This window comes from Ixodes scapularis, unplaced genomic scaffold (genome assembly GCF_016920785.2).
Source record: "Ixodes scapularis isolate PalLabHiFi unplaced genomic scaffold, ASM1692078v2 PGA_scaffold4__175_contigs__length_147842914, whole genome shotgun sequence".
NCBI lineage: Eukaryota > Metazoa > Arthropoda > Arachnida > Ixodida > Ixodidae > Ixodes > Ixodes scapularis.
The window spans coordinates 31729537-31873715 of record NW_024609879.1 but is presented as its reverse complement, the minus strand read 5'-3'; the positions used below and the strand labels follow the sequence as shown (position 1 = coordinate 31873715).

The 144179-nt window shown below is 44.4% G+C and overlaps 1 protein-coding gene across 1 annotated transcript; it reads left to right on the top strand.

The window, feature by feature from the left end:
• Positions 1–25249: 25249 nt before the first annotated feature.
• Positions 25250–140896, top strand: LOC115330883 (medium-chain acyl-CoA ligase ACSF2, mitochondrial). Its single transcript, XM_029992919.4, has 16 exons — positions 25250–25332; positions 27135–27300; positions 58262–58390; positions 58481–58534; positions 67621–67739; positions 67827–67874; positions 76695–76812; positions 80557–80652; positions 99654–99802; positions 100308–100399; positions 108615–108691; positions 108788–108895; positions 115969–116114; positions 132677–132818; positions 139585–139698; positions 140194–140896. The coding sequence occupies exons 1-16, from the start codon at positions 25250–25252 to the stop codon at positions 140311–140313; spliced, it is 1761 nt and encodes a 586-aa protein (XP_029848779.4). The 3' UTR covers positions 140314–140896.
• The last annotated feature ends 3283 nt before the right edge of the window (positions 140897–144179 follow it).

Below are 144179 nucleotides of genomic sequence, written 5' to 3'. Positions count from 1 at the left end.
TTCCCAATATTGGAACTCCGAACATGGTTCTTCGAAATCAAGTTGAAGCACATTTGGGCAAAATCAGAAATTGAATTCCAGCTTGTTAATACTACTCTCTTCAGAAAATATTTAGTTCTCCTGTCCTTGAAAACCAAACTAAATTTTGTTGTATTCAGTGAACCGCGGTTACATGGCTATTGTGCCAACATTTCGTCTCTATGTCTATTGTGAACACTCTTTTCGACATCTTTCTCTGTTTCAATCAGTTCAGAAATATTATATTAAAACAAAGGATGAAAAACTCACTGAATTCTTTCTTTCAAAAGAAGCAGCAAATTCGTTGTTCATATCTACCTGAAGTGATATTGATGTGCATTGCAATTGTGCGCGTAAGCTTTGATGTTGAGAGAACGTTGTCGCAATTCCGACATGTTTAAAGGCCGTACCGGCCTAGGAGAGAGACAAAGATACTGCTCATGAATATGACTTTTTTAGCAACGCGGATGATTAAAAATCGAAGTTCTGATGTCAGTTGTTATACCATGCATCTATGTTATCGGGAATACTTCATTGATTTTATTGTAATAAAATATTGAATATATTGGAATTGACGAATGTTTTTTTATTGTTAATTACACATACATTTCTAAACCATACTTAAAAATGCCGAAATACAATAAAATTGATTGAAATCCCAGGTTTTACTTCGATTACCAGTTTGGATCAAAGCATCCTAGTTTTACCCCCAATTTTGAAAAATGTAAGACCCCAAACGAAGGAGTTTTATGCATTTACGTACCCCAACATTATTCAGCACAATCCAAGGTGCAGTGCGAGTATTGTAAAAAAAAAGTGGCCGCCAGTCTAGTGAAGGTATAAAATAGCACGACAAGCCTTTCTCACAAAGCTCTCTGCATGCCATGTTTGGTGGTTTCCTTGTCTCCTCTAGCGTTCGCTCCGCTAAAACGAAAAAAGAGGAGCGCACTTTAGGTGGAGCATGTCCCCCTGTTCTTAACGTTGAGCAAACTACAGGTGACAACACTTATGGCTATTTTATGTAATTATTTACTCAGGAAACTAAGCCGGATTTTCACGAGGATACTAACACCAGCCGTACCGCTTTGTTTATTACAGGCAAAGACATTTGCAGGCTACCCTATGGATTCCGCTATTTCTGGCAATTCTGACCATCGCTATTCGATTCTTCTTTTTATAGTTTCGAATAGCACGGGCAACGTTTGCATCCACGTTAACTTCTTAACGCGAATATGATAATTCTTACACTAACCACGTAATAAATATATTTCGAAGTTATGTCACGGTAAATGAAGAAAGAAGGAGAGTCATCTTGTCACGTTACTTTAACATAGTTGCTATAAAGAAAAACTCGATTTTTTTTAAGTACTTAACCTGGAACCAATTTTCCTTTTAATCAATTCAGGCACAGGAACCTAGTTTATTATTTGAATGCACAGAATAAATTGGGTTTAATAAACATTGAGTATCAACCACTTTAATTTGTATAATCAGCGTGTTATGTTTTTATTTATGAAGAAATAATGAAAATGAATAAGCATTCGTATGCTCTGAAGGCATATATATGTTCTGTGGCGTATCAACTTCAACGGCATGCTCTAAAAATTACACTGGGAAACAAATAAAATGTTTCTTACAAAGATGCTTGTAGAGACATATCTGGAAATGTCTGTACACTTCTAGGTAGAAAATATTAAAGATAAAATTATATTCGTTGTAGTAAGATTTAGATCCCTATTGAAAATAAGTCAAAAGGGACCATCAGCCTTGAAGGATTATGGGACCTCACACGCCTTCAATACCCTTCGGAAATACCCCACAGAAAAACCCTTTAGGAATACCCCGTAGAAAAACCCTTCAGTCCCACAGCCCTTTAACCCGTCAGACACTTCTTCTCAAACTCCTCAGCCCATCAACCCTTTAGACGCCCAAATTACTGTGAACCATAGACAAAAATGCAGTTCAAAACGTTCTTGAAAATTGATTGCGGACATTTAGTTGTGCATGCATACTATAACTCAAAAAGGCGATAAAGACCAACGTTAAATCATATCGAATAGGGACAACTGAGTTCATTATCACAAACAAAAATATCTTTCAAAGTACTCACAATCCCGCTGGGTAAATTTCTAATGTACGGTAGTTCAGCTAATAAAATCGAGCAGGTGCACCACACAGACACATACACAGTTCGATTAAGCAAGTTTAGTGAAAACCACGAACTTGCAAGCTGCACCAGCCACCGTTGAGAAATCCTGAGCACAGTCACGGTTTCACCCATGATGCCGTCGCGGCGGCGTCTTCGGCGTATCTTTTGCCCGCTGGATGCTTCTTAAGCCGGACTTGACGAAGAGGCGCAAGGAACAAGGCCGGACAGCGGCTGTCATCCACCGTCTCGATACCCGCAGTGTCATGATTCCGGTCCACAGGCAAAACATGCGGTGGGACGCTGACCGCGACAGCCAGGCTTGCGGCGCGTAGGCCGACAACGGCCACCATCTCCTTGAATGCGCTGAACACGGTGGCTCTCGAGCGGTGCTGAAGGCGGCCAACCGCGAGCTGGGGTTCACCTGCGGAACCAAGGGAAAAATGCATGGAACAAAACAGACCAAGGGACGAACCCTCAAAGCCATGCTCACCTTCCTGGAGGAAATTGGTCCGCTCCAGACATCCGCGGCGGCGGCGGCGGTAACAAGCGAACCACCCAACGAGCCGAGAGAAAATGGCTATACTGGCCTCCCGGCTTACAACTCTCTCCCTCCGACCACTAGAGACTAGGCCGTGCACCCTCTCCCCATCGCCGGGTGGAGAGAAGCGCAGTGTGGGTTGCTGCACTATTCGTGTTTTTGAGGACGAAAAAGGGAGGACGTCCGACTCTGGTAAAAAGCAAAATGGTTCTGTTTATTTTCTCCTTTTTGGGGACCGTTCCCCGGGGAGGAACCGGTTCCCGGGACGAGTCGCTCCCGCTTCGCCATCCCTATCTTTCCCGCGTCCCTGTTTCTTAACAACGCGCTGCTCTCGGTTTGCCCCTTGTTGCTGTTAGACAGGTGGCAGCTGATAAAGCACTTTTGCTCTACTGACCTCTAGCTCCTGGTTAGCTTAGTGGGTAGAGCGGTCCTCTTGAAATGGAGAGGTCCCCTGTTCGATACCAGGGGCAGGGGGATTTTTTTTGAGTCGCACACCAGTCCCCTAGCTGTGTCTGGACATTTCTGTTTGTCCTTTGTCCCCCTTGTTCCTCTTCTACAGGGATTATTTTCGTCTTTCTTGTCCAGCTCGCTTGCACCTTCACATTTAATTGCATTCTCTTCATAACCTTAAAAGAATGCAAGCAGTTCACCCTTGTTGTCGTCAGAACAGTGGCAGCTGATAAAACTCGTCTGTTCTACTGACGTCTAACTCCTGGTTAGCTTAGTTGGAGAGCAGTCCACTGGAAATGAAGAGGTTTCTGGTTCGATACCAGGATCGGGGGATTTTTCGGTCACCCACCAGTTGTCATTTGTCCCTCCTGTTCCACTTCTCCGGGGATTATTTTCGTGAAGAGATAACTGGAGTTACAACTTTCCAGCAGGTACATGGTCTGAAGGTGATCATCATGCTCGGCGCGTTGCTGCCCCATATTCAGCTGACAATGGGAGCGACGACGCCCCGGTAGTTGCCCGACGGGCCGAAGAAATCCGCCAGCTCGCGAGACTCCGGATGCAAAACCAGCAGCGCTTCGACGCTGGTCGCTACAACCTTCGTTGCCGGGACGTACACTACAGGCCCGGGCAAAAGGTGTGAGCGGGAACGCCATACCGTCACCACGGCCTGAGCGAGAAACTATTGAAACAGTACTTTGAACCATACAAGTTACTTCGTCGCCTCGGGGAGCTCAACTACGAAGTGGTACCCGACGGAACGCAAGCAATATTACGGCGTCGACCACAACCCAAGCTGGTTCATGTCGTTCGATTCAAGCCATTCGACGCTCGGTATGACTGTGGGCCTTTTGTGTTCCAAATTACCGTTTCTTTTTATTGGCCTTGTTTGATGTTGCATCAAGGCGCTGCGATTTTTAAAATTACAACGGTTAAACCAGCTGAACTACGAAATTAGGGAGAAAGGAGTAAAGACAAGTGATCGCTGGACTACCAACTATTTAATAAAGATTCTTCGTTTTCTTATCTTTGTCTACTGGCGTTGTGGCTACCTTCTCTTGTTCCTACTTGACTTTTCTGTTCCATCTCGGATGCTGGTTTTCTGGAGGAATCTTTTTTCGCTTTCCTGTAGAGCAATAGATGGTGAACTAACGCAGTTTTCTTTATTATCTTCTATGGCCAAAGCCTCAAGTATTTCACGGGCGAGCTGGTCTTTGTGGTGAGCTAATATGGTACCCAATTCGAGCTTGGCCTCGCACGTGCGTACTCGGCAATGAGCGGCTAAGTGCCTCAGCCCTTCTAGGGCTCTTATATTTGCTGCATGCTCCCGTGCTCGATCGTTCACGCACCTTCCCGTTTGTCCAATATACACACGCCCACATGACAGTGGTATGTTATAAACTACTCCCTTTTCGCGTTGGACGTACTTATTCTTATGTTTGGTGTTGCAAGTGCCGGTGTTGTTGGCCTCCCCTAGATTAACCTTCCGGCACATTGCATACCCCTTGCTTGGTGCCGAGCACACTACTTTGACGCCCTGCCTTGCGGCGATCTTTTTCAATCTATGTGTGACTCCATGATTATACGGAACCACCGCGAAAGGTGATCTAGGAACCTTCTTTGGTGTGTTAGAGTCATTCTTTCGGCTGGATTTCTTGATGTTTTGGCAGAGTTTTTCACAGATGGAGGCTAAGAAGGGTCTCGGATACCCGGCCTCATGAAGTCTGGAGATTTGGGTCTTGAAGCTTCGTCCCACCTGATGTGAACATTTTTTTCTGAGGCTAGCTGTGAGGGCTGTGGTGGGGACCCCTTGCTTTACATTTTTCGAATGTTCTGAGTCAAAGGGAAGGAACCCTTTCCCCCGATCGCGTTTCGTATCTCCAATAAACGTCTTCCTTTTGTAAGTCTAAGGCCAAATTCAGAAACCTGATAGACTTATCGGCGGGAAGCTCGTATGTAAAGGTGAGGCCCATGCAATTTGTTTGAAAATCCCTAAGAGTGGTGTAAAGGCATCCTTCTGATGTTTCATCAACTGGGGTGGTACATAAAATAAGAAAGTCAGAAAGTCATCAACATACCGAAAAATAACTGCACCTCGTGGATCTTTCAAAGCTTGTTGTGTAGCAACCCCACAGGCGCCTAAAAAGACGTCGCACAAATATGGTGCCACTTTTGACCCGATGCACACTCCACTCTTCTGGACAAAGTGCTGATCTTTGTAAGTCACTACTGTTGCGGAGAGGTAAACCTTTAAAACCTCCAAGAAGGTGTCAACGCTAACACCTACTTCATTTTGGAATTTCGCAAGGCCTTGATTTTCAATGGTATTTCTGAGGACGTGCAACAGCATTGCTTGAGGGATGGTGTAGTACATGTCCTGTACGTCCAAGGAAAACCCCGAGACTATACTATTTCCTTTTTCTTCAAGATAAGTGATTCCTTGCTCTGAGTTGGGGATCCGGAATGGATCCTCTATATGTATTTTTGAGAGATGTTGTGCCAAAAACCTTGAAACACATGTTTGCCACGTTGTCCTCTCGGAGACTATGCCCCGAAAAGGAATGCCTTCTTTGTGAGTTTTGGCGGAGAAAAACACCAAAAGCTGGCCTTTTGCCGCTCCTTTGATCTTGGTGCAAAGGCTGGCTTGATTTTGGTCGAACAGGTCAATGATGGTTCTTTTTGCTGCTTTTGCCCGTTGATTTTCTACTTTTATGAAATTCTCATTGATCGCTTGTTGGGCCTTTTCTTCATAGATGTTTGAATCCAGAACCACAAAACCTCCTTCTTTACCGAGACGCACAGTTTCAGGTCTTTCCTTCGTAACTCTTGAATGGTAGATCTGAAGCTTACCTTTGCCTTGCCCTGGTGTTTGAGGTTTTCAAAGGCTTGGATGCCCTCATCTATGATTTGAGGGCCTTTCTCTTGGGGGGCCTTGGCGACTATATTCCTTACGAGAGCAATGTTGTCCACCCTCTCGAGCTTGGGAGCGATGGCGAACTTAGGCCCTTTTTCCAGCACCTGTCTTGCTGTTGTGGAAACCTCTATATTGCCGATCAGCTGGATCAGATGCTTCCTCTCATGTTCCTTGGCTAGTCGATGTGCTGCTAAGAGTTGACGCCAAATCGGGAGGAAACTTTGAATCCATAGGTTCTCCGCCGTGTACCTGGTCCATTGCGATGTGATTGGAAAACCAGTTGTAGGTAGGACACCTGGCTCGCAGAACATCGGTGAGGAGGCGGACTTGCCGCCATTTTTTGGATATGAGGATCTTGGACACTCGTTGAGCGTGCCCCTGGGATGGCTTTACCCCTCCAAAGAAGGATTGGACTTCAACCAGGAGGATCTTCTTTTGTATGCTCTGAGAAATCAGTCTTGCTTGGCAGATGGAAGTTGCAATACAATGGCATAAGGCCTCCAGTTTCAGAAGGTTGAGAGTAAGAATAGGCATGCTCAGATAACTAGAAAGATAACTAACAGGGGGTAGAAGCTCAGCTAGTTGGTGGTACATATTACAACGGTTCAACCAGCTGAACTACGAAATTAGGAAGAAAGGAGTAAAGACAAGTGATCACTGGACTACCAACTATTTAATGAAGATTCTTCGTTTTCTTCTCTTTGTCTACTGGCGTTGTGGCTACCTTCTCTTCTTCCTACTTGATTTTTCTGTTCCATCTCTACTTGATTTTTCTGCTCTATACGAAACGCGATCGGGGAAAGGGTTCCTTCCCTTTGACTCAGAACATTCGAAAAATGTAAAGCAAGAGGTCGCCACCACAGCTCTCACAGCTAGCCTCAAAAAAACATGTTCACATCAAATGGGACGAAGCTTCAAGACCCAAATCTCCAGACTCCATGAGGCCGGGTATCCGAGACCCTTCTTAGCGTCCATCTGTGAAAAACTCTGCCAAAACATCAAGAAATCCAGCCGAAAGAATGACTCTAACCCACGAAAGAAGGTTCCTAGATCACCTTTCGCGGTGGTTCCGTATATTCATGGAGTCACACATAGATTCAAAAAGATCGCCACAAGGCAGGGCGTAAAAGTAGTGTGCTCGGCACCAAACAAGGGGTATGCCATGTGCCGGAAGCTTAATCTAGGGGAGGCCAACAACACCGGCACTTGCAACACCAAACATAAGAATAAGTGCGTCCAATGCGAAAAGGGAGTAGTTTATAACATACCACTGTCATGTGGGCGTGTGTATATTGGAAAAACGTGAAGGTGCGTGAACGATCCAGCACGGGAGCATGCAACAAACATAAGAGCCCTAGCAGGGCCGGGGCATTTAGCCGCTCATTGTCGGGCATGCACGTGCGAGGCCAAGCTCGAACTGGGTACAATATTAGCTCACCACAAAGACCAGCTCGCCCGTGAAATACTTGAGGCCTTGGCCATAGAAGATAATGAAGAAAACTGCATTAGTTCACCATCTATTGCTCTACAGGAAAGCGAAAAAAGATTCCTCCGGAAAACCAGTATCCGAGATGGAACAGAAAAATCAAGTAGGAAGAAGAGAAGGTAGCCACAACGCCAGTAGACAAAGAGAAGAAAACGAAGAACCTTTATTAAATAGTTGGTAGTTCAGCGATCATTTGTCTTTATTCCTTTCTCCCTAATTTCGTAGTTCAGCTGATTTAACCGTTGTAATATGTACCACCAGCTAGCTCAGCTTTTACCCCCTGTTCATTTTTAAAAGAGGGGAGTAATGCCACATGCGCCACCGAGCGAGTGAGTGCGTGACGGAATGTTTACTGCGCTTGGCTTTCGCGCAGCGGCCCCAGGCTCAATTCTCGAGAACAGCCGCCTCTTTTATTTATTCTTTCAATTTAGCGTTCTCTAAATTTGAGAACCTTGTCTGATCTAGGTACGAATGTTGATTGCAGAAAACGTTTTACGCCAAGTGTTCCAGAAACCCACGTGAGTACAAAAAGTTCTCAGCATGGCGCTCCGAAGTCAGTCTCGCCCAGCGCTCGATCCTGCTGTTTCTGTGATATCGACGCCTGAAACGCTAACCCTCTCCTATATCGTTTTTTTTTTTTTTTTTTTTTTTGGGGGGGGGGGGGGGGGGGTCACAAGTTTGCCCTAATAAATGTTTAGTTCCTTCAGTTACTAGCCACCACGTCGTTTATAATTCGTGACAATATTTCCCAAATGCATTTGGGAGATGTTCCCAAAGGCATTTGAAAAGTCCCATAGCGTGTCCTCTTGCTACATATAAAAAAAAAAATCGGCATGGAAGCAGCCTTCTACCGTGCTTTGAGGACTTCCTAACTAATCGTGATCAAGTTGTTTGCGCTTACAAGGTGGCTTCTCCTTGCCACCCGTCATCTCAGGCGTACCCAAGGAACCGTCCTTGGGCCTCAGCGTTTTTATATTGATTTACCTAAATGTTTGTTACCTTCGATTCATTTGTTTGCCGACGATTGTGTTTGTTTCCGTGAAACGTTCACTGGCAGTGACTTACGTGCGTGCGAGTCAGATGTTAACGCTGTACCTGTGTTCCTGAAGCAGTCGGCAGATGATCCAACGTGTTAACATAGGTAAATATGCTCTCATCTCTCCTAGTACGACTTACCTGGCTTGTTAGCGAATGAATGGGGATCCCCTAGCATTTGTAAGATCAAGAAAGTTTTTAGGCGCCTATATCAAATATGACCTTAGATGCAAATCTCACATTGACTTTATTATTAGCAAAGGTAATCACATGCTCGGCTACTTGAAGCGTAATTTCTGCTCAGCCTTTACATTCATTAAATTACTTTTTACATATCTATGGCTCGTTCCCTACAAGAGTATGCCTCTTCCATATAATATCCGAACATAAAAATTCTCGTAAGTCAATGAGAAATAATACTAAATGACTCATTTCGTTTACTTTATTCCCACTATTAACGTACTGCGAGTGCATATTTAATGATATCTAACTTGGTTCTGCAACTATTAACATCACCTCGTAAATTAAAAAAATCGGCCTTTTCAAAAATATATCTTATCACGAATTTTATTGCAGTACACAACTCGCCTACCCCTTATATATATTGTCGCGGTTGGATAACCATAATAAAGTAGGCATATCATGCAACATTAATCATTTTTTTATTTCCTTTTGATCTCACGCGCCTTTAATGACTTAGACTACCTTTACCTTTAAATCGCAACCATTCACGAGTTAGATTTATTCCAAGCCGCCGTTCATATTGTAATTGACTAACCATTTCATAGATATTGTGTCTTGCTGTGTATTGACTAGGGCCATCTTTTTACTCTGGATTTTTTGTTTTATGTTATGTACCACTCTCCTTTCCAATGCCTAACGCCCCTAAGGGTATGTATGTATGAATAACATTAATCCCTTTTCAATGGCTACCCATGCTTTTTTTTTACTTAATGGCGATTATTTTTTTAGAGCGCAGCTCTTTGGCGCCCGTTTCCGGCTTCAACTGCGTCGCCGTCGGTGTAACCACGCGGTGCTTTATGGAAAATGTCCTATTATGCATCCCGCGGGGAGGAGGAGGAGGGGGAGGGCAGGATGAGCAGAGAAGGGAGAACTAGGGGAGGGTAGGAGGAGGGGGAGGAGGAAGAAGGTGAGGAGGAGGGAAAGGGAGAAGATGAGGAGATAAGGAGGAGGGAGGAGGGGTAACCTCCCCTCAGTACCCTACCCTCCTCCTCCTCAAGAGCTGCGCTCGAATTTAGCGTTATAGGCCTTAAACGTCTTTTTTTTTTTTTTTTTTGGTTACAATCATAGTGTTGTTATTACGACTCTGATTCTTTCATTTCCTTTAATGACGTGTTGAGGATAACGAATTTAAGTTGCTTCACTAAAACGCAAAACTAAACAAAAAATTTTGAATTTTTCTTTTTAAATTCTTATTTGACAGCTATATATTAGCTCTTTATAAGAGCCAGGTATTCGCAGAAGGTCGATGCCTATAAAAAAAGAAAGGTGGCGATGTGGGGTAGTTGGTTCATACTGACGAAAAGGCAAACAGCGCACTGTAAACGGGGACTAAAGGAAGTGCAAACAGGACAATCGCTGACTCTCGACTGAAATTTAATTTAATCACGTGTTTTGTTTTCGTGTGATTAAGTTTCAGTTGTGAGTCAGCGCTTGTCCTGTTTTCACTTCTTTTGGTCCCCGTTTACTGTGCGCTGTATGCCTTTTCGTCTATACAAGAAGGTTTTTGCCGTCTTATTCTTAAGGTTAGCTACATCTATTCAAAGCACAACAGAGTATCTACACAGATTTACGCGATTAAGAAAGAAAATGATAAAACATAATGAGTATAGACACTGAAATTAAATATTGCTAAACCAGCTAGACATTATTTTAATTTTTTATCGTCTACTGCCACCTGGTTTTCAAATGGCTACTATATTGTTCACTTCGCAGAACACAAATGCACAACAGTATTCCTAGATATCATGAGAAGAGAAATGTAGCGCTCTATAATAAAGAGAAATTAAATATCAACGTTATATCAGACTATACAATAATTGATCCGTATTACGAATATCTTATAATAAAATGTAAAGGTACCATTCTTGTAATTGTGTATATTATTATACCTCGCGGTACTGTATCACGGATTTCAAGATATCTGTAACATATGCTGCAATGGTGCGCTCAAACTGTTAAACATGCTATTAACTCTGGGGACTTTAGTATATTCATTTTATGTGCAGAATCAGGCAAACAAAATCTGCTCGATAATTTTAAAAGTTTTGTTCATAAAATATATTTGACGTTCCGTCCAGTGTAACCGATGTGTCTCAAACATTGGACGATTTGAGTTTTTAAACTATTAAATTAATGATTTGTAATAATATGGGATCTTAGTGACTATTAAGCAATTTTTTCGTACCTTATTCTACGTAAACAACGCTCAATGTAGGCGCCAATTATGTATAAGATAATTCATCTATACCACAGTTAAGTTGTTTTATAGTTTAGTACATAAAACAAACTGGAGAAATGTCGTTGATTAGGATTACACCACTGAAGCATACGACCCTTTTCAAGCAGTTATTAAGCGACTCTACGTTCGAGCGTTTCAAAAAGGTAGAATATAAAAACAACAAAAATCTAGAAAAAAGTGGAACGATGCAGCACTTACTTAAAATAATAAAACAATGCAACAAGCTCTACATATTTTTTTTTTAAACGAGCATGGTCGAAATATGGCCTGAATTTAATAAACTAACTAAATAAATAAGGTTTTCTTGTTAAACGACTATAGAATGCCTATCATGAAACCAAGTCTTCAAAAAATGCAGTAACCCGACGAACGGCTGGCAATCTGTGAACTGAACAAATTAACGTAAAAAAAACAAAAACAGAACGGCTATTTCTTAACTTGTTATTAAAGGCGAGTTTTGTACTGAGACTATGCTCACTAATAAACTTAAAGCCTATTTGTTTATATATGCTGTTTCTAATAATAATGCTATTGGCATTTAGGATTGTCTACGCAGAGCATTAAAATGTATACACATATTTTTTTTTCTTTCCCTCTACTCAATTAGAAATATTCCCGCGTGAGTCACCGAGAACGAATGGTAGAAGACTTGTGTTTTCTCTTTCCACCGAGTGTAAGATATAAGGAGGACAGAGGGACCCTGCCTTCTCAGCTTCGCACTAGCTTACTCCCGAACTTTCGGGGTCGAATATTCGGCTGACCGAAAGTAGGAGAGAAGGAGCTGAGCGATGGTCTTGCCGACTCATTTCAATGATTCATTCCCGCGACAGCCAGTTTCACGCCGACGCTCCGGCGTTCCCTGCTGCTTTGTCGACGCTTTTTCTTTTTTTTCTTCTTTTTTTTTGTTTCAACACAGGTTCGCCGATTAAACCTCTACTTTCAGTTCATTATTCATCGCCTCCTCTCGTTCGTCCGTGAAGCAGCATACAAAAGCTCAGACTATAAAATAAGTTACTTCATCAGTGGGTCACACCTACACATGTGTAACCTAGATTTCAGTAGCGGGATATTTTCTTTCAAATTCTAGATTGCAAGGGTGTTGGTGGTTTACAAAGGAGGAGACGAAAAACACTTAAACTAATTGCAGACCAGTCTCGGTTCTAGCGATTTTTATGACTCTTAAATTTATGCAAGTAAAATAATATAATAGCAAAGCAGTGGTACTGTTTCAAGAAGAATAAATCATCTACAGTGATCTTGTTAAACATAAAAAAATAATATGATTGAAAATTTCTTGGCGAAGCTGTATAAATTAGGAGCGTTTCTTTACTGAAAGATTGCTTTCGATCCAGTGAAGTAAAATGTTCTTCCGGAAAACAAATCTCCAAATATAAAAGGAGCTGAAAATCACCCAGATTAATAAAACGCTATTTATTAAATCTTTTACAATACACATACACTAATCACCTAAAGTCGAATAGGGTAGAATAAAATATGGCGTCTCGTAGGGGTCCATTCTAAAACCATTTTTATTTTCAATTTTCATGAATGACATTATAAAGAAACTGCAAACAGAAGATATAAGTTTATATGATTTTGTAAAAAATATTTTCTGGGGGGGAAAATATTTAAACGGTATCAAAAAAAAAAAACAATTACATTATATTTCGACCAGAAAGTGAGCGTATTCAACGGGAAATACAAATTTATTTTAAAAGCGAAATCATTGAACATGTTATGTAACAAGTTCTTGGCGCTTTTTTTATGAACATTCAAAATGGTAATTCCATGTAAAGAGGGTAAGAGCGGCAATTTCGCGATACATTGAGGTTATCTTTAGCTTTTACTTGGATTGATCTATTGGGTAAAACAAATTCTATAATATATATATGAGTTTATTCACGCCTTCACTACTTTTTTCTCGTAGGGTGGTCTTTTACAAAATAATATATGGAAACCCCCTACATACCCAAAATGTGTCCTGCGCTTAGGCAATAATAAACCGTTCATATATCACTCTAGTCTAGTCATTAGAAAGCACCGGTAATTAACAAATCTAAATGCTTGCAAGATGAAATTAGCGAGGGTCATTTGTATTTAGATCAAATCCGTACGAACTGAATTTTTTAAGGGTCATAATCTGAAATATTCCGCATTTAATATTCGGACCATGAGCTACACAAAGAAGAAAATACCGCGCGTATTTTTTCCTTTGTGTAGCTCCTGTGCCGAGAATTGTATTGTCTAATAAGTAAGACACACAGAAAAACCTATTCCATGCACCCGATGTTTTGAATAACAACCCTGATCTTATGAATATTATTGGGGCGGTATGTCTTTGCAAGCTCTGAAGAAAAATATAAAGTTGTACCATTTGTCGTTTCAGGAGTGACAAATTAGCTTTTTATGGGGGTGTGAACTGGTGCCGCATTTTTTTTTTATGATTTGAAAAACAAAATTGTTTTGTGTGAATGGTTTCCTTGGAGTATACTGCAGTCATTTTTTTATGCCAATTGATTTCCTGGTGCCTCTTTCTGTGACGCGTTTGTGCAGTTATATATATATTGATGTATGTTGTTTCTTCGGTTCATGGGTGACAGTCTGGATCTTTTTTTGGGTTTTGTCTTTTGAATGAAGGGTTTTTCTTGTTGTTTCCGTGCATTTTATATTTGTTTTGTGTTGGTCGTACTAATTTTCTTTTCTCTGTTTAACATTTTTTTTGCCTGGGATTGCTGAGTGATGACACCGGGGAAGAGGGAGGGGACTGTCGCCTGGTCAGGCATGCAGAGGCGTTTTGTGACGGATCCTCCCCCCCCCCCCCCCCCCCCGCCCTCTCTAACAACTATACTACTCGCCGGTTCTTAGAAAAAAAAGACTTTGGTTTGGACTTTGACGTTAGGTTGTATATCGTCTTTTTGGGGCTTTCATTGGCACCAAATTGCCACAGGGAAAACCGTTTTTTTTTTTTTGCTAAAAAGATTGTGATGCTTTGGCATGGTGCTGGACGTACCACAAGCTAAAATGTTAGAAAAAAACTTTTAAAATGTCGGTAAAGTTTGAGGACCAGCGAAATGTAGGGAGTCCCGCTAATAGTTTATAAACATTGACTATTAAACCATTATAAGAAAAGAAATAGACGCCGTCGTCAGGCACTCATTGTAGATGGCCCGACTTCATTTATTAGAATAAAATGTAAAATGTTGTTTATACTAGCAGTTTTTGATTAGTTCCTGCATATAGAAAATAACAAAAAAAATTTGTTCAGTAGTGGATTCTGCAGGGTATCTCAAATAGCGGCCAGGCTCTTTAAATCGACCGCAAAAATCGGTTGCTCAACCTAGCGCGCTACGAGTTTGTGCAACGTTGCCCACAGTTGATGCATTTTTCTATAAAACATGCAAAGAGCGAGCTTGCTTGAGAAAAAAGTAAGAAAAAAAAAAGTTCTAACTCCTATGGAAACATAGCGAAGCCACCGGTCTTGAAACGATGGGTCGCTTTTTGGCATGGGAGACAAGAGATGGCGCAAACGGTCGCGACGCCAACTGCCGCAAACGAGCGAGCATAGGGCGCCAACAGCGGGCGTCATTAGCAGATGAACTTTTCGACTCAACAGCGGCCCGCGTTCCGCAGTCGCGGAACCCAAAACAGGCGCGGTAACAAGGAAGTGCAAAGCAGACGACATAAGAATCCCCCCCCCCCAAAAAAAACAAACAAAAAAAACAGTATAAATAACCCCTGAAACCATTTTTTAATCGATTATGTACCCATTCAATGTGTTTTATTAGTAAGGATGATAAAATCATGCATTGGCAACTGACATCGAAAAAGCTCGCGCCGCTTTTGAGTTGAAAATATCGTCTGCAATGGACCTTTTCCGAGAAGCGTTCTGCGCACGCGCGAGTGCCCGATGCCAAGCGGCGGAAATCGGAACGAAAAATCGAGGAAATTCGGAATGAGCCTGTGAATAAGCGAGTAGAACAGGTAATTGCAGCATATATATAATTGGGTTACACAAAAAAAGAAAGTTGACGGAACGAGAAACACAACGATTGGGTGGTCCCCACGGATGCCCATCTTTAAGCTCGCGTTGGGCACGCGCCGCAGCTCGGAGAGCGAAGAAACTGGTAGCGCAGCTCCCGGTATTGATTGGTAGCGCAGGTAGGTCACTTCCTCGAATTTTAGTTCCTGCAGCCACCGCCTGGTGCCGTCGGTATGTGGAAAAAGTCCATTTGACGCCGGCTCTCGGCGTCGTATGCTCGTCCGTTGGCGTCAGTTGGCGTCGCGACCGCTTGCGCCATCTCTTGTCTCCCGTGCCAGACGGCGCCGTACTGTTCGGAGACCGGTGGCTTGGCTGTGTTTTCATAGGAGTTAAGACTTTTTTTTTTAGTTTTCCCTGAGTTAAGTTCGCTCTTTGCAAATTTTATTGAAACAAGACACCACCGATGGTCAACGGTGTACAAAATCGTAGCGCGAAATGTTCAGAAACCAATTTTGGCAGTCTATTTAAAGAGCCTAGCCGCTTTTTGAGACAACTTGTATATTTGATGTTTCTGCTGCTATTCGGCACTGTTCGATTGGAACTCAGACCTAGCTGATATAACACCATTTTCGCACTTCTAATAATTTCATCTCCACTCAGACGAAAGTTAAGGGGCAAGGGGGGAGGAGGAAGGGGGAGTTAATACTTTTTAATAAAGAACGTGTATTTGGGGTTTTTCCAAAATGAATGGAGATGTAAACAATAGCAAGATTGGGCAGTGTTTGTTTTACTTTTACATACCAGTGATTTATACCACCAGAGAAAGACGTATGTCTCCCTCGCCCACTGGAGTCGGTGCAATTTTCGTCTTCCACTCACGTCGTAGGCTATGGCTATTCTACCACTACTACGGTTGCTGTCCCAAAGGTAGAGGCGATGCCTCCCATGCATTCTCCGCAGCTCAGGTGAGCCGCGGCTGGAAAGTTGATGCAGCTCCTTTTGCAAACGCCAGCCGTGTTCGACTTTTTTTTTTTTTTTCTGCTGCTTGAGGAGTGTTATTCGCAAGTGTACAACACTTAAGAAACACTGATTGAAGTTTAAAAAATTGCGGTTTATTCAGCTGATGACACTTAGTCAGAATAAGCTAGCCTTATTTTCCTTATCAAAAGCGCATCCTGTTTTTGCTCTTAAACAAGAAGCGAACATCCGGACGTCGCAGAGTCCAGCTGGTCTACGACTGCGGCATCCGGCGACCGAAGGCGCTCGTGCGTACCAGCGCCTGAGTTGTCCCTCTGCTCATTTCGCCCGGTCGCTTGTTTTTATCCCGCATCTGCCATGCATCGACCGCGTTGTGCAATTGCAAGCGAGGCGAGGGCTCGCTCTGGAGACTCGAGCAGCTGTGGGATTAAACTCCAGCTGCAGATCCTCAATGCGGTAAAAGGAAGGGCCAGGTGGCATGTGCAGAAGTACAACTTGTCCCTAGACACATGGGCCCTCGTCGTGGCATCTGATGTTTCCACAAAATATATATAAACGGAATTTTAAGGAAGCCGAAGAGCTCGCCTTCTGAACTCTATGACGAGTTCGGCGAGGAACGTAGAATCATATCGGTCGAACTGAAAGTTAGCAGAAAATGGGCCGACCTCAAATTGTGATTAATGCTTTCAATGCTCCTCTGAAATCCAGTGATATATGTTCGTCGTTGAGCCTTGCACAGATCGTTTCTCATCCGACTTGATTCGCGGCTTCAACTGCCACCATATTGAATTTAATATTGACTCATTGCTCTGAACAATGCTCACATGTAACATAGATGCCAAAAAATAGGCTACCATCATTTGTTCAACAATTCACTTACGATCCATTTCCAAACGTTTTCTACATCAGCACAAATATGTTAGGTATTTAACGCAAGAATGACTTTAATAAAAATGTGAAGGTTTAAATAAATTTCTACAATCATTTCTCGACGGATTTGAAGAACGGTCAGTTCATTGCAGCTGGTCTTATTTAAAAATAAGGTCCCATTGCTAGTTAACCTTTTCATACCCTTCGTGTAATGCATTACCACTTACAGGCACCTTGGTAGAATTTGTACATTAGACATCTCTCCAATCGAAAAAAAAAAAATGCTTCCATCACGCCGCAAAAGTGCCATTCCATGCGAAAGGAAATGCAGCATTTTTTTTTGCCTGAATGAAGTGCGAAAGAATAAATGCGACTAAAGAAACCTCTCAACTAAACAAAAAGTGTTTTAAAATACAAATTTTGTTTTCGCTCATATCAAGCCTAAATTTCTGAAATTCGCAGAAAAGTGATGTAGTTGATAAATAATGTTGCTTTCCACACAAGTTTTGGTGGGCACCTCCTTACTTAATCATATTACGTATCTTACACTAAAATAAAAATTCTGAAAGACGCCGTTTTCTGTAAATATTAGAGGTCCAAAAAGAATATTATGATATTTACTTAAAATTTTTAGTCAACTTAGAGTTTTGTTTTAGCTGAAATACTTTTTTTTGTTTGTTAATATAAAACTAATAATTAAATAGTGTATGTTAAATCTTCAAAACATTTTTGTTCCGTTTTACTTTACTGACAAATTCCTCTGTTTTTGCAGAAACAGTCTTACTAAGAGATATAAAAATAAATGTGGGGATAGATGCCTGTAAATTTCGAAATAGCATTCGAAATACATGTAATTTGTTCAACATAAAAAGAAGTAATTGTAAAATTACCTTTTGTTGTTGCTGAGAGCTTAATTTTTAAAAAAGAGCCTCTCGGACCATGCCTCCAGGCGCCCGTCACGTAGACGACACGCTGGCGTTCACCAACGGTGTAATACGTCGCCGCAATGTCTTACACGCTGTCCCGAAAACACGAGTTATTCAGTTGCCGTAGATGTTACCCGGACTTCCATGCATTGATATCCATATGATCAATCTTCTGATGGCAGAAGGCGTCAGTAGTGCAATTGCTACATCAGCCGTTAAAACCTTAATCTTAGTGTCCGCCAAGTCTGACACTCAGGTGGCAAAGACAGCACCTATGTAACTCCCACCTCTTATCAAACACATTTCCTTTAGCAATACTAGTGAGTTCGAATTTCGAGACATGTTTTGCTGGCCTCCAATGTATTTCGAAGTTTAAAATGTTGTTCTTGTATGGAACCTCAAGTTTGTAAGCCAGAGTTAAATGATGATTCAATCATCACACTGCTTTTGGCAGAACTACACATTCTGTCAAAACTCATTTAATCCCACCTGGAAAGCTATAACACCGTTATCATTTTTCACCAGTTAAGAATTATACGATTTAAGATGCTTTTGTATCTCGACATACACAGACAAAACCGACGAGAAGTATGCATTCCCACACTCGGGAATCAAGCGATGCATGTCTGCGTTCGTTGGCAGTTCGTTAGCTAGGCAGAAAAATAATAAAATTCAGACGCAAGTATGATTACGAAATGTATAGAGCATACAGATGCATAGAAGTGAGGATAACCTCCACTTCAACTGAATAAAATGTGCTTCAGGAAAGCGCTGTAGTGTTTCCGCCGGCGTCTCATCACGTCGACGCCTCGTGGGGGAACGCCGGCGTCTGTCGCCTACGAGGCGGGCTCCTGGAGGCAAGGCGGAAGAGGCTCCTCTTTAAAGAGAAATTATTATATTTGGCGAAATAACTATTATTTTTTTAATCTTTTTATATTGTCACGGGTGGTGACCAAAAATATAGGAAATAGACAAAAAGAAATACACGTTTAATGTGGCGAACTTGTGCCAAAAATAAAAGAGTACAAAAGATAATAATAGAGCGTCGCGGGCGTCGAAGTCGGCGTTACAGCAGTGTCGAACGCTGGGGCGAGACTGGCTCCGGCTTGCCGCGCGGAGCCGCTTTTGTACTACACGCGTTGGCTTCTGGAGCATTCGACGTAGAAGGTTCGACGCGTAGAACATTCTAACCTAGAATCAGCTAGACGGTTCTTGAATTCACCAGAACATCACATTACACTGTCAACAAAAATGCGTAGCCGCGGCCAGGAATCGAACCCTGGCCCTTCGCGTGGGAGGTAAGCGCGGTAACCGTTAGGCTACGGCCGCGCGGCCTACTTGGCGCGCGGCATTACTCCCCCCATAAAAAGTGCATCGCCACGATGCAACACAAAACAAAACAAAGCACATGAAAAGAACGGCAAACTAAAAGGTCATTTGAAACACATAAGATCCACAGTCCTATCGAGCGTAATACGGCTTCAGGCGCACGACGTGGACGACTTCAGGTCGTGGTGGGCGGCGTGATGATGTTCTTGTTCCGTCGGGCATCACCTCGTAGTTCAGCTCGCCGAGGCGACGAAGTACCTTGTATGGTCCAAAGTACCGTTTCAGCAGTTTCTCACTGAAGCCGCGGCGACGAATGGGCGTCCACACCCACACCCTGTCTTCGGGCTGGACGTGAACGTCCCTGCGACGAAGGTTGTAGCGGCCCGCGTCGACTCATCTATTTGTAGATGAGTACGTGCCCGACTTTTTTATTCGCACTCACTGTAAAAAAGAACTGGTCTATGTTTAAAGATGTGGTAACTATTTATTTAATAAATACATGCCATTATGCATCAAACTGTCAAAGCATTGATCCGCTTGGTTCACTGTATCCGTAAATAGCCTCTTAAATAGAAAAAAGGCGGCTATTCCGGAGAGCCAAACTGTGATAAGCAAGAACACTGAACTGCTTATCACCATTAAGAGGTCTTGTTTAATGATGCACTTAAAAATGCAAAGCACATATTTTTTATATCACGCATTCTTCCGTACTGGTCAAAATTCCAAAATAATTCTGGAAATTAATTGGTTGTTCAAAGCAGAACTGAATACCTCTAAATGATTGCAATGGTATAACCCTTCCTTTAGATGAATGTTGCTCAGTATTGAACCAACTAATCTACAAGTACTCCTTGGCAGTTTCTCTGTTTGTCTTCCTGAAGTTGCTGTTACATATTTCCCGCCTGTGGAACCTGCTTCCGTCAGCTGGGTTTGTGTAATGCATATAATCAAATACTTAAAGCTTTCTTTATTATCAGGAACTCATGGTATTTACTCAAAATTCTTGAAAAAAGTCTGAAGTGCACTAATCCACTCTATTCTCAAATCTTTTTTTCCAAGTCACTAGGGTCTTGTTTGGTACCGAGTGATTGGAAAGTGGGCAAAATTGCTCCTTTATTTAAATCCGGTGACGTATACTTAAAACTTAACTACCGGCCCATCTTATTTACAAGCGGCCCTGAGAAAGTTTTGAACATATAATTTATCTTAACATGGGTACATTTCTTGGAACTAATTTATTTTTATCTCATGCCAGCGCGGGTTCTGTAAGCCATTCGCATGTGAGATCTAAGTAATATATTATAAAAATACGTATTTAGTGCCTTAGACAATTAATTTTATGTCGACCGCGGATTCTTAGATCTTCCTCAAGCTTTTGATCTTATTTCTCACCAACTTCTTCTTTTTCTTTAAGTGGAGCAACCTAACATTGTTAGGAACATTATTTATCTTACAGAACTCAGTTCGTAACCGCTAACGATTTCGTTCTTCCTTTTGCGAGGTTGGCTCTGGTGTGCTGCAATGCTTGGTCTCTGGCCCCTGCATTATCGGGTAATATCCTCTAATGCCGAAAGATTCATACTTCAGACTGACATTAACAGAATTTCTACTTAGAGCGATAAGTGGAAAATGAGTCTTAGTTTTAATATATTAAACACAAAGTAATGCAAATCTTCGGCCATGCTAAAAGTCAAAACTACTCCAACTATACCATTGTAGTGTCTGTGCTGTGACACGTCCTACAAGTACCTAGGTGTCCATATCACCGTCGACCTTTCCTGGCAGGCGCATATCAACTGTATCGTAAAAAATGCTACTGAGATGCTTGGGTATTTACGTCCAAAATTTTCTAAGGTGCTTTGATCTTAAAAGGTTTTACTCCACAAAACATTAGACCGTTAAAATCTTGAGTACGCTTCAGCGGCATCGAGTCCAAGCCTAGACTTTCTTAGTGATAAGCTAGAATTAGCTAAAAAATGCCGGGCACGATTCATTCCGTTCAGCTACCATCGTGGGTTAAGTATTTCATTAATGAGAGCTACTTTAAACCTTCCTCTTCTCGCTCTGCGAACAAAAGTGTCTTAGTAGCCTTTTTGTGAGATATATCATAAAAATCATTCACTAAAGGCGAGTTGCTTTTAGAACCGTTATACTTGTCTTCCCGTGTGGACCATAGTCATAAAAATGCTGTAACTCATAGTTCCACTAAGATGAACTCTTAATGAAAAAACTGGGCGCAGGCAAGCTGGTGTAAGTTTACCATTTTTTTAGACCACCTGAAACTGGGTGGAAGAAACACGACGACGTCTCAAACACAACTAACCACTTTATTCAGTGCTCTTTTTTTTAATAAACATTCCAAGGAATGGCACCAAGGGACACGCTTTGACTTCGCAGCCACGCTAACCTTAAAAAAAAATTAAAAAAATATAAAGAATCACTTGGAACTAACAAAACGTACAAACACATCAAAACATCGGCCGGAGAAACATTCTTTGACCTCGCAGCCATTGGTATCTTTGCGAAGAACGAACAAGCGAATCGCAGGGAACCGACTGCAGTTCGTAGCCGGTTCATGGCTACATGGGGACTTCCAGAACTGGAACGACATCAGGAGGGCCCACTTCAACGGGACTTGGTGCGTAAAGCGAAAACATGTTTTGGACAGTGTTAAGATATTAAGTGCGTGCGGGAGAATGGATGGAGAGTGGATAGAAATCTTGTTAGACAGATATATCAAGGAGTTCCTCATAAAAACAGCTATCTTCGTGTACCCCACACGTCCCTTGTAAACCCATGTGGAGAAGCGGTATTCCGGAAGACTGAGGAAATTTTAAGAAGAGGGCCGAAGTTTTGTTTAAATGTAAAACCATCGAGATTGGACGTGTTCTCGTCGATACAGACAGTCGCGAAAGTTTTCACTCAGTATGAGAAGGCAGCTTTTGTTGATCAAGCAATTGGCCGAATGGAAAATGTCATGGGCAGGGATTACCCAACGGAAAGATGGAAATATCGTGAAGTAAAAACGGTAAAAATGAGTTAGAATTTAAATCGCTAGAGGTGTTGCAGGCGGACAAAACTGAGAAGTTTGCACTCTTACCCAAGTCGGTTTTCCGGGAGAAGGCAAAGGAAGATTCCTTGTTTGTGGAATGGAGCGGGAATATTAGTAAGATGAGAAAAGAGAACTGTGGAGTTCTTAGGAAAGAGGATATTTGAAAGGACGGCAAAGGGGATATTGACTTCAAGACACTCAACAATGAGCCTGAAGTTTTCTTCTAAAATACCATAAACCTGAGTTTCCTTTCCCCACAGTGATAAATGAGAATGGGACTTGGCAGAAGGTGGTGTCTCAATTCCTGCAACAAAGGTTAGAGTATGTAAGGCTTGAAGATTCGCTCTCACAGAGAAACTCAAACGAATTAATTGACATCCTGGAGTTCCATCGTGGAAGGAAGTGCTCGATAGTTTCTATGGACATAAAATACGTTTATTATTCGTTCGATAATAGCAGACTGATGAAGCGAGTAGAAGAGGCCCTGGAGCGTAATCTCGTAAATTTCCAGTCAGGTTCGGGCATTTCGGTAGATTGTTTCCTGACGGTGTTGGATCTGTATCTTCGTTCAACGGTGGTTGAATACGATGGCAAAAATAGTGCAGAAAGATGTAGTGTGCATAGGTTCATCGGTGGCACCAGCTTTGGCGGAGATATACCTAATATCTCTTGATTCTGTCGTGGTGGAAGGACCAAGAAAAATGCCGTCAGGTATCTGTATAGTCAGCAGATATGTCGACGACATTGTGGTAAGCATCTTTCCGAGTGGAATTGCTGAGAAGCAAGAGTCACTAATAGTGTCATCAGCTCCTGAACTGAAGTTCACAGTGAAAAAACCAACTAATGATGTGTTACAGGTTTTTAGCCTAAAACTTCATATGGGTGAAACCCTACGCTGGGAGTATGTAAAAGATGTTCCAAAACCAGTACTCCCAAAGAAGAGTTGCCACTCTAAGACAGTAAAGGCGAGTGTCGTTACATCGCTGTTCACCAATGCTCTGAACAAACAGGTCATGTGTTCATTCCATGGCTCAGGCAGAGAGGGGGCAGTGGCAACGATTGATTAACGCAGGCTACGAGAGTGATTTCACCGGGAGGCAAATTACCTTAATAAACCGGGAAAAGGAAAAGGCAGAGGAAAAATCGAGAAACAAGCCGCAGTGATGCCGTATTTTCACACCGTGTCACACAATGTAAAAGCGTGTGCAACACAATTTAACGTTAATGAGATTTTCAGCTCGGACTTTAAGTTGGGCAACTTTACCCCCTTCCAAAAAAAAAGGATGATAAAAGGGCCACAGGGAAAAGTCTGTGCTTTGTGAAACTGGTGTCGTTTGCGACATACCGGTGATTTGCGGTTTTAGGTATATAGGGCAGACCTCAAGATGCTTGAACGATCGTCTGACTGAGCACAAAAGAAACGTAAAGATAAAAGCGACTAATTTCGAAATTGCGACACACGTACAAGAATGCAGAAACTGCTCAGCAGGTTTGGTACAACGGTAGTATGCAAAGAGGTCAATGACGTCAAAATAGTTGTAAAATAGATCGTAAAAATTAGGTCGATCGGCAATTGCATAAACCAGGCGTCTATGCTTCTTAGTGATAGGGCGAAAGCTTTTCTGCGAGTATGAATTGATGAGGTCCTGTGTTTTTCGCGAGAGGTACCTCCCTTGTCATAATCTTGTTCCGTTAGTATGCGTAAATTAAAAAAAAAGAGGTGTAACAGATTGATGGGTTCGAACTGCAGTCGGTTCCGTGTGGCTCGCTTGTTCGTTTTTCGCAAAGATAAGAGTAGCTGCGAGGTCAAAAAATGTTTCTTCGGCTGATGTTTTAGTGGGTGTGTACCGGGTGTCACAAAAGAAAATTTACACGGTCTTTTTACCGCAAAACTAAACTAGGCGTCGCCGAACGCTTATTCTCCGCCGAAAGGTAGAGCTAGAGGTCACAACCAGATGCCAAAGTTTCAGCCCGATCTGGTAACTTAATCAAAAGTTATAATTGATTTTCTGAAAAGTTCAATGGGAAAATGGAGCCCATTTTTGCCCGTTTTCGGTTTCTGGTGCCAGAGAGCCCCATGTGTTTGAAAACTCCGTCTGCTGCCATTTTCCCATCCAAATTTTCAGAAAATCACATAACTTTTGATTAAGTTATCGGATCAGGCTGAAACTTTAGCATCTGGTTGTGACCTCTAGCGCTACCTTTGGGCGGAGAATGAGCGTTCGGCGATGCCTAGTTTATTTTTGAGGTAAAAAAGACCGTGGAAATTTTCTTTTCTGACACCCTCTACGTTTTGATAGTTCGAAGTGATTGGTTATTTTTTTTCCGATCAGCATGGCTGCGAAGTCAAGGCGTGTCCCCTTGGTGCCATTGTTTGGCGTATTTTTTATGGTGACGATTTTGGGTTCAGGATGTGTAAAAGGAGGGAGCACTGGATAAAGTGGTTAGCTGTGTTTGAAATGTCGTCGTGTTTCTTCCATCTAGTCTGAAGTGGTCTAAAAATGTATTCTTTTCATTTATTCTTTAAACAATCAATGAATGGAGCCACCTGACCACATCCATCGCCACCATACAGATCCGCTCTTTTTTTAAATGTGCCATTCAAGCACAGTTTTAAAATATGAATCCGCCTTCTTTTTTTTTTTTGTAATGCCTCTGTGCCGTTTTATATATTTTTTTTTATTACCACTATCTTTTGTAACGTCTTCGGGTCTTGGAGATATTTAAATAAAAATGAATAAATAAATAAATGTAGCGTCAAGTTTTTTTGTCAAAATACAAAATAAACCGAACTTCACGCAACGTATGTTGTAGGCCGAACAGAAGGGGCATATATTTATATATATAAAAAGAAACAGGCACGTGGAGTTTTGTTAGCACAGACGGGGATAAAGTACAGCTGCAGTGAAAGCATTTTTTCCCTTGCACCCCACTCGATATATCGTGTAATAGGTTCACGTGACCGGCCTCGTGCTCGCGCACTATATATCCCGGCATTGCACATGAATCGGACCCCTCCTTGCTTGTAAAGCTTGCAGTCAAGATGCTCTCGATTCGCGCTAGGGCCGTGATCAATCCTCTACGCTGCATGACAAGGATAAACAGCAAAAAACATAATTGTAAACGGTGAGTCTGACAACTTGTGAAAATTGATGCAACAAAGTTTCCATTTTAGAGTCTCAGAAAAAAAAAAAAAATATTATTTTTGTTTGTGACCTGATTTTTTACGATTTCTCTAAACGCTCAATGTAATAAATAAACCGCTTGATGGTCTGAGACGCACCTGTGAATATAAACTTTCGAAATATTGTGGTGAAAGTAGACACCGTCACAATTTCAATTTAACATTAAAAAAAATGCTTAGTTATAGATGAAGCAAACGAATGTTGAGTGGCTCATGTTCGCAGTATAAAAGGGTCACTGGATTAAAATTACATGGCTATGGGGATATCAGTGCGGTACATTAATGCTGATAACGTTGTTTGCTGCAGTTGCACGGAAGCCCTTAGCCGCACTTAGGTGCGACTCCGGTTTGATTCTACTGTGGCAATGGTGGCCGGGTATCTAGATTTTACTTGTGTTGGACTGCTAACAATGCTTTCGCATACCCGCGGTTAAGGGTGACCGTGGAGGTAGGGTAATAGTCTACTAATTTTTTATCGACTATTATGTTTTAGCTGCGAGGACATTCATCGTCCATGCCAGCTACTACCGGTCGCCTCGTAGCAGAATACTAATACGTTCCAAGCAGTGAAATTACTTGTAATCCTTTGTATTCATTATTACTTTTGCACGCAAACAACTACATACGGTATTAAGTAACTCTGTAGTCAGGCATATATTAATAACTTGATAAATGCTCCATCCCTCACGCGTAATGCTACCGCTCTAAGCGCTGCGCTGTCGAAAAGTAAGGCATCGTCGGCTCCGCCACGTAGCGACATCGGCATCGTCGGTTTTAGGCACGAGCGGAGAGAACGAAGCAACCTTTTGATCAAGCGACACGAAATCGTCGCGAGGTGGCAGATCTACCATCCTAAGCAGTTTGAAAAAGAATTCGGGAGCGCGTGGAACATAGCCTCGAACCGTGCTTGATGCGATACGCGTTGTGGGCTTTTTGAAAACAAGATGGCAGAAATGCTGTGGTACCGCCTGCTGCCTGCAACTCCAGCCACGGGTTGTGCTCTTCAAAGGCAGCACCTGAGAGTGACGTAGGCATTTGCGGCCAGGCGAAGTCCCAAATAACGTTTGACAGATGCGCGCGGAAACAAATATAACAAATAAAAGGTGCACACCAGTAGGTGTTACACTGTAAAACCAGCCTGAAAAATCGGCTCTCGCTTATAGAAGGTTCTACCAATAACCGAGCGTGCATTGATGTGGTGCATTTTAACTTGTAAAATGACGAAGCCACATTCTTTTCCCACAAAAAAGTGAGACCGACAAACGTCTTAATATAAAAGACGCAAGTGCTCGCGGACGACCGAACTAGCGAAATGTAACTTGTGACACAATCTCCCGATAGCTGCAGCAAGCAGTCAACCCAGTGTGTCCTCTGCTTGCTCCTTATATAGGGAAACGACGCCACACGTTCCATTAATCGCTTATTCGGTCATCAGACAACACGTCCTGTGTGAGCAATGGCAATTTCGGTGGTCTCGTTTTTTGAATGAAGAGAACTAGGTAGTAAAGATGACCTTATGTATTTTGTGGGCCCGAATATGAAGTAAATTACTTGCCTGAAGTTGTTGACGAGAAATATGATGGACCACTCCAGCGAAAAACAGATATAATAGCATTTTGAGTACCTGCAGTACCCCCAAAAAAGCAAAACAGAAGTTGAAAGTGTCGATTTTAAAACAGATTGAACGTTCTTTGGTTTGCGCGCACTTCTGTCATAAATTTTTTTTTTCTGCGTGTGGACACAGGGATCTTTCCAAACTCAGCTACTTCCACAATCCCGGAAAAGAGCCTCTGCTAACCTGGACTGCGGGAGATCTGATAGACAGAGCGGCAGACGCCTTCGGGGACACCAAAGCCATCATGTACCCTCATCAGAACATCAGCAAAACATACGCGGAATACAAAAAAGACGTGAGTGAATACTCCGTATATCTATTCATTTTCAGGCACATCTATGAGATTTCAATATTAAGTACGGATCCCTTGATGAAAAATTCCTAATAGTATTTTTAAGTAAAACAAACCGTATGCAAGATAAGCCGATTGAGAGCCACCCATTACTAGCCTTGTCTAACCTCGCCACCAGAATTCCGACTCATCATATTTGGCCACAAATCAGTGCCGAGCTTTCCTTGGCGCACGCTGTAACGTCCCATTACGACACGACGTCATATGACACCACGAATTTACGCAACACCATGACGTCACGTTGCATTGACTTAAAAGGTAACTCGGGTAATCTTTTTTAGGGTTAAGTCGGTTGTTAGTGAATGCAGGTTCCCTGAATTACGAGGTGCCATTTTTTTCGACGCCGTCTTTATTTTTGTAGATATACTATCCCACAGCTTTGTTTCGGGTGAATGCGGCTAGACCTAAACTACCCGCTCGAGCATGATGCCAACCCTACACGGATATCGTGTGACTCAAAGTCAGTATTTCGGACCGCCAAGCGTACGTTTGGCTTTGTCTTAAGTGTAGTTTCGATCAATTAGGTAAGATGCATGCTACTGGTGTTTTACTGCTTTGTTGTGTAGATATAAATTATCTTCAGCTAATAATAACCCACATTTATAAAGTTTTCGACGAAAAGGAAGTTTGCCACGACGAAGGCTGGCTCAAAATGATTTCCCATTTATCTTCTGAGAAGGACAACAATGTTGGAGGTTTGTAATGCACGTTACAAGAGCGTTGGGGAAGCTAATCGTAAGCTCGCGCTGAGCGGGAACGTGGGAATCTAGGGCCGCCAGTGAATTCCACTTTCGGCACCACGGCGCGCTTGAGGGAGCGGGGAGTCAATCATCTTCGTGCACAATTGCCGAAGAACACTTTAGAGCTAGGGCCTCTAAATCAAAACAGAGCAAGCAGAAATCGTCCGCTTGGATGGCAAAAAAAAGGAAACAGAAAATCGCGGTGAACGATGCAGCATTACGAACAAAAAACCGCCTTGGAACCCAAAAAAGACATTAGGGCAGAAGTTTGCTTGACAAAAAGCCAACGCTTGACAAAGCCTCCTCAGAAAGTGGCGGTAACCATTTTTTTAATATTGTTTATCGACTGGATCGAGGTTTCTCAATAGTTTAATATTTTGTAAGTGCTCGTACTTAGTCCCGCAACTTGATATTATTGATTTACTTGGTTCGACGTTTCCCGGAGTCACCCTTTATCGTGACACCATTTCGTGAGAGAGTGACTTCACGTAACCAAACGTTCGATGACACAGAGACGTTAGGTGGCACCACGGGGTGACATCGTGCCGTCATGTTGCGTGGCGCAAGAGCTGGATGTCACACCGTGACGTCATATGACCCTGACTACACCCGACCTAAGTTCACGTCATGAAGTGACCTGCTTTCCCGCTTCTACGTCTCGTTACGTCACGTGCAATCTGAAATTGTGGTATCACAGAAACGTCAGATCACGGCATGATGTCACGGAGGACCCAAAAATGATATCCATACGACTGCCCTTGTGTTAAAACGCCTGAGACTGTGTGTGAAAAAAACCTTGAAAGAACCAAAAGTAGAAGAGACAGGGAAACAAGTCAGCCAGACGACGTCTGGCTAACTTTTTTCAAGCGAAAGTAGAATAGACAGACAGTCTTTTTCTATCATTTCGGCCAACTGCAAAACAAGAATAGCCTTGCCTGAAAGTGTTGAAGAATATAAGTACTGATAATTATACTTCTCGTGCCATTGAAAATTAAAAAAAAAATGTAGCACTATGGTTAAGGCCAGTAATATGTTGCAGGCTTTGTACTTTATTCCGACGATTCATTAAATATGTTGTGCGGCATTAATAAACATTATATCTTTCGTTTATCAGGCGGCTCTATGGGACCCGCCTGATAGTCTTTCGCAAATAGGTCTGAGAGGCTTAAAAATTTGACACTAAGGCTTCAAGCAAACAACTACACTAAGCTTAACAAAAATAATGAAAATGAACTTCGTGGACTCTCATTTAAACATGAAATAAAGTGCTGGAGATTTCGCGTGACGAATCAAGGACGGGCATGAAATGAAACAGGCATTTTCATGGTGGAACCATGAGGGAGAATCCTGTACTTATATGCATACTGTTTTTAGTTCTGTTCACACCAATCCCGAGTGTAAATTGCTTTCAGAAGATCCAAACCCTGTCACTGATTGTCTTTTGTTGTTCGGATTTAGGGTACAATGTCCTATTGCATGATGAAATTTAGGGAATACGTGTTGGAATCGAATTGCATTGCGTCATTCATAACTTTCACGGTGGAACGGAAAGCTATGACAAACAGTTTTCTCAACAGCGTTAAAGCTATGTATGACACTTTCTTACTGGATTCATCCCCGTATTACGACACCGCTAATGAAATATATCTGTGATTTTTTTCTTCGACAGAATTGGTTTTGAAGTGTTTTTTTACGCGATGTTTTATGTACGCCTCGCCAATTGGTTACAAAACAATTTGCCTAGTTAAATAGTGAAGATGGCATATTACATTGCTGGGAAATCGCGTTGAATACAGGAACGTTCTAGCAACACATGACATGTCACGTGACGTCAATTTCCTCCCTAAATTTAGTGGAAAAGGGAACTGGTGTGGAAGTAACGTGACGTGTATATTGCTACTAAATATAGAAGATAAGTTAAATTGCCGTATCGGTCACGAGACATCAGATCACGCAACGTAAACTTGCCCACTACAATTAGGGAGGAAGTTGAATTGCAGTATAGCTCAGGGTACGTTATTTTGTCACTAAATTCAGCGTGGAAATTTTCGTCACGTGACCTGATGTAATGCGACAATTGTGTTCGTCAAATCTAGCGGAGAAACGAAAAAGGTGTTTAGGTCTGTGACGTCCCATAATGGAACACTGCTCGCGTTGCTATATAGCACGTCACTGCCGACAGCTTCGCAAAATATGGTTTCAAAAAATTTGGCTTCATATAATGCAGCGTCATGAAATCCGAAGCAGCTAGGTAAAGGATGTTTCACGTCATAAAAACATAACCAAGGTACACTCAATTGAAGCCCCTTCCTTTTAATTTTAAGGCCAGTTCTCGTTAAACTATTCTCTTCGTACATTTTTGCGAGAGCGTAACAGCAGACATCAAAAGTACGTTATAATTCTGGACCTATACATGGCTTGTGATGACACGCCGCAGCAAAAGCTCATTGCCGAACTTTGCTCAATACTAACACGCGATAAAATATTACCATGACTTGAAGATTAATTTTTTAACCGAAGAAAATATTTTTAAATAAACTGGTGTAAATCATTTCAGTTCAATATGTCCTAAGAGGTTCTTCACGGGTTCCTCCTCGGTTCGCTGTGTTTTTAATCTTAGGTAAATGATAGAGACTGGACATTACACGTCGATTAGGTCTTTTTTCGGATACTAATATTAAATACTCAGCAGTGCGGCTACCTTCAGACCGGCAATGAATAGGTTCCTGACTTAAAACAAATGTTGCTGTATTTAATGCTTACTTTTATTCTGTTTTCGCTAACTGTGACAAGTTTAATATCAGTGAAAACATGGCACGTTTCTTACATAAAAACCTAATATTTTTATGATCTAGAGGTTAAAGCTTGGTTCAAGCTTTAAAAAAAGCTTTAAGTTAGACCATACCTTTTTTATGGTCTGGAGATTAAAGCTTTAAAAAAATGGTCCTGATAGCATTCTAAATCAGTTCGTGCATCGGTATGCATAACTGTCGGCACCTTCTCTAATAATACATTGATGGTATCTCCCTATCCCCAATAGCCTTGCCTATGATTAAATTATGGAGCGATGGCTGGGCCTGTCATTAAATAATGTCGCCAACAGCAATGAATACCTTTCAGCCCATGTCCTACGCAGGCACTTCGTGTAAGGAGATGGAACTTAATATTGCCAACCACATTACCTTGTCTCCACAAACGCGACCAATGAACTCACAACATCTTAGCACCACTTTAGGAAATGACGCTCTACAGTTCCGATATTTGGATATGTACTTGACAAAGTGATGTAATTTTTCTAAAATTTAATAAGGCATCTTATTTGGTACCTTATGGAAACTTTACAGGTCTATAAGCATATATCCGTCTTAATCACTTCATCGTCATATGGATATGATCCTATTTCGTGTTGGGTGCTCAGTAATACTGAATGTCTCGTCTCGCGCACCAGATGGAAGTGTTCCAGGGCCGTTGCTGTTTGTAATTTACATAACGACATTGTCACTTGTCTTATCCAAACTGCAAAAATTACTGTCTTTGCAACAATTGTATCTTATTTCAAAACGTAACTCTTGCTTAGTTAACTAAAACTTTTGGGTGATACTTTGAATTTTAAGATCAATGTTGAAAACAATAATGTATTTTCAATTAACCATCAAAAACTTTTGTTTTACGAATAATAAATAATCTGCCTTACCACAAATAAATATTGTGACGTACCGAAAAAATATTTTTATAAATTTTGAATTGGCTCAGCCATATACGCAACAAATCCTTGCCGGGCTTCAGAAAGAGGTATTTGGTAAGAAATAAATTGAAGCCTTCTCCTACATAGGGAACACTACTAGCATATAATTACTTTATTGGACGCAACTAGATTATGGTAGTTGATTTTGAAACCCGGATACAAAAACAATACGGAAAAATATAGAAATATAGACACCTGCAGCAAGAAAGTAAATTGTGGCTCTCCCTCCTTCATAATGGATGTGAACAAAGTACCGGCTCTGGAGCGCCGCCGTGAAATAAATAAACGTTTAAATTATTTCTGTAACTAAAGGTTACTCCTTGATACACAAAGGATTTTGCTACTAGAAGTTATCATAAGCATTTTTTGAAACGCTTCTTTTGCAGTGATTACTTTGTATAAATCGTCCTTTTTCTCTTGCGCAATTAAAAACAGAATTCTTTTCCCTTAAACGTATTCCATCTACTGATGTTTTCTCATTACGGGACAACGTATTTAAACTACTTTACGTTAATTATTATTTTTTTTTTCTTGCAGAGCCATTCCTTGGGCTCGCCCACATATGTGGTTATCATTGTAAATGCTTTCCTATTATACTATTATACTATTACACTCACATACTATTATACTATTATACTATTATACTCACATTACTGCAATTTTTTCAACTATTTCTTTTTTTACTTTTTACTAACTTTTTGTTTTATGCCTTTTTTTTAAGCCTAGGGGCTCATTTGCTTGTTTTTTGTTCTCTGTTTTTGCCCAGTGTTCGTGTCTCCATAAGTTGGTTCGGATTTCCTTTTTCGTGTTAATGTTTCCAGTGAGAGTGGGCATTTATACAGAAATTAAAGACTTCCTAACAATGATGTATTATTCTTTTTATAATCTTTTCATATTAATAGCAATATTATTTTATTCAGAAATGTACATCAAAGTAAAACATCCACTTCGCAAAACGTCTCGCCTGCATGTGCATATTGTCATGGTCGTTGCCGGACGTTGAGTGAAGAGGAAAAAGATAACGGAAGGGAAGAAAAAAGAGGATGAGGGGCTCGTCAGAGAGAGCGGCACGCAGGGCTCGGGACAGTCGAAGTCGAATCGCAGACCATCCGGGACGAGCACCATCGACCTCCGTCGGGGTTCCCAGGCTCCGAGAGGCGAAACATCGGCCGAGACTCGAGGACACAGCAACGACCTCCGACGGGGTGCCCACACCCCAGAGATACAATTGCGCTGCTTCCAAGCGCTCGAGGCGCCGGCCCGTACGAGGTCGACTCAGCTGCACGCAAAGCAACCGGCGACAACAAAAGGAACCCTCAAGGCCCGGGCTCCGTCCGACTCGCTGACCACCCGGCTACCCAAGTGAATGACTGCTCGATCCGAACGACTGACCGACTACCCTCCGACACTCTGACCACTCGACCACCACATTGACTGCCCGACTGCCTGCTCCCTCAACCAATCAACGACGTGCGCGTCAAGTAAAACTTTTGTGCTCGAATAATTCTAACGTAATTAGCATTGTATATATTCTTCTCATTCAATCTCCTTTCGTTGCCTAGTGAAAGCTTATATAACGCATCCAAATTGTCTCCGTGTGATTACTTAACCCCTCTCAATCACAACCGACATGACAATTTGGCGTCCGCGACAGGACGGAGACACTTTGTATTGTTAAGAAGTATTTACAAAGCAATGGGTTTAAAAGATATTGTAGAAGTTGGCAAGGCATTGGGCATCTAGGCCGATGAACTAAAAGTGTGGGCGGAAGAAAAATATGCGCATGAACAGGAAGAAAGAGCCAGCCGCTGAGAGACTCGCGACTAGAGATAAGAGAGAGAGGGAACCGAGGATATTGCGAGCTGAAACGGCGGCTGCGGCAACCACTACTGAAACCTCAGAGGGACATGGCAACGGGAGAATGAACTCCTCTCATCTCTGTCCCCGGAAGCTCATACCTTTTTTTGACGAAAGGAGGGATGATCTCGGCGCATACTTGAAGCGTTTCGAATGCATCGCTGGGGGAGAGGAGTGGCCAGAAGCCAAGTGGGCGACAGCTCTGAGCACGTGTCTTACAGGAGAGGTGCTGAAGCTGTATGGTACACTATCTCGACAGGATTCGTTGAGTTATGAAGCAACCAAGAAAGCTCTTTTTGATAGGTTTCCATTTGCAACAGAGGGATATAGGGAGAAATTCAGGAGCTCGAAACCCGAAGAAGGGAAAACGGCTAGTCAGTACGCGGCCGGCCGACTGCAAGATTACATTGACAAGTGGATGGAGGTAGGAGGGACGCCTTCAACGTATGAAGCGCTGCGAGATAAGATCTTGACAAAACAATTTATGTCGCAATGCCACGCGAGGCTTACTGTTTTTCTTTTTTTTTTTTAAAGAGAGAGATTGTAAATGTCTTAAGTCAATGGCTGCGGCCGTCGACAGATTTCTAAAAGCAAAACAATGGAAGAACCTATCCTCCTTTAGAGATGATCCGAAAGTCGCGTCGTCCAACAGAGGAGCCTCAGACCAGTCAACGTTTTCTAAGCCGAAGTGTTTCTAATGTGGAAGGCTAGGCCACAAATCACCTCAGTGCCGAAGCGGGTACAAACAAAAGATTTCTTCTTGCCCGCTCTGCCGAAGGGAAGGACATGACGCGAAATACTGTCCCAAGAAACGTCAGGATAGACCACAAGTATCGTGTTTTGTTGATCCGGTATCGGGTAAGAGCACAGTGACCAAATCAGTGCACACCACAGAGCAACTAAACCCTCCTCCTATCCAAGATATCGAGACTTGACTAATCAGTGCAGTCCATAAACAGACGAGATTGATCGAAGCTAACAATATGCCTGTCGTAGGTGGTTTGCTAAAGCAAAGACCGGTGAGTATGCTGCGCGATATAGGCAGTAACACAGTAATCGTTCGAAGCAGCCTAGTTGAAGATGTCAATAACACGGGTAAAACGGGCGCTGTGATTCTTGTAAATGGAGCGAAATTGCAATTACCAGTGGCGAGAGTGACACTCTGCTGCCCGTATTTTACTGGAGATTTACTCATGAAATGCATGGACCCACCGCTCTACGACGTAATTGTAGGAAACGTTGAGGGAGCCCGAAGAGCCGATGAACCTGATGTTAATTGGAATGGACAAAAGATGCAACCAATCTCAGAAGGAGAGAAGACTGATATCCGAAAGGACTCGATCGATATGAGCAGTGTATCAGCCGCACATAGATTGATCCCATCGGGTAAGACGAATGCATCTAGCGAAGTAAAAAGGAAAGAAGTGACCTCTGAGCTACTAAACGAGAGGCAGAAATCTGATAACACGTTGCAGGTCTGTAGAAACAAAATAGGTCAAGTGTACAACACGAAGGATGGATCGAGGTACAACTTTTACATCTCGAAAGGAGTACCCTGCTGACGATTCGAACAACAGGGTGGAAAGTCGTTCAAGCAGGGGGTCGTTCCAACCCCACTGAGACGTTATGTTCTAGAGGTGGTCCATGATAGGGTGATGGCGGGCCACCAGGAGATCAAACGAACCATTGACATAGTATTAGAGGCTTTCTTTTGGCCAGGAGTCCAAGCCGACATTAAGAGGTATGTCAGATCATGCGATACGTGCCAGAGGGCCACCCCGAAGGGGAAACTAAAAAGGGGCACCACTTGGGCAAAGGCCAGTGATTGATACTCCGGTAAAAGGGTGGCCATGGACCTGATAGCTCTACTCCCAGTTACCTCAAGTAGCGGAAATCGGTACATCCTTACGATGGTGGATTTTGCAACGAGATATCCCGATGCCGTTGCTTTACCGTCATGCGATTCGCGCGCCGTCGCGGAGGGATTACTAAAGGTTTTCTCCCAAGTGGTTTTTCCCCGGCATTTCTTAACGGATCAAGGCACAAGCTTCACATCCGGATTGATGCAAGAATTGACAGAATTCCTATCGATTCAGAAATTACAAACCACACCCTATCATCCTATCTGTAATGGATTGGTAGAGAGGTACAATTGCACTTTGAGACAGATGTTGACCAAGATGAGAAAGGAGAAGCCACGTACTTGGGATCGGTACCTAGCACCTTTGCCATTTGCGTACCGCGAGGTGCCTGAATCTAGTCTAGGCTTTTCCCCGTTTGAGCTCAGTTACGGCCGCCATATTCAAGGACCGCTGACGATCCTAAAGGAGGTGTGAACTCGAGATGAACTAAGAACCCGCCTCAAGAGGACGTATGGATTCGTTCTTGACCTGCGCAGCCGTCTCGAGAAAACTATGGAACTGGCTCACAAACGTTTAGCATCAGCAAAAAGATACCAGAAGAAGATGTATGACAAGAAAACTGTGAAGAGAGACTTGAAAGTAGGCGACCGCGCCCTGCTGTTAATACCTTCGAAGAACAACACGCTGCAATCGTAATGGAAGGGCCCCTACAGATTGGTGAGAAAGAAAAAAACAAGGCCGATTATGAGGTTGATCTAGGACACGCCACCAAGCTCTTTCATATCTACATGCTCAAGCGGTATGAAGAACGTGAGGCAGCAGGCGCGGCAGAGCAAGTGCCGTCAGTGATAGCCATTCAGGACACAAGTGATCAACCACTTCCATGACTTTACCTGAGAAGTGCAGAGGGAATAAAGCAAGTGACACTAGCTGACGATCTCAGTCGAAAACAGCGGGAAGACATCACAGACGTTCTGGAGAAACACACTACAATATTCTAGGGTGTGCCGGGGCGTACACATCTGCTGAAATGTAAGCTGCAGCTGACCACAGATGAACCCATTCGTACGCCTCAAGACCCGGTTCCGTTTTTTATGGAGCGCGTAATAGGAAAAGAGGTAGACGAAATGCTTAAACCAAAGGTAATTGAGAAGTCCACTCCTGCGTAGTGTTCGCCCTTGATTCTCGTAAAAAAGCCAGACGAGACCTATCGGGTTTGCATTGAGCTCCGCCGGCTGAACGACATTCTAGTCTTTGATGCGGAACCCATTCCCCGAGTAGATGCCGTATTTGCCGAGTTAGGCAATCGAGTTTATTTTTCTAAGTTCGATCTCTCCAAGGGGTATTGGCAGATCGCCCTTTCGAATGACTCAAAGGAGAAGACTGCACATGATTGTAAACCTGAGACTGGGGCACGAAGCGAACACAACAGAAGGTAGTAAAAGAGGAGGCAACGTCGTTGCCTCCTCTTTTACTACCTTCTGTTGTGTTCTCTTCGTGTTCCAGTCTCAGGTTTACAATCATGTTCAACTTACACCAGCTCGCCTGCACTCTGACTCTTTTTTCGTAGAAGACTGCGTTTTCCACGTCGTCGGGATTGTATCAATTGGGGTATATGCCGTTTGGTATTAAAACTGCATCCGCAGTCTTTACGTGACTCATGCTAGAGGTGCTGTCAGGAATCGACAGGGTCCGACATTACATTGATGATGTCTTGATTGCGACCGATTCCTGGGAAGAGCATGTCTCTGTACTCGAGCGAGTTCTTCAAAGGATTGAGGACGCGGGGTTAACCCAGCAAATGTGAGGTTGGAATGAGGCACGTCACTTTTCTTGGAGATCGACTCGGGAACGGTAAGCTCGCGCCTATTCCGGAGACGTTGGACAAGGTGGTAGGATCTCAGCGACCCTCAACGAAAAAACAAGTGAGGTCATTTTTGGGACTCATCGGTTATTACCGGCAGGTCATCGCGAATTATGCAGAAAAAAGTTTGCCTCTGGTCGAACTGATAACAAAGAAGAAGCCCAATAGTGTCTGTTGGACCAACAGGCAAGAAAAGGTTTTCCATGAGTTGAAGAAGGCGCTATCAGAGGGACCGATCCTCAAAGCGCCGGATCCCACCAGGAAGTTTGTACTTCGAACTGATGCTTCAGATCGCTGTCTCCGAGCTATGTTAATGCAGAGGCACGAGTCATTTTGGCATCCAGTCGCGTGCACTAACAGAAAGTTGGTATCCAGGGAGAAGAACTATGCACCGTTGAAAAGGAAGCTCTAGCTTTGGTCTGGGCCGTCTGGGACATTCAAAAGTTCCATCTTTATCTGTATGTCAAGACATTCGTAGTTCAAAGCGACCACCAGCCTTTGCAGTATATAAACAAAATGAAAGCTTGAAATAGCAGGCTGCTGAGGTGGAGTTTGCTTTTGCAGGAGTACGCGTTTTCAGATGAGTATATTAAGGGAGTTGACAACGTGGGAGGTGACTCCCTGAGCCGTGTGTAATATTATTAGAATAGTGGTGGTGAATGGCCTGATCTAGGACGTTACGTCAAGATAGGGCGAGGTGTCTGGTTTCTGTACCAGTGATACAGAAGAGAAGTAACTGGCCAGTCGTATCCATATTTCATTTTTCATGTTTTTGGTAATTTTGTGCAGCTGGTACGGCCTTACTTTTTCAGTCTCGTTGATGACTTCAGTTGAAAGTTTAGTGTCGTACAATATTTCAAAGTTAAATATAGCGTTTAAGGTGGCATTGTACACAACCTGATTTGAGGAAATTTTGATTTGATTTGTGTGCGCGAATTATGGATTTTTAATTGAGTGTGCGCACCGGGCTCAGTTGTGTCTAGTTGTTTGACACCGAACTAAAACATTTGTGCTGAACTGCTGGACTCTGTGGATTTTTGTGTCCGTAATGGACGCATGTAGCTTAGTTTTTTTTCCCAAAAATAAAGAAAAAAAACTTAAAGAGGGGGCCTGTGTCATGGTCGTTGCCGGACGTTGAGTGAAGAGGAAAAAGATAACGGAAGGGAAGAAAAAAGAGGATGAGGGGCTCGTCAGAGAGAGCGGCACGCAGGGCTCGGGACAGTCGAAGTCGAATCACAGACCATCCGGGACGAGCACCGTCGACCTCCGTCGGGGTTCTCAGGCTCTGAGAGGTGAAACATCGGCCGGGACTCGAGGACACAGCAACGAGCTCCGTCGGGGTGCCCAGACCCCGAGAGATACGATTGCACTGCTTCCAAGCGCCCGAGGCGCCGGCCCGTATGAGGTCGACTCAGCTGCGCGTAAAGCAACCGGCGACAACAAACGGAACCCTCAAGGCCCGGGCTCCGTCCCACTCGCTGACCACCCGGCTACCCAAGTGAATGACTGCTCGATCCAAACTACTGACCGAATGCCCTCCGACACTCTGACCACCTGACCACATCGCTGACTGCCCGACTGCCTGCTCCCTCAACCAATCAACGTCGTGCGCGTTAAGTAAAACTTTTGTGTTCGAATAACTCTAAAGTAATTAGCATTGTATATATTCTTCTCATTCAATCTCCATTTGTTGCCCAGTGAAAGCTTATATACCGCATCCATATTGTCTCCGTGTGATTACTTAACAACTCTCAATCACAACCGACATGACACTATGAATTGTTTGCTCGTTATCTGAACTTCGCCATTGCAAATATCACTTCAGCCCTGATATGTTACGCGATCGCCTCAGCCTTTCATCTCCTTCAGCCCGTCAGTCCGCTTAGCCCTTCAAATTCATTCAGTCCGTCAAGCCCCTTTACCCTCAAAAGCGTTTCAGCTCTTCGGATCCTTCAGCCCTTCAGCTCTTAGACATCCAAATGACTGTGAACCATAGAACAAGAATGCAGTTTACAACGTTATTCTATGTTTATTTCGTACATTGAGTTTATGCATTCTGTAACAAAAAAAAAACACGGTAAAAACCAACCTATGTTCTAGCTAAGGTATGTGGACGCATCACCCCGCACTCTATATCACCCTCCTCCTCCGCCGGGCGCATTATAGCTACGAATACATTTAATAACGAAGTGCGCTTCATCAGATGCGCGCACGCTGTTCTGATTACGGCGCAAAGGAGAACGGCATTGCGGCAAGCGCGCATCTTACGCACGCTCTTTCATGGACGTGACGGACGAGGAGGGAGATACCGCGTGCTGAGGGTGCGTCCACGAGTCTGAGCACCGACGCTGCCGCTCCGCCGCTTGGCTCGCTGCCCGTTAGACTGCGCGGGCTACACTGCTTGGTGGTTGCTCGCGAATTCCAGAACATATCGCTATCCACTATACTTAAACCCGGAGGCAAGCAGTTGAAGACCAAAGCGATCACGTCAAATGGGGAGAAGAGAGTCCTTTGTCGCAAAAAAATATCTTTCGAAATACTCGCAATGTCACGGGCTGAACTCCTGAGATGTACAGTAGTTTAATAATGAAACCAAGCAAGGTGCACGACAAGCAGACGTGTACTTTGTCTGTAACAGGTATAGCGTATACCACGAACGCGAAACCATCTTACGCCGCCCTTGAGATATTTCAAGCACTGTCACGATGTCGTGCCTGCCGCCGTCGATGTAGCGTCTCCGGTGTTTTTTTGTTTTCTTTTTTTCCTCTAGCTGCGTGCGCTTCTGAAGACGGACGCACAAAGAGGTTCAACAAACAGGGTACTGAGAGTCCTTGTTTATACGTACACTGAGCTCCTCTAGAAAATAGGTCCCATGCATAGGACGGGAAGCAGGCACTGAGCGTCCTCTCATCGCGGCCGCCCGATACAAAATTACCAAGCTGCTTTTCCGACGCATATATCCTAAAGGGTCACGTGCTATCTCCCACAGAACAATTAAAAGGGTCCTTATGGGTGCCGTGCTTTAAGAAAAAAAAAAACAGAATGAACAGGCAGATACAAAGAATTATGACGGGTATCCGAAGCCCTCTAGAAATATTTGAAGGGTACGCAGAGTTTTTAAAAAAACTTCTAAAAAGACCTAAAATCTCATAGAATGTTTTGAAAGATACGTCAAAACAATTTAAAAACCGTGGTGTGCTCCATAGACGATTTTTAAAATATGCTCTTTTTAATCTACGCCATGAGCACACTGCCATCTTTGATCTAGGAAATCGCCTCCTTTGGCGCACAGTACCCTACCACACTCCGCGTGGATACCTTACTCGAGCCACCAGTTCATCAGGGACCTTACCGCGTATCCTCGTCCGAATGCAGGCTTATACAATAAGAGGTAGAGAACATGCTCTCAAAAGGCATTGTGCAACACTCATCTGGCCCCTGGTCGTTGCCTGTTGCATTAGTGCGGAAGAAGGATGCGAAATGGAGGATTTCCGTGGACTATTGACGCCTAAACAAATTCACAAAAGGACGCCTATTTACTGCCACGCATTGATGCAACCCCAGACTGTTTGCATGGAGCCGAATATTTTTCTACCATTGACCTTTGCCCACTGTACTGGCAAATTAATGTCGCCGAATCAGTCAGGGAAAAGCTGCTTTTTTAACTCTAGATGCCCTCTACGAATTCAAAGTTATGCCATTTGGTCTCAGCAACGTCCCCGTTACTTTCAAAATATTGATGGACTGTATATTGAAAGGTTTAAAATGGTCAACTTGTCTTGGTTATCTCGACTACGCAATTATTTTTTCAAGCACATTTTCATCCCATCTGACCCGCTTGGTGATTTTCCATCATCCCATCTGACCCACTGGGTGATTTTCCCTAATTCTAGTCTGCAGTTCGAACTCTTCAAATTGCCGCTTCAGCAGTTACATAAAGTTTTGGGTCATCTAATAGATAAAAATGGTTTCCAACCGCACCCCAATAATTTTAAAGCTGTATACGAATTCCCCAAACCACGCTCATCTGAAGACCTACGAAGCTTTATAGGACTGTGCTAATATTTCCGGCCTTTTGTATAACATTTTCCATAAATTTCGCGGTCCATTTAAATAGGTACTAAAAATATGTTCGAATTTATTTAGCAACCGAACCAAGCTAACGCGTTCAAACACATGAAAATTGTTCTTACGCCCAGCCCCATCTTAGGCCATTGTGATGACTTTGCCACCACCTAGCTACGGTCTTACGGACTTGTGCCAGTTGCCACGGAATAGGTGCTATTCTGTCTCAAAATCACGCAAAACCAAATTGAAGGGTTACTTGCGCTAGTCGCGCCCTTTACTCAGTTGAGAAAAACTACAGAATCACTTTTCGAGAGTGTCTGGCTGTCGTCTGGGCAGTCACAAAATGTCGCTCCAACCTGTTCGGTCGCCCGTCCTCCGTCATTAGAATCAACATGCCTTGTTGGTCAATTTGGATATTGGTCCCTTAGACTCCAAGAGTACAATTTCATCGTCATTTACAAATCCGGACAGCTCCACCAGGACGCAGAGTGCCTCTACTGTCCCCCTGTAGACCCGGTTGACCCCATCGACTATGACCATGCTATTCATGTTCTTTCTATATCAACCGTCCTCAACGTTGGCCACGAACAGCGCAAAAATACAGCTCTGCGAGCCATTTTTGCCGATGTGACCACGGGCAAAACTAACCTTCTTCTGGCCTGTACTTTATCATACACGGCGTTCTCCGCAGACGAAATTTCCGATCGGCCAAGCTTCCTTGGCTTCTAGGAATACCTAAACACAAACTAATTACCTTTCTCGGTGGCTTGCATGATGCTTAATCATCCGGCTACTTAGGTGTTAGAACATACGCTCCAGTTAAGCGACGAGCTTACTAGCCGGACCTGTACAGGTTTGTGAAGCGCTACTTCTCTTCATGTGACTTCTACCAGCGCCGAAGGACGACATCTTCACGTCCCGCTGGACTTCTCCAACCTATCCAACCCCCAGAACACCCGTTCCACCGCGTAGGAGTTGATCTTCTTGGGCAATTCACCACCTCCTGAGACGGTCACCCCTGGATCGCAGTCGCTGCCGATTACACCACACACTCCGCGATCACGAAGCCACTTCTGACCGGAACAGCTGTTGATGTTGCCAAGTTTGTTTTCTAGAAGACATTATTCTTAAGAACAGAGCGCCTGGAGGGCTTCTCTTTGACCTGGGACGGCCCTTGGTATCTCACGTTGTGAGCGAAATTTTGTGCTTCTAATGTTTAAAAGACAACGACGGCTTACCACCAGCAAGCAAACGGGGTGGTGAACGCCTTAATAGGACTGCAAGGAAGAAAATACACAGGCGAGCTGGTTAGGAACATTATTAAAAGGAAATTTGAGACTGGGACACACACAAAAAAAAAACGAACAGCACGAGCCATAATCTCAAACGCAGCTGAGTTTAATCACAGGACTATTCCAATAAATATCCGTCCACACGAAAGAAGGAAAGAAGGAAGGAGGAAAGAGACAACCCCCACGGAGCTAGAGACAGCCCTCAAGGAGCCCCCTATGCTTCGAGCCGAGCCAGCCCGCGAGCCAGCCCACACATAATATATATGGGGGCTGGCTCGGCGGGAAGGGCGGAGGGGCTTATTTCATGTGTGGGCTAGCTCTCACGGCCTTGAAGAAGCTTGTAATTCAGGTCCTTGGGAACCGGTCTTGTTTCAGGGCGGTGTTTTTGTCTGTGTGGGGATAGTGTCTCTCTGTTTACCTCCCTGGGGTTGTCTCTTTCTTTCTTTCTTTCTTGTTTTTGTGTGGAGGGGTATCTATTGGCGTTCAACTGTGGATAAATTAAGCTGCGTTCGAGATTTTGTGTCGTGCTCTTGGTTTCTAGGGGCGAAGCTCCTTAGGGGCTAGTCATGTCCGTATGTCCGTCCGATGTCTGGCGTCGGGTGCTCGTGCTGACGAGCACGTGAGCACGTGCTCCCGTGCTCGTAAAGGGCAAAAAAAAACCCCATCTCCACGTGGTGAATGATGTTGATTGGGGCGAAGCTCTGGTGGTTCCTGTCTGCGTAGACGCTGAGCCGCAGTATGCCGAGCCTTTCGTTCGTTTTCGTCCATGTCAGAAAGAGAATGCGTGGTATGGAATTTGGTTATATTCGCATTTGAGCATTTGACCGCAGCGTGACATGGATGAAGACGAACGAAAGGCTCGGCATGCTGCGGCTCAGCGTCTACACAGCCAAGCACCACCAGAGCTTCGGCCCAATCAACATCATTCACCATGCGGAGATGCGGTTCATTTTTTTTATTTGCCCCAGTCTCAGGGTGTCTTTCAATGATGTTATTCGAACACTAGGTGACATGCTTGCTATGTTCATTTGCTGTAACCATTAAAATTGGGACTGAGCACTAGCTTACGTCACTTTCGCTTACAATTCGTCTCACCATGACACCACCAGCGACTCTTTCTTCTATTTTATCCTGGCGGTGAGCCCACCCTCATGTTCGACACTTTTTCCACTACAGCCCCAAAGCTACGCTTACAGAGCACGTATCGGACACAATACCATGTGCTGAAGAGGCCAGACAATTGTTTCGGCTCCCTGCTCTGGATTCCCAAGAACAGCAATGTTCTCATTACTACAGCACGCACGGCGAGTGTTATATTCTCTATGTGGCATAGTTTTGATCTTGACACCAGAAAGTCGAGCTGGACTTGCTGAGATATCGCTAACCCGCTGTTGTGGTCCTTATCGCGTTTTCACTCGAACATGTGACGTCAATTACGTCCTGGAATATGTTGAGCATTCCAAGGATAGGTGGCACACGCGAGCACACACCGTGAACGTCCTCCGACTGAAACTTTACATACCCCATGAAACGACGAGTCGCCGTTTTGTCCCAGGGGTCGTAATGTTAGAAAGAAGCTCCTTTCTTTACAGACGACAGGAAACAGAAGAGGAAGCGGAAGAGCCTTGATCAGCACAACCGTCATTATTCAATGTCTTCTCATTTAGTGTTAAGTAAACCATTGTAAATATATCATTGTAACAGTGGAGTCTACCTTCAAGCATTTTCAAAGTGTTGTTTCGCGCCTAGACTCCAATCTCGCCTTTCTTTCCTGTACCACCCTAACTGTTCTCCTACGGTCCGCAGGTGACCACTCCTTTTCGCGTCGTCCGTCTGGTTCTGCGACCACGTGCTAGGTCATGTGCGAGAAGCGTTAAAACGATAACTCAGAGTGAATATCTTTAGTTCACGTTTTAAACCTCCGTCATGACACTAGTGAACCCTGCTCGCGAACGCTATGCAAAAAAGCAGTCTGAACAAAAAACATAAAAGTTCTGAAGCATCATTTACTTAAATTAATGCTTCGTCTCTTCGTACGATTTTAGTGGACGTCGACGTTGCCGAAAGACGCTTGTATTGAACTGCAGCTTGGAACGATGAATGAATAGAGTGCCGCTTTCATAGTCTCGTCTTCATGGCGTTGCAGACGGTCGTGCAATTGCATAAGATGCAGGAGGCTGCTGTGCGTCTGCTCGCACGACTATCCAGATGACAGACTAGATGCACCGGATGCAACGATAGAGAGAGACTAGGCTCCTGTACACGCTCGGATGAGCAGCGAAGCCGATCAAGTAGTAATAGACGAGGCCACTGATCCGTGAGTGTGTCTTAGAGGAGGCCGTGACCTCCACCTAGATTTTGCCTTGTGGCTTAAATATTGCGGACAAAATTAATACGCTTTTGTGAAATTCTTTTATTGTGGTGTACGTGCTTTATTTGGACACAATATTTTTTTTTCATTCAGTGTCTCTTCAATGGGCTTATTTTGGCATCTGTATTCAAAATAATGTTTAAAAAAAGCTGCACAAAAGTTTAAGTGCGTAATATTGATAAAAAATGCCTCATCTAGACGCTTAAGAAATTTCTGACTTGTCAGATCACTAAAGAAGAGTAAATTTGGGGGCATTGGTAATTCATAGCGAGATATAAGTGGTAAAAAGTGCGAGTTGTGTAGCTGTACAGCGCTGTACAGCGCTCAAGCTTTCTACAAACAGCGGGGTTGTTATTTTGGGTAGTACAAGCTCACTTGACTGGGCCTCGCATTACATGTGAAAATTTCGCATTCCTCTTATCTTTCTGAGCAGTGCTGAAGGACGTGAAAACACATTTCGACGTCCTAAATTAGCTAGACTGAACGCGGAGAGACAATTCAAAGTGCAAAATTCATGCAACCCCGCTAGGGTATGCATATTTTATCTCTACATGGTGACGTCAAAACATCTGGCGTCCCGAGGATTTTAATATAATTTCAACCCTGGAAAGTGCTGACAATGAGGGCAGCAAAATGAAAATCTGTGCTGTCCTCCTTGTCCCCACTCACCACAGCAAAAATAATGCCTATACTCAAGCAGCTCACCTACACCCTTGCTTCATATTTGTTTTCCTTCTTTCAGAAACGCGTTAAGCGGCGTCTTTTGTCTCAAGCGTTTAGCGCTTTAGCTTTGACTTGTGCTTCGACGGCATTCAAATTTTTATTGATTCTTTGTATTATTTTCTTGATTTTGCGTTCCGCACCAGAGCAGGCACGCTTCTTCATATGTGGCAGTTTGATACACTAGGGTGTGTACTACCCGACGCAAGTTCAAACGAGTCACGTTTCGCAGCGTCCCTTGGGCTACGCAGGAGGCCTAGATCACTCAACACAGGAGAAAGCTAATTCAGAGTGAATCAACCGAACTGAATGTGTTATATGGCTGCAAGCATTATCACCATCATATTTTGTATCTTTTAAAGTATACCGCGCAGCAAATTCGATTTGTGCTATATTTTCACCATCTAGGGGTAGCGTTCGAAGCCTACACGCGATTGCTGGCTGGAAACTAACGGCCGCCATTGATATCTTGAGAGGGCCGCTGACATGCATTTGGATTGCTTCGTGCAAGGTCACTCTCTTTACACAAGAAGGTGTGAATTATAATAACGAAGACAAGGGGAGATTCACTGTTTTGCGAATCACTTCAAGACCTGCGATTCTATAGCTTTGAGAAGTACGTGTATGCTCATGCGAATCTCCCACATACGGCATATTAAATTGAGCTATACGGCAGGAGCAAATGTTTCCGCAGCGTCTGTGTTGTTGCTGTACATAAGATAAAACCTGCTATAAACAGTCCAGCTTGGGTACAAGTGTTTTCGCAACAGATCCTTCGAAATCTGTTTGTGCAAATGTGCTTCCAAATATAGCCATGGAGCCTTAATGTTCCACGACAGCGATGGTGCCAGGCATATGAGTAATATTAATAGCATGAAGAAACATTAACACTAGCTTAATTGTCGTGAATCCTTTTATGCTGCGTTATCTTTGCAGATATCCCTGTCTGGTATTTACGAGATACGTACGGTTGTGAGCAAGGAAGTGATAAATGCCATAAAACGTGATGAAGTCAAGCCCCTCCGTTATAAAATGCACCAAAGCATGCGTCAAATTTTACATGAAATGAAACAGTTAATGTAATTGTCTCAGAGCCATTAAATACTTAGGATAAAGAATTTGCCAGAATAAAAATACTGTCGCTTCAACGAACAGTGGTTGGAGACAGCTGTCAGTGATGCATTTGCTTAGCTCGCCATTCTTTACGGCCGGTCGTCTTCAGTGGCATGGTCCTGTGAACTTTAGAAATTATCAGTAATCGCCGTCAAATTTTTCCTCGAGAGGGTAGACACGGAAGTTGGCCTATTCGCACTCATTAGAACATAAACATTATGGTAACGCCCGCCATAAACATTTTAACATGTTGTACATTCCAGCATAGTTTTTACGAAAAATGCGTAGAGGGTCAATATCTAGGTGTGTGTTTTTTTTCTTTTCCTGAATTATTCGATATGTTTGATCTAGATATGTATTTATTTTAATCGTTTTATTTTTATTTTACGCCGCTGCTATCCCGTTACAATGCTATTGAAGGAGAGGGTTACAATTTCTGTAAGTGAATACATTTCGACATGGGGATGCAATTCACTTGCTATGAGGTGGCCAGCGGTGCAGCAAGTTTTCAAGTGAACCTGAATCGGGTACGCTGGAGCGAAGTTTATTTCAATCGCGTATGGCTCGGTGAAGAAACACGTTTTCCAAACAATTATTGAAAGTCTGCAATTTTTGGGTAACTTGGGTGTGAAGCTACAATGTTAGTTCTGGTGGTATCGGCGTAATTGGGCACATAGTGATTATGCTAAGTAAACAACTTGAGACCTAGTTGTATAATCTTGTAAACTTAAAATACGTCTATAAAAAAGACGATCTGTGCGACCTTCTTCAGTTATATCTCATCGACACAATAGGAGTAGAAACGCCAAAACCATTCCGAAGAGAGGGGGGGGGGGGGTTGATGGAGGAGGAGAGGAAGGGAGAGTTGCAAGCGAAAGTTTCAACCCGGTCCTCCGTATTAATTACACTGAATTTTTTTTTTTATATCTGACGCTCAACGGTCGTCCCCCCATTGAAAACTAAATGCGAGTGAACATATCTTCTAAAGTGCCTATTGTAAACTGAGAAAAAAAAAAAAAAAAAACAGGTGGGATAAAAGAATCCTCCATGCACGAGATCATAAAGACCTTTCTCTTCAGCGGGGTGTTATTCGCATGGAGCTGGGTATCCAATTCGGAGTAGCATTTCCAGGTACGTGTCGTGAAGAAGCGTATGGTCAAGATGAAATATTGGTATTTCTTCAGAATATTCACCATCCTGTGTGTACAAATAACAATCAGCAGGTTATTAGGCAAAAACCTGGAAGGAGCGAAACTCTTACGATTTAATTAAATTTCGTTTCCAACTACATACGTAAGGAGAGTCAAAGGACACATTGAGATCGAATACAAGCCAATTTGAAATTGCTCTTTACAAACTTTAGCTTTCATCTTCATCAGCAATCATGTCGATATTTTCAGGAGAGTGTTTTAGAAAGGTACATAGATTAAAGATCGCATATTCAAAAATAGTTTTGGCCAAGTCGAAAACAAAACCAAGAAGAAACACGTCATTAATCGAATCAGTTGGGAGGCAAAAAACGGTGAAGGGAAGGAGCTGTTACGCGCTCAACGAAGCTCTGCACACGCAGACTCCATTCTCCTCAGAATGCAGAAACATGTCAATAGTAAGTTATTCGAACGTAGCAGCTCGTCTACAAAAAATTGTCAGCATGCGATGGGTGCGTCGTGACACTCCGTTTTACTTTAAATGGACAATGAAAACAAATCGGGTGATAAATATAATCAGTGAGATGGATGAACTGCAAAATAGTATCCGAAAGTTTGCTTGCGCGGCAAGAAAGTTAATTTAACAAATCCAGCAATATTACGCTAGAGCTCACGACAGCGACGCGCAGTTGTGAGTAAAAAACAAAGCCACTTTTGATTGACGTAGAGAGTGACACCAATTGAGGCTCATCAGATGATGGGTCCAAGTGAACGAAGTTCGCTTGTCTTCGAGCAGACCACAGTGTCCAGCAGTTCACAGATCACAGTGAGTGTCCTCTGCTTGAAGCGCCGACCGGGAGATAACTCTGCATGTTAATAACAACCATCTCTAATTCGGTCTTCTGCGTGAAAGTCTTCGTATGACTACCAATTTTAATCATCTAATTGTTTCAGGAAGGGAATTACACTTCAAGATTTCACCGGGTAAAATGTACCGCCTAAATACGTTCTGGGTGATAATTCAAGTTTTCTATGTGCAGCCGCTGAGTTTCCCGGCTTGTTTTACAACGCTAAGCTACAGTGCAAATACAGTGAGTTCCTGGAAATATAGAACCGTGCTTTTCGGCACGGATAAATAATCTATGCATCGCAGAAAGCTCGAACCTTGTGAGAGTGAGGCGCACGTTATTGGGATAGACCGCCAAAGTGTGAAAATATGACGTTGTTTGGATCAAAATGAGATGATGTCAGCATAAACCTAATATCGTCAAAACAAGAAATAGGATTCCTGGCGCTTGTGTCATCTATTTTAGTGGAACACTTGCCAACAAAAAGAAAACAATATTTTTCTTTCTGACAAGTGTTTTTTGAACTTTATAAATCGTACAACCGTCCAGAGTGAGCCAGGTCATGAACTTGGGGTCATACGAGGAAGAGATGAGGGGGATGGGGAAAAAGGGCACGGAGAGGAGACTAGATGGGGATGAAATTAGATGTAAAGGCCCGTTCACACTCTTGCGACCGAGTTAGACCGAGAGAGACCAAACCGGTTCTTAAGCCTCTTGCGACTTCTTAGGATCAGCTCCGCTGCATCGCATCCGGTCCTAAGAAGTCGCAAAAGGTTTAAAAACTGGTCCGGTCTCTGTCGGTCGAAGTCGGTCGCAAGAGTGTGAACGGGCCTTAAGAGACAAGTGAGGAAAGGGGTCATGTAGGAAAAAGGTCAAGTGTCAAAAGTCAAGGTCACGGTCACACGGACGCAGGGACACACGGACATACGGACACGTTCACACGGTCCCACGATCACACTCTTCCGAATAATCAAAATGAAGGACCGTATACGGCTATTGCCATATAATTGTCATGGAGAGTATGGTCCCAGACAAAATGGTCACTGAAAGGATGATTCCAAGTGCCAACTCGGAAAAATGGTTCCAGTCAAAGTTGCCGCATTGTTTGCTTGTTCTACGCCATTTGTTTTAAATTGTTTCCAATTCGCTTGAATTGATCATATCTAATATAATATCTTAATAGGGTATGAAAAATACATTTGAATTTCAAATTATTATACGTTTTACTCTAGTTATTAAATTTCAAACTGTGAAATCCTGTTGATTTACGAAGCTGGAGGAAACAAACATAAACAAATTTGGAGGAGCAGATATAGCAGGCATAATGCTAATAATATCTACGAAAGCATGCAAAGCAAATTTTCTACCACTCTTTTTGCTTTCTGTAGACTCACAGAGCATGCAACTAATTTTATGGCATACAAATTTACACTGTAAAATATACAGACTCTTTACTGGATTGCAGATATTGAAGCTGAGGTCGTTCCATTTAATGGGGTGTCATTTGTGGGGATCGGGGCACACTGCTCACCCCCAGGGACAAGATAGGCAGTACATATAAAACACACATTTAAGTTCGGCATCCAGTCTTTGACTGACTCGCATGCAAATCGGGCACTTGCGCTCGTTTCCGCGGCGCGACCCTGAATGTCACTGCCGGCGTAAGCGTGCAGACTATTGCCCTCTTGCTACACACTTCACCGAACGCCGTTTCATCAAATCGCTTTCCCCTCTTTGGTAAAAAGTAGTGAACACTAGCATTTCTACGATGTTAAAAGGTTATTTAGTAGGCCTTAATTTCTTAGTCGCCGTAATGATTTTATTGCAATGGTAAATAATTTGTTACAACTTTCGGTTACATAAAGATACAAATGAAGTGGGCATTGAAAGCCATGCTAAAAAAAGCCCAAACATTAGGCAGAAAAAGTTTTATAAAATATACGAAAAGGTGTTATAGTAAAGTAATCGATACATTGCATGTGTAATTTGTAATCCCAATTTCGAGGCATGGAGTGAGGAGTGTATTCTGCGTATACGACAACGTTCTCCGGAGAGCGTGAGGTTAACAGCTGAAGCTGCAAAACTTGAAGCAAGAACGTTTGCACACAGGAACTGTGGGTACAGTGTATCCGTTGGAACATCTATCAATGGTGAGAATATACATTTGTGTGGCTATATTTTTCTGCACTATAAGTACATTCTTACTTTTCATTTTTTTTTTTCGTGTATGCCCTCATGGGGCGCTTTCCATACTTGGGTAGTAATTTAATTAAGTACTTAAACTACATTAATTGCTTCGCTGTAATCAAAGTACTTTTTAGACATTTTGAATTGTAATTAAATACTTTCGGTGAAAAGAATTGCAATTTAATTACTTTCTACCGTCAGTAATTTGAAAATAGTGGGCTCTATTACAATTACATTTGCAAGACTGCGGCGCCGACGGAACCTCTCTGAAAGCCCCAGCCCTCACACAAGCTGCCTAGTTTTTGGTGACACACTCGCACAATGAGACACGCAGTCACAAATGCACAGCAAATATAGCGTCGCTTTTTTTTTTTATTGCTTACACTGCGGATTCACGGACAATCCTCTTTGGAGCCTACCTCAATGGCACCGTGTGGCGCCGTCTGCGATGCGACCAGAAAAAAGTCACGTAAACGTGCCAAAATATTGAAAGAAACAAAATCGTGCTTCAGCTTTCAGCCGAAGTCTGAAATTTCAATTAGCTATGGAGTTATTTTTTTGCCTGTCTTTTACGTCCCTCTTCCAGTACTGTCGCATATTTGTATCTTCGTGTTATTTTCAACTCTGTTTTATGTTGGCCTTACTTCGGATACTATTTGCGTAAGTATTTTAGAAACTGACCTCGTGCTTGTGAATATTGTCACCAAACATTTGGAAGCCCCCGATTCGGTTTTTATATATTGCTGAAACATTATAATTTCTACTCAATTTAAATCATTAAAATAACACGATGTTTGTATGCCACTCTGCTCGTACTAGCGCGTGTGGATTTTAGTTTTATATTAACGCTAGTGAAATATTCATATATTACTAATTGTTGCTTTTTTTTTGGCCTGGTTAACAAAAGTCTGTCAACACAATTTTTTTGTTTTTAGCGAGCTGGCGTCTTCGAGCACATGACTACTTATAATTATTTATTAAAATATAAGAACAGAGTACCTCATTGCACAAAGCTGTCAAGTTCTATCATCAATTTGACAAAATTCATAAAAGAAGAGTACAATACGTGACGTTTATGGTGCGATGCTTAAGCCTCCTCAAACATTGGGTCAAGGAATGAACAAATGCTTCGCATTCTATGCAATTCGTTTAAAATTATAATTGCCAAGTTCAGTCGCTCTCAAAAATAAGTAATTGTAAAATGATGCAATATAATTTTTAAAAGTAAGTTGCAATCGTAAGGAATTACTTTTTACGTAGTAATAATATTAATTGTACGTAAACCACTTTTGGAGAAAAGCAATTTTACTTGCAATAAAATTAAATTTTGGAGGTAATTTACCCTTGCACTTTGCTTGTGAGGAACGGCCGCAAAATAACTTTTATATATTGTGTATAAATCTGGTAGTTACAAAATATTCCGGTGTGTTTTTGTTTAACTTAGGAAAATCTAATGTTGCAGGTAAAGACTAAATATTTATAATTGTTTTACAATATTTTTATTTAGAGCAATACTTGAAAATGACGCAAATTTAAGTTTCCGTTTCCCACAAATAGCTGCTTTCACGAATTAATATTATACTGTCTTGCAAGGGACGCTGGTAGCTATAACATATCAATATTAAATATAATACAGTATTTTTCTGGCCCCTTTCTGGCCAGATGCAGGCTTTTGAGTGCTTCGCTGTACATTTTCCCAGCTGGCATTTCTGATTGAGCTTAATTGTACAGTACTGGACCGAAATAATAAGTGAATTGGCTGAAGAATTAAGACGTTCAGTTCACAATAGTGTTGTTTGTGAGTCCGCATATCATGGTCATAAGATATACTGACATCGAAAGGCTCGATCTCTACGTCCCTACATGTTTTCTATGTGTGGACGTTTCTTCTGCTACAACTTGGCGATATCAAAACAAAAACCGGTATCGCCTACAGCGCTATCAAAAGGACCTACGTTCGCAGTATACGTGCCATTGATATGCCCTACCAGCGAGAGCTACGTGTTATGTGCTGAAACGCGGTAAGGAAAAGTCAGTCCGTGAATAATACATACATTTTAAAACTGTATATTTTTATATGTGCTGCCTATCTATTGAGCCAACCGGAAGCAAGTGACCCTCCTCGATACCTATATTGCGTGTATCAAAAAAAAAAAGAGAGAGCAAGAAACAATGGCGATAAGGTTAACCTGTGAGGTTCGGCATGACTTGCTACTTTGTATAGGGGGAAGGGGGACAAACAATCAAGGTATTATTGAAAAGGACACTGTTGTGAATCGTTTGCTACAAAACAACGTTCCTACTGCAGTTGTCGGCCTCTATAGCCGATTCAGAGAAGGCGATGAGCATGACTTTGGGGTTACCAAAGTAATGAAAGAAATAAGATATTTCTAAGGTCGTATTTCCTTCTCGCCTGGCCACGGGAATATCTGATTCACGTAGTCGCCCTGGAAACTATATTTGACATGATTGTCCTCAGCATTCATGTACAAACTGTGATGCACAAAAACTAAGTTCCGTTTGGCCGCATCATAAGATAAAATTGTTTCCTGCAAATCGTTTTCTTAAGTGCTAGCTTGCAGATTGTCGTTTATCTTGCAGTAAAAAATAAATCAATTGAAAAAAATAAAATGAAAAGCGTGTAGGGCGGAATGTCGGGGCAGTCTACCAGAAGCGAGGTGAATTTTTCAGTCTCGAGGAGAGAGGAGGAATGGCAAAAACAAATAGCATAACGAGGAGAAGAAAAAAAAAAGAAGAAAACTGACGACTGTTCATGGCTTTTCAGGCGGGGCGCGTAGAGAAATTAGGTCGGACGTTCTCCATGTTACAATAGGCACTGATTAGGTTGACATTTTGTTTTTCAAAGTCAAGAAGACAGTTCCACCCCATCCATCTTGTCCAGCACCAGTTAAAGTAGCGCCGACCAATTGGTTCATGCACTTCTCGGGAACATGAGTCTGCATTGTGCTGGCGCTGATAGCAACCTTTCCGAAGTTATTCATTAGTTTCTTTTTGTGGTTCTCGTACATTGGTAACGCCCAGAAGGAATGCTCTACAGCTTCAAGTTGACTCGACGAAGTTCAATTAGCTGTGTTCTACCCATCTGAGGTACAATTACGACAAAAACCAAGCACATACAAACTCACTGGACTTGTTGAGAAAGCAGTTAAGCACGACCGGGGTAAGGACATATTTATAAATGTGACAACGTATGCGAACTAGACAAAACATTGCGAATAAGTATACCTCATTTATAAGAAGAAAATAATACCGCCATGAATCTTCTGGACCCCTCAATGAACAACGCTCCGCAAATAAATAAATAGGAAAACAGGCTTGCGCAAGAAAAATCGACAGCGGTTTCTTAGTGTAATATACATGATTCCAAGTGGTTCAACGGTTTAAACCGCACCAACAACTTACCGTATTTCAAAGACCTTAACCTAGGTGTTTTTAGTACTATTAGAAAACACCCTCTTTATGCGAGAAGCGCATTGTTGAGAATATCTTAAATGCTTTAAGTGGTAGAACAGAGATCCCTACGCGTGCCTCTGTCAAATTTCCAACATAAAGGAACCACCTCACAAAATATCACAGGGTCTCTTACGTTACTCCTAAGACGACCTGAAGTTGAAAGCCCAAGCGCCTATGCATAAAAGACAGACACATGATTTACTTTGTTTCACGTTCTCGTTTTTCACATACTCTTTTTTGACCATATTCGCCGTATAATCCTTAATTCCAATTCATTACTCCCACTTCCCTTTAATTATTTTCATTTCACTTTAATTCCTCTAATATCACTTGGATTCCATTTAATTCGCATTGTCATCCTTCTTAAATTCATTGTCTCTAATTCACCTGAGTGTTCTCGGAAACGTTTTGGTACCTTTTCTGTAACCGACGTGTTTTTACTCAAGGACTTTGAAGGTCGACTGAACGATGAGACATATAAGGCTTTCGCCTTAATAAAATCAAACAAGGGCACAGTTGAGACCCTTTAAGCACTTTCAGTAGCGAATATTTAGTACCTGCGTTTAGGTGCATGGGTAAATAGAAAAAAACAAAAAAAAACAATCCAAAATACTACCATTTCTGTTGAAAGCTGATCTGGGAAGTTGATAGCGTATCCTTTTGTGTATTATTAAAATCACGAGACGCACGTTGACGCGTGACACCGCACCCTCCACAACGTCACCGGCAGGCGTCTGACACCAGCAGGGCAGACGTCCTGTGCAAGTCATATACTGGCTGTTTCATGAAAGGTGGACAAATTCGATTTTGAGAACGCTACGGATTGCACCAAAAAGGGCAGGTGTCGTTTTAGTCCTAAGCCGGAGGCCTATTTAGTAAGATATTTAAAGTGCGGAATAATTTTGTTAATAAATATTTTCGCGTAAATAATTTTTTTTTCCAATGTTGACTTTAAGGGCATAATTTCTTTTGGAAAGTTGCTGAGAATCATCAAAAGACACTAAATGAAAATAATTTGAGTGCTAAAGAAGGCACGCGCTGCATTTTAAAGCTTTCTCAAAAACCGCAAAACTTCGACGGGTTTTAAAGTTTCGCTTTGCAGTCGGAGCGCTTCTCGGCACCAACGACAGCGCGTGCCATGGAGAAATAGTGTAACCTGCCTCAGCTGCGTTTCACAAGGACAGCGAAGCAGATGTTGGTTGCACTATTGCTCAGCGGGGCGCGGTACGGTCGATGTGGAAAAGCACTCCGATGGCAAACTGAAACTTAAAAACACGTCGAAGTTGTACTGTTTTTCAGAAAGCTGTAAAATGCAGCCCGTGCCTTCTATCGCACTCCAATTTTTTTATCTAGCGTTTTTAGATGATGCTCATCAGTATTCCAAGTAAAACTATGCCATCAAACTCAACATTTAAATTATTAATTACGCGAAAATAATTATTAACTTATATATCCTGAACTTTAATATTAAATTTTCCCAAATAGACCCTGGATTAGAATTAAAACGACAAAAGCATTTTTTTTTTGTAGTGATGCGTAGTTTTCGCAATATCGAATTTGTCCACCTTTTCTGAAACACTCAGTATACATATGTCGCTTGACCATATCTATTCGCTCATCGGTTTATGCTGCCAACTTTGACAACGCGAAACAGAGAAATATTTATAGCGCTTATTATTGGTTTGAGTCCTTGTTTCTTTAACTATAATGCAAGCTTACTCGTCTTTTTATATCAGCTGCACCCCAAAATAGCTCTGAAATGATAGGATAGTTGAATAGAAGGAGAAACTCCACGAATCACACCCAGGGTCCTTCGTTCTCGGGTATAAAGCCCGGCATTCCGGAGTTTTCACCCCGAACGAGTTTATAAAATCCGGGTTAAACATAATTTCTTCCCGTAAACGTGATTCTAACGGTTGCATTGCATTTCTGGATGTTTCTGTGGAAAATTCAGGCAACCTTTAAAATATTTGAGGTCTAGAGAAAACCAACGCACACCGGAAGATAACTAAATTGTTTTTTCAGACCACCCCACATCTCACAAACCTTCACTAGTTTCGGCACTATTTCAACGTGCCATCACGGTTTTCTCCACAGGTAAGGCACTTAAAGAGGAAGTTGATATTATAAAACGGAACCTTCGTAAAAACGGATACCCAACAAGATTCGTCAACAATATCTACAAGAACCTTCGCCACCCATCTGCAGCCGAGAAAGCCATCCCACCAGCCGCATGTGCGTCCCGTACCTCAGAAGCACGAGCGAAGTTCTCAACCGTCCTCTCAGACCATACGGCATAGCAGTGACACACAAGCCCGTCTCGACCATTGGCCATCCTCTTCCTCTTCCTCTTCCAAAAGATCGTCATTCAAAAGAAAAAGTCCAAGGCCTTGTTTATCGTATTCCTTGCGTTGACTGCAACGCCTCATATGTGGGAGAAACCAAGAACTTTACTGAACTTCTTCGCAGACATAAATATCATGTATAAAAGAAAGACGTGCAAGGAAACGCTATAGCGGAACATGCAGAAAAGAACAACCACGGCATCAACTTCGACAGCAGTTCCGTCCTAGACACCGAAAGAAACTGAAAAAAAACGACTCTATTTAGAGTCCTGGCACATACAGCATACAAAGAAAAACTTGAACCGGTCGATCGGTATCCTCGCAAGCAGCTATATTCACTTACTTCGTGGAGTCACAAAGAGAAGAAGACGATTTTCACGGCAGCGACAAGGAGCAGAAGAGAAAGACGAACACCCAGCCAAATAAGTCACCAGTGAACACGCGACCGAGCAGGCCGTGAAATGTCAAGAAATTTAAACCAGTTGGTTAGAGTACTTCCAGTTTCTTTTCTTAATACTTACCTAGCCAGGCAGATTTTGCCGAAATGTTTACTTTTTAAACCCCCTTTCGTTGGAGGCTATATCCAGCGAAAGTCTGGAAATTAGAAGACATTCTAGGATCAGTTTTACATGTCTCCCCAAGGTCGCTAATTCAAAGATCCCATACCTCTTCTAACTTTCGTAACCGCCGACGAATATTCGCTTCGAAATAAGCTCCAATGGTACTCGGAGACTGAAAGCCAGTCCATGAAAGCGAAGTACTGACACAATGATCTGTTGGCATGAAGATATTGCGCGATAGCCTAGGTAATACATACCGTGTCTGCAATATTTTAACTGATAAAAGAACCTGCGCTACCTTAAGACGAAATTATTTTTTTAGAAATTCAATTTTTTAAAGAGCAGCTCTTAGGGGTCCGTTTCCGGCTTAGCGGCATCGCCGTTGGCGTCGACGTAACCGTGAAGTCACGTGACCCCCCCCCCCCCCCCCTCCGATGTCAAGTTACCCCCTGATGTCACGTGCGGCCCCCTGAGGCGTGTCAACGCCCATCAAGAACCCACGTCATATTTTTAAAGGTTACCGACGTCTGAAGATAGATGGCTCAAGTGGACCATGCCCGCCCGATCCAAAGGGCTCAGCCGTATTCATCCATCCATCCATCCATCCGTGATTGTTGGGAATGGGAATAAAAAAATATGAGAGGAAAACATCCGCAGCGGCAGTAAAAAAAAATCTTTTGAGAGAGAATGTCGCTTTTCTTTTCTTATAGGTAGATCAGCTAGCTGCAAGCCTGGTGTCCCTCAAACTTCCTTTAGGATCTAGAGTGGCCATATTGTCTCCGAGAGTTTACGAAGGGGCACAGCTTCTTTATGCCGCGTCCAAGGCGGGACTTGTAATGGTAAATGCGATTCAGTTATTTGGCTGCAACACTTTGTGCAGACTCCGTGTGCAGCAATCAATCCTGGTTCACGTTTGTTTTGCTCTCCAGGTTGGCCTCCATACATTCAGCACGCCCTCTGAAGTTGAGTTTTGCTTGAATAAGGTAAGTCATCTCCAATTCACATACATTGTTCTTTCAAATACATGCTCATCTACATTCTTGGTTGTCAAAAAATGTGGTCCGGAGTCAGTAACGTCTAATTGATAAAAAAAATATTGTAATAAGCATGTCGATGAACGCCATCGGAAATGTAAGGCTAAAAACGGCATCTAATTTCCTCATAATTTTAACAATTATACATACAGACCACGCTATTAAAATACGGTCATCAACATTTTATTCAGAAACAGGGGATGGGGGGTATGCAGTGCTTCGGGCGTAGTTCCAGTTCTTCCAGAGATTTACCTTTCTTTTTTTTTTCTACTTGAACTACCGGGTCTTTTTTTAGAACTGGTCTCTAGGTAACACAACTATAAGGCGCTATGTGAACAACATTTTGGTTTGTACGATTGATCGTGTTTTAGTGGCGTCGATAGAAAACTGAATTTAAGAAGGTGCGACAGAGTTACCTTTTGGTTCTGTGAGGAGACCGAAAATGGTAGCTCGCAGGCTTTAGATATACAGTTGAAGACTTCATCTAAATTTTGTTGACCGCAGTGCAAAACAACGAAATCAAAACCTGTTCTGTCCGTTCGTACCGCCTTACAAAATGTAAAGATGGCATTGTACGGTACCTTGTAAACATATGCTCTCAAGAAGGCATCCTTGAACTCTAGTGGGCCCTCGCAACAATGTCTTTTCGCCGTTTTGGTGCTCCAGCTGGGCATCTGGAGGATCATATTTTCCAACAGTTACCGCAGCTCGTTTCCTTTAGTAATAAGAGACAGAACGCTTGCAATCCCACTGAGCGCGTAGTTATCTCCTTTCCAACACGATCTCCCATAGTCTTAATTCAGTTGACCACAGTTACGGTATTGACGCACTGTTAAAGAATGTTTGTAAACTAAATCGCACGACTCCGTTTGCTTCCGCGAAACCTGCATGTTCCTAAAGGCACAGAGGAAATGATCTGAATTGTGATTCGGGTAGCCGAACAAGAGCTCACAAGACGAAAGCTCATCCTGAAGAGGGTACCGGGCAGAAGCTCACCAGACGAAAGCTCACCTACTTTGCGGAACCGGTCAAAAGCGCAATCATACTACATTGGCGGACCCGAAAGAAGCTCCCCTTTTCGTGTGTGTGTGTGCGTGTGTGTGTTTCGACGTAACTGACCTCGTTCAGTGAAGAATATACTGCAAATTATAATGTTTGAACTTTGTAAACTTAACACCTCTGACAGACATTGGGAAATTATGCAGGGGTTGCTTTTATTTTTCTTTGTGTATGGGGGGGGGGCATCATATAAAATGACTTAGGGACATTGCTAGTTACACTTGCTTTTTCTACGAGCGAGGCAGTCATGAGCACCCAACAACGTCTGCGAAGGGTGGAAACACTGGTTCTGCAACCTTATGTTACAGGATCATCGAAGTGTCTGGAGGCTGATCGAATGCCTTCAACGAGATCAAGCGTTTGGTACAATCGCTTTGGTTCAAGCTTTCCAAAGTGAGCCCCTGTTGAAAGGGGTTCGGTAGGCAAGAAAGGGTCTTCAAAACGCCCTTCTTGTGGACGATCACCTTCAGACATATGAAAACTGTTCGAGCTAGTGGGAGGCTGTATTTGCATTAAAGTTTTGATCAACATTATTTTATTAACAATAACAAATTTTGCGCGAGTCCTTAATATCTTTTTTTCAGAAGGCGCTGAATAATTTTTATGTAACTTCAGCTTATGTATGAAAGCAAACATCTGTATTCCGGTGCGCATTCGTACGGCTTCCCGGGTAACAGTGCTGAGCATTTGTCCGTGTCTGTAAAAAATCTTGAGGTTTTTTACGATCCGCGTTGGTCCAGTTAGCTTTTGTCCGGTGAGCTTCTGTCCGGGATTTTTATGTAAAACTTTTTTTGATTGCTGGCTATGTTACAGTGGCCAAACGATACATTGTCCAATAACTGATTAACTGAGCACAAACGTTGTACTAAAAATAAGGACCCCTATTTATAAGTGTAAAGATATTCTGTCAAATGTATTAATTAAGTACTCTTCTGCTAGTTTAACTTAGATGTCTTAACCTATAAAGATGATAATAAAATGTTGATAAAGGAGTCCCCCATGAATTAATATGAATATCTGAATTGCGGTATATTCACCTTCCCTAAGTTTAGACGCGGAACTCAAAGTATACCTACAAATCTTATTGTTTTGTTAGTCGGGAAATAACCATGCAATGACCCTAGTGTTCCAATATGCTGAGGTTGATGGTTGTCCACTCTATGTTTACCCTAACCGCATTTCTTTGTATGTACAAAATTCCGCGGATGTCTGACCTCGGTTCTTTATGGGTTTTTTTTTGGGCGAGGCTGAGCCACAAGCTTCGATTCTTTTTGTGTATCTTTGTCCGACTACGGGGTGGGGCTTCAACCCACTTTTCTTTGTTACGTCTATTTGTTTCGGAATAGCACTGGAGTTAGTTTTGTGTCACCTGCTTAATGTTCATATTATTCATGCATTTGTGAAAACATTTTTTTTTGTTTGTTGGAAGAATTTGAACCATAAAGGGGGGGGGGGACAGCCGGAGACGGCAAGACGAACTTAGCAGAGTGAGATTCATGTATCGTTGTAAGTTCGCACAGGATGAACACTGCGCCCCTTATTATGCTGCGAGGGCTTGGATCCGCGCTATGCCTTCGAGCGCAACGAAAGCATATTGGAGTATGACGCAGCCAAAAGCCTCACACTTCTGTGCAGTACTGCGCACTCCGGCGATACGTAGTCACGTTCCTCTTTCCATTGTTTCGATTAGCCCGTTGCAGACAAAGCTCCCGCCGCATAGGCATGTTATACTCCCACGACGTCCTGGCCTACACAACATTTTTTGTTTTTGCTTCAGACACCAGGTTAAGCGACGCCACCAAGTAATAGGTATCGTTTGAACTATGCAGCCGCCCCTTCCAGGCATACCAATGTTTTTGTTACAATCGCTATATAGTGCAAAAACAAACAACATTGCAGGTTGCCTGTATAAACCGCAACTTTGTGTCAAGTAAATTTAGACGTGTTAGACTTCCTGTTGTTCAGTTGTCCTTCGTATTTTCCCCGGTCTTTGGATTGTTTATTAATAATTGTTTTATCATCACCACCTAGTTTTGGCCTTAAAATATAGTACGTTAATGCTATTCAAGTTCGTTTTCCAAGGTGTTGGCCAAACCAGATACCAAAACGGCGTCCAAGTTTGTCTGCTCCTTGCACGCCTCGTACGTTTGCTCACCCCCCAAACGCGTCCTCATGCTTTAATTTCCCCCGACCCCAACCAATGGCGGTGCGCGCTTGGCTGCCGCTTCATCGCACATTCCCTGTGTCTTGTCTATGTCGTTCTTTGGTTGGTGTACTCCTCCTTACATTCCGACGCGCCAAATATGCACCTTAAAACACTTGCTCGCCGCATGGTTCTTTGTGATCCGGTGTCTGCCGCTCAGCGGCAAAAAGGACGCGATAGGTAGGAGATATGAAAACCGCAACCTTTATGAATGGTGCCCAGTCTTTTACTGATCCCGCCATTTCCAGCCGCGATCGCCCCTCGCACGCCCTGTCCCCGGCTCGTCTCGGGAGCTCTTCCCGCGCCCATCCCTCCCGGGCGGCGAGCCTCCGCATATTCGCTCCCCCCACCCACCCTATCTCTACAATTCTGGTGTGTGTTTCGTGGTGACGATGAGAAGCGAAGTGGCCGGGTGGCGAAGGTTAGACCCTGGTGGTCTAGAACTCCTCTAGTTGCAGTTCTCAAGCCCTGTCCCCGGCGTGGGCGGGAGGAAAGGCGGCGGCGTTGGTAGGACCCCGTAGCCGGTTGGTGACGACCCGGTTGGTCCCAGGGAGCCAGTGGCGGGAGTGAGCAGTACCGCTGCGTCACTCGTTGATTGTAGAATATTATTATTAAATGCAAAAATAGAAACACAAGGTATCCTTTACATGGTGCAACAAACGGTGAATGAGGCTCTCGAGATCAGAGCCAGGTACATTCCGCACAAACTCGCTCGCAAATACTCAAACGTGTGCGTGTAATTAAATTACTTGTATTCGGCTAATCCAAGAGCGCCAATCTTCTTAGTCTTCTTGCGTATCGCCCATGTTGGAGCCAGTCCCCGCGGGTGTAGATGGCATCCTAATTACCACTTGGATCGCCGTCGCTTCCCACCTGCGAGGGTTCATCAGCCGAATCATAATATCATTTGAGGTCGATGACATTGAAAGTTCCAGTAGGTCGACGGATTTCCAATTAACGAGCGTGTACATGAGGCGCGAAGCCTTCTGGCGTACTCGGCATGGGCCGTCCCATCTATTAGCAAGAGAAGCTGTGAACCCCCTGGCGTATTTTTTAGCACTGTAACACTGCCATACGAGGCTCATCAGCTCAGGGTCAGTCTGGATTGGACATACCATTTAAAATGTCACCGGGTTGTCTGTGGCCACCGCGGACGGCGGGCGTTAAGGGGTTGACGCCGTTGGCCGAACTGGTTTTCCAAAGCAGCATGACGGTTGCGCTGCAGGTCACTCCGGATGTGGCGATAGCGGCCACAGCCAGAGCGGCGCACCGAGTTACCGTGTGGCGGAATGCACGGGGCTTGTCTTTGTGGCCTTTTGGTTGCTCCCTCGAGGGACCAGCCATCCGCGCCCGGATGATATCACAAGGGTAGGGCCTTGAACGCCGGACACGTAGCCGGTGTTCCCAGCTACTGGGTGGCCTCCCGCGATCTCGTTGTTCGAAGGGGAAGGCGTGCAGCGTACGGGGAGGGGGAAGGGGGAGACCGCGCTGTAATTTAAGCTCTAGAGCTGAGTCGGATCTCTACAGGGTACCTGTGCTTGCCGGGCACCGGACAGCTTGAGAGCTTCAACGGGCTGCGGTGGGGGCCAGGACAGGTGTTTGGCCAGCGACTCTTGTATGCCGTGGGCGTCTCAGGCCAGGTACTCTAGAGTCGAACAGGCACGGCCATGTAGGCAGGGCCAGAATTCTCGGGTGGCTCTGCTGCACGACCCGAGTAACCCTTTCAAACTTGACGTGGTTGGGCAGCCTCTAGCATATAGCTCCTGTATCACCCGGACCCAATCGACCATGGTTTCGTCCGTGTGGTGGGCCGGCGCTCTATTTCTCTCTGGACTCGAGGCTGGTATTCAGGTAGACGAATTTAATCTTTGAAATATCGTCAGAGTTCTTTCCAGGTGAGGAACAGAACCAACATGTGCCACCAGGGTGTTGCACAGCACTGAAACGCAACGGTCAATGCGTGCGCGAGGACGTAATTGTTGCGGGCATTCGTGGCAAGGTGAAGTGCCGCTAGCTCGGCCAAGAAGTCAGCCACGCACTTCCTGTCGTGATATGTTTACATCGGCACTGCCACCTGATGAAGTGAGCTCTGTCCATCGCATTCGAAATCAGCCACTACCAGGCTTTGTGTGACCGTGTCACACTTGTAGGCCACACCCGCTTTGAGGTCTATAGACATGGGGTCGAATTACTCTCCGGTCTTGCATGTTTTGCGGTGTGTTTCTGGCGGATCTACATCGCAAAAACAACCATAAAAAAAAAAGAAAAAAAGCATAAAAAAGGGACAACCCAAAAACAAAATAGCACACGAAGAGAACACAAAACCACTGCTTAGACTGTCCGAGCTGCATCAGATCTGGTAAAAATGGCGTCCGTTGGCTGAGGCCCACTCGAACGGGCAGGTAAGCATAACGGAGAGGGCCAGAAATGAAATGGAATAAAAAATCGCAGTTAAGATGCCAAAAGGGTGTGGTCTAAAGGTCTGTGGTCCAACCCACCAGAGAGAATTATGCCTCACGTTTTGCGCCAAATTCCTATGGGGTCCGGTGTCTGCCCCTCACCATTCATAAGGACACGGCATTCAGTAGGTAAGAATACCAGAACCTTTATGATAGAGCTAAGGCTTTCACTGGCCCCGCTATCCCCACCGATCGCCCGCCATGAGTCCGCCTTGCACGCCCTGTATCCGGCTTACGGCATGATCTCTCCACGTGCCGATCCTGCCAGTGCGGCGCGTGCCTCCTATTGTCCATACGTTTGAGTGGGAAACAAACGGTGCATAACAAATATTAAGTTTAATATTAACTGTTAAAATGTGTGGTGCCACTTGAACCAAAAGATTCGGAGACGCCTGTTGTGGTGGCCCACGCATTTCCAGCTGAACTTTCGCAACATCTCTAAGACGCCCTCCAGTTCCACATTGCTTAAAAAGACCAAGTTAGGTCAACGCAGGAATTCCACTTCAGCGTGCCAGCTACGAATAAAGGTAGCGTTTTAGTCTTGACAAATCTGCACACATTGAGTGACGCCAGTAAGTGAATAGCAGCGAAGCTTCCAGCTCGATGATTAGGACCACTCCGAATCACCGGTAAACTCTGAACCAACCACTCTTTTATGCGGTCCCATTTCTAGAATACTCTCAGGAATAGCTCACGCAGACCAGCTGTCACTGTGCCACCCTCCGCGGTCCCTGATATCCCTCATCTTTTCGCATTACAAGAGACATGAAGGTTGCAAAGAAAGAGGCGTCTGTGCGCCCCTGATACCAGGACGACGAGTGGAACACCAGTCGTCGCACTAGTAGCGCCACGATATGAATAAAAATAGGAAACTAAACAATGGGCTTTCACTGAAAATGAAAGTGGTTTGCTAACGTAGGATTGGAAGTAGCCCAGTGCTTGAATCTCTGTGGTCGGGAAACGTAATGTGCTAATGAAGTCCCTGTTGTGATTAAACTCGTAATCTCCAACCAGACTGCTTCGGCGTCATTTGTCTCCGAAGCGAGTCCCCGCTTATGTTGGAATGGGCGAATTGCACAGCGGTACTAGCGAAACTGGTGCGGGTTCGTGCGTTCCTTTTTTTTTAAACAATCAGTGCATAACAATACGAGCTTCGTAGAAACTTTCGATTAATGAAACGACTGCGTTCCCTTACGTACGTCAAAAGCTTTGCTGGTTCTTGTGGTTTAAGGGGAAAGAGCTCGAACTACGGTTGGCGTCGGGAAAAGGAATGTTTTGATTTTGCCTCCTAATTGCATCCTGCCTTCGCCACTTAGAAAAGTCGGAGATAAGTCAACAAAGTTTAGTGTGGTGTACCCCTGTCGAAATTCCGTCTTTTCGTTTACGGAATACTGGCGTTTTTTTTTTTTTGTTTTTTTTTTTGTGTGTGGTGGGGTGTTTCCGATGAAGTCTTCCGTCTTATCTTGGCATGGTTCAGAGTGAACTACATTCAGAGTTGAATACTACAACCGGAGGAGGAGGGGGTTCCCCTGCCTCTTGCAAACCCTTCAAATTGAAAATAAAGAAGATTTCATAGGGAGAAGTCGCTTTTGTTTTATTCTGCTTTTCGAAAATGAACTAAAATTGTACAATAATTTGTACATTTACTCTCCCGGATGTGCCTATACAGTTTTGAGTGTTTTTTGTTTGTTTGTTTTTATTTCCGAGGTGGTCAGCGCAACAAGCAAGCGCCTGGATCATCCCACCTCTCTCCATTTTCATCCGCCTTTTTCCGTGACATCAATAACAATTCATTAGTCACCTTGTCACCGTTACTAGAATATCTCTGCTGCGGAAGCGCACATAGACGCAGCTTGCACGAACAGTACGAACTCTACCCCAGCGGCTCGTCTCCCGTCGTTTCACTCGCTGGATAACTGTTATGACAACTACAGTGTTTTCTAAAAATACGCATGTTTTGAAGCGCATCGTCTAGATGTCTTTTAAGCGTACTCAATGTAACAGACAATTTTGATACAAAAATCTAGATGGCGGGTTAAACAGCGGAAGGCGAACTGAAGGGAGTGAGAAAAGGGGTGGAGAAGGGGGGGGAAAGGGGGGGGGGGGTTCCCCGCTATTCCGAGGAATTTTAAGACCTGACGTAATCCAGGAATGTTGCACCAGACGAACCCCCGTGATGTCACTTCCTTAAGAGCTCCTGCCTCTGTGCGCCGATGCATCGTCAGGACAAAACTGTACACTTTCCCCCCGCAAAGGGTCCTGGAAACCACAGAAAAAGTTTGTGCTTTATCTTCGAGCCGGGATCCTCCAGGTTTGGACACCACATTTTGTATACTAACAAAGAGGGAAATGCTCCATGCATGGAGCATAGACGTGGCCATCACTGGTTCTAATGGGACCATATTGCTGACGACGCTCGTTATGCAGAAAGAAGGAAAACATGGGTTGGAAAGCCTCTATTAGATGTTTTCCTCGCTTAAGTGAGCAGGAAAGGATGGTCGTCGCGCATTGCATAAAACTAAATAAAGTTGACGGTCTGACGAAAATAATCGCTGGAGAATGGGAACAAGACGGACAGCTGCATCATAATTGAAGGTCTCTTTAAAAAGAAAAAAAAAAACTTTAACACGTCGCGGCAAAATGAAGACGCCTAACCTACCGGTTTCTTACCAGGCTTTCAGACGCTCTTTTTCTCGTTCCTTTCTCTCGGCGCACGCAACGGACCTCTCTCGGGTAACGAGCGCCGTCTGGGGAGTTGTCTGCGAACGACAATAGAAGAGCAGCCTAATTTGCCCTCCGCCCGTCAAAACACGTTGGCGTCGTGCCGTTGCATCAGTTTTAAGTGAGTTTTATACCTCATACTACGATACTAACGAACAAAGTGTCAAAATAGACTAATGGCCAATTCGTCTGGGCCCGCAATGCAGCGATGCAGTGCGGTTCGTGGTACACGGAAGGCTAGACGGGAGAGGGGAGCTTCCTTCTCTAACTTAGTCTTTCGTGTACTAAAGTGGAAAGAGTTTTCTGCACTGGACGGGTGCGGTGCGGGCCCAAACGAATTGGCCATAAATACGAGCGATTTTTGCATGGCACCACGTCCCGGTGTGCTTCGAGAATGGTGACAGCGTGATTGTTGGCATGGGCAGAAGCTTACTGTTTGCAGGTCCATTAAGCGTTTTTTGCTCCCGGCTTTACCACCCAGGTTAGACCGCCTATTTGCTAAGCTTCCCTTCCAAACGTAAAAAAAAAAAAAAAAAAAAAAATTGAGTTTTTGACGTTTGATGTTTTTATTGAAAAATACCCATTGCTTTCAGGCAGAGTGCGTGGTTCTCATCCTCGCGGACAAATATACCCCTAAAAACTTCTACGAGATGTTGCTTAAAATTGCCCCTGAACTGGAGAAATCGGCGCCGACAGAGTTGAAAATCAAACGGTAACGATTCGGATGCTTCATTATTGCTTCGAAACTTCGCAACTGGCTTTCATTAAAAATGTCGCAACTTTTGCTGCCCTCTTCCAGGCTGCCGTTCTTGAAACACGTGATCACCATCGGCGATACCCGGAAGCCGTGAGTACCTTAAAGAACAGATGTGTGTGTCAGCTTGAGAATGTCTTCCCAGAGTGACACGGTTGACTGTCGTTTTCTGTTCATTGTGATATATAAAATCACTTTTAGTTCCGTTAATCGCACCTTAGATGAACCTTCAGTAGCTGAGTATTCTATTAAGAAACACTGAAAGCTTCCAACCAAAGAAAAAAAACTTTCCTTATTATTCGTTCGTCGTAATTTCAATGGTCTTGTAATTGCCTAAAATAAGATGACCAGCCTGAAATGATTTTCGACCTCTGTGTATAATTAAGGCGAACAAGACTCAGTGCGCGATGATTCTAAAAAGAGGTATGCCAATGAATAGCGGCATTCAGGTTAAGAAATGAAGTCACAAATAAAAATTAAAAAAATAAACGTTACAATTTAAAGCAACAAATATTGAGGCAAGCTTGTGCTTACGAAAGGAATTAGCAGTGTGCCAGAATGTTGTTTAGACGACAAAAAGAACGACTGATTCGAAGAAGCTTGTTTAGGCTGCTATCACAGAGGTGCAATAATCAAAATGATTATAAACCTTGACATACGGTATTGCCGCGAACGCGCGGGAAAATGCAGAAATAATTTTAAAAAAATATTTCGAACTCCGCTGATTGCGCGTATCTAATATCAGTTAATATAAGTGAGAAAATATGTAATGCATATTCTGGCGTAAATAAAATTGTTGTATATAGATTTACAGAAATTTCGCACAAGAATGAGCATTCCATTTTATAATACCAACTACAACTAAAAAAATAAAAGATGTTTTCAACTCCCTGTAATGCTGAATTAGAGCGCAGCTCTTGAGAAGGAGGAGGGAAGGGTACTAAAGTGCTGTTATGCCCCTCCTTCTCATCCATACCCTCTCCTCCTCCCCTCCTCCTTCCGTGCTCACCCCTCGTCCTCTTGCTTCTCTCTTGAGGTATTTCGATTTTGCGATATACCGTGCTAAACAATCTGAGAATATATATATATATATATATATACAGGGTGTTTTGTTTTTATTATTTCAGATTTGATTAAAAAAGTCATGAAAGCTACACTTATACGGTTTGTGCAGGTGGGTTATACGGCCAGGCGGATATAATGTAGGTGGCTAATCTTTGCGATAAGTCGGCTAATTAATTAAAATTCGTTAATTAACTTCTTAATTAATGGAAATAGACATGGTTCCCATTTAAAAAACTTGTAGAGCATCATTAAAAACCACTAAATGAACTATTTTTAGAAAGATATAACGGTGGGGCAGCTTTTTACGCCGTTCCGTAAAAACGCTCCATTCGGACGCGTTTCTAGATTTCGGTTTTTTTATCGGAGCGCAACTTTGCGCCCGCGGTCCTGCTCTCCGCTGGTCGCGGCGCTAAGCCACCCCCTTGCCTCCTTCGCAGAAAACAGGGAAGTAGGGCGCACGTGTGTTGCGCTTCTCAGCCACATGGGAGCAGGACCGCGGGCGCAAAGATGCGCTCCGACAAGAAACCGAAATATATAAACGCGTCCAAATGAAGCGTTGTTACAGAACGCCGTAAAATGCTGCCCCGGCGTAATAGCCTTTTAAGAATAGTTGATTTATTTGTCTTCTATGATGCTCTACAAGTTTTTAATTGAAAACATATGCCCATTTTTATTCATTAAAAGTTTATCAACGAATTCTAATTAACTAGCCGATTTATCGCAAAGATTAGCCAGCCACATAATGTCCGCCTGACCGTACAACTCACCGTAACAAACCCCATAATTGTAGCTTTCACGCAAATGAGTTGCTGGGCGAGTTGGATAGACATCTTGACTTAAACAGCGCAATTAAGTTACGTAAGGAAGAGACAACAGAAAGCAAAGAGCGCTGACTCACAACTGAGGTGATCCCAAGGGTCGACGGTGATCCCAACCATCAACGGGCCACTCCAGGAGAATCTGCCGGATCATACACTCAGAGTGGAGACAAGTCCGGTATTTTCGAACCTGCCTTAAGATACTTGCCCAGGGTGGACACTCCCACAGCGGCAAAGGTTCACGATATCGAGTCTACCTCCTCAGAGCAAGTAGGATGACAGAGTTTTTCTGGTAGACATACGTTCCTCATCTCAAGAGTCTTCGAAATGAAGATAGATGTACGAGGGACGAGCCTCTTATCATCCGAGGCAATACAAATCTACCTGTAGAAATAACAAAGGTCTTGAAGAAAGGCCCAAATTTTGCACAAATCCAAAAATGCACGGTGTACAGATAGTGTCCACCATTCATGATATAGCGGCAAAAACACAAGAGTCGTACCGACCCCGGTGTATGGATGAATGCATGGATGTGGCGATGGATGTGGGAACGGCACCTGCAACATGCAGTAAAACCAAGTTAGACAGCATTGTCGGGTATTTCCAGCAGAACAATTTAAACTTAATTGTTTCCGATAAAGAAGGAGGATTTATTGTAGCTCCCCATAATATTTACATGAATAAGGTAAGAGTGGCCATCGGGAAAAATTTTAAGAAACTAGAAGGCTACTCGTCCAAGTCAGTGAAGGCCAGAGCTCTACAACTGTGCCACAAGTTTGAGTTAGTGCAATTACGGAAACAGATAACATCAGCCGATAAAGATCAACTGGGCTTATTCTTCACCGGGAAAACACACAACGAAGCGTGTCCTTTCCGTGTGGTCGTTACAGAAAAAGGATCGTGGCAAGGAGCCACGTCAAGGTTCCTCCAACGGCAATTGGCAACCCTACGACTGAATGACCCTTTTCTGGTCTCCAATTCTGAGAAGGTGATTGTCTATCTCGGAAACAACATCTTATCTGTTAGGTATGGCCTATCCCTTGATGTAGAAGCCTTATTTTACTCCATACCTCACGAGGGGATGTTTACTGCTTTGAGAGAACACATTGAAGCCAATGGAGAAGTAGCATTTCAGAACAACTGTGGAATGGCAGTGGATTCCTTCCTTGAGCTTCTACGGTTTTACTTGAACTCAACTGTGGTAACGTTCAATGGAGGACACTACATACAGAAGAGAGGAATCTGTATAGGATCCTGTGGAGCTCCTGCTTTGACTGATGTTTACCTCTCGAAATGTAATAGAGCCATTGATGACAGCCTTGAAATTCCCCAGGTTAGTCGTATATTCAGATACGTTGACGACTATCTTATCCCAATCAATTCCAGACCCAAGTGTGAGACAAAGTTCATGGATTCCGTTCAAACGACATTCGAAGAACACGCCGGGGGACTAAAGTTCACATATAAATGGCCGGAAAACCAGTCCCTCCAATTCTTAGATCTCAAAATAACATTCCATGACGAGAGTGTATGCTGGATGTACGCTCCACGAGCAAAGAAAAGCCTTCTGCAATTTGACTCCGCACGCACTAAGCTCGTCAAAAGAGGATTTGTTGCCAGTACGTTGGGGGCGGCTCTGAGGAAGTCTTGCGACCACACAGCAGGAGAAAGCTTCAACATCCAGCTGCAGAGACTTCGCGCTTCAGGGTACCCGACTTCAGTTATTTTCACCATCGTGGAGAGCATGTTAAAACAACATCAAAAAGGAAGTCCAAACCGAACAAAGATCCGTCCTGTGGTAATGCCCTACCTTCACCGTCTCTCCCATAACCTAACAAGAGTAGCCGCAAAGTTTGAGGTTCCTATCCTCCTCACAGCGCCCGACAAACTTAAAAGATTATGTCCAAAAATCAACGAGCAGCAGGATACACACGACCTATGTAAAAACAACCATACAAGTTCGTGGGATGTTAGAGCGGCATCATATCCGAAATACCGTTGTCATGTGGGAAGGTGTATCTGTAACAATCTGGAAGGTGCATCAATGTGAGACTCAGGGAGCATGCACTTTCTCTAAACTCAACGCCAGCGGGCCATCTTGCTGTGCATGTGAGAGATTGCGGGAGCACACCAAGGTTTTCTGAGACTAAGGTGCTTAAACATTTTAAGGAACAAAAGACTAGAGAGGTGTACGAGGCGTGCAAGATCGCGAATAAGGGCCTAGCCTGTATAAGTACGCCTTCGATTGCTCTGACGGCGAAAGAGCTCCAATTTTTTTTTAATTTTAGTCCCTAAATTATTTTTTATTCCTGTTTTCTTCTTCTCAATTTTTTTCCTTCTTCTCAATTTTCATTTCTCTGGAAGCCAACCCCCCTTGGTATTACCGTCGACATCGTGTTTCTTCTTCTTTTTCCTGGCTGTGACAACCAGTAACCGTTGGGTCCCTGTCAACTTTGTGGATCACATCTGAATATTTGCACGTAGATATATTCACTTGGGTTACTTAAAAATGCAAATTGTCATTTCGTTAATATGGCCCTTAGAAAGAGGTTAGTAATTGTAACCTTCTTTAAATTAATAATATTTACCGCACTTGACACCTTCCTTCTCTTTCACTACATCATTATTAAAACCTCAGTTGTAAGTCAGCGCTCTTTCCTTCCTGTTGTCTCTTCCTTACGTAACTTAATTGCGCAGTTTAAGTCAAGAAGGTAGCTTTCACGGTTTTTTTTAAACAAATCTGAAATAATAAAAAAACCACCATATATATATATATATATGTGTGTGTATATATCTTCTTGTGTTCTTGCTCACCGCTTGTCCGGTGTGAGAGGATATGTAGTTCTCACATCTGAAAGCTCCACCCTGTCTAAGTTCTGCCGGTGCCAGGAAACAGGACGGAATGATCATGGTGGAAGAACGAGACAGCGTTAAAGTCAACTCTTTGACGAAGCACGTGCTACTCTCGATGTCATCCTACTTGCTGTCGGCTCTGTCGAAGACTGTTCCCTGTTTCTGATTTCCTCAGCATTAGTCTTGAGCGTACTTCAAAACAGTGAGTGCACGTCCCCCGGGGCCAATGGATGTTTTCCTGCATTACTGTCATGAAGTTCTCCTCTGTCTTGCACAAAATATTCCGCGAGTGCCGTAGGCAAGAGATACAGAGCTACCACGGAGCACGCTTTCGTCGAGCTTAGCGGCACACAATTAAGCAACTTCATCAGACGTGCCACAGAGATCAATGGGTACCGTACAGACCTGTACCCATGTAGATGGCCACTTGGATAACGAGTACACCACGCTTTCGTACGTGCCTCTGCGATTTATGAATGGTGATGTCACTTGCCTGCACAACGGGTAGCTAAAATCTCCCCTCCTCCTCCCTCCTACTGCTTTCCTCCTCACTTCTCCCCTCCTCACCCTCCTATCCTCCTCCTCCTCCTCCCTCCATCTCTGCTCGTTTTGTTGACAAATCGGTTCATTTTGCGTGACCCTCGGGTCGATCCGGTTCGAAAATTCTGTCTTATTTGCAGTCATGGGTAAGTTACTTTTAAGAAGTAATTCGTTGCAGTTACAGTTACTTTCGGAAAAAAGTAGCGAAGTTACCGTTTCAATTACCACTACAAAAGAGTAACTCGTTGCAGTCGCAGTTACTTTTAAAAAGTAACGACGTTACTTTCAGTTACTTTTCTATAACACAAATAAATTAAAAAAAACTAGAAAACGCCCCTCACAAAGTTTTATTGAATAAAATTTAAAAGTACGTTTTTTAGTTCATATTGTAACTTAGCAGCAGTTGCTTCTCGAAGTTAGTGTTCAAAAGTTTCCACGGCAGAGTAGTGGCGCAAATCAAAATACGAAACATGCGCAATGCGGAGTAGTAGCGCTAATCAAAATGCGAGACATGAGCAGAGTCCTTCACGTGTATTGTTGTTATATGGTTGATACCCCCGATTAAAAAGCGTTTGCACAAAAAAAAAAGAAAAACCAGAACATAGGTAGTGCTTCAAGACACTAACATGTAAGTGTTCAGGCACAAAGTACAAGCTGGTGCGTGACGATAACTAGATATTTTTACATAAAATCTACACGCGGCTATATTCGGGTCGTGACTCGCGAGAAAGATCGTATTCACAAATTTGTGCAAGGCCAACTTCGATCTCGAAGTGTCGGAATAGACGATTTGGAAAGTGCAAGGAATGACTAAATTGCAGTCGTTCAGGAATATATTAAAAAAAAAAAAACTGGAAAGTAACGATAAACGTAACGTCGTTACTTTCATCGTTACCTCAGAAAAAATTAAGAGAACTACAGTTACAAGTTACATTTTTGAAAAGTAACTCGTTACAGTTACAATTTACATTTTTTAAAACGTAACTCGTTACAGTTACAAGTTACCAAGAAAGTAACGCATTACTAGTAACGCGTTACTACCTAAGACTGCATATTTGTTAGGACGGTAAGGTCATTCGCCAATCGCGCGGCGTTCCCTTGCACGCACTCGCAGACTTGGCTCACTCGTCGTCTCGAGCTTCAGCCTCCACGCTTCCATTCTCAATTCGAGCACACTGTTTCAAGGCGCCGCCGTCTACGGCATCGCTGGTTTCTTCGTTAGTCTTTGAAGCTGATCGCAGCAGGGATGAGAGTGATTGTTATAAAGATATTTCGGGAGGCCGGTCGTTTTGACTTCGACCCGTTCGCGACCAGCTCCAGCGATGTCGACGAGATCGTCACGGACGAACTCGTCGCCACCCGCGACGATCTCGCGGGTGCATGTAGGGCCGAAGGTAAAAGGGCAAGGAAGCGGGAGCAAAAGCATTCGCAGCAATAGACGAGAAGTGTGATAGTGTGCCACCGTACATGGCGAGGCGAACTTGAGAGAGCATATCGGCGTCTAGAATGAGGAAGCGAATAACTAAATGTGATAATAACGTGGTTTATGACCACAATGGTGTCACTCACGTGAGCAGTGTTGCCTGATGGCCAGACGAAATTTAATTGCCTTCGTAATTGGATTATTGCACTTACCAGAGCTCTAAAAATCGCGAAACTTGGTGTATGTACTAAGCAGCCGATAGCATTTTATTTCAAGAATAAGCTACCCGTTTCATTTACGTGTCGTAACCCACTTAAAGCGGCCTCCCTCATGGCGCTTAGAACTCCACTGCGATGAATGTGTGCACATTTTATGTTTTCAAGACACTGCGATTTTGAGAACACATAAAAAAAATACACAGGAAAATGGATGATTTTTTCTTAATCAAGACACAGGGTGCTCATAAATGCGTCAGCGAGCCTTCTTTGGCCACGATTGAGAAGGTACTTCGAAGCATAACGCGAGAGTGGGCATTCTGGATAGGACAGTAATATATTTTTTCTAGATAGCATGTAACCGAATGTTTACCTAATAACATTTCAGTTGCCAGTGAGCCTTGTGTCATTATCGTCTTTACTCGGTACCTCTTTCTGGCGCTGTGTGATGTGCCAAATAGCGCAACTCAAGGTTTTGGCGCAATGTATTGAGATTACTATATGTAAAGTACGTTAGGTATTTCGTATCTAACTTCATCTTCCGGATTGGACTAATGTACGTGTTGAGTGCATATACGATAAAAGAGGTTTTTCAAGTTATATTGTAATTATATTATGCCATTACCTCTTTCGGTGCAAGCAGATACGACATTTTCTTATTTTATACGGTGAGAGGATGGCGTGCCCTTTCCACCAGAGAGTGACGACGCAGTCAAGGGTGCTGCGCGGGAGCGGTTTGAGGACTGAGACAATGCTGTTTTTTGGCAATACTATGTTTTTAACCCAATGTGTATTTAAAAGTGGGATCACTGAGCAAAGTGTGAAAGAACAACACGTAGGCCGCTACGAAATCTGTAGCAAGCACTTGCGAGGGCAGTCGAGCAAAAAAACAGATGACCATTGAGGGTGGTGTCACCAAAGATCGCTCATTAAAAAGAAAAAAAAAAAGAATATAACCGGAGATGGACGAAGAAAAAGACAAACTCAAAACATCTCAAGCGCAAAGAGCTGCCTTTGGCGCGTTTTGCGTCTGCCCCTTTCCTTGTCCATCGTCCTAGGTTTCTCGTTTTTCTACTCAAAATTATGCAACATAAAAACAAACTGGCTTGTTTACTTAGTCTTTATTTCATTAAACGTCGGTTGCTACTTAAAAAAAGAAAAAAAAAACGTATCTTTTTTTTACGTGATTGATTTTTTTTTTAATTTGTATTAAATAACAAATAATTTAGAAGAAATACTAACTAAGAAGAAAGAACCAAATTCTAAACTCTATTCAAAGGGGAATGAAACCGCAGACTCCATAAATATGAGCCCGATACTACTTCTATGCGAGTTTGGAGTCCTGCAAAGAAACAACCCGTCTATTCACTGTTCCGAAGCGATAACCGAACGCAAGAATTCGGCGTTTTCGTTTGAACACCGACTTGAGACAAAGGAAGCTAGCGTTGGGTCTACCCACAAATAATTCTGAGCAGATTTCGGTGCTTTAACGACTCAGCGCGCCTGCTCGTCTCAGTTTTCCCCTTAGTTTTTATACGCACACACTAAAAAACACAAAGGGAAAAACAAAGTGGCTGCAGCGTTTGTCACACGTTTTGTAAAAGTTCGCGGAAACACATTTTGTGCATACGGGTCTTCTTACCTTTTTGGCAGCACTGCCGCACCCCTGAAAGAAGTCTGTCACACCCGACGGGGATTACGAAGAAAGTCTTGAAATGCCAATCACCTGGGAGAATTTGTTCGCTGGGTGGCTCACTACTCACACATTTCTCGTGTCTAGAACGTACAAGTAGTTATTGCTTTACTGTTTATCAACTAGGCCCAACCACGCTAGTTTAAGGTTATCTGCCTTGCTGTGGGTCTTCATGGCAACCGTTGATGCCTTCTCCTATAAAGTTACTTTTCCCAGACTTTTTTTTGCCACTTAAATGAACGGCTCCCAGAGGCAGTTTTTCCCACGATGGAAATTGCAATTAATTGACAAATTCATCTTCTGCAGCGGAACTATTACTTTCGATGACCTGATGAACTCTCCGACGGCCCATGACCACGCCACAATGAGCAATGTGCGTGACAAAGTACAGTTCGACCAAGACGCCTTCATCCAGTTTTCTTCAGTAAGTGTTTAAAGCCTGAATTTTAACTTTAGATAATCAGCATCTGAAATCGAGCAATGTTCTAAAAGTACAACAATCTTATGGTCAGCAATGACGAAGCAGAACAGTATAGCGGAGGCCGCACTTGTGTTGTCATAACAGTCCCTCCACCTGCTGCGACCGGCCTGTCGATCACAAAGGTTGAGTAATATTTTTACAGTTTTTACGAATTTACTCTTCCAGAAAATTCCAGAATATGTGACGATTATTCTTAATTCCACCGAATGGTACGGATAACTGTATAGTTTTTAGTTGTACGCTCAGGCCGACTCCGATGACTTGCACATCAAGACGCGGGGCAATTCATTCTTACCTAACATAACAAATTCCATGAATCCCACAAACAAAACCTCAATAAGAAGGTCCGCACAGACTTCGTGTTCTTATCTTGCTGCCATTTCTGCTTTCTGAAATTAAACATTCATGATTTTTTGTCTTCATTCATGAGCAGTGCAGATCGGATTGGCGTAATACGTCGAGCAGGCACAGAGGGGTGTCGCATAATTTTAAAATAATATATACAAATCAATCAAATGACATATTGTAGAGAAGAAAGACCTTCGCAAAGGCCAAGTTGAAAACCGTTCGGTTCTTGAATCTTGCTATCGAACAAGCGGCTGAGCGTCCAATCCCATCTCGATACCGCATAACCCTCCCTAAAAAGTCACATTTAGGGAGCCTCTTTGTATGCTTCAAGTATCTGCGTGCCCACTGCCAAGTATAGTTAATCTATTGCTAGGTCCTATGAGGTCATACAAGGTGACGTGGCCTTTTAGTTTATCGGTTTGACATGACCAATGCCCGACGGACTAGAATTATATGAAGCCTTAAGTTTCAAACATATCGAACTATTTAATTAGACTGAGCTGTGCCTTGGTCAGGCTGATTTTTTTCACTAGGCTATAAAAATCTGGCTGTCTAGGCCAGGTGTTGTGCAATTTGTACTGAGAGGGATATGGGAGCAACCAGGGCTTCTACAATTTATGCGGGCACATGCATTTTCATTTAACAGCAACCACGGTTACCTTGTTTTCCCTTTAATTCAATTTTAAGGTGCAAACGTGTGTTAAGGAGACATATATATATTTCTAAATAAAACGAACGCCAACCAATAATTAAAAACCAGGGCTTCAACGTTTAAAAACCGCCTTGGTTCTCCTTCAGGAGCACCGTTTGCTTAAACCACATATTCATGAGTGTCATGAATATGTGCTTAAAAAAAAAGAAAAAAACGTTAACCTGTTCTTACTTTTCGACAACTCGAACGTCACATTCCAGAGGTGTTCCCTATTCGAGCAGTCATTCACCCAGAGTTTGCCTTCACCTCTGTGGAAAAACACCGAACATCACACAGAAATAGGTTCCCAGAGATGACGGAAAACGCCGAGGCAAAGTACAGCACAGACACCAAGAGGCTCGCCACAAACCTTTCGTCCAAACAACTGTCGTAATGCCAGGTTGATGTCCTAAAAAGGGTCATGGCTTTAACGTGACGACCGCGAGGTTACCCCTGCGGAAAATCGTTTCAACCTCGTAAGATGGCATTCTGCACCTCAACCAAAGTGGTCCAGAAGGAGGGAATCACAAGTTGACTTGCGCAATATCCAAAATTTCGCAAAACCACCAGCATAGCATACCAGTGGAACAGGTAAGAGCACTCAAAAAACTTCTGGAAGATACGTCGAGTGTGCTATTATCAGCGGACAAGGGCAACTAAACTGTGGTCCTGAATCGAGAGGCCTACGGGACATGGCTCACGATCTCCCTAACAGTTATGCATAGGAAACGCTTAAGAAGGACCCGACATAACTATTTAAAACCAGAATGAACGCGATCCAAGCCAAAATCTTCAAGAAACATCAAGAATCGAGGAACCTTTATCTGTGGCTTAACTACAGAAATGGGTTTGCGCCAGGCTTCCCCAGAGTTTCGAAGATTGATAAGCCGAACGACCCACTGAGGTCCATTGGAAGCTTCTTGACATCGACACTTCGAGAACTATTTAACTGCCTGCACCTTACAATTTTCCCTCTCGCTGAACAACCTGAAACCCTTGTACGTAACGCCGGGCACTTTGTGGAAATCGTTTCGCACTTGAATGGCAATGCTGAAGCTATTTTGTATATTTTTACGTGGTATATCTTTCCAGAAAAGTTCCTGTTCATCTGGCGATCGCCAGGACCAGAACTGTCCTTGAGAAAGACAAGAAATTGAACAAAGTGACAATACTAAGCGTGGATGTAGTGTGCCTACTCGTCTGATTATGTCTCTGCAGTACGCACTTCAATTGCAAAGGAGTATACTTTATGCAGACATGCGGCACCACGATGGGCGCATCTGTTTCCGCTACCATGGCAAACCTAACCATGGAAGACAGTGAACAACATGCCCTCCAGTCATTTTCTTGAAGCCCTAAAGGGCTCCTCTGCTACGAGGATGACTGCTTCTGTATCTTAAAAATGTCACAACTATACAGCTTTCTCGCACACCTCAATTCCATCAAGCCCGCATTTCAGTTTGCCGTGGAATGTGATAATAACAACACACAGCCTTTTCTAGATTAATAGAAAATATGAAGAGCGCGAGTTTTCTGCATAGAGGAAGCCAACGCACAGATGGCTTTACCTTCGATTTGACTCAAACCATCCGAAGAGTAACCAAGCATCGGTATTTTCGACCCTCCTCTCCAGTGCGAGGACTATCTGCTCAACCGAGACAAAAGGCAACGCAAAGAAAAAAAACTGCCATTGCACATCTCAAGAATAATGGCTCCACCAGGAGCTTTATTTATCGAGTTTCCTCCAGTCCAGTTCGAAATCACCGGCGCACGCAACAAAAACAAACTACAAGCATCAGCCTGCCTTATATGAAAGGTTCACGTGAGTCATCGGCAGGCGTGCTGCAAAAAGATGCAATTCAGGTCGCCCACAAGCCCATGGTAACACTGGGACGACTTATGCTAATGCCAAAAGATCGCCCCCTCAAAGTCAAGAAAAAAGGAGTCGAGTACTGAAGTCCTTGCCCTGATTGACCCACCAGAAACTTCAGCTAAACAAAGAATTTCCACGAAAGTCATCATCCGCACAAAGGCTATGTGTGCTAATCGGCGAAGAGCGCAGCACTGTTGTGTAACATTCGGACACTGAATGCCATCGAATCGATTCCGAAAACAGGTGCATCCTTGACGCCGAGAGTAATCCCCGATAGACGTTTTATTAAATCGTGGCACATTCGGAATACAAGAGGCAACATCTATAGATTCTTCGGCGCTTTACAATCCGCAAACATAAACGCTCTACGCGTCAAGACGAAAAAAAATCGCATCACCCCAATCATAAAAGAAGTTGCTGCTCTTCAAAGACTTATAGCCGTCATGAATAAGAACCAAGTGGGTCTTGATATGTTGGGTCCCTAGTTTGTAGGAATTGTTTGGTCTTCGTCTTATTTCCGAGTTTTTACCCTACCAAAGAGATATGAGTCAACGTTCAGCTTTGTATTTATCCGTGCACGTACTTTAAATACAAACGCACTATTTTTTTTTGCGTATGGTTATTAAAATTTTAAAAAAAGCTGGCCACTCGGAACGGCACATTTCGGCACTGTGAAAGTTAGGCATGACGGAGTGTAGATAGCTATCCCAAAGCAACGGCTTGCAGTTTACATACGTTACAATTATTTTAAACTGTGCGATTTTTTTTAACGTAGGGCACAACAGGGCAACCCAAACCAGCGCGACTGTCTCACTTCAACGTTGTAAACAACGCCAACATTCTGGGCCGCCTCATGGGATACCATCAACAGGTATTGTGCTGATTTGTTTCACCAGTACTTTAGAGAGACACCGATATCCCCGAATGTTTTCTTGTCATTTTATGCCAAGCTGTTCAATGTGGTGTCATCAGACTACACAATAAACATTTTGCAGAGACGACAACGAATTTCTGCGCACCGTCTCAACGTTAGTTTGTCGTGCCTCACAATCGCGTCGTACAGCGCGCGGTACGTCTCCATATTGGTAATGACGTCCCCATGCACTTCCTGTGACCTGTGGATTAGCTTTAAATTCAACGTATTTTGCAGTTTTTTTTTTTAATTCTAAAAATGAAATTTATAATTTTTTTGTATTTTTGACATTGAATATGCGCCTTAGATGACCCACGACTTTGAATATTTGGGTACACGTAGTGTGAACACCACGTATCTATGGAAAAGAAAGTGAGCGTGACTGAGACTGACCAATTCTCGACCGATTGTTTCCGGGCTGGCAGTAAAAGAATTTCGAGTCGCAAAGTGTGTTCTGGGTCGGTTCAGATAAGTACATCGGCGAGACATAATTAACCTCTCAGTGTCCCCTCAACTAATTGAGGCCAACTATCGACACTTTTACATTGACCCTAAACGTCCCTCAACAAATTATTAATTTTGGCAAAACCATAGACAGGGTGCTTTCTCAGTCGCGTTGGATATTGAAACAAAAACAATCACAAATACTTAAAAACAATAAAATAAAACACGAGGGACAAGGACACCACAACACGCTTTCAGCAGTTGAATGATTGTGGTTGTCTCGTCCTCGTCTTTCGTGTTTTTATTCCTTCAATTATAATTGTCTACAACTCAACACGCTCACTTCAATAACTTAGAATAATGATTACTAAAAACATACCGGCCAGGGCAGACGTGAAAGCACGAATAGAAGTTGGCAATTAGCAATATAATTGCCTAAAATTACCTAACTATAGTTTTCAATATTCGCGTGATCTATTCATGTTTTAATTCTCACTTGGTTGCCGGCCATCAAAATATCCTAATTAACTAGTTTCAATAGGAATACCTAAATAATCCTTGGCGATACTCACTTTTAAAGTGGGGCTCGGTGTATTCGAGGATACTTGTCTGTGAGGGAGCACCGCAATAAACCAAGATTTTGTTTTGTATTGTGTGGATGATGAGGATTGGAAAGCTGTTTATTGGCGCGGCAACTCGTGGCCTATATATGGAACTGGAAAGGTGGCGCGGCAGAACGCGGCATAAACGACACAAAAGAAAGCAAAACTTATTTTCTTTCAATCTTTTCAAGACAAACCAATAAAAACGGTCCGCGAGATTTCTGAAGTTGTGTGCAAACCAACAAAATAAGATGATATTTATATTTTTGTCTTGTTACAAAAAGCCAAATATATAAATGGAGACATTGAAAATGTTGATGATTTTAACACTCATTTTAAATCTGTTTTCACAGCTTTTGCTTCTAATCGCATCGTTCTTTTGTTTGCTCGGACGATAGAGACGGTCGTGCCGTATGAGAAAATCGTAGTAGTTGGGGTTGTGGCTTTACTAAAATATATTAACTCCTCAAAAACATTTGGGTGAGATGGACTATCATCGATATTATTTCAGAATTTCAGATAACAAATTGCTCAGTATATGCGTATTATTTTGACAACTAGCTAAAAACTGGTTTTGTCCCCAGTGACTAGAAAAAAAAAGAAATTTAACTCAGACTTTTATGTCCGGTACAAGCAATTCTGTAGAAAATTATTGACCAGTGTGTCATACACGTATTGCCTATATGCTTTTTCAACATATATTGTATGGCTTTATATATAGTTCTTTGAATTATTATTGTTATTTATTTTCTCAGTCCTGCATGAATATAGTCGCTTTTACTCGTGTGACACATAATGGTGGAATACACACATTTTATTTAGAAATCTATTGACAGTAAACAACTTCATGACTATATTTTTATACTTTTGTAAATCTTTCGATTTTGGGCCTTATATTGTTTCGATAAAAAAACATATGTTCTTTGGTACCAACACACAAGATCGTCAACTGAGTTACTCACTATTTGTCCGGTCGTGAATGAGCTGACGTACTAAAAGGGCAGAAAGATTCGTCGATTTTAGTTACCTCAAGGATACCACAGGAGAGTGTGCTAGGGTTCGTGTTATTCCTTATACTTATCAATGACCTTTGCTAACGTCTATAATCGCACGGGAAATTATTTGCGGACAATCATGAAGTATTGCGAATAGTTGAAACTGACGTGGATGCTAGTGCACTTTAGGACAATCTAGGAGTACTTCAAGGTTGGTGTGACCGCTTGGAAATGAGCTTAAGCATAAAAAAGTGCAAACATAAGTGTTTTACGTCTTGCTTCACTGCATATGAAGTGAAAAATGCCATACTTGAAGGTATAGACAGCTAAGACGCGCAACACACTTGCACGCAACCTCCGTTCGTCCTACGAGGGAAACAAGATGGTGGCTTCGCGCCGCGACCACGGGGGAGCAGGACCGCGTCCGCGAAGGTACGCTCTCATAAGACACCGAAACCTAGAAGCTCGTCCAAATCGAATTTTTTTTTCAGAATGTCGTAAAATGCTGCATTGAATTGCATATAAATACAAATAGTTGATTTAGTGGGGTTTTCAATGAGGCTTAGCAAGTTTCTAATTGGAACCATACGCCTATTTTCAATAATTTAAAAACGTTAATGAAGACATTTTACTTAATAAGCCAACTGAGCGTTATGATTAGCCCCAATATTATGTCCCCCTGGCCGTATAACTCTTACGGCTTTTGAAAACACATCTGTTAAGCTTGCAAATTACAACCTGTAGAATGTCCTCTAACACGTTAGAAATGCATGGTTTCCTACCCGTCTGCATCGTTCGGGAGAGACTTGCGAAAATCTCTAACATTGCTCAGTGCAACGTTTGGTCTCGCGGACATCGAGCGTTCCTTTGTAACGTTAAATGTCAGCGAGTCACAGCATCTTCCAGTGGCTTTAAAAAAGCAAGATGTTTGCGCACCAATAAGGTCTTGCCCGAGGTCCTCGTGGAGCCCTTACAGCAGTGGCACAATGAAGTTACTTTGTAAATTTGATAGCAGGTATTTATATATAGAAGAAGTGCACGCAACAAAGCTTAACTTTGCTCGAAAGATGATAATTGTAAATTTAACTGAACAAAGGTGCTCGTGAGCTGTCATATCAAACTCCCAGTCTTGCCACTCAGGAGCTTCTGGCTTGTGGGTGGAGTGTCAGCACGACCCCGGTGGGTCCTGCGAGCGCACGCTCGATATAAAAATGTATTCAACATTCGATGAAAAAACCAAGTGTCTCACGTGCAATGAAGACAAAATTACACATGAGACAAATAAAAAGACAAATTAAGATACCGCTTTGCTACATTTCCTTTTGTCAGATCTCAAATGCTTTGATTTGAAGGAATGGATATGCGATTGCGGCTCAAATAGAAGGCATGCAGCAAAAAATCTAATATATTAGATTTCTAGATTGACTTTTTTTTGCAGTCGACTATAATATTTCAAATAATTAAAAAAATATACAAAGATGGTGTTTTTGAGAAAATCGGACTTAGATATTCAACGTTTGTTATTTCTCGCAACGTTTAAGTGGAGGTGGCGGAGCGGCTAGTCAGTAGGTTATGATTCTAATGTCATATATATAATGGACTTTATTTGGGCTTTCTATAGAGCTAAAGAAAGAAAATTCACATTAAGCACAGACAAGGTAAGGACCTGTCAAATTTAGTCGAATATTGACCTGAACAACAAGTTTGACAATTGTTTTAGAAAAAAAAAGAAATTTCTAGAAATATGAGAATACATGAAGTTGTCTTTATATTTCATATGAAATGGGGGAAAAGTTAAGAGGGTGGAGAAAAAAAAACTAGCGCCAGCAGAAAGTGTCAAACACGCGACCTACGACGGCTGGCAAAAGTACTAGTTTCTGGCGCTGCGGCTTCTAAGGTTCGTAACTCGAGAAATATGGGGAACCTGCGGTTCGCGCCCTTCTTTTTTGTGAAATGCCCCCAAAACACATATTTTTCATCAACATTAAATATTAAGCCCTTTTAGACTGCCCGATTTTAAATGAAACCACCGACATGAGTAGGAAAGTACTGTCGAAAACTCAAATGTCACAATAAAAACGAAACGTTTCGGTAGAATGTGTGTGCAATAATGATTATGGTCATGAATACACTTAAAGCATTCAATATATGTTGAATATATGTTAAAGGCAAACTCTTAGAAATCTGTTGCATCTACGTTCATGCAAATTACATCGGAGAACTAGACGCTGCAGTCCAGAAAGGGAGCTCGGTGAATGTGTCCATTGAAAATGAGAGCACCCGTAAAAACAGTTTGCCCTGCAACAGTAAGCATTACTTGAGCAAGTGACATATCATTATTATAGTTACAGCGCCGACTGCTCCTTATAGATTTAAACAAGCTGTCAGACGCGTCATTTGGTGAATTCCCTCCGTAAGTACAGGGTTTGGCTCTGCCAAATGCTTTGCGAAATATTTGATGAACTAGAATTATCTAGCCGAGATCTAAGCTCTAGAAAAACTATTTTCAGGTGCCTATTTTAGGTTCGTAAAGAATATAAAATGTTTACTAAAGACAATGCTGAAGCCAGGAGTTGAATAGTGGTGCAAAACCATCTTTGCGAAGAAACAGTATAAAGTTCTCTGAGGTAGAGCTAGTTCTTGCGTATGATTGTGCCCATTGTATAGCATACAAATTACATTTGCAACGTAAAATATTTACAAGCCAGTTCAATTCTGAATCAGTGGAACACTGGACATTGAATATTGAATATTGAATGACTGCCAGCAAACTTCACCGTATCCATTCCCAGCAGCCTACCTATTTGAAAACAAATACTTGGTGCGAGCTGCTTAGATTGCCATACTACTTTTTAACACTAATACAAAAGCGTGTAGTGGACCACAACTTACAGTATGTACAACATTATGACGAGCAACTACACATATGTTATCCTTATAATATGCCGGCACTGTATTGTTTTCTAAATGAAACGTGCTATGCATTTTTTACTATATAAATATTTGAAGAGCTGACAATGTACAAGTTCAAGTTTTTTTATATATTTCATAATTTCCTGTTGCTAAGCGTGATATGTACATAAGCTGGATGACACCAACGTAACACAATGTTTTATTAGGAATTTGGGAATAACACGATCGAAGCCATCTGAGGCCAGTTATTTCTGTGACACCGTTCAACCTACATCCATGGGCTTCAATTTCACAACTTAATCAAATCTGCAGTCATTTTTTTAACTGCAACTCCATCGAACCCAAGGTTTGAGTATGCCTTGTGTATTCTATGCTTAATAGTGCTTTTGCTGTTTCACTTAAGGAACAGCTAAGAAGAATGTTTATCCTGAGAGGCATAATAACGCCTGGTGGCACGATGACTTCCCTGTCTTACCGGTCTTTAAAAGTCACAGGCAGAAAGATGCTGCGGTGCTCTTGTTTCTGTGGTTGCCTGCCCCCTAATCTTGGTCAGACCACGGAGAAGGCTGGAGTCCGACCTCGTGGCCACAAGGTTTCCCAGATCTTGCGGCACCCATGCAGCTGAAAATAAGAACAGATCGCACTCAATTTATCGGCAGAGATACACTACAATGGTTACAATGTTCTTGCGTGATCCATTGAACTTCTAAAATTACTGCTCCTCCAAGGCCACAGCCATGGTCACCCCTGAGGACAAGGCCATGTAGTCCTTGAGATTTTGGATTTCTAGTTAAAGTAACTGGTTAAACGTTGTCGCTTAATTTTCTATCACCACAACCGGAGATTTCTTTCAAATGTTTACGTTGAAATGCAAAAAAAAAAAACTAGAAACAAAAAACAAGAACTGCAATGAAAATATCATTTTACAATAAGTGTCACCTGAGGATGCAACTCTAGTTGACGCTCATTGAGCAGGAGGGTAGAGTGTAGCAGCAGAGGGCAACTGTGTTCATAGAAAGATTTTATTTGGCGCACCAAGAAGCTAACGATAACAATCGGTACTTGTCTGAGCAAAAGGACGAAAATGTGCCCATATCGACTTGGTAATAACAGTGTCACGCGGTATCTATTTTACTCACTAAATATGCACTTCCTCGTTAATTTAAGCTGCCTAATCAAACTAAATATTACTCCAGGCTTGTTTTTTATAAGAATCTCAAATTTTACATTAAATATTGGGAGAACTGCTAACAAAAGCAATGCCAAAGCCAACAATCAATTTTACTTGCACTATCTACTGGAATGACATTAAAGGGAGATAGTCCTGCAGAATGACCACGCTGTTTGAAAAAATGGGTTATGTCCGAAATATATTTTTTTCGTGCTGCTCTGCAAGAGAACGAAAGAGGATTCACGGCATTAATTTCCCACCAACCAACCTCTTGCAGTCAGTTGAGAACAAGCTTGAGTTGTTATGCCACTGTCATAGCTTTTCAGTGTTGCCTGATGGAAACTTTCAAATAAATGACAAAATTGAGAACCAACATTCACAAAACTATATATCTTTTGCAAAGAAAAATTATCTTGAAGAATATGTGTGGGTTGCAGTTTGTCCGCGTCAAATCGCGTACTTGACCAGTTTCGAATTAATCAGCGATAATGAAAAGAAAACGCCCGAGTGCCATTAAGGAGTATACAGAAAGGATGCATAGTTACAACAAAACAATTTTGAAGGAACGACCACGGGCAGGGAATACTGGTGATGCTTGCGAATTGCCACCCTGCCATGGCCTTCCGCAGATCACAGAACAATATCCAGTCGGGGCTTGCGGCCATAAGGTGCTTCATACCATGAAGCTCTAGAAGCAGCTGCAAGTGGATGTAAAGAGAATTTCATTCCTCTGCAGACGGAGAGTCTAATAGCTAGTATGCATTCATTAGGTGGTAATGCAATGAATGGGCTGACACTTGAATGCAGCACTATATCACCAAAGTTTTAACCTTTCCCAGCAACACTAAAAAGCGGAAGCATTTTTCAAAACTATATCAGCTTAAGTTTGATCCCGGCAGATGCTTGGAGCCATTGTTGCAAATTCAATCCAGAAAGCAAGTCATCTGACCATGTAGGGCGAAGTCACGGTAAGTCGAGCTTATAATGATGTGTCGCGCTGTTTTCGCTGCAATGGTTTGTAGCGCAAAAAGTCGTCCAGCTTAAATAAAGAAAAGTGTAGACGTTTCTGAGTGGGCACGTGGCGTAGTCTGGAGCTACATGCCGAGGTAGGTACTCAGACCCCAAAAACCGGGATGTTTCTTGGCCAGCTTATGCCCAGCGATTGTTCTAGATGTATACCTGACCTCGATACTGCTATTATTTAGAATCAATTAATGAAAATTAAAATAACTTTGACTTGCACAGAGACAGCGTGTCAGGGGCAGGTGACTTGGGATACTTAACTGGATAATGATATAAGAAATACATGCAAAGCATATATATGGCAGATATCTTATTTTTCAACAGGCTGGGTTGACCCCCCATTTAATCGAAGGAGTCGATGCGAAATAGGATCATACGAACAAAAATGCGTCTCAGAATTTCGTTTGCACCACCAAAATGTGTCTTCTTGAAGGCTTGATAGCCAAGCTACTCGACTTAGAGAGTGCCCCAGGTGCACAAATGCATTTACAGTAAGGGCACTTTCAAAAACTTCCTCAGTTCTGTCCACGTTGAGCTGAGGTGGAGTATTGAAGGTACCCGCCCAATGGCAGAATGAGAGCTGAAGAGAAATGTCACAGTCGTTCCGCCCCTAGCACGCCTACTACCTTCGATGACGTATCGGAGTCCCTTGGGCCTGGAGCCTGCACATGCAAGCAAAGCAGGGGGAAAGGCAACCTGCGCGTTATAAAGGGGGGGGGGGGGGGGGGCGTTCGAAACAGACGACCGGCCACTCTCTTTTTGTCATTAAGTATGCTACATATTTGCCGTACGAAATATTTTTAAGTGCAGAGAAAGGTATTGAAAATGTGCAGTCCACATTTGATATTAATATTGTCACGGGTGGTGACAAAAAACAATAGATGAACAGGAAGAAATAAACGTTTGACGTGGCGAACTTGTGCCAAAAATAAAAGAGTACAAAAGATAATAACAAAGCGTCGCGGGCGTCGAAGTCGGCGAAACCGCAGGATCGAGCGCTGGGGCGAGACTGACTCGACAAGGTCGCGGGCGGCCTCTTATCTAGAATGAGTCACTATCTCGAAGATTCGGCGGGGAAGGTTCGAGCGTAGCGCGCTTGGGGCGAGAATGAACACGCACTTTCTAGAACAACAGAAACGATAGAAGTTATGTTCGCAGCAAGAATAAACGAGAACCTTCTGCAAGTCTGCGCGCGGCATTATCCCCCCCCCTTTAAAAGCGCATCGTCCCGATGCAGCACAAACCGAACACAAAGCAAACAGAAATAACGGTAAACTAAAGAGTCATTTGGAACACATAAGGTCCACAGTCCTATCGAGCGTAGTACGGCTTCATGCGCACGACGTGGACGACTTCTGGTCTTGGAGGGCGGCGTGATGAAGTCCGTGTTCCATAGGGCATCACCTCGTAGTTCAGATCCCCGAGTCGACGAAGCACTTTGTAGGGTCCAAAGTAGCGCTTCAGGAGTTTCTCGCTGAGACCACGGCGGCGGATCGGTGTCCAGACCCACACCCTGTCTCCCGGCTGGAAGTGGACGTCCCGGCGACGAAGGTTGTAGCGGCCAGTGTCGATACGTTGTTGGGCTTGAATCCGGAGTCTGGCGAGCTGACGGACTTCTTCTGCCCGTTGGGCAACTACCTGGGCGTCGTCGCTTCCGTCGACAGCCGGTTCGTGGGGTAACATTGCGTCCAGCATTTTCGTCACTTTGCGACCATGAACCAGTTGAAAGGGTGTAACCCCGGTGGTTTCTTGCACGGCCGTATTGTAGGCAAAGGTGACGCACGGCAACACCTCGTACCATGTGTTGTGCTCCACGTCGACGTACATGGAAATCATGTCGGCGATAGTCTTGTTGAGTCTTTCCGTCAGCCCGTTGGTCTGAGGGTGGTACTCCGTGGTGCGACGATGGCTGGTGTGGCTGAGACGAAGGACTTCTTGTGTCAGCTGGGCCATGAACGAGGATCCACGGTCTGAGATTAGGACTTCAGGGGCGCCGTGCCGGAGGACGATGGATTCAATGAAAAACTTGGCAACTTCCACAGCAGTTCCGGAAGGAAGGGCTTTTGTTTTGGCGTACCGCGTGAGATAATCTGTGGCGACGATGATCCAGCGATTTCCCGACGTCGACGGTGGAAAAGGGCCAAGTAGATCCATTCCGATCTGTTGGAAGGGTGCCGTTGGCGGAGGAATTGACTGCAGGAGTCCGGCCGGCCTCGTTGGAGGTTTCTTTCGTCGCTGGCATTCATGCCATGATCGTGTGTATAGGTGGACCGTTTTGGGGAGCTTGGGCCAGTAATACTTTTCACGAATACGGGCCAGTGTCCGGCTGTAACCGAGGTGTCCGGACGTCGGGTCGTCGTGGCAGGCTTGGAAGATCTCCTCTCGAAGGTCGGTCGGGATTACCAGCAGCCACGTCGAGTTGTTGTTGCCGAAGTTCTCTTTGTAGAGAACTCCTTGTCTAATGGCGAAGGTCGATAGGGCTCGTGAAAAAACACGTGGTATGGCACTCCCACGCCCTTCCAGGTGCTCTATTAGTGCGCGCAGCTCAGGATCGTCTCGTTGACGTCGGGCCATGTCGTCGGTGTTCACTGCGCCCAGGAAACACTCGTCGTTATCGTCGTCGCTGCTGTCGGAAGGTGTTTCGATGGGAGCTCTGGACAGGCAGTCGGCGTCGCTGTGCTTGCGGCCTGACTTGTAGACTACGGTCATGTTGAACTCTTGTAGTCGGAGACTCCATCGCGCAAGGCGTCCTGACGGGTCCTTCATGTTCGCAAGCCAGCAGAGCGAATGGTGGTCCGTGACTACGCGGAACGGGCTTCCGCGTAAGTACGGACGAAACTTCGTGATCGCCCAGACGACCGCAAGGCATTCTTTTTCAGTCGAGGAGTAATTGCGCTCCGCCTAGGACAATGTCCGACTTGCGTAGGCGATGACTCGTTCGGTGCCCTCTTGCACTTGAACCAGTACCGCGCCAAGTCCTGCGTTACTTGCGTCCGTGTGAATCTCGGTTTCCGCATCCTGGTCAAAATGTCCAAGGACAGGAGGAGTCTGCAGTCGTCGCTTCAGCTCGTCGAATGCCTGCTGCTGCTCCTCGGCCCATTCGAACTTCTCGGCGTCCTTCGTGAGGTTTGTGAGCGGTGCGGAAAGTTTTGCGAAATCTCGAACGAAGCGCCGATAGTAGGCACATAGCCCAAGGAACCTTCGCACGGCCTTCTTGTCTCTTGGCGCTGGAAATGCTGCGACGGCGCGAGTCTTCTCTGGGTCTGGACGAATGCCTTCGTTACTAATCACGTGACCTAGGAACTTCAGCTCGTCATAGGCGAACCGACACTTTGACGGCTTGAGGGTGAGTCCGGCGGTCCGTATGGCGTGGAGAACAGCTCGGAGTTGTCGCAAGTGCTCGTCGAAGTCACCTGAAAACACTACGACGTCGTCGAGGTAGACGAGACAGCTCTGCCACTTCAGTCCTGCAAGTACGCTGTCCATGACACGCTGGAAAGTTGCTGGCGCCGTGCATAGTCCGAAGGGCATCACCTTAAACTCGTACAGCCCATCCGGTGTGACGAAGGCTGTCTTCTCTCGGTCCCGTTCGTCGACTTCGATCTGCCAGTAGCCACTCTTCAGGTCCATCGATGAAAAGTATCGAGAATGGCGCAGCCGGTCTAACGTGTCGTCGATGCGGGGGAGTGGATAGACGTCTTTCTTCGTCACTGGGTTCAGCTGCCGGTAGTCCACGCAGAACCTAAGCGTCCCATCTTTCTTCTTAACCAGTACGACTGGGGAGGCCCAAGGACTGCTTGAGGGTTGAATTATGTCGTCGTTCAGCATCTCTTGAACTTGCTCCTGGATCACCTGCCTTTCTTTGAGGGACACTCTGTATGGAGATCGGTGCACAGGGCGCGCGTCGTCCTCGGTAACGATGCGGTGTTTCGCAACGGCGGTTTGGCGCACCTTGGACGACGTCGCAAAGCAGTCGCGGTATTCGGCGAGGAGATTAATCAGCTGACGTCGTTTCGGGCCCGGAAGTTTAGGGTCAATGTCGAGCTGCGCTGGCGACGTAGTGTCTTGCTGAGGTGGCAAGAAGTCGTCAGCAATGGCGGCGATTCCCGCGGAGTTTCGGAGTTCCTCGACGTGGCCAACGGCTGCCCCTTTCGTGAGGTGTTGCGCTTCGTTTTGGAAGTTCGTCAGGAGGACCACAGTGCGGCCATTCTGGAGTTCTGCTACCCCTTTTGCGACGCCTATTCCTCTTCCCAGGAGCAATTGAAGGCTGCCTTCTAGGACAACTTCGCCGCAGGTAGCTGTATCTGCCACGACGGGTACATCAATACTTGATCGCGGCGGCAGGTTTACGTGGTCGGTGGCGACTCGGACAGCGGCTGACCCTGTTTGGGTTTTCTCTGAAGGCGGAACAGGCTTCCGCAGCGTCAGTCTCTTCTCACCCAGGTCGATGACGGCGCCGTATTCACACAGAAAGTCCATGCCAAGAATGACATCTCTGGAACAGTCTTGTAGAACGACGAACTTTACCGGACACGTCTCGCCGTGAATTTCGACGCAAGCAGTGCACCTTCCGACGGGCGTGATGAGATGTCCTCCTGCGGTTCGTATTTGGGTTCCATCCCACGGCGTCATGACTTTGCGAAGGCGGCGGGAGAGCCTTCCACTCAAGAGCGAGTAGTCTGCTCCGGTGTCCACGAGTGCTGATGCGTCGTGGCCGTCAATGACGACATTTAGGTTATTGGACACCGCTGCAGGGGCGTCGTTTCGGTCTCTGGTAGCGTTCGAGTGGGGGCCCTCCGACGTTCGTGGAGGATCTTGGCGTCGGTCGTCTTCGGCAACTCCACCTCCAGGGGTTGCCGCGCCTTGTTTCCCCGGCGTGGAGCGAGGGGCGACAGGCTTTCACGTCGGGGTCGGTGCATCGGCGAAGCTGGACGTCGTGGCGAAGGTGACCGGAACTCTCGGCGGAACTCAGGCTCGGGGGACTGAGGTCGTCGCAGGTACTCGTCGATTTCCCGAGGGCGTTCACCATAACGGGGTCGCGGGTTGTTCGGGTGGAACCCGCGCAGCCCGAGTCGTCGGTATGGGCATCGGCGGTACACATGGTCAGCTTCCCCGCAGTGGTAACACAGCGGGCGTCGGTCGGCCGTCCTCCAGACGTCTGTCTTCCTCGGCGCCTGATCTTCCATTCGTCGGGGGTACTGCGGCGTTGGGGCGTCTCTTCGGGGTGGCGACGTGGCTTGGCGGGGAGCTTGCGGCGGTCGTCGGGCCATCGCAGCGTAGCTCAACGTCGGTTCCTCCGGTGCCACCGTGGTGACGGGAACCTCTGGTTGAAGCGCCCGATGCACTTCTTCTCGGACAGCCTCGGCGATGGAAAGGGTTGCTGGACGACTTAAGGCTGGCAGCAACTGGCGGAGTTCCTCCCGGACGACCTCCCGGATAATTTCGCGGATGTCCGTACCAGGAGCGTTCTCGCCGCCAAGCAGCGCGGTTGCAGCGACACTTGGATGTCGCAGGTAGTGGGAAGCGCGCGCTTGGAGGGCGCGCTCGATGTTTGTCGCCTCGGTGACGAAGGCTTCGACGGTGCCCGGCGGGTTGCGCACGAGGCCTCCAAAGATGTCGTCTCTCACCCCGCGCATGAGGACCCGCAGCTTCTTGTCGTCTGTGGCTTGTGGGTCGGCACGGGCGCTAAGGCGGAGGACATCTTCTACGAAGCTTGTCATGCTTTCGTGGGGGCCCTGCGTTCGAATTCGGAGATCTTCTGCCTTCTCCTCTCGGTGTAGGGTGGCGAACGTCCGCTGCAACTCGGCCACACAGATGTCCCACGACGTAAGCGAAGCCTCGTGATTCTCGAACCAATGCCTCGCAGTACCCTCCAGCGAAAAGTAGAGGTTCTGGAGGCACTGCTTCGCAGTCCATCCGTTGTGCCGCGCCACACGCTCGTAGTGCTTGATCCAGTCTTCGACATCCTCATGGATCTCGCCGTGGAAGGGAGTCGGCGTACGGGGAGCGGCGGGCAGGTACACGAAGGGAGGAGCGGCGGGGGTCTGCGACTGGTCGGCCATCGTCGGCCTCGTTGGCTGCTTGGTCCTGGGCGGCAGAAGTCCGAATTCCGGGTGTAGGCCTTGGGTGCGACGACTGAACCGGATCTCGGTAGTGCCTTCGTCGGTTCTTCGTGGGCTTGGCGTCGGACTTGCACTGCGAACCCTCGGAGGGGAACGCTGCACGGGCATGCGTTACCCCGTACCTCCACCAATATGTCACGGGTGGTGACCAAAAACAATAGATGAACAGGAAGAAATAAACGTTTAATGTGGCGAACTTGTGCCAAAAATAAAAGAGTACGAAAGATAATAACATAGCGTCGCGGGCGTCGAAGTCGGCGAAACCGCAGGATCGAGCGCTGGGGCGAGACTGACTCGACAAGGTCGCGGGCGGCCTCTTATCTAGAATGAGTCACTATCTCGAAGATTCGGCGGGGAAGGTTCGAGCGTAGCGCGCTTGGGGCGAGAATGAACACGCACTTTCTAGAACAACAGAAACGATAGGAGTTATGTTCGGAGCAAGAATAAACGAGAACCTTCTGCAAGTCTGCGCGCGGCAATATATGATTGTGATAGCGATAACAAGAGGGTAGGTGTATTGCCATCCACCATTCTACAAGTACGTTCTCCCGCCTATCTGGACCTCTGCAGGTAAAGATGCGCGAGTGGGTTCAAGACTGAGAGGCTAGAAAACAGGGCGCTCACGACGCTTGTCTGGCCCCTTGACCGTTCGGGTAAATTCGTCGGGGTTCCAAACTTTCTAGGCAAACATTTCCAGAGTAAGCAAATCTCGGTCACGCCTAAGGTTGACCACTGAGTCGTGTGTACCACAGATTGTGCGAACCACTCCTAAAACTGCCGGACAACCTACAAACAAATTCTGCTGTGCTGCTGCACGAGTCCGTTCTGCTCGCTTGAGAGGGAAAATAATTTTAAGGTGGAAGACGTCAGCCCCCGCCGTACAGGCGAACGCGTTTATTAAAATAAAATAAATTTCATAGCGTTCAATAAACGCAAATAGGCTCACAGAACAACGATGGCAACTTTGTTGTAGTCGGTGTTACCCTTGTAGGCGAAGAATTTGCCGTATCTACTTTTTTCCGACATACGGTTACACCCTTAATTTTTGCGGCTCCTTGTTTTTGCAAATCGAACGCACAAGACATAATCTCGGCCACTAAATTTTGCGAAGTTAGTGGCCCCACTGGAACTCTTAAGGACTAAAATTTTCGCGAGCCCTTTAATTGTACGAAATTTTCAATTCGCTAAATTCGCAAAAAGTAACGGCTCGCAAGCATTAAGCGGTTTGCAGTATTTTCCTGTGTCCCCTGATGTTAACACATCAAGGACGCTTAACGTACTAGTTTAAGAAAAAAATGGGCGTGTGGAAGAAAACGTGCTTCCCCAGGTTAGGGAAGCGTGGCTCTCGTGCACTACGCATAAAATGGCACATATGTTTTGGTATAGCTTCTGGTAACACGGAGTCTCAAGCCTAACTATACTCGGCGTCAACTATTTTGCACTGCCCTGTCAAGGCTCGAGTAGCTTCCACAGTGATTCAGTCCCACACTGTTGCGAGAGCATGTGGTTTAGTGTTGCATCTCGTTTGCATGGTCTAGAGGTACTTGCATGAACAGACTTGGAACACTGCAGAAGCTCCCCTAAGCTTGGCAGCGCAGCTCAATATACTTAACGCCAACTACAGAAGGATCGAGAGATGCGCGCATGCAAATTGTTCATTTCCAAAAAGTGGATTGGAGCAAATGTTAGAACAAGATGTTTGCTTACGGCGGTCATCCTTGCCATACTGAAGCGTGAGCTCCTGTCTCTCGATTCCGCCGGTTGTTGAGAAGCCTCAGGAAGACGCCTGTGACACACGCCTTATTCATGGGTTGTACGACCAAGACTCTCCCCCCCAAAGAAAAAACAACAACGAAACAGCACTGCTTATGCCAGATATTTCATCTGGCGGGGCAGGGGCAAAAAGTAAATTAACAAAAATAATCATTTCAAACCGACTCCTATACTAGAAACTCGAGGATATCATGATTTTTTAAAGTCAAATATGTGTCTTAAATAAACACTGGAATGGTTGGTTTATATGATGAACCGTTTTAGTTTAGCAAGTGGCAGCCCCTATTTTGCAGAAATGTGGTCAACAGGGTTAAAACAAGCACTATTATCAGTAGGCCGAGATAACGCTAAGGTAGTACAAAAGCTTCGTTTGATTTACCTGCACTTTCTGCACCGGTGCAGAAAAGCGTAGGGCAGTCTGCCGCATGTAAGCAATAGGCAAGCGACGAGACAAGCGATGGCGACGACGACCCGCTGTCACTCCGTGAGTCACGCGACGAGGCAAACCGCATGAGAGCGACTGGGGCAAGAGACGAAGGCGATCAGCAACGTTCTCTAGGATCGACGCAACGAGCGAAAGTGAAGAACCTCCGTCCCTCGTCGCTGGCTCCAGCAGCCTGCCGCCGTCGCTCCTCCTGTTGTTCGCTGAATTGCTTACAAGCGGTTCAGAGAGGTTCTCTAACTGCTTACCACTGCATTGCAACGAGCTTTTCATTCTGCCATACCCACGGTTTTCTTTTCTAAAGAAGCTCATGTAGAAGTTAGCAGTATACATCGTTTTCAAGCATAAATCCTCTTTCATCGGTTTGCTTTATCCATTCGTTAAACTAAAAAAAAACGTGATTAAGCAGAATTATTCTAACTAAAAATTGTCACGAGCACTTCTCGCACAGGTTTAGATTGAAGCGCTCTTAACGTAGCTTGAAAGTAAAACGAAAAGGGGACGAGATTCGATTACCGCTTCACACACTGACCCCTTCAGTTCCGTGACGATTCTAGGGCTAACTGCCAATTCTTTGGGCGGTCGGGTGCTGTCAGCTGGCCGCGCCGCACTGACACAGGCTGATCACGCCTGGTTGAACTATTAGAGGCACCGTCCAGTTGAGATCCAGAGTCGAAGAAGAACCGGACCGCCAAACAGCTGTCCTGTAATCCGTAGAACGAGCCGCCGACCAGCTAGCTCCTCCTCCACGCCGCCGCGTCTTTGAAGCCGCGGAAGCGGAACCCACTGTGGCGAAGATGGGGGAGCTTCATGCTTCGCCCATCTTTGCCGACACCGGTGGCGGTTGCGTCTGGTTGTAGCAACTAGAGGCGGTCTTTGGTGTCGCTGGCTCGGTGACGTAGAAAAAGAGCCGCCCTTTTCTTCTTGGACTCTGAACTTCAACGCGACCGGGTCTTTGCTGACAGCTGCGGTTGAAGTGGCTGAAGTAGGTTTACTCTCGATGACGGATCGTGGAGGTGGGGGATATTGAACAATCCACAACAAAAAAATTTGCAAAGCTGACCTGTGTTCTTCGGTGGAAGGATGTCACCGGGAACGTCTGACGCAGGGATAGAACGCTAAAAGCCGGCCACAACATACCTGCGCTTCTTTACCTTGCAGACATAGCGATCGGTTATTTCCGACGGTCAACTGATAGTAGCACGTTGGTAGAAACATAATGACTGGAGGCATAGCGATTTAATTTATGATGGCGCCTTTGTGGAATCTTCAGGTTTTCCCGCTCATTTTAATCCAAGCGACGACCAATTTAATCCCGGGGTTACTCAATTTAATCCAAGCGCCTTACAATTTTATCCAAGCGCCACACAATTTAATTCTGGGGTCAGTCAATTTAATCCACAATATATATATATACGCACAGATTGTGGTCAGTGGTCGTGTTTCGCGTACACATTTGGTAACTTAGAACAATTGTTTATACAATTAGAATTTTTGGCGGGCAATTGATAATTTGATAAGTAATGTGATTACCTTGAGTTACTAGTCCCATTATGGATGAGGCTTAATTGATATGTTGGTTACTCTTTTTAGAGCGCAGCTCTTATCTTAGGCACCTGTTTCCGGCTTGAGCGGCGTCGGCGCCGCCGTCGGCGTAACCACGCGGTGCGTGATGGGTAAATTTTCCGCTAATTTTAGCGGAAAAATTTCCCCGCTAAATCTAGCGAAAATTTTTAACACCAAATCTAGCGGAAAAATTTTCTCGCTAAATTTAGCGGAAAATTTCCTCGCTAGGTCTAGCGGAAACTTTTTCGCGCTTTATTTAGCGAAAAAGTTTTTCCGCTAAATCTAGCGGAACATTTTCTGAGCTAGATTTAGCGGAAAATTTGCCCCGCTAGGTCTAGCGGAAAATTTTCCCCGCCAAATCTAGCGGAAAAATTTTCCACTCTAAATTTAGCGGAACATTTTCACCGCTAGATCTAGCGGAACATTTTTCCCGCTATATTTTGCGGAAAATTTCCACGCTAAATTTATCGGGGAAAATTTTCCGCGACTTTTAGCGGGGAAGTTGTTCCGCTAGATTTAGCGTGAAAAATGTTCCGCTAGATTTACCGCGGAAAAATTTTCGCTAAACTTAGCGGGGAAACTTTTCCGCTAGATTTAGCAGGAAAAATTTTCCACTAGATTTAGCGGTGAAATTTTTTCGCTAAGGTTAGGGAAGAAATACTCCGGCTAGATTTAGCGGGGAAACTTTTTCCGCTAAATTTAGCTGGGGAATTTACCCATCATGGACCGCGTGGTTACGGCGACGGTGACGGCGACGCCGACGCCGCTCAAGTCGGAAAGGAGTGCCTAAGAGCTGTGCTCTAAAAAGAGTAACCAACATATCAATTAAGCCTCGTCAATAGTGGGACTAGTCACTCAAAGTAATCACATTAGTGATCAAATTATCAATTGCCCGCCAAAACTTCTAAGTGCATAAACGATTGTTCTAAGGTACCAAATGTGTAAGCAAAACACGACCACTGAAGACAATAAGTGCGTATATATATATTGTGGATCAAATTGACTGACCCCGGGATTAAATTATGTGGCGCTTGGATTAAATTGAGTGACCCCGGGATTAAATTGGTCGTCGCTTGGATTAAAATGAGCGGGAATACCTGTAGATCGCTGCATGTTATAAGCCTGGCGAAAAGTACGGTGATCATTGCGGCTGCATACATAGCGATTATGAGCATAACGGCAAGATACAGGAACCGCGTTGGTTGCATGTATGACGTTGATTAGTTGAGTCTTGATGGAACTATATAAGCTGCTTGATTGTTTCTGTTTTTTTGTTTTTTTTTCAAATAAGAAAAAACGGCTCTTCTCTCACTCGCACCATCTTTTGTTTAAAAATGAATCCTACGCATGAAAGTGACACTTCCTTTATCGGTAACCTTCACCCGGTGCGTCCTTGTGCTTCTCTACATATCCGTTGACCAAGGCGAAATCAACCTAGCCATCTTCCAATCTGAGGCGACCCCAGAACAACAACATTTTCGTCAACAACGGAGAACTAAAGCAAAATTAAACTATCTTTCAACGCCGTCCTTAAAAAAAAAACAAATCGACTTCGTCTTTTTTATGATGTCACAAGAATGATATTCAAAATTACAGCTTTCAGTGATAGCATAACTAAAGAGAAAATAATTTCAGACATCTAGGACTTTATTCACTTTCGCGTGGAAATCAACGAGATCCTTGCGTTTCCTTTGAAATTTAAGCTGGTCTAATAAACTAGTATTACACATCTTCAAGCATTACTATGATTTTCCGCATTCGACACGCTTTTTACCATCTCAATGTGCAGAAATTGTTCGATACATGGACTGACTTCATTATTCAGCCGAAGCGTTTCATCGGTAAGGCTCAGGCAAATGAAAAGCTGTACAAAACACACGTGGATATTTCTTGGGTTCTTGCTTGCAGCGTGAACTCATGTGCCTGAACGGAGACTTGATCTACGGATTCGGCAGAACACTGGGCGTGTTTGCTGCCACGATGTTCGGCTCCACTGTTCTATTGCCGGGACCTAAGTTTACGCCAAATGAGACCCTGGAAGCTATCACAGAGCACAGGTAACGCGAGCCTTTCAGAGGATTTCGAATATTACCTTGCATGACCTATTTGGTATGGAAACGAATGCCCGTACGGTGGCAGTGAGGTCTTAGTGTAGCTACTAAGCCATGCTGTTAATATTCAACCTACTGTTCACTCTAATAATCTGGCGCACTCGTTAGTTCTGTACTGACTACCATATCTTATGGTCACCTAAGTTTTAGAGGCACTTTTCAAACTGAGGTCTTCTTTCTGTAAAAGCAGGAGATCTCACTGTTGCGTGTTCAAGGACGTCATCGACTTTACAAGCTTTTCAAACGATGCGGTCTGACTAGACGATTGGGCTAATGTGCCATTTGACGTCGAGAAGAACGGCGTCTTCAGTTTTGGTTGTCATGCGCAAGCGCGGAGAATTAGTTAGAATTTGAAAAGTGCGTACAGGAACTACACATATGAACCGAAACCTTAAACTTGATCGTTCATGGATCGCTGGCTTACCGCTAAAAAATACTCTCGACATTCCAGATGCACAATCGCCACCGGTTCAGCAACCATGTTCTTTGATATGTTGCGTGAGCTTGAAGAAGGATCGTACGACGTTTCGTCCGTTAGAAAAGGTATGGAAGTTTTATCTAATAATTATACAGGGTTACACTTTCTGAGACCACCTATATTTCGGACCACCTAAACCGTGACTACTGTGCAGATCATAAGCGCGAGGTTCGTGTTTTAATAGCGCTATGGTTGGATTCATCCTCGTGCAGCTGGTTCAGTGGAAGCTAAAGTAAATGTTGCGCAGTCTCTTTTGTAACCTTCTTGGTAATTATTTAAGAATAAAAAATCGGGCACATGCACTAAATCGAGCGAACATTCGAACAAGCGAAAATTAGTTAACGTACTGCAAGAAGACTGCACAGAGGGTCTCGTTAAAAGAACGTAACGGTATTCGTATTAGAAAGACACTGGAGTGGTTCCTTTAATGAAAACAATGTGTGAACTGTCTGTTCAACTTCTTAATTTTTGTACGTTTCCGGTGGTGTTTTGCACATGTTTCCCAGTTCACTTTAACCTCAGGTGCTAATGGAAGCAAGAATAAATTCGTAAAAATGGAAACGAGGCTGGGTTTTAGTGGGGCTTTCTGCAACTTAGACGTGTTTTGTATGATTATCATAGTCTGATGATTAAGTTGAGACGGACCTCGTCGTAGCAATGCAAGCCCGCATTGCTTCTCTGTCCCAAGTGAAACACTATTCTCTTTTCTCAGCGCATCATCGACATGACGAACGCGCCGATCTTTGGTGCGCCACCGGTTCTGTTTAGTAATATCCGGTTTGATCCAGTCCTTTCTCTTGCGAGGCTGTGCCGCTGTATAAAGACAACCGGAGAACATACAGCGAGCGTCTGATATCTATCATAGAGCGGAGCCAAATGCGACATGCGCGTATCCACCGAGAAAACTGCATATCACACCGCCCGTAGTTCAATGACGCAGAAGCGAAAAAATACATGACCCGTGCATGGGCATAAAAAGTAGAGGAGGACGCGCACTGCGGAAAAGGAGGAGGCCGAATTGTTTCTAGTTACAAATGAGAACTTTCCGTGGGGGCCAGCGATATAAATGCTACCGGAAAGCGTGGGCGAGGAAACGTAGTGTGAAAGTCTCACTCGCCGTATGTCAGGCAATCACTGCGTCACAAGAGCGAACTTCACTATGTGGCATACGGCCATCTTTCTAACGCGTCACATGGCGAACTGGCGGTTCGTCGAGTTTGTCAGCTGGTCTTTAAGCCCGACACCCCTGGACAACGAAATGCCCTAAAGGCGGCAAAGCGTTTCGAACTGGCATGTTTCTTTACAATATTGAACAAAAATGGGGAAGTTGACTCTTATCAGACAGCTACAAAGACGCTCCTTCGGTATAAAAATTGGCGTCGCTGCTTTAAGCATCACCAGCGTGGGCTACGTGACGCTCCATGGCCACGCTCCTGTCCCTGCGACATACAGCCTCGAATAACAAAGGATCGTGAAACTAAAAATAATACTTTAATGGGGCAAGCTTTTATAATCACACAAAGTATGAAAAATTATTGGAACAGCGGAGACAAAAGGCCACAGTTCCTGTCCGACATCGGCTTTCCTTAGCTGTCCATAGTCTGGAATCTTCTAGGGCAAGACCGCTTTTATTGTTTAGTGATTAAATGGGAACTTTATAGGGTCACACGGTTATTGGCGGTCGGCCGGAATCGGGGGCACGGTATTGAGACGTTGACTAAAACACCCTACAACCTCGCTGGACATGTACCACCATGGTGCATGTCCAGATGGTGTTGCACGCTCATGACTACAGCGCAATAAAAATTATAATGAAAATTTAGAACAAGAAAATAAAAAAATATGTTTTATTTTTTTTTTGAAAGACGAGGTAAAAAGTATCAGTCGATGCCAGGTTCCATGTATGCTGATGACATAGTGCTACTAACCGATAGAAGTATAAAGTTTCAGCCGTTATTGAATACATGGGCTCAGATGACAACAACTTAGGCTTGAAATTCGGTAGTGACAAATCATTGGTCATAGTGTTCATTGGTGACGGAATGGCAAATTAAAACATTCGAGGGTTAGATGTTGAGCGAGTCGATTATTAGATGTATCTAGGAATAGAGACTAACGATGACATAGCATACTTCACGGAACACGCAAAATGTGTAACTGGTAAGGGCAACACAAATGGAGCTGCAATACAAATATATAGTGCTTTCGAACTATAGCAGGTATGAGGTAATGAGGAAGATCTGGAAAGGAGTTATAGCTCCGAACCTGACTTTTGCGTATGCAGTTTTTGTGCATAAAATCGGACGTTCACACAAGGCTAAAAATAAAGCAACGTGGAGTAGGTAGATTGACTCTGGGAGCACAGAGTAAAGCACCAAACTAAGGTGTGCAGGGCGATATAGGAAGGTCCTCATTCGGGGGAACGGAAGCTAGCAGTAAGACAGAAATTTATGATAGGCTAAAATAAATAGATGCAGAAAAATGGACACGAATATTTTTTTAGGTAATTACACATGACAAGCGTCGATACAAAAAGAAGACAGCGGACATAAAAACTTATATTCAAATATGTGGGCAGTAGCATGGAGGCAGGTGAGAAAATAAAAGTTCAGATGAGATTTGAGGGAACTGAGAGAGATATATTGCAAGCAGGCGTCAAGACTAAATCGCCCTTCAAAATGTCGAGATTGTTTAAGAAAGACATCAATAAGGAGCCAATGTTTGACAATTTTTGGGGGAGCTCGTAATGCTCGAGGCGAGGACGGGAGTGTTGTGGACTAGGTCATATAGAGCTAGATAACACAAAGTAGATACGGCGCGTGGAGCTTGTGGAGAGGAGGAGCAGACGGCTGAGCACTCGATACTTTACAGTAAGGGATTTCAGGCCGTAATCGCTGAAGTGGCGACTAATTTACCAAATGCACTGGGATTTAGGGATAGTGAGGTAAACATAGAAATGGGCTAGGTGGAGATAACCAAGAGGGAATGATTTGATTGCTGGCCTAGGTCGAGGAAGCAATGAATATTTTCTTATTCCATTTCCGGCGACCCGTAGGGCGAAGGAGTGGGCACTCGGTTGGAGAGGGTCGCCAGCGTCGTGCGGATCGTATATCGTATATAGCTTTTAAATTTAAGAATAAATATCTATAACCCCCGAATTAAAGGATTCAGCCGTATCCCTGCGTTCATCCATCCGGCACGCGCTCCTTTGTTTGTATTTTCGACCATGACTGAAAAATGTTGTGGAGCGGGACTGCGCGATGAGGCAGTTCCTGGGGACTCGTCTAATGAATGTCTAATGACAAGTTGATTCAAAATCGTACATAAGAAGAGGGGTTGTGTCTCAAAAGCTTTTGAAAAAAAAAGAAAAAACATAACGAGAAAACTGAAAACCTTGTTTGCATCGTGTTTCTAGTTCTCGAGTTTTTTTTTGTTTTTTTTTTACTTCTAAATGACCGAAGACGAATTTTTGAATTGGGGCGTAAGTTACAGGTCGCGTATTTGGTAGCATCTAAGGGCTCTGACGCCTTCCACAAAAAAAAAAAAACAAAAAAAAAACTGTTTACACAGATTTATAAATTACATTCAATGCGCAAGATGTTGATAGAAAGGTTGTTATTTTTATTTGTTTCTAACGAAAATTAAGAGTGCCTTTGCGATAAGTTACCAGGATTGGATCATAATGAATGTTGTAACATTCAATTTTATTTTTTAAAATATATATTAAATGAAAACTTGAAAAAATGCCTATTCCACAAGCATGGGATCGTTATGCTCAAATAAAGTTATATTGTCGAAAAACAAGCTTGAATAGAAGAGGAAACTCTAAGACTAAAAGTAAAAGTTTCGACATAATTTTTGGAAAGAGAGACACTTTTAATGGGGTCATGCAAAAATGTTTGGACTTCGATCAAATAATGGTGGCAGTTGTACCCTGTCACGCCTGGATTAAAGAACTAAAAAATGCTTGCGAACGTTGGTTCTTTAAAAAAAGAAAGGTAAAACACTTCACGTGTCAGAAGCTTCCAACCGCTTTCGACTCTCTCACCGTCTTCTGAGACGCGTGCGCAGTGAAGGGCGATGGAGACACGTAGAATCCGGTTGGGTTCTCTTTCAGAGTCTCCAGCGCGCTCGGCGTCTACTTACGTTTTACATGGACACCTTGAAGGTTATTCTGAGTGAAGGGGAGATTGCGAGAGGGGAAAGAGAAAGAGAAAGAGAGCGAAGAGCTTGCCTCGCCCTTCGTTAAGGAAGTTGACACCGACGTAGTTGCAACGCGGACGTGTTCAAGGAAGAAATAGATTTTTTTTTTCACTTCGAGCAGATGGCGCCACTAAGACAAAATATAATACAACTTTGGCTGCGATGGGGTGTTTCTGGCGCTTTTATTCATGGTGAAACGCTAATATTTATGAAAGTTAGCATTAGATTGAGCATATAATTCTGTCTTTGCTCTAACACAACGGAACCGCGATATTTCACAAGAATAAGGCAGTTCCTCCATCCCTTTCGGTAGGATAAGCAACGCAACAATTAAAAACTGCAAATGTGTGCGAAGTTAAAATAGTGTAATCGTGCGTTTAAGTATTTTCCATTCTTTTTGTATAAGGTGCCATCGCTATAGTCTAAAGCATCCAATGAAAATCGGATCTTTTATATAGATTGGCCACATCAGTCCATGCATTTAAAAACCACGAAAGGTTTAAAGTTCTGACGCATAGGCGGGATATGATGTGTAATATATTAAGGTTTCGCTAGACATGCCCAATTCATTAGCTTCACAAAACTTAAATCACCAATAGATGTATTCCTTAAATTCGCTTATAAGAATTGAAAAGTTCGAGAGAGAGAGATGAAACTTTATTATGCCCAAAGAATATGAGCAGGGGGCCTCAGTCCAGGCCCCCTCTGGTGGCGTACTCCAGAGAGGACTGGATGTACGCAGCCAGGTAAATTCGGTCCGATAATGTGGTGGCCGTAGTCAGCCACTCGGGGTTGGGGGGGAAGGACAGGGAGGCGGGGTTAGGGAGGGGTGGAGGCGGAAAATGACAGATCCATAAGATGTGATGTGTATTTGGGCGGTCGCCACAGTGGATGCAGGGGGGAAGATCCTCAGGAAGTAGACCTCGTAGAAGGTGGATGCGGGCTGGGGTGGGAAGAGTGTTACTCTGGGCGTTGCGCAGGATGGTGCCTTGGTGGCGTGTGAGGTGAGTGTGAAGGGGGGAAAAGACTCGACGGGCTCGTCTATATGACTCGAGGGAAGGTAAGGCCACGGGAAAAGTCTGGGCAGATCTGGGGATGTCGGGTGCCCGGTGAAGCGTTTCGCGGGCGAGCAAGTCTGCCTTCTCGTTGCCCGGCATGCCCCCATGACCTGGTATCCAAACAACCTCAACGGGTGATAGTAGGTCGCGTTCTAATTGTTCTGCGATGGCAAGCGGAAGCGAGTTGTGTATAAGTCGCCGGCAGGCGGCCATAGAGTCGGTGAATATGATGGGAATAGACGAGGTAAAAGAGCCTGAGGAGGTATATGTGATAGCCGCTGCAATGGCGTGTAGTTCCGCCAAGCATGGGTCCATGGGAGGAAGAACGGCGGTGTGTATTGTAGTGAAATGATGATCAGTGACCGCTATTGCCGTGCGAGTATCAGTCGTACTGGCATCTGTGTAGAGGTATGTGCGTTGAGGAGTGCGGGCGGTGAAACGTGTGAAAAGCCAATACGTTGAGCGCGTCGTGCTAAGTTCGAGACATTTCACTTCCAAACGTTTATCCGAAATAATAGCTTAATTGACTGAGACCAAATATTTTCCATGTGCCGACGGCCCTAGCATAAACATTTTGCCTTTTCCAACTCTCGCGTCTCCACGGACAACAAACCTTGTAAGAATGTATGCGTGTCCATACCTACTGACATTCGTTAATTTGTTTAGAAAAAGGAAAACGTGCAGAGGACATGAATACATACAATTATATCGAATATATGGCAACTCAAGTTCACGTAGGGTTTAATGTCACAGGACACCTCTGTTAACGCGGGGCGCAACATTACTCCCAATACTTAGCTATTTGTTTAGCATGCAATTGAGATACCCGTTAATGGTTTGAGCTTTCGTCCTTAAGTGGCATTACCAAATGTTCTTCACAAAACTCAGAGCTTTCCATTCTTTGGAGTCGTGGTGGTGAGCCATACGTGCTGTGACGTCCTGCTGGGGGTGTCAGGTGCCGGTAGCGGCATGGGGGGACCACTCAAGCATCAAACCTTCTGAAAGAACCGCAGGTGGACGGAACTAAAAAAAAAAAAAAACATGACGATTACATTGTTCAGATAGTCACCACAGAAGACTAAAAGAAATACTTTTTTTTCACAAAAACTGATCCAGAACATGTGGCCCACTGCTGCGACGTAAAATAATAGCAGAAAGCTTTTATACATGTCAATATTATTCGGTACGGTACTTGTGGACGAAAACTGGAAATAGGGACATCCCTCAATTTTATGTAAACCTATTTATTGATACTTAACAGTCAACCTTTACCCGACTTTAACGTTGCTTTGGGGTCACAAAAAAAATTGCCTGAACTTGCGTTTTTAGTTATTTATGTAATTGTTTGTACGGTGCTCTTCAAACGTTGCGCCGCCACTAAGTTACCTAAATATTGATTCATTGCCGGCTACTCAATGTTAAAATTGTCCATGCAGTAGCTGGAATAACTTCGCCATGCTAGGTTATATTCTGGGATCACAACGACACCACGTAGTTTGAACGGTAGGTCCTTAAATAACGAGAAAATGGCCAAAACAACCAATGCGAGCTTTTTTTAGGGAACAAAAATAGGGAGGGTTAAGCAAGCCCGGCTTCTCGTTAGCCTTAGCTTACGTGACGAACTGGCAGTTGAAAAAGGACGAAGTTTCGCGCTAAGCCTCTCGGTCCATGAGTAAGAGCTGTCCCTGATGCCACGGTATCCCGAAGAAGACTTCCAGGTAGGGATATTTATAAAGTCGTGATTTATTTTACTCAATTAGGGAAATGCTTTCCTTGTGAAATCTTTTATTTTTTTAACTAAACAAGATGGCCGTGTTTATTAAAACCAGCATACACTATACATAATATGCTTCGTCATTTGTTAAATTGTAACCCGCCAACACATCGAGTAAGTGCCAAGAAGTAGTTAACGAACAGAAAAAAATGGCTCATCACCTGTCTTTGCATCTTAAGATATAACTTCAAATATACCGTATTTTCGAATCAGCGGATTTATAAATATTAACTATATATTACACCTGTTTAATTCGATATTTTCGTCACGCGGCTTCTTCATGCAATATATATATATAATTAAGGTCTTTAAAAAATGATGTCGAATTTTTAACTTCTTACATTTATTTTTGTATTCAAGGGACTTTTTGGCCAAGATAAGATCTTTGTCTTTAACAACCTTGTACTGGCAAATAGGTGCATGATAGAGCTTTAATTTAATATGTATGCCATAAAATTGAACCTTATAAAATATATCTTCCACACTTAGTAAATTATCGTCAAGGAGGCAAGGTTCTGAATTTTTTCGTAAACATAAATACATCTTTTTATACATTTGCATTTAATGTAGTTTAAAAAGTCGTGCAAAAAGGATCTCCTTCATGCAGAGGGTATCTGAGTTTGACGAATCTCCAGAATACTCTACTCGACCTGTGACGATCGCATAAACACCAAAATGCGTCTTTGATCATTCAAAGAAAAAAAAACACAAATAAAAAGTATGACATAAAAATCGGCTTCTAGTTTCGTCCAAGAGATGAATTTTCCCAGCAGAGCCTTTTTCTGAAAAGTCTATGAAAGTTAACTTTTTTATCCTGTACTTTTTTATATAAAATCGCCCCTGAAGAACTGTTCTCGTCTAGCTGAACATGGACATTCCCTGTATAACATATGATAAATTAGCGTGCTGCCGAACGCTGTCACAACATTGAGCTATTAGGTAGCACTTACATAACGACGGCAGCGGCGCCAGTTTTCTTCACACGGTTCCCTTTCTAGTGTCTGATAGCAATCTGGAATCGGAGTCAACACTCTAATGAGACTGCGACGTATATTTCACGGCCACTCTGCTGTACTGCATTCATCAAGAGTTTTCGTATGGTGACGGCTTCCCTGGTGTTGCCAGGTCCTCATTCGGTTTTTCTCTAAACTTTGCCTTCATTCAACCCTGCTCTTGTTTTATCTTTAATTACCTGTATTTACTTATGTCTTAAATACTTTTTGGCGTTTGTTATTTATTTCGCAGCGATTATGTCTGGGTCCGTGTGTAAACCTGCCATTGTGGAAAGGATAAGAACGAGGATGAACGCAAAAGGTTTATACGTATGTAAACACTTTTTTCAGCCGTCTCTTCACTCGCCATGCTTTACAGTTTTATTGGATTTCTACCTGGTGCCTCAAAATGGTACGACCTTTCAGATCATGTATGGTGCTACCGAGACCAGTCCAATCTTCAGTAGCACGAATCCCGATGAGCCAATGAATCTCTGGATTCGGACTATTGGGACACCGCTGGACCACGTTGAGGTCGGTAAACAGCGGGCGCTGCCCACTTTCGACAACCCCAGGAATAGTCACTGCCATCCATATTCACTCGAATGTTTTGCTGGAGTTATAAACATTTTCATAAATTGTCGCCCGGTAGTATGCCTGAAAGAGGAATGACTTCAGGTACTAAATTTCGGAAAGGCACAGGAAAATCACGGTTTCACTTGAAATCTTCTGCACATGTGTCTCAGGCGTTATGAGCATCAGTACAAGTATGTAGTGACTCTACATGCAGCGAAATAGTTTTTGCAACCATGGCAATTTGAGATCCAAGTCATGAAGTTTCTGCTTCACCAAGCTGATCACGAGGAAAGCGATGAAACATTTACCGGAGATATTTGTAACAGCCACTTTTTTATTCGATTTTCGTAAGCTGTAATTGTGCACGTGTCCATATAATGACATATTTTCGCTCATAAACATGACTGAACAGTTTTCATGTTGCTGGTGTTTTTCGACATCGTAGTAAACATATTTGTCTGCTTTGATTCCGATTCCCGGTAAAATAGCGAACCTTCCGATTCCTAAGTTTGAAAATGTCTGCAGGGTAGTTGTGTTATTTCGAAATCTTATTTTCGTTAATCTAACTCTGCACTTCACAAGTTCCCTTTTGAACGGCGGATATTTCTATTCCTCAAGGCATTTCCCTGCCTTCAGGGCTCGCATAATCTATTTATGTTTTATTCCAAGCTTTGTGTGTTTTAGTTTCACCTTTAGTCACATTGAAACTCTTTTCTGAAAAAAAAAACAAGTGTTTTCCTCGCCATTTACAGGCAGAGTAATACATGGATGAATAAAAAAAAGAGGTAATGTAAATAAAATACAGTCATAGCTTAACGAAGTCTGCGTCTAAGCGAGACTCGCACATAAGTAATAAACAAATTACGTACTTCTTCGAGAAGTTATTTAAACAGCGTATCGTGTTTACGTAATTGCATTACCAATATCCCAATGGGGTACTGCCTTGTCGGAGCTAAGCGTGTGTGCCTGTTTGCATCTGTGTATATAAGTGTCTTTTTTTTTCGTTTGTCACTATGTTACGGTGCCTGGAAACTTTGAGGTGTACATTTTGCATCCCATTCGGCGACGAAGTGCTCAAAAACGCGTCTGTTAGTTTGTTTGTTTGTTTAACATTTCAGATAGCATATAAACGCAAACAAGAAAAGTATGGTCGCCTCACACACCTCTAAAGGAAAAACACAGGAATTGAATAGTTGCAAAGCATGAACATTATTTCAATACATGAAGCAAGCACTTCCTAAAATGAAGTTGGTTAGGGATGAAAATGTCAATGCCATCTGATTCCAGATGATTGAAGTAGTTTTGCAGTCGGCCCGAGGGTGACGTGAAATCGCTGTAATTGACGTGGAAAGTGCGACTAGAACGAACATTTCTACCGGGTATATGATAGTTAATAGATGTGACCTGAGCTAATATCGTGATTAGAATGTATGCATTTAAACAAGAATAAAAGGTGGCGCGAGCATCGTCTTAATGCAAGGTTAGTGATTTGCAATTGTCTAAGCACTTCGTTGTAATCATATAGATCGTGTGATGGGGATCTAAAATGATAAGTTCTGTCAAATCTTTTCTGTACGCGTTCCACATTATTGGAAGCTGTAGCACTAAGGCTGTTCCAAATCACAGTGCAGAAGTCATGTTTTGGAAGAACTATGTTTCGATGAAGTACGTAGAAAAGGTAAACACTTGAAAAACACTTACTAAATCTTGAAATTGCACCGAGAAGACAAAAACAAGAGCTCACAACGTATGTCGCGTACGAGTTATAGTTGAGTTTGGAGTCTAGCATCACTCCCAGATCTTTCACAACAGTAACTCGAGTAATCGACGAATTTTCTAACCAGTACAGAAAGTGAGTTGGATTAGTCTTACGCGTGAAAGATATCACATTTGTTTTTCCGATGTTAAGATCAAGCCCATTATCTTTACACCATAGACAGATGGCGTTGATATCTTCCTGCAGTAGAGCACAATCATTTAATGACGAAATATTTTTATATATCTTGAGGTCATCAGCGAACTGCAAGAGGCTCGAATGGCGAATGATGTCTTGGACATCTTTAACAAATATATTAAAAAGAAGAGGTCCCAGATTGGAACCCTGGGGTACTCCAGATGGCATAGGAAAAAAACAAGACCTAACATTTGCGTAGCCGACACAGATTTCTCTTGCAGAAAGATAACTTTCAAACCAAGAACAGTACTCGTCGCTGAGACCAGAAAGAGAAAGTATGTGTAACAGTAACTTGTGGTTTACACGATCAAATGCCTTGCTACAATCAAAATGCACTGCGTCAACTTGCTCTCGAGAACAGATTCTGGAGCAACATCATTTAAAAAACACGCAAGATTTGTTTCAACAGACCTGCCGCTCAAAAAATCATGTTGAACTTCGAGGATTAAGTGCTTAAAACAGTGTGTTAGATGCTTATGAATGATTTTTTCGAATACCCTCGAAAATGCGGAAAGCACTGATATCGTTCTATAGTTTGTGATATTCGTTGAGGTGCCTGATTTAGGAAGAGGGATTACCAAGCCCTTTTTCCAGGCGGTCGAAAAGATAGACTGCTTCAGCGACATAGAAAATATGTGGTGTAGAATGGGAGCCAGTAGGTCGACACACCCCTTAACTATAAAATTCGGTATGCCATCAAGGCCACAAGATTTTTTAGATGGGAGCTGATGAATTGCCCAAACAAAGTCTGCAAGGTCAATTGTCGGAGGAGGAAAATGGTTAAGAGTAGTTAGTAAAATCTCTGTGTTTTCGACACTGACTGATGAATAGGTGGACAGGAAAAACTTTGCGAATTGATTGCATATCTTATCAGGATCAGAAGAATATGCTCCGTCAATCATAAGTGGAGCAGGACTCGACCTATCTCGAGTATGCTTTTTAACCAATCGCCAAAAATCCTGGGGACGCTTGGAAACACTTCCTTCGACTTGTCTACGATAACCCTCTTTATCGCGCTTATACAGTTCTTTAACCGTGGCTCGGCATATTTTAAACCTGTCACAAACTTCGCTGCTGTTAGTTGTGCGGTAAAGACGGTGCAAATGTAACTTTTTGCGCATTACGCGTTTTAATTCGCGAGAGAACCAGGGGGATATCTGTTTGATCGATCAGTTTGTTTACGAGGTATAAAGCTGTGCATGCCGGTCATAAAAATATTGGTCAAAGCAGTGACCGCCTCGTCAATCGAGTGTAAACGAAGGACGTCGTCCCACGCATACGCAGCAAGGAAAAGATAAAAGTCAAGATGTGAGCCGTTGGCGTAATCAAACCGAAATATGTTTTTGTGGCTCACGGACGAGACTAGCACGTCTACCTTAACGGAAAATGGAACATGCCATATATCGGCCGAAACAATTGGATTGCTCACTATTGCAATATTGTAAGTTTCAAGATTAGTAAAAAGAACGTCCAGAGCGTTTTCACATAAGCTTGAAGGAACTTCGCCACGGTAAAGATCGCATTAGAACGTGATGAGACGCATGCCCTCCAGATAGAAACATAAAGAACGCGTAAGAAACGAGCGATGAGGAAGAAAAAAAGCTCTTGCCATTATTGGGTGAGATTGGGGGGAAATAAGAGCACGGGGGTACATCTGGTCAGTGAGCGGTCACACTAGGTGCGTCAAGAGCAGACGAACTTGCACCCCGTTCTCTTCCCGTGCCTCGAAAGTGGTTCCGAAAGGGCAAGCAATCGCATTACGGAAACCGATGCGTCGTAGTCACAGGTATCCTAATTCTGGCGATAATTTGTTTTTAGATATTGGCAGCCACCTTTACGTTCAGCGCCATGATGCATGATATGTAGCAGTTGGTATCAACTCTTTCTAGAATACACGAAACAGTAGTAACGGCGGGTGGAGTGATGAAAGGCCTCAAATCCTACAATTCAGCGGTGAAAGCGACCTGCTGAATACGCCATGCGACATCAATGTTCCCGCCATATTTAGCTGGGAAAATTAACGGGTGTGTACGTCCGTCATTTCAGGTAACGTGACGTTTATATTCACGCTATATTAGAAGGAGAAACTTACTCGGCGTGTAGGTCACATGATATCAACTTTCCGCCAAGTGTAGCCGAGAAACCGATTGGTGTGAAGGTTTGACGTCTTATCACGTGGTAAAGTTTCCCGCTGAATTTAGTGAGAAAATGTTTTTCTTGTTTAGATCACGCGACATGGTCACGTGGCATTACTGTTTTTATCGAAGTCTGCGGGAAAACTGTACTTGTGCATAGGTCACTTAGAGTCAAGTCACGCGTCAATAATTTTACCTTGAAGTTCAGACGGGAAATTGAACTGGTGTATGTGAGACCAGAGGTTAGGTCACGTGACGTGAATTATTCTTCTAAATTTATTGTGGAATCTGAAATTGTGTACAAGGCTCATGACCGGTAACGGAACATCAATTTTCCTGCTGAATATAGCTGGAAATTAAGCGACGGAGGAACGGGTTGACGAACATAACTTGGGACTTTTGGAATGGTGTGGGGTGAAAGCTGTATTGTATGTATTGCAGTGAAAGTTGTATGATCGGTTAAGTATGACCCGCATATGTGATTGGATGTACTGTTCCTGGGGATTGTTTGCTTATTGCTTTAAGAATGCACACTGAAGTTAGCTTGGTGACAGTGAGGTTTTAACATATTCGTTTCAGATACAAGGCTTGTTAATTTTTCTCGCAAGGCACGTTATTTTTCGCTAAGTACGAGTTGTGAACTCCATGGGAATTTTTTGTCTTATTCTTAGGTGTCTGATGAAGCGGTCCGCCTCTAGACAAGCGGGAAAGGGCTGCCGGCTTCATAGCGGTCGACAAAGACACACGATCACTGCGGAGTACTTCCACATATGTCGCAAGGAGTTGATATCTGGAACAGCTAAAGAAACGTTTGATAACATTTGCAAAGCGTGTTTTACAGTGTATCCTCGGCAGAATAAAAACATATGCAGATAACGTTCTGACGTATATTATTTTTATCGCTTCATCGTCTCCTCTGAAAGCTATGCGACTAATTTCTTACATTGTATAGTCGGGGCTACGATGCCATAAATTTTATATTCATGGCTACGATGCCATGAATTTTACATTCATGGTTACTATGCCATCCGCAGCTGTAGATCTAAATGCTGTTGAAAAAACAACTAAATTAAGTTACTTCTTATCTTCATTTTCACCCAAATAATCGTATTAAAAAAAGTCCGGCTCTGCGTGGTGAGTTACTAACTTCCAAATTTATGAAAACATATAAGATATATGTAGGCACATTTTAGAGTAGATTTATCTTATAATATCAAGACGTACCCGTTTCAACAGCTAAAAGCATCGCTTCTTCTTCCGGCAATCAAATCTTGTAAGAACTACTTAGCGCGGCGTATGAAAAATGCGCAAAGCTTCGTATTTTTTTTAGGTTAAAACGTGTACAGTATCAGCGTTTAACGTAATTTTGAGTCGAGTAAAATGTAAAGAATAGCAATAGTCAGGAAGCAAACTACTAACAACCGTCAGAATGTGGCGAGTTACTTACGATTTATATTTATTTTACCCATTATGGCAGCGAAAATAACCTGAGTATACATTTGGCAGCGAAGTCCCGTTAGCCTAACAAACTGCTTCATATTAGCGCGCAGAGTCAATTCACTCAAAACTCTTGTCTCACAATGTGCCCAATTTTTTCTCGAAGACACATCCTGATAGCTTAGAATGGCCTTCTAACGAGGCAATAAATTGGATGAAAACAATGAATATTAAAAACACATTGTGCATGGTTGACTCTTTGTATTAGCGTACATTGGAGATGTGCCGTTTTTCGTTTGAGGTTTTGCTATGCTTGAGTTCGGGACTCCAGCCACTTTGTTCGCTTGTTTGCTGTTAATTTATTATGTAGCAGATTTGTGAATTTTGTAATGCCTCTCGAACGTTTTCAGTATTTAAAAACTTACAAATTCTGGTTTGTGGAAAGAAAAGGCAACCCAAGGGAATAACAGGGCTCCTCCGCGAAGGTGCAGGCTTGCTCTCTCCGATTTTTCCTCTTTCCTCGCTACTGCCCAAATATTTGTGAGCTTTGATTTTGAACTTCGAACTTTGAAGACAAATTGCTAAAAAAGAACTTCGTCCTTTTTGTGTTGTTCACAAAGCAGCAGAAAAACCTCAAACTCAACTAAAAAAAAAAAAATATGGCCAGCGTCAGAACGGGAATTTAATTTTATCACCTGCTGTGGGTGGATATGCCTGTGTTTAATGTGAGCGAATTCATACAAGAGAAAGTCCTTCATTCAAATACCCCGAGTTTTTGTCTCCGCCCGTGATCTAAGCGACACAGGAACTCCATACTGCGGCGCAAACGCCACAGCTCACGAACACTAAAGTCGGTGGCGTTTTAATTCTTCAGGGAAACCTCTTTCCTACTTATTTCCACTTTAGCAGAGCGAGCGCTGGAGAGGAGGTCGCCTATTCTCCGCTGTTTGCTTTGATAACGTCAAATGGGTGAGAGGTGTTTCCCCTGAACTCTCAACCTGTTACCGACTGTTCTCTCCTTGCTGCCTTTTTCCTGTAATTCTGAGTTGCATTTATAGCGCCGTCAAGCTTCTTTCAGCGATTAGTCAGCACCACTTGCGAACCTCCAAGACACCTTTACTTTCGTGTCGCGTTTCGACAGACTTTGAGGGCATTTCCGCCTGGTGGCAACAATACGCAGGCAAAGTACCGCTTAGAATGCATAGCTTGTCTGAATAGTCTTTATTTTGTGGCTTCCTCACTCTAGGGACCTCGATGCTCAAGCGTTTTCTGATGAGAAATTCTACAGTTAGATTTTGAAAGAATACTGTGATTTAATTGGAAGCTACTCCGAAAAAGATATTGAAGTAAACTACTACTTACAAACATAGGAGAGTAATTGAAATTAACTCAATTATAAGATACTGCCGTTACTTCAATAGAGTGGTTTATGTACGGAAAACTCCTGCGCAGTAAGTCCTTCAAAATAAAATTCACAAAATATACGACGCCTTCTATCACTGCAGGTGAAGGTTGTGGACGCCGAAGGCAGGATTGTTCCCGTGAACACGGGGGGAGAGCTGTGCACCCGAGGTCCCCACGTCTTCAAGGGCTATCTTAACGATGAGGCCAAGACGAATGAAGCCATTCGGGACAACTGGTACCACACGGGGTAAGGAAAGCAGCAACGTCAGTTTTAGTGTCCACAGCTGTGACGAACGCTTCCACACTGCAATAGAAGAAAATACACATAGTTAGCATGGTGTAGCTTTGTTATGCTGTATGCTGAAAAATAAGGCGCGAATCAACAGAGCCAGGTAACGTACTTAATATAAGACACATCTTAGTTCTTGAAGACGATTCAGCAATGCACTGACGGACGCGAGAAATCTCTGCAACATTTCGGTTTAGCAACATCCATTTTGTATATCTAAGATGTCACCAAATAAATCAAAAGTAAGTATACCGTAATAATCATCAGGGAAACGAACGGTTCAGTAAAGCCACTTATATCATAGCCGATTTTGTATTATGAAGGGGTAATGTTACATTTTGCCGCAGTCGACAGGATGCTATTATGTGGATTACCCTCACGGCATAAGACAAAGTCCAAGGTGTGCTGATCTTCTCGTCTGGCAAGCCGAAAGAAGAAGAGGCGTCTCCGCTACTAGGTCGGGCCACTGCTCCAGATTTCATTAAACTCGTTTGTGAAAAATCAGGAATGGATAATGATGCTATCATACGGAAAAATACGTTAAAGATCAACGTAAGGGCAGCATATTCCGAGGCCTCGATTAGGGACGCCATTGAGGCGGGCCAAAACATTCCTCAATGATATCTTTTAAACCCACCCAAGACAATACCCTAGTACGTCCACAATACAATTTACAAGCCAGTACGCAAGGTGACTTCCCAGTCGGTGTTTAATGCGACTTATGAAGCGCTCCCCAAGACGGCTTTCCGGCCAGTTCTCGAGGCAAATTTCAAGCCGACTTCGCTTTGTGAAGTCTTCAGAATGCACCAAAAGAAAACTTCTCCAGCAGTCCCGACAGCGGTTTCCCGACTGGTCTTCAGGCAACTTCCAAGGCGATTCTGCTCTAAGAAGAATTCAAAGCGCAGGTGGTGCCAACCCCGTAGACCCTAACTACTTGGTCTACCAGATCCCTACACGCGAAACAACAACAAATAACACAAAAACAAACAACTTCTTCAGGCTATTGTGGGGCTTTCAAGAAACCAGAAACATTCACGCTTTCAAATGGTAAACCTGAGCTATTTCATGGCCAGTCAACAAACTCTGACGCGTGGCTGTCCTTCTGTGAGTATGCCTGCCAGATAAACGGCTGGCACTCTAATGACGACCGAGTTAAAATACATGCGACGTTTTCTCACTTGGATGGCGATAAAGTGGTGTGAACTGTACTTAACTGGCCCTCTCAATGACTCTTGAGAGAAGTGCAAAAAGAGTTTGCCACCTGTGTTTTCAGAAAATATCGTGAAGAACTGGGATAAGGCGATATTCTGCAGATGCCAGATAAAACAATCGCATAGACGAGGGCGTACGGTCCCGCTCAGTGATAACAAAAGAGACTGCCTGCTTGTCACAGTCATCACTTTGGCACATAGATGTAAAAGGAATAGTTTTAAAGGCTCTTGTCGAGAGCGGCGAGTCAGTGAGAATAGTCAGCCAAGAGGCGGTTGAGTACTGAAAGGCTCTTGAGGGTCGTAGAGGCAATGAGCATAGCTACGTAGGTAAAAAAATATATACAAGATATTTATTCATTTCAATATTGAATATGAGTGCAAACAAATACAACCGAAGCTCTAGTGGTTAATGGACTGAAGTATGACTTATCACGTTCTCTGCAGATATGACGAGAATGCATATCAACATATACTGGCATGATATCATTAAGGTATCTTATGCAAACATTGCCGGTGCATTAGATGATATACTCATCTACCGCACCGGTAGATTATATACTCCTCAACTTCCCAGAGGTGATATATGTTGGCAAATACCCACCCGCCACTACTTTATTGAAGTACCCTTCGTGCTGCCGAGTGACAATTTGATGGGTATGCGGAAACCATACATCTTGTCATTAGAAAGGAACGGTGGCTGAAGAAAGAGTTCCAAGACTTGTTGGATGCAGGCTATGAACCAAAATAAGACGGATCACAACAGCTATGAACAGATTATCGCGTGATCAATCGTGAAACATAAATTTTCTCGTTCCCGATGCCGAGAATCGACAACATCATCAATGAGACAGGCGGAAGTACAGCATTTTTTTTAGTATTCACCTGTGTAAAGGACTTTTACCTTTTACAAGTTCCTTTAGGGGATGAGTATTAGAGATTTACTGCATTCTTAAGACCATTTAATGTATATGAGCGCATCAAATGATTCCCCATCGGCTGGAAAATTTCACTATCATGGTTCCAAAAGATGAGGAATGGAGTACCTAGTCGATTTTGGGGGAAAGTTAACTAACGTCTATATGGTCACGAATGCGCGGCGACGATGCGGCGACGAAAACTGAATCAAACTAAACGTTGAATGGGGCGAACTTCTGCTCAGAACAATATAGAAAAGACGCGTCGCACGCGTCAATGGCGGCGAAAGAGCAAGATCGAACGCTGGGCAAGACCGATCCTGCTCGCCACTCAAAGGTCCTTGTGTACATGCGTGGGCTTTTTGAACAATCGGGGCAGAAAATTTTGCCCGTCAAACATTCTGACCTCAAACAAGCAACAGAATTATCGAATTTACCAGAACGCGACAATTAGAAAAAGAAAAAGGCGCCTCCGCTTCTGGGCATCGAACCACGGCTCTTTGCGAGTAGCCACATGCGGAAACCGTTCGGCTACGAGTGCCCTGCCTACTTGGCCAGCCGGGCACGGAGCACTACCCCCCCCCCCCCCCCTTTCCTCAAAAAGTGCATTGGCGCGATGCAACACAAAACAAAGCAAAGAAAATATAAGGACCGTAAACTTTAGAGACATTTGGTACGCTAAACTCCGCAGTCCTATCGAGCGTAGAGTCGCTTGTGTCGAAAGACGTGAACCACCTCGGGTCCCGGTCGGCTTTGCGGTGATGTCTGCGTTCCGTAGAGCACCACTTCGTAATTAAGATCCCCGAGGCGTCTAAGGACTTTGTATAGTCCAAAGTAGCGCTTTAAATAGCCTCTCGCTCACACCGGGACGTCATATCGGTGTCCACACTCACACCCTGCCTTCTGGTTGGAAGTGAACGTCCGGACGACGAATTTTGTAGCGGCCAGCGTTAGCACGTTGCTGGTCTTGAATCCGGACTCAGGTGAGCTGTCGGATTTCTTCTGCACATTGCGCAACCACCTGGGCTTCATCACTTCCGTCGCCATCTGGCTCGTGAGGTAGCATGGCGTTAAAGGAGCTGTGCAACAATATCAGGGCTTTGCTTAAGTTATTGTGGGAGTTGATGCCTGATACTTCTGAAGTGAACTACAGAAAACAGATTTTGCCTGAATACCCTAGTTTTTATTTAAAAAATGAAAAAGATCCAAGTTTTTGCCGCCTCTCAACTCGTACGTCGTCTTCCGGGTCACGTGCGCAGTGACGTTGATGGGGTAGGCGCAGGGTTCCGGAAAAGTTCTCTCTTTAGAGCCATCAGTGAGCAGCAAGAAATAATCCGCTCGCGACCGCGTGACCACGTGCTGGCGGGCGCCGCGTGAACAATATGGTGAAAGGAGGAAAGTCTCATTCGGGTTCGGTGATACGCGTCCGGCCCTGTCCCCCTCCCCCTTTGGCTTCTGGTGGCTGTTCGCTGTAGCAGAGAGAGCTGACGGTTTTGTGGACCTAGGCAGGCACGTAGCCAGGATTTTGTTTCGGGGGGTGGACCACCCACGACAAAATGTTGTATGATGGGGAGGGGGAGAGGAGGACCCATGCAAAATCAAAGATTTCGGGGGGGGGGGGGGGAGGGGGGGGGGGCGGGCCTGGCGCCACTAAAACTCCAAATAATAAAAGTTTTGTCGATGATACCAGGTTTTTGACTCATTTATACGTACGTTAGAACGACAATATTTATTGAACAGTTACCTTTTATCGAGCAGGTATTCGCACAACTTGCTGTCTTTCTACAAGATTCTCCATTGACGTCACACCGCGTGTTTTTCCTGGCCGCCGCTCGCGGCTGCGGGTCGGGGAATATTCAAAGTTTTGCCTCACTATTACGCGGCGGAATCGCAACATTTCAATGACAGGATGTGTGTTTTCTGTCATTTGTGGCAGGGTGAAAAATATCAAAAGCAGAAGATGCCAATTCTTTCAACGTTAAAATCGTTGCACAGCTCCTTTAAGCATCATGGTCACTTTGCGACCACGCACCAGCTGGACTGGTGTAGCACAAGTAGTCTCTTGAACCGCTGTGTTGAAGGCGAACGTGACATAGGGCAGGACCTCGTCCCTCGCCTTGTGCTCCACGTCGGCGCACATCGACATGACGTCGGCGATGGTCTTGCTTAGGCGTTGCGTCAGCAGATTAGTCTGAGGACGGTAAGCTGTGGCTTGCCGGTTGTTGGTATGGCGGAGACGGAGGATCTTTTGCCTCAGCTGTTCCATGAACGATGACCCGCGATTTGTAATCAAAACTTCGGGAGTGCCATGCCGGAGGACAATAAACTTGATGAAAAACTTGGCGAATTCCACAGCAATCCCTGAAGGAAGCGCTTTTGGTGTACCGCGTGAAATAATCTGTGGTGACGACCATACAGCCGTTTCTCGCAAACGGCTGTATGGTCGTTTCCGACACGCCAGGACGGCGTGGACGAGGGAGCAATCAGATGCAGTAGTCCTGACGGCTTCGTTGGTGGTTTCTTGTGTCGCTGATACTCATTGCATGATCAAATGTAGAGGTGAACAGTCTTCGGTAACCTCGGCCAGTAGTACTTTTCCTAAATCCCAGCGAGCATCTTGCTGTAGCCAAGGTGCCCAGCCGTCCTGTCGGCATGGCAGGATTGGAAGATTTCTGCCCGAAGACTGTAGGTATTACCAGCAGCTATTCCGGGTTGCTGGGCCCGAAGTTATTTTAGAAGAGAACACCTCGTCGAATGGCAAAGCTTGACAAGTCTCGGGAGAAAATGCGGGGACGACACTTCCTTGACATTGTAGGTGATCAATTGCGACACGGAGTTCGCAGTCGTCACGTTGAAGTCCTGCCATGGCGGCTACCTTGACAGCGCCGAGAATACCTTCGTCCTCGTCATCGGTTCTGGCAGGTGGTGACTCGATGGGAGCGCTGAACAAAACGTCGGCGTCACTGTGTTTGCAACCGGATTTCTACGCAATGGTAATATCGAATTCTTGCAGTCGGAGAATCCAGTGGACGAGGCATCCAGAGGGATTCTTTAAGGTCGCGAGCCAGAACAGCGAGTGGTGATCTGGGACTACGCGGAATGGAATATCATAAAAGTTCAGGCGAAACTGCGTTATCGCCCAGACGACAGCAAGGCATACTTCTTTTGTCGTTTAGTACTCGAACTCCGCCTTAGAGAGCGTCCGACTTGCGTAAGAAATCATTCGCTCAGTGCCCTCCTGCCGCTAAACCAGAACCGCGCTAAGTCGCGTATTACTTTCGTCGGTGTGGACTTCCGTTTCTTCGAACTGGTCGAAATGGCCGAGGATCGGTGGTGTCTGGAGTCCCCGCTTGAGTACGCCGGATTCCCGCCGTTGTTTTCTCTCCATTGGAACTTCACTGCGTCCTTTGTTAGATGCGTGACTGACGCAGAAAGCTTGGGGAAATCTTGAACGAAGCGCCTATAGATGGCAAAGTGACCCGGGAATCTTCTAACGGCCTTGTTGTCCAACGGTGGTGAAAATGCGGATACGGCGCGGGTCTTCTCGTGGTCTGGGCGAACACCTTCGTTGTTCACGACGTGGTCTAAAATCTTCAGTTCGTTCATAGGCGAAACCACATTGCGCGGGCTTGAGGGCGAGTCCCGCAATCTTGATTGCTTGTAGTTCAGCTCGAAGGCGTTGCAGGTGCTCGTCGAAATCTCGCGAAAACACAGCGACGTCGTCTAGGTAGACAAGGCAGCTCTGCTATTTCAGACCTGCTAACGCGTTGTCTGTTCATTGCGCGCTGAAAGATTCCGAGTGCCGTACAAAGTCCAAAATACATTATTTTAAACTCGTACGATCTGTCGGGCGTGACAAATTCCATTTTTTTACGGTCTCGCTCATCGACTTTTCTCTTCCAATAGCCTATATTCAGGTCCTTTGACAAAAAATATCGGGTGTGGCGCAGCCGGTCCAGGGCGTCGTCCACAGGGGTCAGCGAGTATACGTCCTTTTCTGTTAACAAAAGTCCGTTAACAAAGTCAACAAAAGTCTACGCAGAACCTCAGTGTCCCATCCTCCTTTACCAGGACGACTGGAGACGGCCATAGACTAATTGAAAGCTGGATGATATCGTTATTGAGCATCTCTTTTAATTGTTCTTGTATTAACTACCTTTATTTTGCGAATACTCGGTACGGTGACTGATGCACAGGGATCGCGTCATCGTCGGTAGCAATCCGGTCCTTCGTTACCGTCGTTTTTTCCACCCCTTAGGAGGTGGCAAATTATTCGGTGAACTCGCCGAGGGGTTCAAGCAGGCGTCGCCGTTTTCTAGCAGGAAGCTTCGTATTGATGACCAGCTTGGTTGTGGCGCTCTCTGGGGCTGCGGTGAAGACAATTCTTCCGAGAGTGCAGAGATGGCGGCTGAGTCCTGAAGTTATTTAATTTAGCCCACGGCTGTCCTTTTAATAAGGTGTTGTGGCTCTTGTCGTAAGTCTGTAACGAGTACCATAGTGCGTCCATCCTGCAGTTTTTTTACGCCCCTTGCGACTCCAAGTCCTCTTCTTAGAATCAACTGGGCGCTGCCCGCGAGCAGAACGTCAATGCAGGACGCTTCAACGGTCCTGACAGGTACAAAAACCCTTGACCGCGGCGACAGGTTTACATGGTGGGCAATGACACGGACCATGGATGACGTCGTTTGGTTTACTTTGGTGGTGGGACCGGTTTTTGTAAAGTCAACCTGTAAACTCCTCGGGTGCTGCTAGGCTGAGAGGAACCTCCAATTATATTCCCCGCTGAACTTCCTCTCGGATAACTTAGGCTATTTACAGCGAAGCCTGCTGGTTGGCAGCAGGCAGCAGCTTTCTGAGTTCTCCCGGACGGCGTCGCCAATGATATCGCGAATGTCTGGGATATTCGAGCCAAGGTTGCAGCTATACGGCACAAGGGTACCGGGCCTGGTAGTTGCTGGTAGTCACTCGCTCGGGCTTGCAGAGCGCGCTCGATGTTTGTCGCCTCGGTGAAAAATCTTCGACTGTTGTCAGAGGGCTGCGGACAAGGCCTCCGAAGATTTTGTCTCTCACGCCCGCATGACAATTCGTAGCTTCTTCTCTTTTGTAGTCTGAGGGTTGGCGCGGGTGCTCAAGCGCAGAACGTCCTCCACGAAGCCGGTGGCAATTGATGATGAGACGAAAAGGTAAGCAAACTAGACGTTTGATAGGGCGAACTTGTACCCAAAACGAAAAAGAGAAGACTAACATCGCAGGCGTCAATGGCGGTGAAACAGCAGGATCGAACGCCGGGCGAAACTGACGTCTCGGCTCGCCACGCGGAGCTCCATTTGCACACGCATGGGCTTCTGCAGCAATCGGCGTAGAAGTTTCGGCGCGTAGAATATTCTGACATGAACAAACAACAGCGTTCACGAATTTATAAAAACACGACAATTAGAAAAAAAAAAAAAAAAAAACTAGAAGCTGCCTTTGCTACTAGGCATCGAACCTCAGCTTTTTTGCGTGGAAGCCAACGAACCACGGCAACCGTTCGGTCACGGGCGCGCTGCCCACTTTGCCGTCTGCGCGCGCGGCAATATCGACGTTATAATTGTATATTCAAAGACTCCCGAAGATCACGGTGACCATGTGACATGCGTTTTTAAGACTTTGGAAGAGGCCGATGTAAAGATCAGAATACAAAATAATGAATTCTTCGAACGGAAGGTAGTATTTCTTGGACGGAATGTTTACGGACAGTTTAACACAACAAAGCAAGAATCTTTCGCTCAGATTCCCTCTCTGCAACAACCGTTTGACATTCATTCGCTTACTGTGTTGCTTGGTGTAGTCGGACATTTTAAAACTTTCATTCAAAATTTCGCAAAAAAAAACAGGGTGCTTTACGCCGTTATCTTATCAAGATGTTCCCTCTGAATCATCCAACGAGTGTGAAGAATTGTACCTATATTAGCACACGCGATTTAGTTTTCATCCGGTGCCAATTTTTCCTCACGTCGATGTACCGTTTGAATTGAACACGAATGTATCACACTACGGCACAGGTTTTGTCCGATACCAGCATAATTCGACCAAGCCAACGTGTGAGCAACTCTCTTTTATGGTATAGGACTTGCATACCTTTTCGAAGTTTGAAGTGAACTACAGAACGACGGAAAAGGAAGGCCTTGCTGTACTCAACGCAGTGCGATACTTTTGTTTGTACCTCGATGGCCACAAGTCTAACCTTTTCACAGATCACCAAGTATTACCATACCCCATCAACATGACTGACCCCCCCCCCCCCCCCCAAAAAAAAAAAAACACAAAAAACACCAAGTTAAAATAACTAATTCCAAAAATTTTGTTTGAGGTATTTCATCGGCTAGGGTTTGGCCTTAAAGATGAAGACGTATTGTCGCGTCTATCCATTTCCGAGATACGGCAAGAGACGCAAGAACTCTTCTACAGGAAACTGTGAAAAGGCACTGAAGATTGAACCTTCAGCAATGGAAAGTTTCATATCACAGTAATAGCAACTAGTTCACTCCTCAGGCTTGGCCATGATAGCCTCGATTCAGGCGGCCATGATGTTTTCTTTAGGACATATGTCAACTGGCCCATGGAGACTTTTGGCGTGGGATGAAAAAAGACATCTACCAATCTGTTCTTTCATGCCACGAATGTCAAATGAACAAGGCCAAGTAGAAGCAGCGATTCTAAGGAATGACTTTGGCTGTACACTCTGATATACCATTTGAAGTAGTTTATCTCGATTTCGCCGTACTAAAGAAAACAAAATGAGCGGGTGGCTAGAACCCAAACTTTTTTATAGCCTTCGACGAGTGGACGCGCATTGCCGCCTCAAGAGCAGGAAAAAGTGCAAGCAGCTTCATTGCCAAGCTAGATCGGGACACGTTTTTAAACAAGAATATTTTGTCCAAACATGGTCCTGCCTTCCAGGGCAAGGCTCCAACAATGTGCGAGATCAAAATAAATAAGGCTTCGATTCGCCGCACCCTATTACCCGGAAGCAAACGGCCAGCGGAAAGACTAACACGAGATGTTAAACCGTGCTTCTCTATGTATCTTAACTTTTGCGGCGGATGAAGTGTGCCAATGAGTCCGCGGTTGCAAATAAACCACTCACATACGACTACGCTGTAGTCCCAAATTCGCTGCCTTGGAGCAAACACCTTACTTGCCTGTGGATCTAAAACATGGCATCAAACACGATTTATTGCCGACGGAAGAAAACAAGAGCCCTCAACAAGATATCTGTGAATATAAATTTTGTTAAGCGATTTAGTTCTACACCGAAGAATAAAGTGTGCGATTTTGCCATTGTTCGGGAAAGGCATTCATGGGCCAAAAAAAAAGGTTTTTTGGGCGTTACGGAGTCACGAAAACAGCTACCACGCAAGGCATCCTGAAAACCATTTGGTGCACCACTGCAAAGAGAGTCACTCAATACGCCGCCATCGGAAATGTGTTTCCATATCATTTAAAGTGGTATGATACCACCGACACGAGCATCACGGAATGTGACACCGGCGGAAATGTATTCTCCTAACAATCTAAAAGGGATGAGTTTCAAAAGGCTAGAATAATAAGACAATTAGTTCACTGTAGTGCTAAAGAACTTCTCTAAAGAAGACGAAGTAGGCGGGGGACGAAGAGGAAGAGGACAACGAAGGAAGGGAATTATATGAACGGTTTAGTAAAGACCCATATATCGTAACCGATTCTGCATTTTGTGTTATGGAACGTTACAAGCTTGATTAATTTTTTTAAATATTTTATTATACAATTGTGGATGTGATATTTTTAATTATTATATATTAAACACAGCTTTCGCGATTATATTTTGGCACACGCAAAGGTGCAATGTCGGAATGAAATGCTTTTGTGCACCACTGCGTCCTCATTAAAAAGAACGTTTTCATTAAGAGTTTGAAAGGAACATACATACACGACGTATCCGTGTAACTGTAAGATCTCACGTGAATACTTTGTGTTACATACAGTATGCTAGGTTGCTTAAAAACTGGTGTCTAAGAATAGCTTCGTTTTATGTCTTGCTATCAGCCTCAGTTATGTTTTTAATAAACTGATGATTGTACAAAATTCTATTTTTCAATCGCCTTACTGCGCTGCCTAAATTTCTCATCTACAGCGAGGAGATAAGTCGCCCTTTGATGCAGACTAAGTTCTCGGCTGCATAAGCATACCTCTCCCCCTCCCATTTTTTTTGTAATCGTTTTGTGCTTCGTGCGATGGGCTGTGAAGCGACCTCGTCCACATCTACTTCATCGACATCGGCAGCAGCGTCTAAATCTACGGCGCCTTCTGCAGGCGAGCACGGCCGCCCGCGCAAACACGCCACAGCCTCCTTAATTGTCCTCCTGCTGTCGTTCTCGACGTCGCTCTAGATTTCGTCCTTTAGGCGTCAATCTCGACGTGCTCCTAGACGTCTTCTTTAAGGTCGTCCTAAAGGTCGAGCTAGAAATCGTCCTAGACGTCGTTCTGGACGTCGTCCTAGACCTCGTCGTCGAGGTCGTCCAAGAAGTCGTTCTAGACGCCGTCCTTGACGTTGTTCTAGACGTCATCCTAGAGGTCGTCTTAGATGCCGCAGTTGGTGTCGACCTCTAGGAAGTCGTCCTCGACGTCGTCCAATACGTAGTCTTAGACTTTATTGCGTGCAGAAACATTACTCCAAAACATTTCCCCCGCGGGACTATTATGATTTCGACTTCCTACACGTGAGCAATCTTAAGTGTACTCGTGCAATTTTTTTATATCACGGCTGTAGTGATGATACGACAGTTCTCACTCGCGTGCCCCGCGGCAATGCGTCCATGCTAGTGCGCATGCTCGGGGTTATCTTTAGATCGAGAGAAGTGATAAGAAACACTTGGGTTCCGGACTCCGGTGTGGCTGGTCGCTCCTTCCCCGCGAGACATGGTGTCAGAAGTGGGATCTGTCCCGAAGGAGCGACGCAGTGAGTGGGCCGTCGACGTGGCGCATCTTGCAACGCCCGCCACGGCGGACGAAGACGCTAAGCCTACGCAGTTCTGCGCCGCCGGTATCCAGCCGCCTCCGAAGTTCGACTTTTCGAACCCCAGCGAGTGGAAAGAATGGGTTTTCCTGTTCGACGTCTACTGCTACGCTTTTGGGTTCTACCAGGCGCCGGGCGAAGTGCAAGTCAGGACACTGCTGTACGCTATGGGCTCCCGTGAGGCTCGTCGACTCCTAGACACGTTGGCCTTGACAAGCGACGACTGGTGCGCTCTTCAAGCGGTGAAGACGAAGCTCACCGACCACTTCATCCACCCGGTCAACGAAGTCTACGAAAGCGTGCGCTTCCACCGTCGCGTCCTGGCTGAAGGCGAGTCAGTAGACGACTTTTACACTGCACTACGTACGCTCGTCAAAAAGTGCAATTACGCCTCCGCGGAAGTCGAAGAACGCCTCGTCCGCAATTGATTTGTCGTCGGTCTTCTGGACTCTAACCTGGTAGACAAGCTATGTCGCACGCCAAGGCTCACGCTCGAAGACGCGAGACTTCAGGCCCGTATTCACGAAGATGCCGTGAAGGCCCGGTCTGAAGTTTTCCAGAAGGAACCAAATCCTGCCATTGTGGTCTCCGAAGCAAAAGTCCGAAAACGTCTTCCGAAATCACAACGGCGGTCCGACTTGTCGGGGGAAGGCGCAAAGAGGACTCCCAAGCCTTGCTCAAGCGACGGACGCTGCAGGTTCTGCGGCAGGTCACCTCACCCCCGCTCCGACTGTCCGGCAAGAGGCAAGATGCAGGTGGTGCAAGAAAGTTGGACACTTCGAAGCCGTCTGCGAAAAAAAAGCCATGGGACCCGTCGAGCTGCACACAGTTGCGGCAGGCGCCCGTACCAGAGCCAAGTTCGCAACCGTGGCCGTCAACGGACACAACGTGAACTTCAAAGTGGACTCTGGAGCGGAGGTGACCGTGGTGTCGAGTTCATTCCCTGGAGTACCGAAAAAGCTTCGTGCACCAGAAGGTGAGCTCACGGGCCCCCGAAGCCACCCCCTGAAAGTACTGGGCACGTTCCCCGCAACGCGGCAATGGAGGGACAAGTCGACCGTGCAGGACATTTACATCATGCCTTCACAACACCCCCCTCTTCTCGGCTTCCCAGCAATACAAGCGCTGGGAGTCATTCAGTTTGTCGACAATGTGGAGACACCAGCGGTGCTGCGGAGAGACAGGCTTTTCGACGGTCTCGGGGAGCTAAAGGAGGAGTACGTCATCCGGCTTCGACCTGGTGCCAAGCCCTTCGCTCTAAGCGTGCCGAGGAGGGTCCCGATCCCGCTGCACGACGTCGTTCGTGGTGAGCTCAAGAAGCTAGAGTCTGAAGGAGTCATCCGCAAGGTTGACCGCCCCACAGACTGGTGCGCGGCCATGGTCGTCGTTCCGAAGACAGGAGGAGGTTACCGCATCTGCGTAGACCTCACGCGCCTTAACGAAGTCGTACTGAGGGAGCGTCACATTTTACCTTCGGTCGAGAACATCCTCGGACGTCTCGGGCAAGCGAAAGTTTTCTCGAAGCTGAACGCCACTGCAAGCTTCCACCAAGTGAGGCTTTCCGAAGAAAGTCAGCAGCTGACGACGTTCATACCCCCGATGGGAAGGTTCTGTTTCCGCAGGCTGCCTTTTGGCATCTGTTCAGCGCCAGAGTACTTCGAGCGACAGATGAGTCGCATTCTAGAGGGACTGGAAGGAGTTGTGAGCATGATCGACGACATTCTCGTCTTCGGCGCATCAAAGGGCGAGCACGATCGTCCACTCCAGCAAGTGCTGCAAAGGCTCGACGAGGCAGGTGTCAAACTGAACAAGAAGTGCAGCTTCGGTGCCTCAGAATTCAAGTTTCTCGGCGTGTTGGTCAGCGCGACAGGAATCAGCCCGGATCCCGAAAAGATCGAGGCCCTGCAGAAGTTTCCGATACCCTCGGACGTCGGCGGGGTACGAAGGCTGCTAGGAGTGGCGAACCACGTGGGACGCTTCATCCCACACCTCTCGGACATCACGGCGCCAATCAGAGAACTGATTGGCGCCGTGAAGCAAGCGGCCTTTGAGAAGCTAAAGAGCATGCTTAGCTCTCATATCTTGTTGGCCAAGTACGACCCGCCCTACGCAACAGTAGTTTCAGCTGATGCAAGCTCTTACGGACTCGGGGCCGTCATGCTTCAAGATCAGCCCTCCGGCGAGAGACGAGCAGTGGCCTACGTAGCAAGGGCTCTCACAACCACCGAAACTCGCTACAGCCAGACCGAAAAAGAAGCCCTGACCGTAACGTGGGCGGTCGAGCGCCTCGATCAGTTTTTGAGAGGCATCGACTTCCAAGTCGAAACGGATCACCGCCCCCTCGTCACGCTCTTGGTATCTGCGGAGTTGGATATGATGCCATATCGAATTCAGCGACTACGCATCCGCCTCATGCGCTACCAGTTCACCGTTCTTTATGTCCCCGGCAAACTTTTCGCTACGGCGGACACCCTGTCAAGGGCTCCGGTGCAGGAACTGGATCAGCACTGCCAACGTCGGGTGGACACCATAGAACTCTTCGTCGGCGAAGTGGTTTCAGCAGCAGCTGATTTCGTGTCATCCCGCCTAGAAGTCCTACGAAAGCACCAAACAGAAGACGGCATCTGCTCGGGCTTGCAACGGTTCTGTGAAAAGGGATGGCCAGAACATCTGTCCATAGTTCCTGTTCATCTACGAGAGTACTGGAAGGAACGTGGGAACATCACCGTGTGCGATGGCTTATTACTCAAAGACCGCCGCATCTTCATTCCGCGCTCGCTGAGACACGAGATACTGCAGCTGATACATGAAGGCCCTCAGGGCATCGGACGCTGCAAGGCAAGAACAAGGGACGCAGTTTGGTGGCCTACTCTAAACAGCGAAATAGAGCAACTCGTGACAGCCTGCGAGCGGTGCGCCCAGACAAGAGTACAGCGCTTCGAGCCACTCATCAGCACACCGACTCCCAGTCGTCCGTGGCAGAGAGTCGGAGCGGATCTGTTCGAGCTCGAGGGAAGACACTACGTGCTCGTCGTGGACTATTATTCCCGCTTCCCAGAGGTCATCAGCTTGACGTCGACGACTTCAACGTCTGTCGTCGCAGCAGTCAAAAGCACATTCGCCCGGTTTGGGATCCCCGACGTGCTGGTATCGGACAATGGGCCGCAGTTTTCTTCGAGACAGTTCGCCGAGTTCGCCCAGAGCTACGGTTTCCAGCACGTCACGAGCAGCCCAGGCTACCCACAGGCGAATGGGGAAGCGGAGCGTATGGTGCGGACCATGAAAGAGTTGTTATACAAGTCAAGGGACCCGCACATGGCCCTCCTGGTGTATCGAGACACCCCTGGAGTGACCGGTTACAGCCCGTCCCAACTGCTAATGGGCTGACGGTTGCAGACAAAGGTACCGAAGATGCCAGCGACGTTGCAGCCGGGGTGGCCATCACGAAGGGACTTCAAAAGAAAAGACGGGGAGGCCCGAAGACGCCAGCGAAAGGACTTCAATCGCCGTCACGCCCCTCGCGAACTTCGCCCGCTGTCCGTAGGGGAGGACGTGTGGGTACAAGACGTGCGGTACCGAGCAACAGTCCTCAGTCCAGCGAAGCGGCCGCGCTCCTACGTGGTCGAGACCGGGACAGGAGTCCTGCAACGCAACCGCCGGCACCTGGTACCATTCGATGCGTCTCCGGCTGGTTTCGACGCTCCGGATCCCGGCGGTTCGACCCATGAGACTACGGCTCCTGCCAGTCCGGCGATCTCAACGGCAAGAGCAAGTCCGGGTGCAGTGAGCCAACAACAGCCGACCGCAGTTGAGCGTGCACCAACAGCAGCGCCGACGAACTTGACGTACTCCCCTTCAACATCAACGTCGACGGACAATACGCCGATAAAAGTAACTCGGTCGGGCCGCCAAGTTAGGCGACCGGTACGTTTGGACTTGTAAAACTTAGAAGGGGGATGTAGTGATGACACGACAGTTCTCACTCGCGTGGCCCGCGGCAATGCGTCCATGCTAGTGCGCATGCTCGGGGTTATCTTTAGTTCGAGAGAAGTGATAATAAACACTTGGGTTCCGGACTCCGGTGTGGCTGGTCGCTCCTTCCCCGCGAGACAACGGCCACCATGCAATAGCCACTAGGAGCCCGGCCGGGCCATACCCAAGTGCGACCAAACGTCTGGCTGCTTGTACGACGTGGCAAAAAGACGTCGGAACTAGATCAGACACCGGGTGTCACTACCTAACGTGAATACACACGACATAGTGATTTAACGGAACCTCATCGGGTTTGGGCTGTCTTTTTGGCGCGTAGTAGAACCAGTGCAAAGTTTCGTCGGGCTTACGTATTGCCGGACCGCTCTCCCAGTAATTATCATCTGTAAGAGTCATTAAAAAATCCCCGCGTGCACGCCATTTCGCGGTTACTTAAAGGATGGATGCAGCTGTCCAGGCGTGTGTTTGAGGCACTTAAGAAAAGTGGTTCCAGCAGCGCATAAAGAGACTTTGAATTAGATGGTATAAGGGCATTCCACTCCTGGGGTGTTTTGTCGAGAATATGGACACATGTGGCCAACCTCGAAGTGGCCAATTTTTTTTTTGTTAACAAAGTATTTGTAAATCAAGATGGTACGCCCCTCTATATCCTTCATGACATTTAATATATTTTGCACACCGAATGATTCTGCTTTCAAATTTTAGAACAGTACTCTTTCTTATTGCTATATTATTTCTCAATATTTTTTTCCTTTTCTCAAGGTTTCGATCTTGTTGTTACTCTAGAAACGCTTCCTTAAAAACTTATTTGAAATTCAACGCATGAATGATGCAGGGTTCTACAGTCTACTATCTTGTGTATTCTTGCACAGCTGTTCACTACCTGGAGAGTATTTTTTTTGTCATTTTCTTCGGCAGAGGCATACCGCCTCAATAGGATGGTAATATATATATGTGAAATAATTCGCTGGGGCAGACAATTCCGCGGAGATGAGAAATTTTAGCACCTCTACTTTTCGTTTTTTTACGTTGCACCCTTAGAAGCCATTGATTAGAACTGCCTTCCGCACATGTACTCGGAGGACTTGACGATGCCTGCAACTTGCAGTTACTGATTTCTTTTCTTTTTTTTTAAATAATTGTTTTGAATCTTCACTTAAAATGAATGATTTGGCAAGTTCAGCGTTTTTGAAGAGATATTTAATAGCGACGTCGCTATTCTGTATTTTTCATTTGTTATATATGCGATTTAAGTCGAACAAACCCAATATTTTCTGGTGTGTCTTTAAAACGTTAAGGAATTTCAAATAAGATAAAATAGGAAGGCTGGTGTAAAATACGTTTTCCGGTCTGAACACGCATTCGCAGAGACGAGGGATCAATGAGCGAGGACGGTCGGCTCACATTCCTGGGCCGCATCAAAGAGATGATCAACTACAGGGGCTTGAAAGTGCCGCCGCTGGAGATTGAGAATGTCCTCAGCACTCACCCGGACCTCGAGGAGGCGCAGGTATGGTTCTGATAGTACGGCAGACAGTGCGAGATGTGCATGCGTAGATTCGTTAGTTACAGAGGATTGCTTTTTGACAGCGCCGCCTTGACTTGTTTTCCTCTGTTCAATAAATCACCACACCATCTATCATAGTGCAATTAAACCCTAGTGAAAAATACACCAGGCCGAGGGCTGGTCTGACGTGATGTGACACCAGACTTTTTCATAGATGTGATTTGGGACATTTTCACACCAGCAATCTGGTGTTCTGTTATGACACCATAAATTAATGTGATGGTGTGATACCAGCAATCTGGTGTTCTGGTGTGACACCGGCAACCTGGTGTTCTGGTGTGACTTTAGGTTTTGTTAAACAGAGCACCTGTTGACTAGGTGTCGCTTTACTCACAGAAATGTACAATGATAAGTTTTACAGTGATGCTGCTGTCATAATTACTTTCTTCAAAGAAGCAAAAAACCAAGACAATAAAGCTTCGGAAGTTTTACTGTAGTAAGGAGTTGGCCGTGATCAACTGGAGCTTGTCCAGAGCAACTGCCCTGCGTCGAAGAACCGGACGTTTTGTCGTTCCGCAATTCTTGGCCTTTCAGCTTGCGGTTGACTCGTGTCTTAGGCTAATCTGTTCCTCGTATCCCTCCGCGCCAGCTATCTCCTCCCCTAAGGCATCATATTTGACAGATGGCTTGATTTCCTTGTCCAGCTATTTCAGGGAAGCCGCTTTGAGCAGAACAATATCAAATGTTTTTCGAGTTTACCGATGTCGGTTCGATCCGTGGCCAGCATAACGCCAATCTCGTTGGTGATCTTTGTGTGGCGGCTTGCAGAATAGCCCTCTTTCGCTTCAAGTGGTCGACGCCCTCCTGGCTCGTAGGCATGATCTGGCGGTTAATTCCCGGGTTTCGGCACCAAAAACTGCAGTAATCACTAGCTTTCTTTGTTGTTTTGCTACCAGACTATGTCTACATATCTTTAGCTCGTCGGAAGCCAGGAAAGCGCGCCAACACATTTTTTTCAGCTTCGACTCACAGAGCAGACTCTTTTATTTTCTCAAACTTTAACAAGAATATAGCCGGGAAGGGGGAGGAAAACCACCGAAGAGGCGAGCGCCCGAAGACTCAAGGCCATCAAGAAAAGTGCTGGGGACGAGGGGGACACTTCTTGAGCACAAAATAACCCGCCACGGGGTCTCCGGCAACCACCAAGACGAGAGGAAACGAGGCACCACGTCGGGGGGAGGGGCGTCACAGAAACCAAACAAAAACACCCTCGCGGACCGGGGAAAAATCAACAAAAATACAACACTGGTGTGAAATCAGACTGCGTGGCGTGCACACCAGGCCGCATGGTGGGTACATGAGCCCGTGTGGTGTGACATCAGACTCTCTAGGTGTGCCCACAAGGCTGGTGTGCGGGAACATCAGCATTTCTGTTCGACACGCCAGGCTCATGTGCTCGATACACCAGCATTGCTGGGGAGCACAACAGATTTTCTGGTGTCACCCCAGGGTTCTCTGCTATCACACCAGGATTGCCTGATGTATTTTTCATTAGGGAATGCAAAGGTGCAAGCGAGCTGGAGAAGAATGACGATAATTATCCCTGGAAAAAGGAAGCAGGGCGACAAGGGACAGATTTGTGTTTGTCCCTTGTCCCTCGGGTTCTCCTTATAAAGGGATCATTATCGTCGCCCCACACCATCGTCGGGTAAAATTAGTGCCATTCTTTTGCTACATTTGGCGCTGAAATCAAAGTAAAGTTACCTAGGTTTTGTTCGGTGTAAACCACGGAGAGTAAACGGTGCTTCGTCAACGTTTCTACATAAAAGACGTGTGTTTAGGAAAAAAAAACACTTACTGGGTTTTTTTTGCTTAGGTAAAAACCTAGTTCCATCTGCACCCAAAAGCATCAATCATTCATTGGTGAACTCTGATATTTGAAGGTTAATGGCGCGATGACCAGATCGCACCTGGTAGATGGTGGCGAAGGTTTATGAAGATGTTGTGAGGTCGTTGGTTTCCCGACACCAGAACCATGCCTTGTACGCACGGTTCACTCGTTGAAACGGCGAGGGCTTCGACACAGTCGCAAGGATTTGATGTACAAAGTCAATGTAGAGTTGTCCTCGTTAAAATGTGTCTATTCCATTTTATATAGTGTGATAACATCCTTTGTAGCTCACGATTCCGACAGAACGCACTAAAAAAACGAGAAAGAAATTGCCGTAAACAAAACGTCGCAATAGCACTGTCAACAATAACAACGTGCAGGGAGACACCTTTTCACGCGCTTCAGAACATAACGAAAAGATAAGTGTCCGGAACCGAATAATCAGATGTCATCAGCCCAAGCAAAGCGCACATTAAACCACCCTAGGCCATGTTGGATCTTCTGCTTCTTAGGACGACAAAGCAGACCAATCACGCAAGTCGTGTTCTATTCCGAGCCGCTTGTCGCGTCTACGATGTGTTCTATCCCGTGGTGCCTTCGTCATGGCAGATTTCTTGCTGATCGTTCGCATGCTCCCATTCGGCGTCGCTCTCGTGGTGATTCGTCATCGCGCAAGCTAGTACGGATAATCATACCCGCGATCAAAACTGACTGCCGAGGCTGCCTAAATGACTGACTCTACGGCGGTTGAAGAGACGAGGTTGCAACGCGTCGATGCCACCGAGTGGAGAAGCTGATAACCACACCAAAAGTGACTGTGGAAAAGCCGGCAACGTAATGTGTGCGGCAGATGCCACAAGAAACGTTGAGCTCCTCGATGTCGGATTTTGAAGCGCTTTCCAAAATCGAGCATTTGTCGCGGAAAATATAGCCATCCGCTCAAAATATAGGCATCCAAATATCGTTTACGAATATTGCCACGCGCTTCGCGGAGCGATCGCGTGCGTGGCCGAAGGATTTACGCGATTGGCTGTCGCGCGAGAGGCCTGGGTTCGATTCCAGCGAATGATTTTTTATTTGTTTTTTTCAACTTGGCGTTCTCGTAAGTTCGAGAAAATTCTCATTTGATCGAGTTACGAATGTTTTATGTGCCGAACATTATAGGCCGAATGTTCCAGAAACCCACGCGTCTACAAGAGGCGTTTCGCGTGGCAAGCCGAAGTCAGTCTCACCCCAGCGTTCGTCTCTGCTGTTACGCCGACTTCGACGTCCGCGACGCTCTTCTGTTACCTTCTCTTTCCTTTTTTTTTATTTTTGCGCACAAGTTGGTCCCCTTATACCTTTCAGTTTCTTCAGTTATTGTTTGTTTCCTCGCCTGATCATTTGTAGTATTTTGGTGGAGGTGCGGGTAATGCAAGTCCTTGCAGCGTACCCCTCTGGGGGCCCGCAGTGCAGGTCCGACTCCAATCACAGGTAGACCCAACGAAGACACCATCGCGACCCGAGTAAGTCGCCGCATCCAGGGCCTACACCCGAAATACGGACTGCTGCCAAACAAGACCAAGCAGCCAATGAGGCCGACGAGGGACCACGAGTCGTCGCAGACCCCGACCGCCGCCGCTGTCGTCTACCTGCCCGTCGTCCACCGAACCCCGACGACCTTCCATAGCGAGATCTACGGGGGCGTGGAGGACTGGGTTCTGCACTATGAACAGGTAGCCCGCCATAATAGATGAACCACTGACCAGAGCCTGCAGAACGTGTTCTTTGCTTTGGAAGGCACGGCCCGCACCTGGTACGAGAACCACAAAGCGTCGATTTTGTCGTGGAAAGAAACCCGCGCCAAGCTGCGACGCCCCTTTGCGAACCAGCAGCGGCGACAGCGTGCCGAAGAACATCTGCGAGCGAGAACCGAAGGGCCAACAGAGAGCTTCACAAGCTTCGTCGATGACGTTCTCCACCTGATGAATCGCGCCGACCCAAAAGCTCGCGAAGAGAAAAAGCTGCGGGTCTTTATGCGTGACGTGAAGGAAAACATCTTCAAAGGCCTTGTTCGGAGCCCGCCTACCACCGTCTAAGGTTTCATCACGGAGGCCAGCAACATCGAACGTGCCCTTCAAGCACGAGCCACCCACTATCACCTAGTTCCTGGCGTCACTGCACCCACGCCGTCCAGCTGCGCCCTCGACCCCAATGTCCCAGGGATCAGCAAAATCATCCCGAACATTGTCCGTGAGGACCACGCGCCTGCATTCATCTGTCTTTAGCGGTAACGGATGCAAGCTTCACCTGAAGAGAAGGGTTTATTGCTAGCTTAGCCTGTAGCCTGTAAACGGAGACCACGTCGGATGGTTGGTGTCCTTCAATTCCAAGCTTCTCTGCGAGCCCCACTAAGACGGAGGGCAAAGGCTCACCAGGTGTGACACTTAATTCATAAATTTCTATATCTTGCAGGCGAGTCCGTTGTTCAGCGTCGTCCATCTCCGTTTGCAGGCTTTCAATAGTCTGTGTCTGCTCTGAAACCGTGGTATTCTGTGCCCCCACCTCCGACCGAAGGTCATGTATGTCCTTCGCGTGGGTAGACTACTTGGCTGGAAGGTTATCGTACTTCCAGGACACGTTTTCCCCAGATAGTAGTCCTTCGCGCAAACCAAGCACGTCATGTGACGGCCGTCCTGGGAAATGTATTTTACGCAGGCATCACACAAAGCAAACACGGTTATAGGCTGATGTGGATATAGAAAAATATGCCAAGGAAACGTAAGCACACCTAAAAAAAGGCAACACCGTCTAAACGGTAATTGTGCACAGCTTGAACGGTCACCGAAAAAATAGATATTCGCAGTACACTGGTTTTCGGTTCCCGGCAAGGAAGGGATGATCGCTGAAAGGCCTATGGTTGGTCTTGCACCAGGTTGCAGAAGATCGCAATACCTCACAAGGGGGGTAAATAGCGCTGACATCGAACGAGTTGTTCTGGAAGACCTTGCTCAGGTAGCAGATTCGGTAGTGTGGTGCGATGATCAGCGTTGATCAGGACCAGAATTGGGGCCTTTAGGGGGCGAACTAGAAGGCACGAAGGGGATCCTCTCCTTATACCGGTAGAGAAACAAGGTCTAGTTTCTCACCACACAATGCTGCAGGAAATATCTGGGCCCTCAGAGCAGGGTTTCAGGATAAAATATAGCACAATAGAGAGGAACGCCTGAACCCAACCACTTCTTTTCTCCGTAATAATAATAATAATAATAATAATAGTAGTAGTAGTAGTCGGACTGGTCAAAGCCAGTTAGGGCTTGTAAGACCAGGTCCAGAGATTACACTAAGAAAAAATCAAACAGGAGTAAGAAATGCAGCTCAATAAACAAAATTAGAAAAATTCGCGAGCATCGAAATAATACAGTTCCGTTGGAAAAAAACAGTGCAGCTCTTTGAAAGGCGGAAAAGGTAAAATATAAAAAAGTTAAGTAATACAAAATGCACACAGGCACGCACGTTTTCATTTGCGCATCACCACAAAAATAGGAAAGTGCTTCTCGAAGTTGTGGCTGAGAAGAGTTAGCAATCGTATTCGTACAAGCAAGAAAAAAAAAAAAAACACGCACGCACTTTCTGACTTTTTTCTACGACACAGGTTGCAAGGTTCGAAGAGGTCTTCAGGAAACAGTTACATTACTGGAAAAAAGCAAAACATAAAAGCCTGTGTTGATAAAAAAAAATCAGCGCAAAGGCAAAAAAATAGGCCTGAAATTTTGAAAACGTTGGATCCTGCGATAAGGTTGTGTGCAGAAATGAAAATTAAAAAAAAAATAGAATACAATTGCCCAGGTAGGCTTCCCATTGCTATCACGATGGCTGTCGCAACACGTAAGAAAACAAAGATCTAAGATTTTTCTTAAATGTTTTGTTGGAAGTCGGGGAAAGCAAAGAGTCTGGAATCGTATCGAAAACGTTCAGCACATACTATTTGCCCATACTTTCACCATAGCGAATTCTCACTCTTGGGGTATGGAAAAGTGGAGCTGCTCGAAGCTCACGGATTGGTGTCGAAATGATTTTAAACTCGCGCCCCCAGAAGTGTTTCCAGATGACCGTTTGTAGAAATCAAGAGAAGAACGATGGTAGTTCAAGCTAGGCGAAGGAAGTTATCGGTCGATGAGTATTCCGGGTGGTAAGCAACGTTTTTTGGAAGGCCACGCATGATGCGGTCGATTCTTGTGTGCCATACAAGATAACAACTGAATAAGACTGTAATGCCATACCTCAGTAAACTGTACGCCAGGGCATGCATAATTCTTTCTTTTTATACATAAACGTACAAACCACTTTAAACTATACATTAAACAAGAAATAGTTCGCAACCGTTGGCAGAAGTAAGACATGTGTTTTCCATGATAAATAACAATCAAAGTAGATACCTAAGTACTTAATAATAATAAGAAGAATAAGAACAATTCATTCTTATTAATATTATTAACAACAATATTAATAAATAATTAAAAATCATAATTAAAGTGTCCATAACAACCACCATGTCCCCACGATTGGTGCACTTCTGGCACTTTTCCAAAAACACTACTAAGTAAGAAACGAAAATAGGCATCATCACATTCAAGACACACTAATCAAAGAATGGTTTAAACACAACGTACAAATTGAAAATAGTAAAAAGCGAGCATTTCAACAAGCGGCTGAAGTGACCTGAATGAAGAGACTTAAATTTTAGTTGCACCTGATATATTTTAAAAATACGTAACCAGTATCGTAGGTCTTTCAACAGTATTCCCTTCCTTTACTGCATACAGATAAAAGCAAGTTTGGAGCTTACATAAAACATTAGAAACTAAATTAAAATTCCCTCTAATTTTTTCTTGACAGGTGATTGGAGTACCGGACGAGCAGACAGTTGAACGAGTATGTGTCTGGATCAAACTGAAACCAAATAAAACCTTATCCTCAGAAGACATCAAGAAATTTTGCAAGGAAAAGGAGGTAATGGACAAGTTCATACCTGTTGAGAGACACCTCCAGTCTTCAGCAGCATTCTGAATACTTGAAGAATGACCCTATAATCTACCCCAAACACGGCTGTAAAGAAACGCACCTATACTTGAGACATAGACAGACAAGCGTGACCTCTAAAAGTAGGAACATATTACTCAGCTTTCATTTGGATCTATGCATCCCGGAGGGCGTAGTGCCACTCCTCCGACGTTCAAGGGCACGCCCTACAATGTCATCTCGGTAAATATAGTTTCGCAAGGCACTATATCTTGCGAGATATTTCCGAGCCCAGGGTCAAGGGGAATAAACTTATGAAAGCGTTCTGCCACTAGAAGCTGGGATATAGTTAAGTTTGGTAATCACTTGAGGATAACAAAAATATTTATTCAATATTACAAATTATATAAAACAAATATTCTGAGTTTTTTTTTTTTTTGTTCAATGCGGACGCATAATTAAAACAAAACAACTTTATAATTTCAGTTACCCTGGTACAAGATACCGGAATACGTGCTCTTTGTGGACTCCTTCCCGAGGACTCAGACCGGAAAAGTCCAGAAGCACAAAATGCGGGAGGACAGTGTGCGACTCCTTAACCTGTGAAGAAAGATCAATGTGAAACAAGAAACAAACGGAAAAAAATACTTTACTCTAAACAACTTGGTGTATTCACTGACGTGGAAGCATTGTCTCACTGGAAGGAATTCGCCATCGACCGCGAGCGCTGCTTTGTAAAAAAATTAATAGCGCAGGAGGTTACCCGGAGTGTTGCCGAGTATTTAACAAAACACAATAAAGAGGTATGATTCTTTTCTTTTTGTGTGTTTTTATTGTACTATTTTTAATAATTTTTATATCACCCCTAACTCTCTTCAGAAGTCAGTTGGCAACAGCAAAACGACACTTTGAGGCATGGAATTTTAAGTTTAGCACTTTTTTTTTCTTCTGCTACTTCCACCTTTTCTTTTCTAAAGCCTACCCTCTACATTTTTTATATTAGTCACAGCGTTGCAGATTGCGGGTTTCGGGGCGAACAACCTCAGTCAGGTTATCGTGTACTTAAATTACACACTAACAGATTGTTTCTATCGCAGAAGGTGCGCGTAGTGGAGTACCAAATAACTAAATAATATCAAACAAAACAGAGTGTATAAAAACAATTACTAAAACAATGGTTATACCAATATTCTTTTTACTGGTTTGCCACCTTCTGCCGTGATCTCATTTGTCGTGTTCGTTTATTCATCTAATCAGTCCTTTGCTTACCGTTCATTTTTGTCCAATTTGTGAGCTTTTATTGACGTAAATAATTATGATGAGCGTATAGGTAACAATTTTAATCTTGATTATCTCTATCCCAATCGCTCCCAATCGCCACAAGCAAAACAAAATCTGGAAAAATACCTTCTCTGACAGCTGGCTACAACACATAAACTCTCTTATTTGCGAAAAAAAGAAAGTTGCAATTTTTTAGAAAAAAAATTTAGCAGTGGGGAGAATCGAAAAAACGCCGGAGTCAAGACGCTTTGCAACCGGCACTTTGACCGGTTAAAAGTTTTGTAAGAAACAAATGATGCAACATGTTTTTGCACTTTCTTTCTCTCTGCCCTAAGGAGAGTTGTACCCCAGAGTCGTAATGAAATCGAGACCGAGTTTCTTTTGTTTTTCTTTTGTTTTTTCAATACAATTTTATTTTTGAAAATGTGTTTTTTTTATAAATAATTTTTTTATGTTTATATTTTTATTTGGAGCCCATATTTTTCACAAATAATTTAGATGCCTTGGCCTATAATATGTGTAGCTTTCGAACTCGTTAATGCCATACAGATTGAGGTGATTGAGGTAGAAGTCCTGAAAGTTAGTGTGTTTGTTGCACTTGGTCTAAAGTTAGAATTTTTTATATATGTTTTAATTCATAAAGCACACAATATTTGCATGCAGTTGACTTACACTTTGGTGTGTTACATGAAACAGGAAACATTTTTGACGTACCGCTCTTTGCCTGCCTTCCACGGGAACGCAAAGTTGGCACCTAATGCAGTCCGCGGTGGGAGCGGGGCCGTCGCGCAATCCTAAAACATTTTTTTTCTCGTAGTGAAAACGCCGTTTCGAGACAAAAAAGTTCGATTCATTTGAGTGCGAATCACATATATAAAAACCAAAAGAAATGAAAATGTTGAGTGGACCTGCTGGTTCAATCTCTCGTGGAATCACCCTGTGGCGATTGAAACCAAAGCAGTTTACAAACTCACATTCCTGTCTGCCAAGTCCCGTCCCCTTGCGAGTCTTCGGACGGCTATAGCATGCTTTCCTTTCGAACTCCGGTCAATCCCAAATCTTAAGTGTTAAGACAGTTGTATTTCGCGCGCGTACTGAAAGCCGATGTGACGCGCCCCCTTTCTCATTTTCCACTTGCTTCCAGCCCCGGAACGCACCCTATCCCTCTTTTGACAAGATGTTTTAAGTTAACGTGCTCGCGGAACGCCGGCGACTCTTCACTTGATTAAGCCATTGAATTAAGGCATCCCCAGGCACTTCTTCGGCTACTGTCATTCCTACTGCTTCCCGAGTCGGGCGAGCACTACATAATGACAATGAGGACGTCGAGCAAGCCGCGGGATCACGGCCCATTCCGACGCAACACGTGGTAAGGGGTGCATCGCGATCACCCCGCGTGCAGAATCCCTGTCGCAGAAGGTGCGCGTCATTATCCCCACGTTTCAAAAACCACACGCTCACTTATCACGCCCCGTATCCCTCACGTGCCAAAAGCCCTGTCCTCACTCTCCCCGTCTCACCCTCTTCGGGCTTAGACTTATCTGTTAAGGGTGTACAAAGGATCATTTAAAAAAACGACACAATAGATGCTTGCATGTTATGTCATTCGCGGCCATGCCGGTATTTTCGCCGCTCTCGTTTGGTTCGCCGTCTTACTTGCAGACCGCAAAAATTGCTGTTCGCAGAAACCAGTAAATAGAAATAACCGTCCGTACCAAGCAATGGGGACACTTGCAAGCTATGTATAAGGTTAACTTGAACGGCTGAAAAAATTAAAATGACGTACAGGTTCCCAATAGCATAAATCTGCATCATCAGCAATGCACTCAGCTGTCACGGAAGGAGCTCACACGCAGATTTAGACTAGAACAACGCAAGAAAAATAGAACTGCTGCTTGGCGCCGTGATAAGTATGGCTCCATTAGCGGTTGATTAAAGGTGCTGATAGACCCTACTTCGTTGGATCTGTGAATCCGCGCCTGCTTTAAAGCCGACTAAAGCTTTGGTTCAATGCTTATTGAAAAAATCCCTCACTTCAAACGTTTTGCGATGTAAGGTATTGTTTGCTTATTTTCACTTCTAACTGTGAAATACGTAAAACTGTTTAGTTTTAGTCTCAAGAACGGAAAGTATTGTTCAGTTATTTTTTACTTGAGTCTCGGGAAAGACACGATTATGTTGTACATGATCGCGTGAACGCTTTGCTAGAAGCAGAATGCCCCGCCGTGAGATTGAAGACCCGGCCACCTGACACGAAGACTCGAGTGATGGGCTTCTTAAACTGGGGCCATTCAATGAGGGGCGAAATAGACACGGAGTTTGCCGCTGGGCATTTGACACAGAGTTTTTGCCAGCGGGTGCTTTTGCGGACCACCCGTGGTTGGTACTGCGTCGAGAACGTCGTCAACTCCTTTGCCACAGCCACAAGTATTGGACACGTAGAACAGTTTGATGAATCTACCAGTGACTAACTTTACTATGAAGAGCACTTGGTAGCCTATTTACGGGCCAACATAGTTCCGAAAGACCTCGAAGTGGATGCCTTCGTGAGTTTGATCGGTCCAAAAACTTACTCCCTCCTCAAGTCTTTGACCGCTCCGGAAACCCCATCGTCCGTCTTTTGGCGCATTGCGTAAACTACTTCTTGGCCACTTTTCGCCCAGGTCGCGCGTTATTGGCGAGCGTGCTAAATTTCACCATTGGTTGCAGTACAAAAATGAAGCCATTTCACAGTTCGCGGCCGAGATACGACGCCCTTCGTAAACGTGCGAATTCGGAACCCTCTTAGGTGAGTCACTCCGAGACCTCTTTTCTTGTGGCCTTCAGCGAGTTGACGTTCAGAGACACTTGTTCACTAAAAATAAGCACTTAACATTTTAGAAGGCGATTGAACCTGCCTCATAACTTGACGCAGATGTGAAGAGCGCGACGGAAACCCATTCAATGTTGGACAGTGACATGGCACTACACAGGCTGCGCAGCTCGAATTCCAAGTCACGAGCAATGACGGTGCATTGCTATCACTGCGGATCTCAGAAGCACAGCGCTATTCCTGTATTACCAAAGAATACCAAAGGAGGAAGAAAGCTTTATTGAGTTTTTTTTTTTTGTTCTTTTTTCTTAGTTGCCATGCACACCGAACAAACCTTATAATTACAGCTACCCTGGCACAAGGTACCGGAATATGTGCT

Excerpts from the sequence above, each read along its gene's own strand:
- LOC115330883 (XM_029992919.4), top strand. The coding sequence starts at position 25,250 with ATGCTCTCGATTCGCGCTAGGGCCGTGATCAATCCTCTACGCTGCATG. Across the intron at positions 99,803-100,307 it reads GAAGCTATCACAGAGCACAG|ATGCACAATCGCCACCGGTT; the intron begins GTAACGCGAGCC and ends TCGACATTCCAG. Across the intron at positions 108,692-108,787 it reads TGAACGCAAAAGGTTTATAC|ATCATGTATGGTGCTACCGA; the intron begins GTATGTAAACAC and ends ACGACCTTTCAG.